This window comes from Emys orbicularis, chromosome 1 (assembly GCF_028017835.1).
Source record: "Emys orbicularis isolate rEmyOrb1 chromosome 1, rEmyOrb1.hap1, whole genome shotgun sequence".
Classification (NCBI taxonomy): domain Eukaryota; kingdom Metazoa; phylum Chordata; order Testudines; family Emydidae; genus Emys; species Emys orbicularis.
The window spans coordinates 332,850,064-332,994,242 of record NC_088683.1 but is presented as its reverse complement, the minus strand read 5'-3'; the positions used below and the strand labels follow the sequence as shown (position 1 = coordinate 332,994,242).

The following is a 144,179-nucleotide window of genomic DNA, read 5'->3' as shown; positions in this document are numbered from 1 at the left end:
CGGAGTGGCCAGAGACAGTGTCACAATGGCCAGCTATTGAGTAGTCATGGCAGCAGACATCATTGAAAAAGATAGGGAGATTGAGCGACAACTCTAGAGACAATACAGAGCCAGAATGCTCGGTTGCAGCACATACAGCCTTTAGGGCAGCAGGCAATGCAGTGCTGTAAACCAGGACCCAGCCATATTCTGCAGCGCTAGAGCAGTGGCTCTCAACCTTTCCAGACTACTGTACCCTTTTCAGGTGTCTGATTTGTCTGTGGACCTCACTCAAAAACAACTTGCTAATAAAATCAGACATAAGAATACAAAAGTATCACAGCACACTATTACTGAAAAATTGCTTACTTTCTCATTTTGACAATATAATTATAAACCAACTGGAATATAAATATGGTACTTACATTTCAGTGTATCATATATAGAGAAGTATAAACAAGTCATTGTATGAAATTTTAGTTTGTACTGAGTTCACTAGTCCTTTTTATGTAGCTTGTTGTAAAACTAGGCAAGTATCTAGATGAGTTGATGTAGGCCCTGGAAGACCTCTGTGTACCCCTGGTTGAGAACCACTGCCCTAGACAATACAGGGGACTGGGAACACCAACTCCGCCCTGCTATATGGCTACAGCAGTGCTCCCAGAAGCCATTCTCTTCACAGACTTAAGTTCAGAACAGTGAGATCAGCTACACCTGGGACCCCAGCTCTTTTGTGCCGTCTAAGGCCCCTAATAGCTTGCCACTCATTGTCAGAAGGGCTAAGAACAAGACGAGGCCCAGGCACAGGCTGGCATATACTCACCTGTGACTTGAATTCCCCATCCCCTTGTTGCGTTCTGCCTTCCACTGCACGACGTCACTTTCTATCTTGATTTCTTTTTTTTTCTTTTTTTTTGCACTTTGAATTTTTGTTTCACTGTTGTTCTCATTTATTTTGGTTTGCAATATAATGCAGCTTTTAATAATAAAAACTGTTGAAAATTCATTTATAGAGTCTTCAATGCATTTACATAGAAAAATCCATAGATTCTAAATAACTCATAGAGCTTTACAAAAGTATCTAGGCACAGACACAAGGTAAAGGCTGCCACAGTGTTCAACTTCTACTGTCCATAAACAACACTGCATTGCTCACAATCCATCCCAATCCCCCTCCACAGGTTAATGGCTGAATGTATAGCTGCACATTTTCAGCCCTGAGACTCAAAGTATGAGCAGGAGGCATCCCCGATAGTATTGCCCCAGTTGTTTCCATTTCCTTTTGGATGCTTTGCTGGCTGCTCAAACTGCTGAGCAAGTCTCTGCTCCTCAGCCTCCCACCCATCGCTACGACTTTCTCCCTTACTCTCACAGTCAGTGCAAAAGACAACATGCTGCTCTGATCTTTGGCAGGGTTTCTTCTCTTGCTTCCAACCTATTCCACAAACAGGACCATCTTCCTTTCAAAAGGCCAAATGCACACTCCACTACGATGCTGGAACTACTGCGGCAGTGGTTAAACAACTCCTTCCTTCTGTCCAAGCAGCCTGTGAATGGCTTCACTCACCAGGGAAGCAGGGGATAAGCTGGATCTCCTGGGATAACTGGAGCAATGTCCACACCAATAACTGGAGCAGTATCCATGCTATTAATGTACATGGGGGCAAAGAGTCCTTTCTCCATTAAGGTAAATTGAGTTCAGAAAGATCTTAGCACTGTGGCCCTTTGCAAACAATCCTGCATTTATGTCTGTAAACCTGCTGGGTAGCCAGCCAGCCAGTCCTTAGAGCACCATGGAGGAATAGGCCTTTTTTTTTATAAATTCTGCACTCTGGTTGGAGGGGTGACAAATAGGAGGCACCTGGGTCACGTCAATTGCCCTAATACAGTTTGGGAACCCCATGTGTGCAAAGCCACCAATGATCTCCTGTGCGTTACCAAGCTTTGTAACCCAGTGCAACAGTGCCTTTTCATGGCATCATACACCTGCGTGGCAATGGCCCCAATCAGAGGCCACTCGAGACAATATATGTGCCCTGCAAAATTAGCTTATTGAAGCAATTTTATGTTACTAAGTATCCATATTTTAATCATCCAGATTAGGTCAGAGGATATCCCAAGTGTAATCCAAACTAAAACTAAACAGAAGACTTTAGATAAACCAAATTCCCAAAACAGTTGCAAAACAAAAAATCAAAATAAAACAAAACCCCAAGGATCCTGATGAAGCAGTATCAATAACATATGACCTGCTCAAACAGTAAACATCTTTCCTATAACCAAATAGAATAAATGAACAACGTTTTTCTTAAGCTACTCATTTTAAAAACACCATTTTATCAGCAGATCAAGTTGAGCAACTTCATGAATTTATTAGAGGAAGTTTGCAGTCTAAGGGTTTAATCTCAAACCCATTCAAGTCACTAGAAAGACTCTCGTTGACTTCAATGGGCTTTGGATCAGGACCAAGGCCCATAGTACTAAATCTTTGGAGAAAATCATCTTACTTAGCTAACCTCCTCTCCCAAACAACCCCCCTTGATCATTTCCACTATTGGTCTTACTCATTTTGCTGAATCAAAGGTGCCCTTCTAATTGTGCTCAGTGAATCTCCTAGAGAATCTTCTTTCTGTAGTCTGGCCTGGGAACCCCCTCTCCTCTCATTCTTCCTGACTTCCAGCATTGCATCAACTATGACAACCTCTTCAGCCACTTGGTACAGTTTGCTTGAGTCTTAGACACCTTGCCCTTCTTATTCTACTCCTGTCTGTCCAAATGCTTTATTTTTGTGACTTTCCTTATTCCTAGCCCACCACAGCCTACACTAACATCCCCGAACGTTCAGTCCCTGGCCTTTTCCAGGGTTGCTTTCTTTTTGTTTGTTTGCTTGTTTTATCTCAACTCATTTGACTTCCTCCTATTTGAATTCTTCCCTGGGTATCACTTGAGACTGAAGCAGAGGAAGATTGTCCATCTGCTAAAACCTTGAGAGGGAATTCTAGCAATCGAATTAAAAAATTGTCCTGTCTTTCCATGTATATTACACAAGAACACCCTCTTCTTATTTCCCTCCTTTTCCACCAACCCTTCCCCTTTTTGTCCTTCCTCTTTCAATGTGCCACTGGTGCAGGTAATGCACTGCTGGAATGGTTACTCATTAAGCAGCTGATCCTCAGAAGCTGTCAGTGCAACTCTTTACACTGGAAGAATGTGGTGGCTCTTGAGTATGATATCACACCCGGGACTTAACAGAATTTACCAGGGGCAAAAAGAGGAGTGTGATCATCCTTGTAATTTTCTAGGTGTTTTCCTTAGAATTGTTAGCCATATATTGCATAACATTAAGGCAATAGTTTGTTCTGGAGATGTAGAACTGTAAGGTTTGCCATCGCATTATACACTTTGGAGACAGAGTAGCTGTCACTGTGTATAACACATTCTGCTGTACTATCAAAAAGGTGATTTCATACTAAGAACAGGATGCTAGGAACAGATTTGGTTCCCTTATAGGACAAAAGGTTGGTGTGTAACAGAAAACATTTTGGGACTATATAGAAATACAATTTTTATCCCCACTACTGCTATGTGAGAGGTTTTCAGCTCTAACTCATACAGCTGTCATGCAAGTGTCTTAAATCTCCAGAGTCATTTACAAGGCAGCCTGTAAATACGTGCTGCATGGAAAGGTTTGCACAGGGTTACTATGTACTGTAACCTTATCTATAGTTATGGATTACTTTAACCAATTACTCACCCCAAGATGTTCTAAGAGTTCAGCCCCCAAGATTAACTATAGAAGAGAGGTTATCAATAGAAAGGGGAACCCCATGGTACACAACAGAGAATACATAGCGCTCTTTCTATAATAATGACTTTTATCAACCAAACCAAACAAACAATACACACACTGCAATTTGGTAAAGGAGAGAGTGAGACCAATACAGAATGCATAATATTTGCATTACTCACACCATGCTTTGTGGAAAAACCGACAAGGGTTGATGAGGATGTTAGTCCTCATCCTCACCATCATCACCAGTGAGTGCCAGCCTGGTATCTCCCCCCACCACGGCATGCAGGCCAGGAAACAGCTTTTATAATGCGTTATGCTGACACCCACTGGAGTCCATACATATTTATGAAGGTTTTAACCCCTTTTCCTTATTTGAACTTCCACACCCCACTATTTTTGGGATGACCCATATTTCATAGACTAACTCATTAGTTCCCCTTATACTCATTAACATTTATGTGACCATATCACCCTAGTACCAATGGGTTATCTTAAGGAAGTCTCTAACATTTATCCTGGCTACCAATAGTCCTCTTGTGGTGTCTACTGGTCTCTCGTAGACATTATTATCCAAACTCAGCAGTTACTTTCAAAACATCAGCGTACCACAACATAGCCATAAGCCTAATAGGTTTTGTTATTAACTTACTTATGCTAACTTATCCTAAGCTCTAAGGCCTAATTTTGCTAAGCTAAATATTTTACAGGCCTGAGGCCTGTAGGCCCTGTGTTACAACATTAGTTAATCCTTATATTTCACCTCTATATCCTAAATATACTTGATACCTTTTATCCTTGGCTACAGTAGCCACCAACTGCTGTGCCAATGCAGTGTGATACACTCAGCCTGTAATGTAAGGGCTATTATGCGGGTAGATAAGCCTCAGCCATGTTGCAAGGATGACTTCAGAGGAGCATTGAACCACTGACAGTGTCCACAGGCATTCTGACTGTGAGGACACAGGCAGATAGAATGTCTCAAGGGTACTACAAGGACCATGCCAAGAAATGGGGCCTACAGTTTTGGAGGTGTAATGTCTGTGCCAGTCTGGCTTGCCAGCCAATGTGGATGGGGTGTGGGCTATGGCCCCACACTCTATCACCTCTTTGGAGTTCCTATCATCATTGACATTACTATAACCCCCCTCCTGCTTCTGCTCAGGGAGTATAAATACTGGGCTTCTGGCTTAAACCCTTTAGAGCAGGGGTGGGCAAACCTTTTGGCCTGAGGGCCACATCTGGGTATGGAAATTGTATGGCGGGCCATGAATGCTCACAAAATTGGGGGTTGGAGTGTGGGGGGAGTGCGGGCTCCAGCTGGGGGTGCGGGCTCTGGGGTGGGGCTGAGGGGTTTGGGGTGCAGGAGGGTGCTCCAGGCTGGGACTGAGGGGTTCAGAGGGTGGGAGGGGGATCAGGGCTGGGGCAGGGGCAGGCAAGAGGATCAGGGTGCAGGCTCTGGGGGACACTTACCTCAAGCAGCTCCCAGAAGCAGTGGCATGTCCCCCCTCCAGCTCCTACAGGGAGGGTTCCCGGCCAATGGGAGCTGCAAGGGCGGCGCTTGTGGTGGGGGCAGCGTGCGGAGCTCCCTGGCTGCCCCTATGCATAGGAGCCGGAGGGGGGACATGCCACTGGTTCTGGGAGTGGGGCAAACCCCCGACCCCACTCCCCAGCGGGAGCTTGAGGGCTGGATTAAAACGTCTGGAGGGCCGGATGTGGCTCCCGGGCCGTAGTTTGCCCACCCCTGCTTTAGAGGGTGGGGAAAGAGCTGCCGGCACGCTTTCAGCTACACAGGGCAGAGCCAGAATCTAGAACAGAGAGAAAGAACTTTATAGTAGAATGGCTAATGGTGCCTATATTGTTGTAATGAACTAGCTAGCTCCTTCCTTCCCTTCGTGGCTGAGCAGACGTCACAGCCTGCAAACAGGAGGCATGGGGGCAAATGCACATGCCCAGCAGCAGGACAGTGCAGAGGTGAACACAATTATTTTGTTACCTTTATACCCCAGTACTGCACACCCCTAAGGACAGGTTTAGGAGCTGTTGGGTTGATCTTTATCGTTACAGTAATTGAAGTAATTGTGCCTAGGGAATTTGCACTTTTTAGTTTGAGGCAGCCCTAGGTAAGGTATCCTTGTCACGGAGTAAGGGGGGACTCAGGGCCCTGCACCCCCGGCTTCCTGCGATTCACCATGACTCTCAGCCAGCCAGTAAAGCAGAAGGTTTATTTAGACGACAGGAATACAGTCCGAGACAGGTCGTGCAGGCACAGACAACAGGATACCCCTCAGTTAGGTCCATCTTGGGGTCCTCGGGCATCCCAGCCCCCCTCCAGAGGTCAGAGCCCTCCCTGCCTGCCAGCCACCTCACCAGCCAGCTTCCCAGAGTCTGCCTTCAGCGACCCCTCCCACAGCCTTTGTTCAGTTTCCCAGGCAAAGGTGTCACCTCGCCCCAGCCCCCTCCTGGGTTCTCATGTTACAGGCTCAGGTATTTCCCTTCAGTCATTCTCCCATCCCCCAATGGAGACCATCCTAGCCACACTCCCCTGTCAGCACTTACAGATCACAGTAAGAACAGTCCCAGTTCGTCACATCTCCCCCCTTCGAGACCGAACTGAGCGGGGTCACTTCAGCCAGTGACCCGGGGAAGTTCGAACCTACCCCCGTTCCCATGGATGCCCCAGCATCCCTCCCATTCCTGGGTGAGAATTACACCAGGCCCCTCCAGTTTCACTCCCCCCCTCAGGTCGGGGGTGCTCGAGGGCATTTGCAGTTCGCATGGGGGAAGGGTTATGCGGCCTGTGCCCTTTTCCCACCCCAATACCCCTGGGGTTCCAACTGGGCTGCGGTCTTCTCCCAGCGCTCCAGTCTGGAGGTCTGTGCTTCGGGCTCTCTTGGTTCAGAGCCCCCCTTTTAACCTTGGCCACCCTCTGGAAAGGCTCCTCTATGCTGGGCAAGGGTCCTAAAGCCGTTTTCCCCTTGTCCCGGGCCCTCCTTCCCCTCTGACAGGGGTCACAGGATCGGCAGTACTGCCGGACAGTAACAAAGACCCCAGGCCAGTAAAAGCTCCGTAGCAGCCTCTGCTGGGTACGCCAGGTTCCCTGGTGCCCTGAGAGGGGAATGTCATGGGCCCGGTACAGCAGCTGGCGGCGATACTTCTGGGGTACCACCAGCTGCCTCCTGAACCCCCCTGACTCCATTTTCCCTGGGGGAGCCCATTCTCGGTACAGGAACCCCTTCTCCCACAGGAACCTTTTCCGGCCACCTCTCCCCATGGCCTGTACCGCACCGAGGTCCGCCAGGTCCCTTATCTTCCGTAAGGAGGGGTCTTTCTGCACCTCGGCCTGGAACTCAGCAGCTGGGACAGGGATGGCCACCTGCTCTCTCTTGCCGGCTGGGTCTGAGGCCGCAGCCTCCCTGAGCCGTGTCCCTGGGCGTTCCCTCCCCACCAGGTTAGGGTCCTGCACCTCGGGCAAGGCACCCTCCCCAAGGCCAGGGCGCAGTGCCCCTCGCCGGCTCTGACTGCAGGTCACAACCAGTGCACTTGGTGGGTTGCTTGACCAGTCCTCCAGGTCCCCCCCCATCAACACCTCAGTGGGCAAATACGGGTGCACCCCCACATCCTTGGGGCCCTCCTTGGCCCCCCACTTCAGGTGTACCCTCGCCACGGGCACTTTGACTGGTGTCCCGCCCACCCCCGTCAGGGTCAGGTAGGTGTTGGGCACCACCTGCTCTGGGGGCACCACCTCGGGCCGGGCCAGCGTCACCTCTGCGCCCGTATCCCAGTATCCATCGACCTTCCTCCCATCCACCTCCAGGGGAACGAGGTACTCTTTCCGGAGGGACCGCCCCGCGCCCACCGTATAAACCAAAAACCCTGAGTCTGGAGCATCCCGCCCCGCAGAGGAGCAGGCCTGGAGCTCTCCTCCCTCCTTAGCAGGTGGTACTCTGCCAGCCCCCCTTCCCTGGGAGTGCTGCCTCTCGCCCGGCTGGGTCTCTACCCAGTCAACCCTCTGTGGGTTTGGTCTGCTCAGTCTGTCCCTGAGCCTGGGGCACTGGGCCCGTATGTGACCTCTTTGGTCACAGTGATAGCAGACCATGTCCCAGGGGTCCCCTCGAGTGGGTTGGATGGACCTGACGCTGGATCTTCCCCTTTGGTGGGGTTTCTCCGCATTTTCCCGCTGGGATGGCCCATGGTGACTCTCGCTCTGCGTTGAGGTGGGACTGTTCCTTTGGGACTCCTCCCTGCCAGCCCCTGACCGGCTCTTTACAAACTCATCGGCCAGCCGGCCTACATGTCGCGGGTTCTCTGGCTTTTTGTCCACCAACCACAGCCTCAGGTTGGATGGGCACCGCTCATACAGTTGCTCCAGTACCAGCAGTTTAACCAGGTCCTCCTTTGTCTGGGCCCCAGCAGCCCACTTGCTGGCGTATCCTTCCATGCGGACGGCTAGTTGCAGATATGAGATCTCCGGGGTTTTATCCTGACTCCGGAACCTTTCCCGGTACATCTCAGAAGTCAGCCCAAACTCACGTAGCAGGGCCTTTTTGAATAGTTCATAGTCCCTTTTTTCCGCCTCTTCCAGTTGGCGGTACAAGGCCAAGGCTTTGGGGTCCAGTAAGGGGGTGAGAGCCCGGAGTTTGTCTGCAGGATCAACCTGGTGCAGCTCGCAGGCCGTCTCAAAGGCATCCAGGAAGTCATCCATGTCCTCCCCCTCCTTACGTGGGGCCATGATGCACTTATCAAAGCTTCGTGCAGTCCTGGGTCCCCCCTCACTCACCGCAGCCGGGGTCTCGCGGCCCTTCAGCCTCGCCAGTTCCAGTTCATGATGCCTTTGTCTCTCATTCTCCTCCCGTTCATGCTGTCTCTGTCGCTCTTCATGCTGTCTCTGGTGTTCACGATCCTCCAGCTCTCTCAGTTTTAGCTCTATCTCCCATTCCAGCCCATTCCGCTCCACGGATGCTGCGCGTGGCCGGGAGGATCCCCTGCTGGCCGGCGAGCGTTGCCGGGAGGATCCCCTGCTGGCCGGGGGGGTCCCTGCGCCCTCGGTATTTGCTGGGCTCCTCCCCACCCTTCCCCTAGGCGTAGGAAGGAGGGGTCTTGGGAAGCCCTCAGCAGCCGGCTGACCACTCCCAGATGGGACAGACACTGGGGCCTGCGCTGCATCTGCCAGGCTGCTTCCCTCGGAGACAGGGATCAGTTCATTCGCGCGATCTCCCTTCTCCAGCTGGGCAATGAGCTGTTCTTTGGTGAGCCTCCCAATGCGCACCCCCCTCTGCTTGCACAGCTCCACCAGGTCGCTCTTAAGCCGCTTGGCATACATCTTCCTGCTGGCCGCTCACAGGCCTGGGTGCTCACCGCTCCCCACCGTTTCCAGGGAGACCCCTAGTGTGCCAGTCCTTCTCGAGGTCACCACCTCTCTGCCAGGGTCGAGCTGCAGACTCCTCCGCCCCTGGGACCGCTCACTGCGATCCCCCGGGGGACCCTGTTACTGCAAAAGTCCTTCTCGCTGGTCACACACTCCCAGGGGTGATAACCGTCTCTCTCTGACTCCTCAGCACGCCTGGTCCCCGTCAATCCCCCTTCGTTTTACTTCTCCCCAGTCACTTACTGCAGGAAGCGCCGTCCACGGGGTGCAGTACATCCCACCGCTGCCACCAGTTGTCACGGAGTAAGGGGGGACTCAGGGCCCTGCACCCCCGGCTTCCTGCGATTCACCATGACTCTCAGCCAGCCAGTAAAGCAGAAGGTTTATTTAGACGACAGGAATACAGTCCGAGACAGGTCGTGCAGGCACAGACAACTGGATACCCCTCAGTTAGGTCCATCTTGGGGTCCTCGGGCATCCCAGCCCCCCTCCAGAGGTCAGAGCCCTCCCTGCCTGCCAGCCACCTCACCAGCCAGCTTCCCAGAGTCTGCCTTCAGCGACCCCTCCCACAGCCTTTGTTCAGTTTCCCGGGCAAAGGTGTCACCTCGCCCCAGCCCCCTCCTGGGTTCTCATGTTACAGGCTCAGGTATTTCCCTTCAGTCATTCTCCCATCCCCCAATGGAGACCATCCTAGCCACACTCCCCTGTCAGCACTTACAGATCACAGTAAGAACAGTCCCAGTTCGTCACAATCCTCTGGACTCAGAATGGACTAGCCTAGTCCTCAGGGTGCTAAAGAAGTGCTTTACACATGAGGTGTTGGTATATATGTAAGTCGTTAATAGAGAAGGTGGCAGTAGATGGCTCTGAAGAACTATGTACCGTAGTTCATGGGCTTTGTGGGATCAATTACATTTCTTCCTGTTGTGCACCACAAGTGGCACCCTCTGTGCAGCTCTTTACTGCTTTAATTCTTTATTATGGCTGTCTGGAGGCACTGAGTCAGATTAATAATGGCTGTGAGCAGCATTTCACTGCCTGCTGCAATGCAAATGCATGAGAACATCAGTGAGAAATTGGAGCATCTTCAGGCCACCTGGATGAATTATGAAGTGGCTCAGAGGCTGGACAAAGACAGCATGGCAATCAGAGTGGCTCCACTGCCCACAGAAGTGGGTGGACTACTGCCTCGTTTGTCAGCATTTACAGTTAGCAGATGGTGAGAAAGGCAGATGCAACCAAAGTCTTAGATGCTTTAGAAAAATACTTGTGCCTAAAAATATAGATAGTATGTGAGATTCCCTAGAGTGCTTACCTACAACTTGTGATAAACAGAGCACGCTACCAAATACCAGAGGGGCCAGTATCTCACAACACTCACTGAAAGTGGGGTTAATTGCAGTATTATTATTACAGTGCCTTTTCAATTACCAGGCCAGATACTCAGCTGGTATAGATGGGTATAGCTCCAGAGAAATCAGCAAAGATCATAATTTATATTACGAGACCAAACCAAGTGGGAAATTATCTCAGTACCTGCAGTATTCAGTTAATAGATTTGAGCCAGTCTGGAGATCTTTGCTACAAATAATGCCGTATTTCTGTTGTTTTGTTTTTTAACTGCCTACATACAGTATTTCCCTGATGGACTGAAATGGATTTTTTTGAGCAACAGTAACAAGTAACCATAGCAACACAGAAGCCAAATAAATGAGAGAAATATGAAATGCAATAGCAAACATGACCTTAAATTTAAGCAGCCATGTTTCAGTCAGCTACATTTATCATCCGTTCATAGTTATAGGCCTGCCTCACGTTCCTTAGCCCACTAAGAGTATGTCTACACTGTGATAAAATCTCCACAGCACTGAGTACCAGAGCCTGGGTCAGCTGACTCAGGTTTGCAGGGCTCAGGCTGCGGGGCTAAAAATTGCAGTGCAGACATTCAAGTCTGGGCAGGAGACCGGGCTCTGAGACCCTCCCTCACAGGGTTCTCACAGCCTGGGCTCCAGCCCAAGCCTGAACATCTACATTGAACTTTTATGGCCCTGGCCAGCTGTAGCCATGCAGCAGGACTTTTATCCCAGTGTAGACATAGCCTAAGGGTCTCATCCTGCTCCCACTAAGGTCAGTTTTTACCACAGACTTTAATTGGAGCAGGAACAGGCCCTAATTATAACTGGTGGCATTGTGTCATGTTCGTTATGTAACATGAAGTAGGCTCAGGTTCTAGTGGTATGAAGGAAAGCAAGGATGGAGCTGAGCTTAGCTCAGCAGTCACTCTCCTCCCTCTGCCATCCTTCAAGTGTTTAGATACACCCAGAGATAAAGTCATGGGGGGAGGGTGCATTTTAATGCTTGTCTAGTGTCATAGTTCATTTATCCCGAGTGAGCTGCATGAAGTCTGAAATGAAACATGCTGCCCCAAATGATGTGAACTGAAGATTTGTATTTAAATATTAAAATAAACAATCCTCTTCTCTCTGTGTGTTATTATCAGCTAACAAATTAATGTGGTTTGCAGACAGTGCTTAGATATTAGAGATTGGCCAGGGCAAAAATTATAGATTAAAACACACCGGGCACAGTCTCTTGCCACAGACAATGGGTCTGCACTGAACTTTAGGGGATGTTGAAAACGGAACCCAGATACAAATTTTGCAAATGGCCTCAAATTTTACCATATGCCAAACCAAAATTTCAGCTCTAAACTTTCCCTCTGCTCCTGTCCTTTGATCGTGGTGTGGGGGAGGGGGGGCTTTCCACAATCCAAATCTACCCTAGGGTTGCATTTTCCCTCTCCAGTCCATTTCCCAGGGTTTCGCACCTTTTAACTCCTCTGTTGATGCTTTGGGGATGAGTGAAACAAGACACAAAATTATACTGGGGGATGATGACAGCCCTTGGTGCTTATTATGAATGCAGGTGAGAGGCAGTTTACAAGAGAGCTGTGGTGCTCATAACATGCATTAGGGAAATGAGAATCCCAGCAGACCGGCGCAATGCTATTAGCATCGCCACAAGAGAGCAGCTGTTTACAATCAATGAAATATTTATAAAATAAACTTCTGGATTTTGATTAGGATTTTTAATAAGATGTCACTTCCTCTGATTGATGCAGCATTGGAAAGGCATAAGGTCAGACTCTTGCAGGAAAGGCTGACTAAGAAGGAAAGCATATTGTGTTCAGCTCTCTTTTATTATTATTTGTATCGCCCTAGTGCCAAGGAGCTCTAGTCATGGACCTGGACCCTCTTGTTGTAGGCTCTGTACAAACACAGAACTGGCAACGGTGACACAGAGTTCCTAGAAAATACATACTGGACACCATCAGACTTCATCAATATGCTTAAAAGGACTGACAAAAAGTGAACACTGAACCAGGTATACATTAAGGGCTTGATTGTTCCTGGCCCTTGTACAATTGTGCAGATAGAAGATAGTAAAAAGAGCCTTTATTTCCCCTGAGGATGGCTGCAGATTGCTCCATCCTGGCAAGTCTAGGGTTCCAGCTGCTTCAAAGGGAACAGGGAGGGCAGGGTGTGAAAAATACAATCAGCCAAATTTGCCTTCTTTAAACTACAATGTGCAGTTCACACAAACAAACAATGGGCCAGTCAAAAGAGCTATGCCAATTTATACCAGCTGAGGAACTGGCGGTGCCCTCCTCCCCCCACCCAGTGCTTCCATCTTTTCTCAGGAATACCTGTCAGAGATTGACGTAGGTAGAAATCTATATATAACTTCATGTGGGAGTAATTCACTAACCTCTGATGCACAGAGAGCATGGGAAGATTTATGGAAACATGTATAGTTCCACTAAGGAGAGGTAAGGGAGCGCGTGCATAGATTGCAAAAAGGTACAGCTGGACTGAAAATAAACCTGAACATAATGATGATTATTGTTAGTAGTTACACAAAAGAGACATTATCCTAAATAAGGAAATCATGGAGCAATTGGGATAATGATACACCCTATTTTGGATCCTAATCCCTAAAGAGACTCAGCAGGGGCATCAGCATCCATCCGGGCAGACCCCTTTCCAAATATAAGGACTTCCTAAGCAGAGTGATGCAAGGAAAGAACAGAAGTAACAGTGCATTAAGGAAGATGAAAGACAAGAGGAAGTCATGTATTTTTCAGACAATGATCTAGTACATTCCCTCCCCCAACAGGAAAATAATATAGTAAATACAACTATATAAATAAAAATGTTAGATATCACACAATTGCCACATTCTTAATTTGGAGCGCTCTCCTCTGCTCTGTATGTAAATCTTAAATTAGGCATGTTTGGGATTAACCTCATTTTGGTTTGTGGTTATAGAAGTTCTACAAAGAGTTACCAGTACCCAAGCTTGCCAAAGGATGAATTCTCCATCACTTGGAGATATTAAATCAAGATTTTGTAACTTGTTAAAGGAGATGTTCTAGCTCAGCCAAATGCTACTGGGCTTGATTCAGAAATCATAGGGTGAAATTCTATGGCCTGTGTTATGCAGGAGATCCAACTAGATGATTAGCTTCCATATGAGGAGAGATTAATAAGACTGGGACTTTTCAGCTTGGAAAAGAGATGACTAAGGGGGGATATGATAGAGATCTATAAAATCATGACTGGTGAGGAGAAAGTAAATTAGAAAGTGTTATTTACTCCTTCTCATAACACAAGAACTAGGGATCAACAAATGAAATTAATAGGAAGCAGGTTTAAAACAAACAAAAGGAAGTATTTCTTCACACAACGCACAGTCAACCTGTGGAACTTTTTGCCAGAGGATGTTGTGAAGGCCAAGACTATAACAGGGTTCAAAAAAGAACTAGATAAGTTCCTGAAGGATAGGTCCCTCAAAGGCTATTAGCCAGAATGGGCAGGGATGGTGTCTCTAGCCTCTGTTTGCCAGAAGCTGGGAATGGGCAACAGGGGATGGATCACTTGATGATGATTACCAGTTCTGTTCATTCCCTCTGGGGCACCTGGCATTGACCACTGTCGGAAGACAAGATACTGGGCTAGATGGACTTTTGGTCTGACCCAGTATGGCCGCTCTTATGTTTCCTGAGAAATCTAAAATTTTCAATAAAGCAAAAGTTCAGATTTAGTGTGATTTTTATTTGTGATGTGCTAAAACAGAATAGTTTGCAAAATAGCCTTCTTCTAAGTCCTGATCCAAAGCTCACTGTCCTTCCATTGACTTCAATGGGTTTTGGATTAAGTCTTTATTCAGTTTGTCACTTGTGCCTTACCTGCTCTTACAAACTCTGGATGGGTCTAGGTGCCAAAAGTCACCAAATAAGTGGATAAAAACTTTCAGTTTTACTCTTCATAGTTGCAAAATCTTTGGAACAGTTTCAGTAAAACATCAAAAAGGCAGAAAGAATAAAGCTTTGAAATGCTGCACCTATAATTAAATGATATTTTAGTGTTTTGTTTTTTAAATACAGCAAAGTTATTTGTTTTTACAGAGCCTTAAGTTAACAATATATCTATGACCTGATTTTCAAAGGCTCTGAATACCCATGGAGATCAAGCTATAACTTTTTCCATATGGTAAATGACTCTCGGCAGCCCTCTGCTTAAATACTGTTCATGGATAATAAAACCATTGCACCAGGTCAAATTTCTTCCTAGAATCTTCAGAAGAAAATATGAGAAAACTGTATTGTATTAAAAAAACACCTAGTATTATGGTTGTTTCTTGCTTAACCTACCTGTGTGATTAAAACTTTGTGGTCTGGGTTGATGAGAGCCAGTGTGAGCAATGTGGTGACTACGTTCTGACTTTAGAAACTCTGAATCCACACGTTGCAAAGAGATGGCTATTGAAGGACAGTCATCTGGGTTCTAACCTTACACTGGAATCAGCATCGCATCTGCTCTGCAACCAATATTTTTCATGAAATGCATTGAACATATCTTTGAAGGAGATAGTAGGCAGAAATACATTGTATAGGCTTCTATGCCAAAGCTATGTGAGCCCAGGACTCTCAGGTTTCAGCTTAGTGACAACTTTATAAGACTTCTGGGGCACAGACCATGTCTTCCTCCCTGGAATGCACCTAAATACACTTGCACTGAATGGATAATAAATAATGTGAAGGGTTGGGTCAAACCTCTTTGAAACTGGGAGGTGTAACCAATGATCTTCATTGAAGATTGCCATTAAGCTCCTTAATATAATCATGTAGCTGAAAGACAGTGGCCTCCACCCAAAACACGGGCCATATTAGATATTACAACTCTAGGCAGTATCTTTGAGGCCCACTGAATTAAATTTATGAATGTTTTACATATGATTGTGTTTTATTCCATCGGAGGAGGGAGGGAGGAGTGTTACCACAGCTTCTCACTAAAAAACAGTGGTGGGTGATTAAAGAAAGTCACTGAGACTAAACAGCTCTAGAGGGGTACCACCTCCTGTGGAGGCTTGTGTATACTGGTTCAAACTGGGTTTTCCAGAGACTCAAGCAAAGAAATGGCTTTTGGCATAAAAAGGCTGAGTCTGAACTGACACAGGGCGTTCTTTCTAAACCAGCAAATGGACATGAACTTTTGTCATAGGGGGCCTGTTGACATGTGCCTCCTCACATGCACCCCTCTATGGCCTCAGGGAAGCCCTGCAAGTGGCCCCTCACCTCTGGTTCCCTCTTGAGTCTTCAGATAAACTCAGTACCTCTTTCAGAGCATATAAACAGCCCTTTTTGTGGGGTTAATTAATTACTAAAAGTCCCACTACCAAAATCCAAAATCCATCTAGCACAAACCAAACAGCATATTCATTTCAACAGTCCAGCACCAAGTATAGCTCCAGCATCTCTCACAACTTCTCACCCCAGCTCCCAGCACAACCTCAAGGTCTCTCACCGTGCTTCATCCCAGCACCCGGGGACGGTTCAAGCATCTCTCACCACATCTCACTCCAACTGGGGTGTTTCTCTGCCCTGTTTCCCTTCCAGATAGAATTCCAGCTCTTGCCTGGAGACATCAGTGGACTCACTCCTCATCATTCCCCAGCCTCCAGCCCTCTGGCTTCAGCTTTCCAGCTCAGAAAGCCAGCAGGCATCTTCCTCTGCTGTTCTCAGCCTTCAGCCCTCGCAAGCCATCACTCTCTGGCCTGAGGAAGTTTGTAGTTGATTGACTGACTGCCTCCCTGCCATCCATTTTCAGCAGCCTGGTCTGGCTCCACTGCTCAACCAGGGAATTCTCACCATTCCATCCTTCGGGGCATCCCCTCCCTAAAGCACTTGGCCCAGCTCTGCTCATTCTCTGAGCTCTCAGGGCTCTGGACTCTCCCTTTCTAAACTCTGAGCACTGAACTCTCCCTCGAAGCTCTCGTGCGCTCTCTCTCTCACACAGAATTCTGGACCCTGGGTTCTGAACTCCCCTCTGAGGCGTCTGCCCATTTACAACTCCCAGGGGGAAGCCCCACCCTCCTCATTACACCAAAATAGGGCACAGCTAGACTGGAACAGGAGAATTATACCCCATTTCATTTAATGAGCTAGCTATCCTATCACAGGAACCCAATTCTGCAGAAGGGTTGGAAGGACTTTGGACTAATGGGGCCCCATAAGACTGATGGATGACTCCTGGTATGTTTAGTGTGGGTTTAAATCTGTGTATTGTTTGTATTATGTTTGCTTTTCAGTGCTGTTACCTTAAGAATAAATGTGCTTACTTTAAAAGAGCTGTGTGGTAGCTTGTGACTGCTGGCAATACACGGTTCACAGCCTCAGAGAGAAAGCAAAACATAGGCCCTGGCCTTTAGGCAGGCTAGCTTGCTGGGGTTATTACAGTGTAAGGGAGCTGTGCAGCCCTAAAACCCTCCGGCCATAATGGTATGGGACAAGAGTCTCTCCCCAGAGACAGGTAACGACTGCAGACCTGAGACCCGACTGGGCACTCCTGGAGTGCACCACACAGGGGCGGATAGAGGGGCACTTACCCTGAAACTGTGAAAAACAACGGCACATGTAGGCAGACAGGTTTTGCTGGCTATTTTGGTTTGTGTGTGTGTGTGCGAATGTTTGTGTTTCAGTGAAAGAAACAGCAGAAGGACTAGAGAAGCTGAGAGAGAAGGCAGCAAGGAAGCACCAGACACAGCCAACTCAACAAACACTGGGAGCGTGGTCCTGAGAAAAGCCGAGAGAGAGAGAACTTATTGGGCTGAGTGCTGGCTGAAAGGGTCTTGGAGCTATGAGCAAAGAAACTGCCCCCTGCTGTTTCATTCTCCCAGTGTTCAAGAAAGAGACTTGGCATATTCTTTGTAAATAAATAGGATTGCATCAAAGAAGCGCCTGACCCACTCATCAATTTCTCCTTCTAACGGAAACAACCTGCAGGGCCCCAAACTTTGGCTAACTGCTTCAGTCACAAAGGGGTAACACTAATAATAATTTCCTGAAGGGTAATGACTAATCAATCTTTGTAACACCCTCTCTTCCAGAATCCCAGAGAGAGGTTACCTTTTAGTACTTGGTTAGAACTGCATTCAAAGCATCCTTTTCTTTGCTGCTTGTGATTATATGTGTTCACATTGAGCCTATTTCAATATATATATATGACTTGGCTGATTTCCCAGACTGTTCTGTTCCATAAGTCTGAAAGACAACAAAAATACAACTTGCAGCAAACGCACACTGTGAATAATAGGGCTCTGATATCTTTTTGCCATAGCTACCGTATCTCTTTACACTATAAAGTTTCCTTGGTAACCACTTCATAACTTGTATTTATTTCACAGACAGCAGAATGCCTGTCACTCTCGGCTACAAGAGCTCATTAAGGGCCAGGTGGACATTATCTGACTTCAGAAGGACTTGTTTGGATGAAATATTGTTACAGTGGAGAAGCTGTGGTTTAATATTTCAGCTAAAGTTTGGTTTAATTGTTCCTTCAGATGACAAGACTATGTCAGGAAACATTAGAATGGTTAGATGACCCCCCCAAAGGGTATAGGAGAATAATCCACTATAACATTTTATTGAAGAAAAACCTTCATTTCCTCATATGGTATTAATAAATGTAGCTACAAAGGGTCAGCTCACAATGTACTTAGTTGACCTAGCTGGCAAGAGAATGAGACCATATATGGCCTGAGGACTGCAACTAAAATCTCCCCATGCAGTAGAGAAATACATCAGAAGAAATCAAAAAGCTACATTAATTGTTTGGTGAAAGAAATGAGGATTTATAGTGCTACATATGGCTGCATATAGCCAAATATAGATACTTAAAGTTAGACACTTTAATCAAGGGTGCTGGAACAGGGTCCAGAGGGCCATGGCCCCATCACTTTTTACCAGCCGTAAGGGCGAGCGACGGGGTGGGAGTGGGTGGAGAGAAGTGAGCGGGGGTGCGGTCTTGGGGGATAGAAGCAGTGTGAGGGTTGGGGCTCAGGGAGAAGGGGTGGTGCGGGGACGGGACCTCATGGCAAGGGGCAGCGCAGGGGATGGGGCCATGATTCAGGTGCCACCAGCCCCCCACTCTTAGGGGGCTTCCGCCGCTCCTGACTTTAATCTATGTTAAGGCACTTAAATAAAAATGTCTTGATTTCATAGAATCATAGAATCATAGAATATCAGGGTTGGAAGGAACCTCAGGAGGTCATCTAGTCCAACCCCCTGCTCAAAGCAGGAACAATCCCCAACTAAATCATCCCAGCCAGGGATTTGTCAAGCCTGACCTTAAAAACCTCTAAGGAAGGAGATTCCACCACCTCCCTAGGTAACCCATTCCAGTGCTTCACCACCCTCCTAGTGAAAAAGTTTTTCCTAATAGCCAACCTAAACCTCCCCCACTGCAACTTGAGACCATTACTCCTTGTTCTGTCATCTGCTACCACTGAGAACAGTCTAAATCCATCCTCTTTGGAACCCCCTTTCAGGTAGTTGAAAGCAGCTATCAAATCCCCCCTCATTCTTCTCTTCTGCAGACTAAACAATCCCAGTTCCCTCAGCCTCTCCTCAGAAGTCATGTGTTCCAGCCCCCTAATCATTTTGTTGTCCTCCACTGGAGTCTTTCCAATTTTTCCACATCTTTCTTGTAGTGTGGGGCCCACAACTGGACACAGTACTCCAGATGAGGCCTCACCAATGTCGAATAGAGGGGAATGATCACGTCCCTCAATCTGCTGGCAATGCCCCTACTTACACAGCCCAAAATGCCGTTAGCCTTCTTGGCAACAAGGGCACACTGTCGACTCATATCCAGCTTCTCGTCCACTGTAACCATTGGGTCCTTTTCTGCAGAACTGCTGCCTAGCCATTCGGTCCCCAGTCTGTAGCAGTGCATGGGATTCTTCTGTCCTAAATGCAAGACTCTGCACTTGTCCTTGTTGAACCTCATCAGATTGCTTTTGGCCCAATCCTCTAATTTGTCTAGGTCCCTCTGTATCCTATCCCTACCCTCCAGCGTATCTACCACTCCTCCCAGTTTAGTGTAATCTGCAAACTTGCTGAGAGTGCAGTCCACGCCATCCTCCAGATCATTAATGAAGATGTTGAACAAAACCGGCCCCAGGACCGACCCTTGGGCACTCTGCTTGATACTGGCTGCCAACTAGACATGGAGCTATTGATCACTATCCGTTGAGCCCGACGATCTAGCCAGCTTTCTATCCACCTTATAGTCCATTCATCCAGCCCATACTTCTTTAACTTGCCGGCAAGAATACTGTGGGAGACCGTATCAAAAGCTTTGCTAAAGTCAAAGAATAACACATCCACTGCTTTCCCCTCATCCAGTTATATCATCATAGAAGGCAATTAGGTTAGTCAGGCATGACTTGCCCTTGATGAATCCATGCTGACTGTTCCTGATCACTTTCCTCTCCTCTAAGTGCTTCAGAATTGATTCCTTGAGGACCTGTTCCATGATTTTTCCAGGGACTGAGGTGAGGCTGACTGGCCTGTAGTTCCCCGGATCCTCCTCCTTCCCTTTTTTAAAGATGGGCACTACATTAGCCTTTTTCCAGTCATCCGGGACCTTGCCCGATCGCCATGAGTTTTCAAAGATAATGGCCAATGGCTCTGCAATCACATCCACCAACTCCTCTAGCACCCTCGGATGCAGTGCATCCGGCCCCATGGATTTGTGCTCATCCAGCTTTTCTAAATAGTCCCGAACCACTTCTTTCTCCACAGAGGGCTGGTCACCTCCTCCCCATGCTGTGCTGCCCAGTGCAGCAGTCTGGGAGCTGACCTTGTTCATGAAGACAGAGGCAAAAAAAGCACTGAGTACATTAGCTTTTTCCATATCCTCTGTCACTAGGTTGCCTCCCTCATTCAGTAAGGGGTTCACACTTTCCTTGACTTTCTTCTTGTTGCTAACATACCGGAAGAAACCCTTCTTGTTACTCTTAACATCTCTTGTTAGCTGCAACTCCAAGTGTGATTTGGCCTTCCTGATTTCACTCCTGCATGCCTTAGCAATATTTTTATACTCCTCCCTGGTCATTTGTCCAATCTTCCACTTCTTGTAAGCTTCTTTTTTGTGTTTAAGATCAGCAAGGATTTCACTGTTAAGCCAAGCCATTTGTTACTGAATTGGTGAAATCTAATTATTGAACACACCACCGGTTTGGAGTGTCTGCTCTGTTTTCTGCTCGGAGGTAGGCACTCACGGTCGTGAGCCACTCTATACAGCGTGACATACCTAAAATAGATTTTCCATACATCACAGTGTCATGATTTTAAAGTTTGCTGTCTTAAAATAGCAAAAGTAGAAAAAAAAATTTCCCACCCTTGGAAATGATGGATTGGGGGTTACTTTAAAAAGGCTTTATATCAAGATGTTCAGGGAATAATAGAACGGTTAATAGCCATTGATGGACCTATCCTCCATGAACTCATCTAGTTCTTCTCTGACTCCAGTTACATTTATGGCCTTCACAACATCCCCTAGCAATGAGCTCCACAGTCTGACCGTGTAACAACAGTGTGTTGTGTGAAGAAATACCCCCCTTGCCGAGGTGCTGAGCAATCCAACTCCAGTTCAAGCCAGTGGGAGCTGGGGTTTCTCAGCAATATCAAGTCACTTTTATTTAGGTGGCTAATTATGGATTTAGATGCCTAAACTTGACTATTTTTGCCATCATGCCATAAATATACAGGTTTCCATACTGCACCATTTCATCCAAGCAAAGCCTTCCAGGGTGGTGAACTGATCAGGTGTGATGGTTTGAGGAGGGGAGCTGTAAACAAGAGTGCTCTTGAGGTAGAGCTCTGGGGAAGGATGTGCCTAAGCTCCAGGAGTGCCGTGGGGCCCCACTTCCAATGAGGGGTATCAGAGTGAGAGTCTGTGCCAAGGAAGTGTGCCAGAGACTACCCACTGACCAAGTGGTGTTTAAAAAAGCATACGGACCCAGAGTCCAAACACAGTAGCCTGGTGAATGTCCAGAACTTACAAATGTAGATTTTGTTTGTTAGGTAACTGCACTCAAAAACAAAACAATGTAAAACTTTAAAGCCTACAAGTCCACTCAGTCCTACTTCCTATTCAGACAATCGCTAAGACAAACAAGTTTGTTTACATTTACGGGAGATAATGCTGTCTGCTTCTTAGGCTATGGCTACACTGGCGCTTTACAGCGCTGCAACTTTCTCGCTCAGGGGTGTGAGAAAACACCCCCTGAGCGCAGCAAGTTACAGCGCTGTAAAGGGCCAGTGTAAACAGTGCCCCAGCACTGGGAGCTGTACTCCCAGCACTGTAAGCTAATCCCCTCGTGGAGGTGGAGTACCTGCAGTGCTGGGAGAGCTCTCTCCCAGTGCTGGCGCGCGACCACACTCGCACTTCAAAGCGCTCCCGCGGGAGCGCTCCCGTGGCAGCGCTTTGAAGTTTCGAGTGTAGCCGCGGCATTATTTACAATGTCACCTGAAATTGAGAACAGGCGTTCGCATGGCCTGTAGGAAAGGGAAAAGCTCACATTTTAGGAGTTCTCCCTACACCTTCTCACTGTAACCTTGTCTAGATTAGGAAAATAGGTTGTTTTGGGAACCTGTTTTCTTTTTCACATATGCTTTGAGCAGCAGTGAAATGATTAACAGTGTAGACATTTTGTCATTTGGCACCTGAGTTAACACCTCCTTGACGTGAAGAGGGCAGTTCATACCCTCTGTTGCTTCAGATTCTCTGCAGACTCAGGCACATGCTGACACTCAGGTCACATTTTCAGGGGTTTTGCTGCAACAGCTAGAAAGTTTGGTTTTTAAATGAAAGCTGAGACTTTGGAGTGCAAGCCTGCAGCCAAACACAAAGTATGCAGGTTGAATTACCCAGTCCAAGCAGTGGACTGAGGGCTGGTTTAAGGATTCTGCTCTGGCACTATTCCCAGCCCCCTGTGTAGGGCACATTGGGATTGAAGTTAAGGAAAAGAAGTCTCAGAATGGAAAGGTAGCCACAGCAAACTGCCCTATGGTTAATCTCAGTTACCCAGGACTCCTTGGAGGCATGGAAAATGTAACATAAGTAAGAGCAGCCTTGAGACTAACTGCCTGGGGCACCAGTAGCCCCAAAGCCTGAGCACTAAGGTGGCTTAAAGCCATGTCCCCCACCTCCTTCTCCTCCCTTCCCCATTCCTTTGCTCAATGCAGGAATGGAAAGCTGAAAAATGGGCCCCTTGTTTTTAGCCAGGTTGTCATTTAGCTGGTATATTAATTTTTCAAAGGATGCTGTTTCCCATCCACAGTTTTTTAGTGTATGGGAGCAGGTGCACCACCTGGGTAGCATTAATCATTTAGCACATTATAGTGCACTAGTTACCAACTGTTTTCTTGGGGCAGAGAGACTTGGGATTTGAAGTTGTTTAATAGTACTGAAATGGTAAACCCAGGTGTTGGTGTCCTAGTACACATTTCAGAACTTCACTCATCTAGTTCTATATTAAGATTAGGCAGGGGTACGCCCACAGTATGTGTCCAGTGTCACACTTGTGCTTCTCACATCTTCAGCACTGATAGTTATTCATCAGGTCACATTGCCACAGAAAAGCAGGAAACTAGTCTCTGCAGGATGTATTTATTTCAGATGAGGCATTTTTGAGCCCCTCTGATTGAGTGACAAGGTGTTTATAGGATTCTGTCCCACTCTTTGTTTATTAAACATAGACCAAACATAAAGAAGAAAACAAAATCATCATCAATAAAGTTTGCAGATGACACAAAAATTGGGGGTTGGTAAATAATGAAGAGGACAGGTCACTTATACAGAGTGATATGGATCAGTTGCTAAACTGGGCGCAAGCACACAATATGCATTTTAATATGACTACTTGTAAACGAATGCATGTGGGGGGAAAAGAATGTAGACCATACTTACACGATGGGGGCCTCTATCCTGAGAAGCAGTGACTCTGAAAGAGATTTGGGGGTCATGGTGAATAATTAGCTGAACATGAGCTCCCAGTGTGACATTGTGGCCAAAAGAACTATTGCAATCCTAGGATGCCTAAACAGAGGAATTTAAAGTAAGAATAGAGCAATTATTTTACCTCTATATTAGGCACAAAATATAAAAGTACATATATATAACTTATAGTGGTTAAATTATTTAAACTAACTGTTAACTAAGTTACCAGTGCCCCCGTCCTATGAGGAACATTAGTTTCAAATGATGTGCCAGGTTTGAATGACCTATGCAGCAGAGAGGCCTGATTAATGCGGCACTGACCCCGCCCTCTCACCCATAATCCAATGCAGTGTGATCCATACAGTACCTCTTCTTTAAATATGTTGATTTAATATATTTTATGCTGCAGCCATACTCTCACATTTCAGCTTTCTGTCGATTCCTGTCACAGCATCAGAGAAGCTGCCAAGGGAAAAGCCTGAGGGTTTGGCAAATGGACATGCCTCCTGCTACCCAGGAGGGGATGTTCTTCTCTTTTTTGTCTTGGACAGGGCCAGAGGTGACCTTAAATTTGGCAACTGGGGTTGAGTTAGTCACTCCATACCCCATCAAACCTTGACAACAACTACCTATCCCACTACATCTCTTCGCAATATCTTCCACTACATCACACAATGACAGGGAAATGCGTTATCTTGATGTTTCTGCTTTCCATTCATTAACAATGTTGATGTCATTAAGCTTCAGAATTAACACTCCGTTGAAATGAATGCGGTTATCTGTACCTCTCTCAGAGAGGATGGCTACACTGCAAGCAGTACAGTGGCACAACTGCCATGCTGCAGCTAACCCGCTGTTGTAGTGTAGACACTACAGCAACAAAGGGGGTTTTCCATCACTGTAGTAAATCCACCCTCTTGAGAGATGGTAGCTCGGTTGATGGAAGAATTCTTCCATCAACCGAGCTGCACCTACTCTGCGGGTTAGGTTGACCTAACTATATCACACAGGGCATGACATTTTTCACAGACCTGAGCAATGTAGCTAGGTCAAACTAAGTTTTAGGTGTAGACCAGGCCAGAGTGATTGTTTCAGGCTGTCTGTAGATGTGGGCGGACATCGCTGCCTTGATATATGTTCATTTCATGTTTTGAAGGTTATCTTTGCAACTATAAAGGCTAGAGGTTTAATTTTTTTAAGTGAAACCTTTGCTCCTGAAGCACAATTATACAGCAGATTCAAAAAGAAAGACAACTAGGCAGTACTTTGAACAGCTGCTTCAACACCTGATGCAGTGAACTCTGCCAATAACCACTTGCTTCTTTCCTATGCAAATTAATAAGGTTTCAGTTCTGCGTCTCCCGCCACTAGCAATTTCCTTGTTCACTATAAAAACTTGGAATAATAACCTGCTTTTGAGGAAAGGGCCACACTTTAACCCCTCTGACTTGTGAACAAGGCTGTTTTTCGAATTTGCCACAGATAAGATGACCTTTATTGGGTTTAACCTTAGCTGGTTTTTGTTTGCTCGTCAGCAGAATTTTAGCCACTTGTGCTGTGATCCTCTCAGTCACTCCGATCCCTATTTTGGTGTCATTTTCTTTAATATTCAAAAAAGTTCCAGAATTGCACATTCTTGTAGTTGTAGTTGAGTCTGTATTTACTTCTGTTACTTGAAGTTGCTTTGTTTGACTCACCTGTACATCTGCCTGTAGGTCTCATCTACACTAAAACTATATTTGAGACAGGGTAGCTGGTTACAGCACAGTTGTCCCCTCCCCTTAAAAAGCTGTATTGTGACTAGGTGCTACCTGGGACCTCATCATCACAGTACTGCTAACCTCAAGACTTCAAAAAATCATGAGATTTGAAAATAAATAAATCTGGGATTCCCTTTATTTGCCTTCAGGTTTTTGAGCCCTTAAGATTCATAGTTTGAAGTTTTTCTCTGCAACCATGAGGGCTAGAAACTTAATTTTTGTTTAAAATGAAATCTGACGTTTATGATGTAATAACATGACTCTAAGAACTGGAACTTTAAGCGAAAACATTATATATCATGTGACTAATAATAAAATCCCCAAGAGTTGGCAGCTCTGTGAAAATCCATATGAAAATCCTGGACTGTCAAAGACTTTAACTGGGTTTCTGGGATACAGTTAGCTCTCAACTGTGCTACAATTTTAACTATGTTTTAATGAGGGCAAGGAACAACCCGGCTGTAACTGGGTCACTTGATTCAGTTATAATAGTAGTATAAGTATCAGTCACAGAAAGATTTTGCTTATTTTTCTCATGGTGACTTGTCCATCTGGATTACTTTGAAACATCCTTCTGGAGTGATATTTGCTTGTACCTTTGCCATTAAATACAGAAGTTCTGTCTCATGCAGTTTCCCTTTTGCACAGGGTGATCCCTACAAATGCAAAACAGCGACTGATGTTCCTGGATCACTGCCTCTTTCAAGGTGACTATAAAGGTCTGGAACATTAATCTCTGTCTTCTATGTCTGTAAGTAAAAAATAACAGTTGAGAATGCATAGCTGAACATTACTTGAAAAGGGTCTCATGCCTATTGAAATGCAAGCTTGAGAAGAAGCTAGGTAATGCCTGATCTAGGGAGAGGAGATCCCTAAGGTATAACATAACACCAAAGAGAAATAAGAATAGAAACAAAATTTTAATGGGTAAGAAACTAGAAAAAGATTTAAGACGTTTGCTGGGAACAGCCCAGAAGCAAAGAGATAAAATATGGAATAAAGCCTGAAAATAAATGAAAGCAGGCAGGGTTAAAATCTGCATCCAATTCACTGTGGAAAAGATTACCATAAACTTAAAATAATTTAAAATACTTCAATTTGCAAATGTTCCTATTAGGTCTATATGTTCAGGAGCAAGCAGGAGGTGTAATACATGGCCATGAAAAAGAAAGCGAGAGGTGAGAATTTGCTGACTCTCTGTACAAGCCCAGTCAAGGCTGGGGCCTTGGCTACACTTGCGAGTTACAGCACTGTAAAGGCTCCCCCAGTGCTGTAACTCACTCCCCGTCCACACTGGCAAGGCATTTGCAGCGCTGGATCTCCGTGGTTGCAGCGCTGCATGTACTCCACCTCTCCGAGAGGAATAGCGAGTATTGCGCTGCCGCTGCAGCGCTGCGGCGCCAGTGTGGCCGCCCAATGCGCTGTGAATGGCCTCCAGAATTATTCGGCAGTATCCCACAATGCCTGTTCTAGCCACTCTGGTCATCAGTTCAAACTCTACTGCCCCGGCCTCAGGTAACCAACCACGTGACCGACCCTTTACATTCCCCGGGAATTTTAAAAATCCCCTTCCTGTTTGCTCAGCCCGGCGTGGCGTGGAGTGCTATCAGCGAATCTTTCCAGGTGACCATGCCTCCACGCGCCAAGCGAGCCCCAGCATGGAGCAATGGCGAGTTGCTGGACCTCATCAGTGTTTGGGGGGAGGAAGATGTACAGTCCCAGCTGCGCTCCAGCCGTAGGAATTACGATACCTTCGGGAAGGTATCAAAGGACATGATGGAAAGGGGCCATGACCGGGACGCCCTGCAGTGCAGGATTAAAGTGAAGGAGCTGCGGAGTGCCTACCGCAAAGCCCGCGACGCAAACGGCCGCTCGGGTGCTCCCCCCGTGACCTGCCGATTCTACAAAGAGCTGGATGCGATACTTGGGGTTAACCCCACCTCCACTGCGAGCACCACCATGGACACTTCAGAGCCGGTGTGGGGTGGGGGAGGAGGAAGAGGAGGAGGAGGAGGAGGAAAACGGGAGTGATGGTGGTGGGCCGGATGGAGACACCCCGGAATCCCTGGAGCCATGCAGCCAGGAGCTCTTCTCGAGCCAGGAGGAAGGTAGCCAGTCGCAGCAGCCGGTACTTGGTGGAGGACAAACAGAAGAGCAGGTTCCCGGTAAGCGGGTTTTTTTTTCGGGAAGGAATTTTTTCGGTGTGGGCTCTTTGGGAGAGGAGAGTTAGGTATGCATGCCTAGATGCGGAATAGTGCATTGATGTGGTTTATCACATCGCGGTAATCGGCCTCAGTAATCTCCTCGAATGTCTCATCCAGAACGTGTGCAATGCGCTTGCGCAGGTTTATCAGGAGAGCCACCGTGGTCCTTGTCCCAGCCAGGCTAACGTGTCCGCGCCACTGTGCCGCGAGGGGCGGGGGGACCATTGCTGCACACAGGCAAGCTGCATATGGGCCAGGGCGGAAGCCGCATTGCAGTAGAAGACCCTCCCTTGCTTCCCAAGTCACCCTCAGCAGCGAGATATCATCCAGGAAGAACTCCTGTGGAAAATGTTGGGACAGTGTTCAGTGTAGGTGCCCCCTGAAGCTGTTGGCTCTCCCCAAGGCACAGAAACCCAGAGGACAGTGCAGTCCTGAAACAATCAGTCCCCCTTACTCACCATTTTGAGGCTCCCATGGGATATGTGTGCTCTGTTTCGGATGGGAAAATTATGCTATTGTGTAGACCCTGTGTGTTTTCTACTCCTTAAGTGCGGGGGGAATCATTACTCTGTCTGGTATAAACAATGCTGCCTCTGTTAAATGTTGCATTTTGCCTATACAGCTGCATCAACCTTGAGACCTCAGCTGTCCCTCTTATCGCCTGCTCAGAGACTGCAAAGACTCAGGAAGAGACCGTGAAAAAGCAAAGAAGACATGCTGCAAGAAGTGATGCAGCAATCTATTAAAGAGAATGAGAAAGCACAGGACTGGAGGGAGAGAGAAAGCAGGATCCGCCAGGAAAACGCAGCGCACTGGCGGCAGAGCAGTGATAGGCTCATAAGCATCCTGGAGCGCCAAGCAGATGCTATCCAGGAGCTGGTAGCCATGCAGAAAGAGGAGCAGTACCGCAAACGCAAACGCCCCCTCCCCTACAGCCTTTGTCCCAAAACTCTTTCCGTTGTGCCCCACTGTCACCTCCAACCCACTTTCCCCAACTTCCGTGTTCTTCACGCCACCCGCTGCCTCCAACACCAGTATCTTCACCACCCAGCCCTGAAAACCATGACCCTTACCCTCTGCACTCAACCCCCATCACCATGCAGTATAGCTGTCCTGAAGTGCAGCACTCACTGCACAACACACCAGACAGGACATACGCGAATCTGTGATTGTACTGTTCCCCACTCCACCCCCTTGTTTATTTTCAATAAATAATTTTTTTTCTTTTCAATAAATGGATTCTTTGGCTTTGAAAACATTCTTTATTATTGCATAAAGTAAAAGACTCCTTAGCCCAGGAAATAAACAGGCACTGCAAGTCTGCTTGTCTGCTTAGCAGACACTGATTCCTAAAGATTGGAACTACTGCACTTCACTCCCGTGCAGGGCACCAGATATTACTGCTGGTTTTCAGCCTCAAATTGCTCCCTCAAGGCATCCCTAATCCTTGCAGCCCCGCGCTGGGCCCCTGTAATAGCCCTGCTCTCTGGCTGTGCAAATTCAGCCTCCAGGTGTTGAACCTCAGAGGTCCATGCCTCAGTGAAGCTTTCACCCTTCCCTTCACAAATATTATGGAGGGCACAGCACGCAGATATAACCGCGGGGATGCTGTTTTCGGCCAAGTCCAGCTTCCCATACAGAGATCGCCAGCGGCCCTTTAAACGGCCAAAGGCACACTCCACAGTCATTCGGCACCGGCTCAGCCTGTAGTTGAACCGTTCCTTGCTGCTGTCAAGGCTCCCTGTGTAGGGTTTCATGAGCCATGGCATTAACGGGTAAGCGGGATCTCCAAGGATCACAATGGGCATTTCAACTTCCCCTACCGTGATCTTCTGCTCTGGGAAAAAAGTTCCGGCCTGCATCTTCCTGAACAGCCAAGTGTTCCGAAAGATGCGTGCATCATGCACCTTTCCGGGCCAGCCTGTGTTAATGTCAATGAAACGCCCACAGTGATCCACAAGCGCCTGGAGAACCATAGAGAAATACCCCTTCCGATTAACGTACTCGGATCCTAGGTGGGGTGGTGCCAGAATAGGAATGTGCGTCCCATCTATCGCCCCTCCACAGTTAGGGAACCCCATTTGTGCAAAGCCATCCACTATTTCCTGCACGTTACCCAGAGTCACGGTTCTTCTGAGTAGGATGTGATTAATGGCCTTGCAAACTTGCATCAACACGATTCCAACGGTCGACTTTCCCACTCCAAACTGGTTTGCGACCGACCGGTAGCTGTCTGGAGTTGCCAGCTTCCAGATTGCAATAGCCACCCGCTTCTCCACTGGCAGGGCAGCTCTCAATCTCGTGTCCTTGCGCCGCAGGGTGGGGGCAAGCTCCTCACACAGTCCCATGAAAGTGGCTTTTCTCATCCGAAAGTTCTGCAGCCACTGCTCGTGATCCCAGACTTCCATGACGATGTGATCCCACCACTCCGTGCTTGTTTCCCGAGCCCAAAAGCGGCATTCCACGGTGCTGAGCATGTCCGTGAATGCCACAAGCAATTTCGTGTCATACGTGTTACGTGGCTCTATAGCATCGTCAGACTCCTCACCCTCACTCTCACTGTCACTTTGGATCTTAAGGAATAGTTCGACAGCCAAACGTGACGTGCTGGCGAGACTCGTCAGCATACGCCTCAGCAGTTCGGACTCCATTTCCCGCAGACAGATCGCGCTGCACAGAAACCGTTGAAAGATGGCGCCAAAGGTGGACAGAAACAAAGGGATTTCTGGGATGCGAAGCGATGCATCACGGGGCATTGGGACAGGACCCAGAATCCCCCGCACCCACGCCCCCTTCCCACAACCCACGGCGCCAGAATGGGAAAAGGTGCTCTGTGGGATAGCTGCCCATAATGCACCGCTCCCAATAGCGCTGCAATTGCCGCAAATGTGGCCACAACAGTGCGCTGGGCAGCTGTCAATGTGGACAGACTACAGCGCTTTCCCTACTCAGCTGCATGAAGTCAGGTTTAACTCACAGCGCTGTACATCTGCAAGTGTAGCCAAGGCCTGAGTGTGTCTATTAGAAGTGACAACAGGAGCTGAATAACAGCATTAACTTTATTTTCAGCCTTGGAATTTTGTTGATGGTAGATTCTTGTAAATGCGTTTGAATGCTTCACGCTGTGCAGAATGCTTGGTTATCCTGGAGGCTGTGAATCCATCTCCTCCCAGTAAGGAAGTGTTGGGTGAGTGGCCATTTCCCATTGATTTCAATGGTGCACATAGCATTTAGCCACAGCCCATAGTTAGAGGCAGTGCAGAACTGCACCCCAGCTGGGGCATCAGGAGACATTCTGTTCCAGAGGCACATTGACTCCTGAAGCTCCCTGGCTGTGCTGAGGGGGTAGAAGAGAGTAGTTTGCTACAGCACTTTAAGAGATGCAACATACTCTTATCCTGTGCAACCAGCCAGCCTTGCTGACCAGCTTGCTCAGTCTGTTCCTGCCCCTAACTCCTCCTTTTCAGGAGACTTGCTCTGGGTGGGCAGCCTTACATGGACAGCCCTGTGCCCCGACAGTTCTGGCCAGATATTGCACAACCAGAAGGTATAAGAAGCTCAAAATATGTTGGGAGACTGACCGGGATGGGAAAGTGAGAGACGATGTATAAGGGCTTCGATACAATGGTGATGGGCACTATTAAAAAAAAAAACCCTGTTGGTAGGTGGATAGATCACAGCTAATTGTATTTATGGAAGTGATCACTAGAAATGAAAGAAAAAACAGTTAATTTCTGCAGAAAAAAAGACTGTGGTCTGGCCTGATAATAAGACTAGGAACTAGGCATTTCTGAGTTCTAATCCTGTCTCTGCCATTGACCAGCCATGGGCAAACCACTTAAAGACAAAATTTTGCCACCCTTATTCTGCTAATTAGTACCCTACTCTATGAGGAGGCTAATCAAACCTGAGCAAGAGTTGCAGAATCTGGCCCTGGACTTCACTGTGCCTCAGTTTCCCCATCTGTAGATTGGAGTCAGTAGATCTTGGCTGTATCACAACAGCGCCTGCAAAGAGCTAAACTTTAAATTTCCAGAGGCAGGTGCAGAATTTAGAGGCGCACCAGTATAGATACCATAAAATAAGACTCTGAAGTGCTGTAATTAATATGGTTGTTACAGTCCTCAGGCATTATATTTTGCTAGCAAACATTAAGTAGTTATCAAGGTGCAACTTCCTTTTTGGTCTGTTTGATCTCTTTGGCTTTCCTTTAGGTTGCTAAAATAAACGAAACCTCCCCAAACCATTGTCCCAATTGCCTTAGTGAAGGCTCTGTGGTGTAAAACTTTCTCAGACTGTTCCATTGCAGACAGAATATAAAACAAAACTAATTTGGTAAAGTTTGAGTTTAGACAGAAGGATGGATATTTTAAGACTAAATCTACCCTGTCATTCTTTCCTCTCTGTACTCAGCTTAGTAGAACTTTCTGACCTTGTATCGGTTTTTGATTCTCGTGGAGATGATGTTTACAAGAACCACTGTAACTTGACCTACTTATATTTTCTTGATCTAAGAATAGTACATTCTAGGCTTCTTGCCACCTGCCAGAACTGACAGCTGTTTATGAGATCACTATCTGACATACTTTGAAGAAGGGATTCCACTTAAGGAGAACTACAAGAAGCCTTTTTTTCCTTTTTTAGGTTTCTGTTTTTGAGGGGAAAATGTATTAATTAAAAACAACTCTGACCTAAAAATGTCCTTGTACAAAATCCAGTGAGGTTAGTAAAAAAAGGGAGAGACAGCAACAGAGAAACTATGAAGAAGTTGACTCCCTCTTCTATTTCCTCACCATTTTAAAATTTATGGGACTCCTCTATCAGCTCCACTTCTTCAGATAGATGACTGTGCTCCATGCCTCTCTCCTCACCCCTCTGTTGAATAGAAATTTGCCTTCTTGGACAGGCAAAAAGTGTGTGTGTATCTGGGTCTGTGCTTGTCTATGTCTGTATGTGTTCTCTGTCATACCCTTCCCCCCCACACTGGTAAAATAATAGATTTTTCATAGAAGCAGCTAAGCCTCTTTACCCAGTAAAGCTTCCCCTGGAACATAAGAAATGTTTTATTAAAATCAAATGGATGCTCAGTGTGTCTCCTCACATCACCACCTCCCTTATATAGCATTCAGGAAGCTTCACAAACATACAGATGACATTCCTGATTGCTCAAGGCTTGTGTGGCAGAATATATGCATATACTCTGAATGTAAAATCAAACCTCATCTCATATACCTCAATTCATTTCCAGTCCTGCTCTGTTCTTTGTCATCTCCCTGCTCCTCAGGGCAGCACCACCTGCAACAAAGACTGCAGCACAGAAAAATAAAGCTCATATGAGATTTGGATTAGAGAAATCAACATTTGCATCATTCCTTTGTGTGCAAGCCACGCACCCCACAACCTGCAGCAGCTTTTGCTTTCAATTCGTGTTCACCTTGTCATTAGAGCACTGGTCTATAAGTTTTAACCCATTACTACACCTACATTACAGATATAGTCCATGATCCAACCATCATTAAAGTCATTGGAAAGCTTCCCACTGACTTCAACAGAAGATGCATCAGGCCCAAATTTTGCACCTGTCTTTCCATTATTAATTTCTATTTTTTGGAAGTCAGCTGCAACAAACATTTGCCCTGAGAGAAATCACACTTTGGGTTTTCTGGTGACAACTACAGAAATTACATTTGCCTACTTTTTAGTTATAATGTTTTTTCTGCCTTTTGGCTCATACGGCACCTTCCAGCTTAGGTTCTCTCAGCATCTCTTGTGCTTTAAAAAAACCTATGACTAGAAAATAATAATTATTATTATGTATTTATATTACTGTAGCACCTACACACCCATGTCATGAACCAGACCCATTGTGCTAGGTGCTGTACAAACACAGAACAATATAGACAGTCCCTTAGCTTACGATCTAAGTATAAGGCAAGAGACAACAGATAGATAGGTGTAGTACAAGGAAATTATGAGACAGAACCAGTCAGCATGATAGGCTGTGTCTCAGTGCACCATTAGCCTAAAGGCTGTCAAGTTTTTTTTATACTGTGCTTTAAAAATGTGATTGGTTTTCCAGAAATAAAGCACAAACACATACTTTCAGTTTGGATGATTTTTATTTTAAAGTAAAATGAAAAAGAAGGAAGCAATGGTCTCCATAGGTCTGACTCACGCTGTGACAGCTTGAAAGGACTCCCCGGGAGTGCCCTGCAGATAGGTCAGTGAGTCCATATTATTCTTTAATGTGAAGTACAAGTATGGTGAACCACATGTACCATATCAGAGATGCTTTTTTTGGTCCTCTGACACCTCAAAAACTGATTTAAATTTTTAAATGTAGGTCACTGGTCCCGAATGTGAAAAAACACTTCCCACGTATGAAAACAGTGAAACAGAATTAGAACAAAGAATTACTGTCCGTGAGTGTTCCAATTCCACTCATTCTACATGGGAGTTCCTGCCTCAGAAGGTGATTTCCAGTGAATGAAACTGGGTTCCTGTAAAAAAAGACATTCTCTTTGCACAGAAATTTGGTGTCTCCAGAACAGCTGTTGTGCTGTCTTTGATTGCAGACTGCATGGGAGTCCTGATTCCTGGAATAGCTCCCTGAGAGTTCCAGATCAAAGTCATTTTTCCCCATGTAGATAAGGCCTTAGAAAGGCAGGTGCATTTCTTTGAATTTACATCTGCTAAATATATAGAGCAGTTCCCAAGCATAGAATCATAGAATCATAGAATATTAGGGTTGGAAGAGACCTCAGGAGGTCATCTAGTCCAATCACCTGCTCAAAGCAGGTCCAACGCCAACTAAATCATCCCAGCCAAGGCTTTGTCAAGCCGGGCCTTAAAAATCTCTAAGGATGGAGATTCCACCACCTCCCTAGGTAACCCATTCCAGTGCTTCACCACCCTCCTAGTGAAATAGTTTTTCCTAATATCCAACCTAGACCTCCCCCACTGCAACTTGAGACATTGCTTCTTGTTCTGTCATCTGCCACAACTGAGAACAGCCTAGCTCCATCCTCTTTGGAACCCCCTTCAGGTAATTGAAGGCTGCTATAAAATTCCCCCTCACTTTTCTCCTCTGCAGACTAAATAACCCCAGTTCCCTCAGCCTCTCCTCGTAAGTCATGTGCCCTAGACCCCTAATCATTTTCATTGCCCTCCGCTGGACTCTCTCCAATTAGTCCATATCCCTTCTGTAGTGGGGGGACCAAAACTGTACGCAATACTCTAGGTGTGGCCTCACTAGTGCCGAATAGAGGGGAATAATCATATCCAGCTTCACATCCACTATAATCCCCAGCTCCTCTTTTGCAGAATTCCTGCTTAGCCAGTCGGTCCCCAGCCTTTAGCAGTACATGGGATTCTTCCATCCTAAGTGCAGGACTCTGCACTTGTCCTTGTTGAACCTCATCAGATTTCTTTTGGCCCAATCCTCCAATTTGTCTAGGTCACTCTGGACCCTATCCCTACCCTCCATCGTATCTATCTCTCCCCCCCCCCCCCAGCTTAGTGTCATCTGCGAACTTTCTGAGGGTGCAGTTAATCCCATCATCCAGACCATTAATAAAGATGTTGAACAAAACCGGCCCCAGGACCGACCCCTAGGGCACTCCGCTTGATACCAGCTGCCAACTAGACAACTTGATACCGGCTGCCAACTAGACATCAAGCCGTTGATCACTACCTGTTGAGCCCGACAATCTAGCCAGCTTTCTATCCACTTTATAGTCCATTCATCCAATGCATACTTTTTTAACTTGCTGGCAAGAATACTGTGGGATACCGTATCAAAAGCTTTGCTAAAGTCAAGATATATCACATCCACCACTTTCCCCATACCCACAGAGCCAGTTATCTCATCATAGAAGGCAATCAGGTTGGTCAGGTATGACTTGCCCTTGGTGAATCCATGTTGACTGTTCCTGATCACCTTCCTCTCCTCCAAGTGCGTCAAAATGGATTCCTTGAGGACCTGCTCCATGATTTTGCCAGGAACTGAAGTGAGGGCAACCTCACTCTGTAGTTCCCCGGGTTCTCTTTTTTCCCTTTTTTAAATATGGGCACTATATTTCCCTTTTTTCAATCGTCTGGGACCTCCTCCGATCGCCACAAATTTTCAAAGATAATGGCCAATGGCATTCACATTCACATGTCACATCAGCCAACTCCCTCAGCACCAGTCTGGGAGCTGCCCTTGTCTGTGAAGACAGAAGCAAAAAAAGCATTGAGTACTTCAGCTTTTTCCACATCATCTGTCACTATATTGCCTCTCCCATTCAGTAAGGGTCACATACTTTCCCTGGCCTTCTTCTTGTTGCTAACATACCTGTAGAAACCCTTCTTGTTACCCTTCACATCTCTTGCTACCTGCAACTCCAATTGTGCCTTGGCCTTCCTGATTACACCCCTGCATGCTCTAGCAATATTTTTATACTCCTCCCTAGTCATCTGTTCAAATTTCCACTTCTTGTAAGCTTCCTTTTTGAGTTTAAGCTCACCGAAGATTTCACTGTTAAACCAAGCTGGTCGCCTGCCATATTTGCTATTCTTTCTGCACTTTGGGATGCTTTGTTCCTGCACCCTCAATAAGGCTTCTTTAAAATACAGCCAGCTCTCCTGGACTCCTTGCCCCCTCATATTAGCCTGATGGGATCCTGCCCATCAGTTCCCTAAGGGAGTCTAAGTCTGCTTTTCTGAAGTCCAGGGTCCGTATTTTGCTACTCTCCTTTCTTCCTTTTTTCAGGATCCTGAACTCAACCATCTCACGGTCACTGCTGCCTAGGTGGGCAGCTCATTAGCATGAGGAAGAGAAGAGAAGGAATATGTGGCATGAAGTCTTAACTTCAAGGGCCCAAGCTTCTGGTTCTACACTATTATTTAGCAGAAGATGGGGATGTGTGTGTATATATATATATATATACACACACACTCAAATATGAAAAATCCTCTATTCTTGGGGACATTTATTTGTCACCTCTTTGTCAGACATATCCCTGGTAACACCAGATTAGCATTTACAGAAGGAAGCAAGAGCATTAGCACTACCACACTTCACCATTCTTACAAGACACTGTTGTCTCCCTGAATCTAGTCAAACTAGAAGGTATTTACAGCCTCAGCTAAGCTGCCGCAGAGCACAGTGCAAATGCGGAGGTTATAAATTAGTTTTAAACTGCAATGACAATTGCTCACATCTCTGCCTTTCCCATAAATTTCAGGGGCAAGAGCAATTAGTCTGATTAAAAACATGAATGTGAACCGGGCAGACTGGATTTTAATAAGCAATTACATTTTTCCATTAAAAATGGTTTGCATGATTTAATTGGCATGCATTCTCCTAATTTCCAAGCCCGTTTGTGATTTTGGTTACTGAGCCCCATATTCATCATTAAGAAAAAGCACAGCAGCTGTCCTCAGTTTTAAGGTCCTCCTTCCTTTTGGGAATAAGAAGCTCAGAGGCAGATGTAGTTTTGCTAAGGTAAATACACATTCTGAAGTAGATTAGTAACATTTTGACTGCCTAAGAGAGATGCTTGCCAGTTTGAATGGGGAATTCACTTGTTTCTGTGGAAGAGGAGGAGGAGGATCTGTATTACATGTAACCCTCTGCTTGCTATCAAGATGTTCTGTGTTGTGTATTGCTCTCTACAGATCATAGCCCTTGAATTTTCCACTTCCTTGCAGCCCTGAGGCTGCTCTATCTAGCACCAGGGGGGGAAATGGCCCCCAGTGAGATCAGGATCAGGGAAGGGAAGAGATAAAGATGAAGCCCTTTCAGTCCCCCCCCCCCCACTGAGTCCTGCACTGAGTGGACTCTGGCTTGTCCCAAGGATCTACTCCAGTATGTGCAGTTCTTGTCTCCCAGCTTCCAAAAAATATATTGAAAAAAATCAGTAAAATATAAATGATTCGAGCCAGGTGTCCACACCACAACCGGTACTTTTGACTCAGCAACAGAGCAAGGAAATTCATGAATGCGGAACTAGGGTATTTGTCCTACGGAGGGCTGAGACTAGAACTGGGTAAATACAACAAAAAAGTATTTGAGAGTATTCTTGAGAATGAAATCTAGTGATTCACTTCACTGCTAACCAAGCGTCCCTTTTATTTCACAAATATTTGGGTGAGCAAGGTTTTAGTTGCAAGAATATTTAAGGAAAGCAACAACAGTATGAACACTGCTGGGTCACTGAATTCTCATGCTGATCAGTATTGTTTCCTTGTACTTCCCTGTCTGTTTTATTCATCCATGGCTGATAGTCTTATATTTAGACAGTAAGTTCTTTAGAGCAGGGACTCTCCCTTTAGTATATGTTCATTCAGTGCCTAGTTTAAGACCATAAGAACATAGAACTGGAAGGGACCTCTTGGGTCATCGAAACCAGTCCCCTGCTATCACACACAATTCTGTTTTATAATCCCATTCATAAATTTATCAGGCCTGGTCTACACTACCCGCCTGAATCGGCGGGTAGAAATCGATCTCTTGGGGATCGACTTATCGCGTCTCGTCAGGACGCGACAATCGATCCCCGAATCGACGCGCTTACTCCACCAGCGGAGGTGGGAGTAAGCGCCGTCGACTGGGAGCCGTGGCAGTCGATTTTGCCGCCGTCCTCACAACAGGGTAAGTCGGATCTGATACGTCGAATTCAGCTACGCTATTCGCGTAGCTGAATTTGCGTATCTTAAATCGACCCCCCCCTGTAGTGTAGATGTAGCCTGACTCCATCTTGGTTCCTAGCACAATGGGGCCCTGCCTCTAGGTGCTGCCATAACACAAATAAATAATAATAATAGGAAATATTTGCAAGAATGTTAATGGCTCAAAAGAATTTCCAGCATAATGAAAACCTATGATTTAGTCACAAAAAGATTCATCAGACATTTACTAATAATGGGTACCTTTGTAAAAAATCACACCTTGTTTGCAGATAAATTATGAACTGGAAAAGGGACTCCTAGTTTTAACACTGAGGTCATCCAGTCAGGAAAGAGAGACAAGCACATGTGATTCAGATGAGCTATGATATGGCAAAAATAGCAAATCATGAATAGAAATTGTTTTGCAAAAAATATTGCACAAAGCAGTCAAACAACTGGGAATAACAAACGCTTTAATAAATATACTAACTTTAATATTAATAAATATCACACATTAACACATCACATTCTATTGATGGATAATTTGCATTTATAGACAATTTTTTTAAAATGTGAGCTCCCTTTCTTGCCAGCGCCTCTAAAGGACTATTAGAATCAGACTAATTGGACGGAGAATGAATTTCGATTGTGTATGGTTCAAGTTTATTGCTCCTAGTTCATTTATTTATTAGCAGCACAAAAAAGAGAATCTGTAATTGAGATCAGCTAGCTAGTTAAGCTATCAGGCCTTATTTAATAGGCATCAGCAGGTGCTGTATATTAATCTTGATAAGCCCTTGATACTCTGCAAGGCCTGAATTTCCAGGTTTGTTAGAAACACTTAGGCCCAGATCCTCAAAAGTATACAGACTTTTAACTTCCAGTGGGCTTCAGTCTCTGTAGTTTTAGGAGATGGAGGCGTTTGCTCCTATTTGCCTTTTTATGCTGTAAATTTAAATATTCCCATGCTGAAGTAATTCTATGACAGGTCAGGACCTGGGAAAAGGCTTAGCATGCTGCTAAAAGGGACAGTGGCAGTTCTGAGAATACTTCAGAGGCAGAGTTTGGCTATAGGTACAAAGACCAATATTCTGTTTATGTGTGAAAGTACTGATGGTGATTAAAGCAGTCTCTGTGTCTCACCTTTTATCACTGGTGCCGTCAGATTCAGGCTCAAACTTGCTCCCATTGACATCAATGGGATTTTTCCCTTTGGCTCAGTGGGAACAGCATCAGGCACTATTTGTTTTTAAACATGTTTTAAAGTTTCCTAGGCAGATTGGCATTGCCATTGTGCAGTGTGGACACAGCTCAGGCCCAGGTCCCCCAGACTCAGGTCCTGTGCTCATGAGCGCCAGGTTTGTATAATTTTTGGTGGTGCCCAGAATGGGTCCAAGCAGAGCCGTCCCATCCATAGGACGGACCGGGGCAACCATCCCAGGCCCCATGCTTTGGGGTCCAGGGTGGCCTGCGGAGGTAGCGGGGGGGCCTGGTGCCAGCAGCAGCAAGCGACCAGGCCCCAGCTGGCCATGCTCCGCTCCGCCGGCTCCCAGCATCACTTGGGGGAGGGGGTAGAAGCCAGAAAGAGGCGGGGAGGAGGCTCGGGGGAAGGGGTGGAATGGGAGTGGGGAGGGGGCAGAGCAGGGGTGGGGGCTTGGGGGAAGGGGTAGATTGGGGGCGGGGGCGGAGCAGGGGTGGGAAGAGGTGGGGTGTGGCAGCCTGGGGGCAGGTCACTTGCTTCTGCCAGCGCCGGGCCCCAGCTAACTCCCCAGGCCGCCCTGGACCTCACGTCCCCCTGAAGCGCGGGGCCGCCCAAAGCATGGGGTCCAGGGCGGTTGCCCCGGTCCATCCTATGGATGGGACGGCTCTGAAAATATAAGCCCAAACATTGGGGGAGCCGGGCCCACATTCCTGAATATTGGTGGAGGGAGCATGGGCACCACGGGCCCATATAACTATGCCTGTGCTATCCCACAATCCCATGGGCCAGTGTTCCTAGCCTTTTCATCTCAAGACTAGCCAATGAACCCTCCGGAAACAGCAGGAACCCCCTGGTTCAAGTATAGCTGCTCAACGTTTAACCCTTCCATTTTATTCTGATCACAGAAGGACCTCTCTCCTGCGTAACTATGGCCATCAACAAAAAGGCCTTTGACAAGCACGCTGCTACCTCTCACAAAACTACAGTCAGATTCTGGTAAATATTTGGTGTGAGGTGAGCAGGACGTTTGACTGCAGTGCCAGAGTACCCAAAATAACCATGTGTACCAAGAAATAGACAAGCTGGCCATGTTGGGGATTCACTGGATTAAGTGGCTCAAGACCAACTACCAGAAAGCCAGGGATGAGAACTGCACCTCTGGGAACTCCTTGTCATGTGCCTCCCTTATGAGGAATCTGACAAGATTTGGGAGCCCCCAGTGGCTCATACCAGCCTGAACTGCAATCTTCTGACCCCAGAATCCAGTTTGGGACGGGAGAGGAGCCAGTAGGTGATGGATCAGGCTACCGAAGTGACTCTACTGCTCACGCTGATTGCCGAGAAGGCTCTGACACCCGAGCAGCTGCAGCAATCCTGGGTCCCTACTCTGAGGAGCTTTTCGATGCCCCCCACCCACCAAAGGAGCAGCCCGCTATGTGGAACTGGCAGCATAAGCACAAGAGGCTGAATTAGTCCCAGAGCCTGGTACATTTCTGGCTCCATAGCTTTTGTTATTAATAATGGATGGGAGGGATTTCTGGTTTATGCCCCAGTACAAATTTATTACAAGCTGCAGGCAGCAACATGTATCCGCTAATGGTGGATTTCATGCCCGCGCCCTGTGAACCCCACCCTGTCCTCATCCTCACCTCATGGAATTCAAAATGGAAGCACAAATAACAGTGAAACAAGTATTCAAAATTAAATTTTTAATAGAAACTGTCACATTCCTACAAAGATGTGCTGAGGTGTTAAAAGTGAGAACCTTGTATTGCCTTCCCTTTTAGTACGTCCTGCCATACAAATCAACCAAACGACAGCATAACAAACCACCCGTAAACAGTAAACTTTACAGGAGGTAGGTTAAATGTAGTCCATAGGTGACAATATCAATGTGCGAAGTATGGCTAGGGGGTTGTCTGTAGTCCAGAAATATGCTGGGGGGAAGGGAAGGATGGCTGTGTAGATCTTTCAGAGTCCGTATTATCATATGTGTTTGCATGCATTCACAGCAGGCTGAATCAGAAACCATAGGGAGGCAGTAATCCATATGGATGCTGGCACAGCGTCCTGTTGGTTTCCTCCCATGAATTTTGACCCAATCCCAGATGCTGATAGCTGCAAACTTTTCCCATAGTAGGAACTCCAGATAGGTAGTCAAATTGCGGGGATGATGGGCAAATTTTCTGGGCCCACCAGTGTAGGTCACCAGCCCACTCCACTCACACATGTGCTGCTCAGTCACCATAAGTTTGAAAACTTCTGTAGCATACACCACTGAGTTGCCCCCAGCGGTTTGGAATGAAATGTCTCTGCCTTTCGAGAACCTCCAGAACTGTTATGTCCTCCAGAATGTGGAATGACTGAAAGGCCAGAGAAAGCTCAGGTAGTAAGTTGTGCCCTCCCTGTTCCACTCTTCCCCCCCACCCCTCTCGCCCCCCAAAGTCCAAGGTGGTCTTAAATTTTTAAAGAAAAAGCAATTGTAGATTTTAACTTACTGTTGTCTGTGCACTCTTTTCACTCTAACTCCGTTGTGTCCATGGAGCTCCTGGGAACAGAAGCATCCCTCTCACAATATAAAGGAGTCCTTGTCGCACCTTAGAGACTAACAAATTTATTTGGGCATAAGCTTTCATGGGCTATAACCCATCAGATGCATGGAGTGAAAAATACAGTAGGCAGGTATAAATATACAGCACATGAAAAGATGGGAGTTACCTTACCAAGTGGGGGGAGGGGGTCAGTGGTAACGAGGCCAATTCAATCAGGGTGGATGTGGCCCATTCCCAACAGTTGACAAGAATGGGTGAATATCAACAGAGGGAAAATTACTTTTTGTAATGCTAACGAGGCCAATTAAATCAGGATGGAGGTGGCCCATTCCCAATACCAACCTGGGGAAGGGAAGAAACAGATTGACAGAGCCAGAAGGGTACCCAGAAGTCACCTACTACAGGACAGGCCCAACAAAGAAAATAACAGAACGCACTAGCCGTCACCTATAGCCCCCAATTAAAACCTCTCCAGCATATCATCAAGGATCTACAACCTATCCTGAAGGACGATCCCTCACTCTCACAGACCTTGGAAGACAAGCCAGTCCTCACTTACAAACAGCCCCCCAACATGAAGTAAATACTCACCAGCAACTACACACCACACAGCAGAAACACTAACCCAAGAACCAATCCCTGCAACAAACCCCGGTGCCAACTCTGTCCCCATATCTATTCAAGGGACACCATCATAGGACCTAACCACATCAACCACACCATCAGGGGCTCATTCACCTGCATATCTACCAATGTGATATATGCCATTATGTGCCAGCAATGCCCCTCTGCCATGTACATTGGCCAAACCGGACAGTCTCTACACAAAAGAATAAATGGACACAAATCAGACATCAAGAATTGTAACATTAAAAAAACAGTAGGAGAGCACTTCAATCTCCCTGGACACTCAATAACAGACTTAAAAGTGGCCATTCTTCAACAAAAAAGCTTCAAAAACAGACTTCAATGAGTAACTGCAGAGCTGAAATTAATTTGCAAACTTTACACCATCATATTAGGCCTGAATAAAGACTGGGAGTGGCTGGGTCACTACAAAAAGTAATTTTCCCTCTGTTGATATTCACCCATTCTTGTCAACTGTTGGGAATGGGCCACATCCACCCTGATTGAATTGGCCTCATTAGCACTGACACCCCCCCACACCCACTTGGTAAGGTAACTCCCATCTTTTCATGTCCTCTAAGGTTGCTGATACAGACTAACACGGCTACCCCTCTGAAACCTCTCACAATACAGTGACCCACAGTTTTACAAAGTTTCATTTTTTGGCCTTGAGACTGCACCAGGCACTTTTCTCTATGAATAAAGTGAACCTGTTTTGAAGACAATGTACTGTTTGATGTCTGCTTTCCAGTCCATCCGCCTCTGCAAGCCCTTGTACCTTGGCAGCACAGCCACACTTCAGCAGGACCCTGGGACTCCGACCTGTCACAGACTGATCCAAGTGTGTTTGTACCATACTTGGTATCTGGGTGTTCTGGTACCACCCTTCTGGAAGGTGCTTGCGTGAGTGTCCTGTGCCTAGTACTTTTTAGGAATGTGTGTGTTTTTGCAATACCAGCCCTATTCTTGCCAGCTTCTGTGAATTTGAATGTTTTATAACAGGGCCTGACTTCTGCTCACAGTCTGACTTTGCTTTATATTAGTGTAATCCTTCTGCCCCTCTGAGTAGGCAGCAACAAGGGCCGGGTTCAGTATCTAGGGGTTCCGTTTCAATAACGCAATGCAACACCGGCTTGAGCCCCCACCCAGTGACCTGGGACAATTACATTCCACCCCCCGGGCGCCTCTAGGAGGCAATACTTCCCCTCTCGCAAGCACGGAGTCTGAGTGTAACAAAAGCCTTTTAATAAAGGAGGGAAACAATGCGGCATTATGTTGGGGAAACACCACAAACAGGATTCATAACACAAACCATGAGCAAAAGACCCACCTCCAAGTAAGTTTGGCAGTGTCCTTTTCCCCTCAGGGTCTTAAGTCCAATCACCCCAAAGTCCAACAACCCAAAAGTCTCTGTCCCTGGTCAGTGCCACCCCAGAGTTCAAAAGTTTATCTGCAGAGTTTTACCCCCTCCAGCCTGGGTGGAAATGGGGGGGGGCACACACGGGGTGTTAAGGGGCACCTTACGTGGTCCGGGGCCGACTGCCCTGCCGCTCCCTGGAGTTCTGCTGCAGCCTTCACCACGAACGGCTCTGCTTTACCAGCCGCTCCTCCAGCCGTCCCGTGAGCCGCTCCAGCCGTCCCCGCAAACTGCTCCGCTCTGCTCCGCTCGCTGTTCCATGGGCCGCTCCAACCGTCCCACAAACTGCTCCTCTCTGCCAGCCGCTCCACTCCACCAGCCGTCCCATGAACTGCTCCAGCTGTCCCCGCAAACTGCTCAGCTCTGCTCCACGTTCCGTTCCAACTGTCCCGCAAACTGCTCCGCTCTGCCAGCTACTTAGCAATATATCTTCAGGCTCCCCCACTAGTTAACACAGCACTCAGTGATCTCAGCTCAGTAATTTTAGCTCTTTTAGTGATTTCAGCTTGTAGTAGGGGAGCCCCAGTGCTGGTGCACCAAAGTGAATTCAGCTCAGCAGTCTCTAGCTAGACTCTTAATGGAATCAAAATTAGCTCTGCTATTCAACAGTGGAGAGAGAAGGTGGTGCAATTGGTGTTCCAGGCCCTCAAAAGGGGGCCTATACCATCAGGTACACACACCTATCCCCAACCTCTCTCCATTCACTGGGTTTTGGAACCCATGTCCCTTGTCTAGCGAGTGCTACTTAGGTGATGGTGAGACCCTCTGTCATAAAACAGTTTCATTGTCCTTGATTCACATAATCAGGGTAACACTTTATTCCTCCTGCCCCAATAACAGAGAAACTGGGGATCCCACAGCTGCCAAAGTGACCATTTTGGGCTGCCGTGGGCTCATGCTAGGCGAGGTGGGTGTGCCTATGCAAACAAGATCAGCCCCTGAAGTTCTTTTCCACACTCGCCATAATTCACCACCAGATGTCAGGGTAGAGCTCATCCTGACTCTGCTTACATCAGCAAGGTTTGACCACTACTTTAGTTCAGGCCTCGGGCCTCATACCAGCCCTAAAGTCTCAGGCTCTCGCTTTCTACTATAATAATATGTCAAAACACATTTCCAAAGAGTTCTTGGAATATATTGGGGACAACTTTTTGTTTCAGAAAGTGGAGGAAGTAACCGGGGGACCACCATTTTAGACTAGATTATGACCAACAGGAAGGAACTGGTAGTGAATCTGAAGGTGGAAGGCAATTTGAGTGAAAGTGATCGTGAAATGATAGATTTCATGATTGTAAGGAAAGGAAGGCGTGAGAGCAGTAGAATAAGGACAATGGAATTCAAAAAACAAACTTTAACAAACTCAGAGAACTGGGATAAGATCCCATGGGAAGAAAATCTAAGGGCTAGAGGAGTTAAGAAGAGCTGACCGTTTCCCAAAGAGACAATAATAAAGGCACAACAGCAAACTTTCCCAGTGCAAAGGAAAGACAGGAAGAATAGTAAGAAGCCAATATAGTTCCATCAGGAGCTCTTTAATGAGCTGAAAAATCAAAAAGAAATACTACTAAAAGTGAAAACATGGACAAATTTTAAGGAGTACAAAAAAATAGCACAAGCATGTAGGGAGAAAATGAGAAAGGCTAAAGCATCAAGTGAGTTTCACCTAGCAAGGGATATAAAAGGCAGTAAGAAGAGGTTCTTCAAATACATTAGGAACAAGAGAAGGATGAAGTTAAGTGTAGGTCCTCTGCTTAGCAGAGAGCTAATAACAGATGACATTGAGAAGGCTGATGTGTTTAATGCGTATTTTGCTTCAGAGTTCACTAAAAAGGTTAATGGTGACCAAATACTAAACACAATTAATATTAACAACAAAGAAGAAAGAACATTAGCCTGAATAGGAAAAGAACAGGTTAAAGTATACTCAGGCCTGGGCTACACTAGCGGGGGGGGGGGGGTCAAACTAAGATACTTCAACTTCAGCTACGCGAATAGCATAGCTGAAATCGAAGTATCATAGAATCATAGAATCATAGAATATCAGGGTTGGAAGGGACCTCAGGAGGTCATCTAGTCCAACCCCCTGCTCAAAGCAGGACCAATTCCCAACTAAATCATCCCAGCCAGGGCTTTGTCAAGCCGGGCCTTAAAAACCTCCAAGGAAGGAGACTCCACCACCTCCCTAGGTAACGCATTCCAGTGCTTCACCACCCTCCTAGTGAAATAGTCCAACCTAGACCTCCCCCACTGCAACTTGAGACCATTGCTCCTTGTTCTGTCATCTGCCACCATTGAGAACAGCCGAGTTCCATCCTCTTTGGAACCCCCCTTCAGGTAGTTGAAGGCTGCTATCAAATCCCCCCTCATTCTTCTCTTCTGGAGACTAAACAATCCCAGTTCCCTCAGCCTCTCCTCATAAGTCATGCGCTCCAGACCCCTAATCATTTTTGTTGCCCGCCGCTGGACTCTTTCCAATTTTTCCACATCCTTCTTGTAGTGTGGGGCCCAAAACTGGACACAGTACTCCAGATGAGGCCTCACCAATGTCGAATAAAGGGGAACGATCACGTCCCTCGATCTGCTGGCAATGCCCCTACTTATACAGCCCAAAATGCCGTTAGCCTTCTTGGCAACAAGAGCACACTGTTGACTCATATCCAGCTTCTCGTCCACTGTGACCCCTAGGTCCTTTTCTGCAGAACTGCTACCTAGCCATTCGGTCCCTAGTCTGTAGCTGTGCATGGGATTCTTCCGTCCTAAGTGCAGGACTCTGCACTTGTCCTTGTTGAACCTCATCAGGTTTCTTTTGGCCCAATCCTCTAATTTGTCTAGGTCCCTCTGTATCCGATCCCTACCCTCTAGTGTATCTACCACGCCTCCTAGTTTAGTGTCATCGGCAAACTTGCTGAGAGTGCAGTCCACACCATCCTCCAGATCATTAATAAAGATATTAAACAAAACCGGCCCCAGGACCGACCCTTGGGGCACTCCGCTTGAAACTGGCTGCCAACTAGACATGGAGCCATTGATCACTACCCGTTGAGCCCGATGATCTAGCCAGCTTTCTATCGACCTTACAGTCCATTCATCCAGCCCATACTTCTTTAACTTGGCAGCAAGAATACTGTGGGAGACCGTATCAAAAGCTTTGCTAAAGTCAAGGAATAACACATCCACTGCTTTCCCCTCATCCACAGAGCCAGTTATCTCATCATAGAAGGCAATTAGGTTAGTCAGGCACGACTTCCCCTTGGTGAATCCATGCTGACTGTTCCTGATCACTTTCCTCTCCTCTAAGTGTTTCATAATTGATTCCTTGAGGACCTGCTCCATGATTTTTCCAGGGACTGAGGTGAGGCTGACTGGCCTGTAGTTCCCCGGATCCTCCTTCTTCCCTTTTTTAAAGATGGGCACTACATTAGCCTTTTTCCAGTCATCCGGGACCTCCCCCGATCGCCATGAGTTTTCAAAAATAATGGCTAATGGCTCTGCAATCTCATCCGCCAACTCCTTTAGCACCCTCGGATGCAGTGCATCTGGCCCCATGGACTTGTGCACGTCCAGTTTTTCTAAATAGTCCCGAACTAAGTATCTTAGTTCGACTTACCTGGCCGTCTTCACAGTGGCAAGTCAACTGCCATGGCTCCCCCATCGACTCTGCTTACTCCTCCTGCCGAGGTGGAGTACAGGCGTTGATTCGGGGATCGATACATCGAACACTACCCGCCGATCCAGCGGGTAGTATAGACGTACCCTCAGGTAAACTAGAAGTGGTCAAGTTGACAGGGTCTGATTAAATTCATTCTAGGATACTTAAGACATTAGCTGAAGCAATCTCGGAACCATTAGTAATTATCTTTGAGAACTCATGGAGGACGGGTGAGACTGGAGAAGTGCAAACATAGTATCTATCTTTAAAAAGAGAAACAAAGAGGACCCATGGAATTATAGACTAATCACCCTATTTTCAATACCTTGAAAGATACTGAAACAAATTATTAAACAATCCATTTGTAAGCACCTGGAGGATAATAGGTTTATAAGGAATAGCCAGCATGGATTTGTCAAGAATAAATCATGCCAAACAAATGTAATTTCGTTCTTTGACAAGGATACTGGCCTAGTGCAGTGGTTGTTAACCAGTGGTACACGTGCCCTTGGGGGTACGCACAGGTCCTTCAGTGGGTACATTAACTCATCTAGCTATTTGCCTAGTTTTACAACAGGATACATAAAAACCACTGGTGAAGTCAGTACAAACTAAAATTTCATATAGATGACTTGTTTATACTGCTCTATATACTATACACTGAAATGTAAGTAATATATTTATAGTCCAATTGATTTATTTTATAATTATATGGTAAAAATGAGAAAGTAAGCAATTTCTCAGTAATAATACACTTTTTGACACTTTTTTATTTTTATGTCTGATTTTGTAGGCCAGTAGTTTTTAAGTGAGGTGAAACTTGGGGGTACACAAGACAAATCAGACTCCTGAAAGGGGTACAGTAGTCTGGAAAGGTTGAGACCCACTGACTTAGATAATGGAATGGAGAGTATGCTTATAATATTTGCAGATGAGCTGGGATGCATTACAAGTACTTTGGTGCATGTGATTAGAATTCAAAAAGTGCTTGAAAAATTGGAGAATTGATCTGAAATGAACCAGATGAAATTCAATACAGATAAGTGGAAAATACTTCACTTTGGAAGGAAAAATCAAATGCACTGTGATGGGTTCAGTCACACGGATCCCCATGGGACTGTCACCTGATGTGCTGAAATTATCTCTGAGCCTGTTTTCCCTGCCAGCTTAGGACTCCAGAACCCTGCCTTGTTGATCCAGACACGCTAGCCTGCTGCAACACAGACTCAGGGTCTGGGCCACGCCCCCAAAGCTGCAGACTTTAACCAAAAACAGCTCAGCAGGTTGCCTGGTTCCAGCACCAAGACGTCCAGTTCCCAATGGGATCCAAACCCCAGATAAATTCATTTTACTCTGTATAAAGCTTATACAGGGTAAATTCATAAATTGTCCACCCTCTATAACGCTGATAGAGAGATATGCATGACTGTTTGCTCCCCCAGGTATTAATCACTTACTTTGGGTTCATTAATAAACAAAAGTGATTTTATTAAGTATAAAAAGTAGGATTTAAGTAGTTTCAAGTAATAATATACAGAACAAAGTAAGTCACTAAGCAAAATAAAGCAAAAACACGCACATCTAAGCCTAATACATTAAGAAACTGATTACAGGTAATATCTCACCCTCAGAGATGTTCCAATAAGCTTCTTTCACAGACTAGACTTCTTCCTAGTCTGGGCCCAGTCCTTTCCCCGGTACAGTCCTTGTTAGTTCCACCAGCCATCTTAGGTGGTAAGCAGGGGTGTTCTCATGACTGGCAGCCCATTTGTTCTGCTCCACCCCCTTTTTATAGCTTTTGCACAAGGCGGGAGTCCTTTGTCTGTGCTTGGCCCCCACCCCTTCTTCTGAATGGAAAAGTACAAGGATTAAGATGGATTCCAGTATCAGGTGACATGATCACATATCCTGTGAGACCCGAGCCTCCATTCTTTCTGACCCACACGTACACAGGAAGGTTTGCAAGTAAACAGAGCCATTTACAGTTCATTGATTCTGAAGCACCCTTCATGGCTTCCACTTAATATATTAACATCAGTAATACAAGTTTATATCTTATTCTCCTAACTTCAGACATAGAGATAATACATGCAAACAAATAGGATGAACACACTCAGTAGATTATAAGCTTTGTAATCATACCTTACAAGAAGCATTTTGCATAAAGCATATTCCAGTTACATCATATTCACATTCATAAGCATATTTTCATAAAGCATATGGAGTGCAATGTCACACGCACAACTACAAAAAGGGGAATAACTGGCTAGGTTGTTGTACTGATTAAAAGGCTTGAGAGTTATATCATTCAATGATGTGATGCAGTTGCGAAAAAAGGCTAATATTCTGGGATATATTAGCAGGATTGTTGTACCTAAGACATGGGAGATAAATGTCCCACTCTACTCAACACTGATGAGGCCTCAGCTGGAATATTGTGTCCAGTTCTGGGTGCCACAGGTTGGAAAAGATGTGGACAAATTGGAGAGAGTCCAGAAGAGAGCAACAAAATGATAAGAGGTTTAGAAAACCTGAACTATGAAGAAGATTTTTAAAAAACTGAGCATATTTAGTCTTGAGAAAAGAAGACTGAGGAGGTACCCAATAACAGTCTTCAAATATGTTAAGGGATATTATAAAGAAGACAGTGATCAATTGTTCTGCATGTCAACAGAAGGTAGGACAAGAAATAATGGCTTTAGTCTGCATTAAAGGAGATTTAGGTTAAATATTAGGAAAAAATTTCTAACTATAAGAATAATTAAGGTCTGGAATAGGCTTCCAAGGGAGGTTGTGGAATCCCTATCACTGAAAGTTTTTAAGAACTGCAAACAAAACAGTGTAAAACTTTAGTGCCTACAAGTCCACTCAGTGCTACATCTTATTCTGCCAATCGCTAAGACAAACAAGTTTGTTTATATTTACAGGAGCTACTGCTGCCCTCTTCTTATTTACAATGTCACCTGAAAGTGAGAACAGGTGTTCTCATGGCACTTTTGTAGGCGGCGTTGCAAGGTATTTACATGCCAGATATGCTAAACATTTGTGTGCCCCTTCATGCTTCGGCCACCATTCCAGAGGACATGCTTCCATGTTGATGATGCTTATTAAAAAAATAACGTGTCAATTAAATTTGTGACTGTACTCCTTGGGCGGAGAATTGTATGTCCCCCTTACAGAAAGGAGAAAGCTAATGCTGAAGATCAGGGGAGAAAGTCTGGCAGCTGTGACTTATTAAACTTCTGGGTGGCAGGGCCTCTGACTGTGGGAAGCCATAAAAAGGCATTGGTGATAGAGGCTAGTTAGTAAGAGAGTAGTAATCCTGAAAAGGGAATTGGTTTCTCTCTAACCCCTGAGACTGCTGAACTAGGCCCTGGCTGAGTGAGAAGAGGAGCTGGAGAGTTATTTGCTTGGATTGTATTGAGACAGACTAGATGCCTGGCACTGTAACAATGGTAAAACCTATTTTGGGTTGTTCTCTCAAATTGTCTGAGGTTGAAGAAAGGGGTGCTTTGCAATTGTTTTGTTTCATTTGGACCTGTAGCTGGGGGAAACTTTTTGACTTTATTTTGTTTTGCATGAGACTACAAGGGTGTTTTGTGTATGTATATCTCCTTCTCCTTTTTGACTTGGCGAAAAAGGGGCTGCAGCCCCCAACCTCCTGCCCAGTTTCCGCCAGGGAAGGCAATGGTCCTGTTACAAAGTGCTAAGTAAACAGTTTAGGGTCTGATCCGCTGTGTCATCACACTATCATGAGTCTGGTGTATCCCATGGAGTTACACAGAGCTGGCACTAGACATAAGTAGACTAAGCAATAGCTTAGGGCCCCAAGCAGCTCAAGGGGGGGGCCCTATTCACTTTTTATTATGTGTTGGGGAGGGCACAAAAATATTCCTGCTTAAGTCCTCCAATGGGCTAGCACTGCCTCTGGTGTTACAACAGCATAAAACGGATGTAACAGAGTTGAGAATTGGGCCCATAAATAGGCACTGCGTGGGTGGAGGAGTCACAATAATGTGACTATATAAAGCTGACTCTTAGGCCTGGTCTACACTAACCCCCAAATGCGAACTAAGGTACGCAACTTCAGCTACGTGAATAACGTAGCTGAAGTCGACATACCTTAGTTCGAACTTACCGCGGTTCAGACGCGGTCCACACGCGGCAGGCAGGCTCCCCGTCGACTCCGCGGTACTCCTCTCGCCGAGCTGGAGTACCGCAGTCGACAGCGAGCGCTTCCGGGATCAATTTATCGCGTCCAGACCAGACGCGATAAATCGAACCCGGAACTTCGATTGCCAGCCATCGAACTACCGCGGTAGTGTAGACCTGGCCAACTAACAGTTTCATTAACACTTCAAACCCATTCTTTAGACACTTTTGAATAAGCATTAATAATATTATTCACCTTTGTGGTGCTTTGCATCTGTATCTCCAAACACATTTACCAAAGAAGGTTGGTATCCTCATTGACTCTTTTACAAATGGGGAAACTTGAGGTAAAGAGAGGCAAAGTGACTTGCTATGGTCAAACAACAGGGCCGTGGCAGAGCTAAGTCTCCTGGTTCTTATTCTGATGTCCTATCTGCTGTAAGATGGTCAGACGAAAACAACCTGACCAGACGGTAGAATTATTTCAGTGCACATTTCACTGCATTGTACAAGAGGCCTTATCAAAATGACTTGTTTCCATGACTCATACATAATCTTCACTTAACACACCTTAGTCATTTCCTGATTGTATACAGTACACTTAGTAAGGCTGCACTGAATCTTACATTCACAACCAAGCAGTAAAGTAACCCACAATGTGTAAAGTGGCTTTATTATACCTCTAATGTGGTAGCTGAATGTTGCTGATGATCTCTGATAAGTAAAAGCCCTATAAATTGTTCCCCATGGTACTGTACTAATCAGTGAGAAACACATCTCAAGACAACTCCTTAACCCTGAAGCTTTATGAAAAGAATACAAGAAAGCTGTGCCATAAATAATTAAATATATATATTTTTAATATTAATGCAATTCGTTAATAGCTTGTGTTTTGCTTCTGATGTTCCAAAGATGTTGACTGTAGGCAAGTAAAGATCTTATTCCTGATGCAAAAAGCTTTGAAAATAGGACAATGTCTTTTATGCTAAAAAGCGTATTTCCAATTGTGGGTCTTTAATTGAAGTGTATTGGCTGCTGCGCAGTGCTCCTAGGAATGGGGTCTGAAGATCAAAACCAAGCACATGATAAAAGGAACGGCAAATACATTTAGCTGTTTTTTAACTAAGTAATGTGTCAGCCATTTAAAGACTACAACATTGTACTCTATGATAAGGCTGGTGCCAGAAATGTGTCACTGTGGATAAAGATGGTATGAAACAGATGCTAGCCACAGCAGCTTTGCAGATCTATTAAACAATATTTCTTGACATTGTGGAAAAAGCTGAGTTTTCTATGTTGGTTAGATATATCAATGTTATTTTCAAACTAGCAAATATGAAAAGTGTTTATTTACGTGACTGGACTGTCGCCTTTCAGTGCTGAGAAGAGCCCAAAATGTAATAAGTCATTTTCCTTATTAGAATTCTGCTCTTCTTGGGAAGACCTTATGAATTTAAAGGATGTTGGCAAATGAGGAAGATTCAGATTTCTGGTGCCAGTTGTGACACTGGAGTGAATTAGAGCTGGTCAACATTTTTCAAACTCAGAAAAATGTGGCAAAACTTTTCTGATTAAATTTTGTGAAATTTTAAAGTTTTTGTTTTTAATTATCTGATGTTGGGGTGAGGGAAGGGATTGAAAGCACTTCCAATCCTTATCGTTCTCTAAAGAGAGCAGGACAAATGCCCACCACTCTTGTTCCAACTTTGTACGTCAGAATCCATCTTTTGACAGAGTTTGGTCTTGTTTATTGGTCAGGATTTGAATCTGGTTGGTGCTGAGCCCCTTTTATTGGGTGCTGAGTGCCCTCTACTCCCAGCGACTTCAATAGAAGTTGAGGGCACTTGTCGTTTAGAAAAAGGCATGATAGGAGCCTTCTGCTGTATTTCTATCCATTACCAGTGTTTTTATACAACTTACTGTTGGCAGAAGCCTATTCACTCAGTGAGGTTTGAGTGGCTCAGCCTAATTTATCATATGCGAGGTATTCTATTAAAAAAAAGAACCCTTGTATTAAAGTAAACCCAGAACATAAATATGTATAACATAAAAGTGTCCTGTTAAAAAGAAATAGCTAACAGCTACTAGCCTACTAGCCTAAAAGAGAGCCCCCGCTACAGAAAGGAGCCCCTGTCTCCTAGCCCCTTGTGCCATTGCCAATAGACTAAAGTTTATATTTTCAAAATGCATACATTAAATCAATGCTGGTTATTCCAATACAGCTGCAGAATAGCTTTACTTATCTGTGTATGGAATATATGGTTTGCATTATTATGTGCTGTGCACAGATATTGTACTGCACACAAATGCAGGGCATTGGTATTCCGGAGCTCAGGTGTACTGACACTTATGTTAAATGGGTTCACTCGAGCCCTGTTGTAAATGGTCAAAATCATAATGGAAGCTGTGAAAACAGCCTAAGGAGCCCTACATATATTAGTGAGCTCTGATCTTCATGAGTCAGAAAAACGTTAACGCTCCAAAGTTAATAGGGAGCTCAGACACAACTACACCTGGCTGTCCGAGGCAAATGATTAGTGATGTTATTGTACATCCCTGTTGTACTGTTCCTGTGCAGTTCATTCACTTCTCTAAGGGCCATGTTGTCCTCTCACATTTTGGGCCTGATCCAAAGTCAGTTGATGCCAATGGAAGTGTTTCCATTGACTTCAGTAGGTTTAGGATCAGCTCCCCTAAGGCAGAACTCCTCTTTGAACGTAATGGGAGTTCTACTTAAAAACTGGAGACACAATATGCCCTCTAGTCACTAATAACTAGTAAATCTGTAACTTAAACTAAAGTAATGGTGAAGGACATTGGTATATGATGTACCATTTGCTAGGCAGCCAAATAGTAGCTGACCACTGCATCAGAAAACAAATAGATAAGACTCAGTTCTTGCTAGACCTCACGACACAAGTGTGATTTGCCAGGTGGAACATAAATAAAATAAATAAATTTATAAATTAATGGAGATATCCTATCTCCTAGAACTGGAAGGGACCTTGAAAGGTCATCGAGTCCAGCCCCCTGCCTTCACTAGCAGGACCAAGTACTGATTTTGCCCCAGATCCCTAAGTGGCCCCCTCAAGGATTGAACTCACAACCCTGGGTTTAGCAAGCCAATGCTCAAACCACTGAGCTATCCCCCCCCCCCTACATGTGCTTCCCCCATTAAGCAGGAAAACTAGAATGTAAAATGCTAACTTCAAAGGGATTCAGAGAGTCCTTGGTGCCAGCTAAAATGGAGATTTCACTATAAACTTTCTCCTACCAGCTTCATACACCTGCAGTGCACCTCCATAACTTGTTCATGGATAATAACATGGTCTTTCTTTTGGTTTGAATTTTTAATCTTCTTGCATTTCCACATGGAGGTTCAGTATTTTGAAACAGAGCCCATTGGATGGGAAAACTGACTAACATGACCAGCAAATTTCCACTCACAATTTTTTTTTTGCGACAAGCTACTGGCTTAGCAGGATCTGGGACAGATAACCACAAGCTGCTGATGAGGTGGACTGCATGGACCTGCACCCCCATGCTCCCAAAGGCCAGACATGAAGGGCAGACATATAGAGGTCCAAGGAGGAGCATTATAACCCAGAAGTCTCGGGAAGGATTATGTTCTGAAGCACAATACCTTCCTGTGCTTCTATGGGGCAGTATATTTTGAAGCCAGCCCCTACTTATGGCAGAGACTAAAAAGTACAGTCTATAGTTAACCTCTCTGTACCTCAGTTTACTAATCTATATAAAATAAGGATCCTAACTCTCCCTTTGCTTCCTCATAGAGCTGCTGTGAGACATAATTCATTAGTGTTTATAAGGTGCTTTGAGATCTTTTGATGGAAAGTGCTACGGAAGTACAAAGTAGTATTATCTTTGCCTTTTCCATCTCATCACCCAAATCATCACAGTGAGATATCTGGGGTAGGGACTATGTCTTACAATAGATGTATACAGTGGACCTGTGATGAAGGATAAAACCCCCTCATTAGACAAGCAGAGGTTAAAGACTAGCTAAGGGCTCAGGCAGCTCCACCTGGCAGTGTCTGTAAAGCATGCCAGCATTGGTGGAGAAGACAAACCCCCAGCTCAGAGGCTCTCTCTACACTGCAATTAAATACCCGCAGCTGGGTCAGAGCCCCGGCTCCAGCCCGAGCCCAAACATCTACACTGCAGTTAAACAGCCTCTTAGCCCAGCCCAGTGAGCCCGAGCCAGCTGACACGGGCCAGCCATGGGTATTTAATTGCTGTGTAGACCTACCCAAAGGGCCCCAGCACAGGGAGGTGAACCGACCTCTGATCCTCCACTCTCAAAGAGGAGCACAGCAGAGAGCCAAGCTGCTTTTGGTGCCTGTGAGCACAGAGCAGTCAGACAGATGGCTGGAGGACCCTGCTAGGACAGAGATGCTGGTGCAGCTCCTTCTTGCTGTTAATTTAGTTTCTTTCCTTTGTTATGTGGGGAACTGAGACCGGGGCTCAACCCCAGGGCAGACTGCTCTGAGAATGTGAGCCCCTAGAGGAGAAGGTGGGCTGATGTAGGAAGTAACTCAGGGAAGAAGCATCAGGCCTGGCAAGATGGATCTTAACCACTCGCCAGAAGATGGGGGACGGAGGGGGGGGGGCGTCATCTGGGTTCCACTACAGCCTCACTGAGGAGACTAAAGTGAAGACCCCAGGCACAAGGGCCCTGACACATTACTGTCAACCCGCTGTGAGGTTCTGGAACTACTGAATTAAAACCCTGGATTAAAACCCCAAAAGTGGGTGAGACTAAATGTGACCCAGCCAGAAGGCCGAGTCACAAGGCGAAGGGGACCACCAGCAGACAGGTCTATGGAGAAAAAATCCTGCATCACTGCACCTCACTGCCAAGTGGCACGCCAGCTGGTGAGTCACCCTGTCACTGGGTCCTAGCAAAGTGAGCCCACATCAGGACTTTGAGGTGCTGCCACACTACACACAAAGAAAATGCTATCTGAACTGAAGGTTAGTAACATTCCCAGAAGGAACTGTGGACTTTTTATTTATTGGATCCAATTTCCAATATGCAGAAAACTGCAGGATGTTTTTACTAACCACTCAGTCCATTAACCTAGATTCCTATCTTAGCAACTAATCAAAATGTCAATACCTGGTCAAAGAGTTAGAGTTTATGTCACATCATATTTCTGCTTGAAAAAGTGAAATGAAACAATTAACTAGATGGTACAATAAACCACTTTACATATTCACAGCATTATACACACACTCATTCATTTCTAACGGGGTTTCCTGCCGCTGGAGCAGTCTGCTACTGAACTGATGATCAGAGCACACAGACGCCTAGTTAGGATGGTGAGAACTCACAGCTTCCACATCTCAGCATGTCCTACTGTACCCAAGGTCACCACCAGCAGGGCACAGGTGTAAAACCACATGAGCTGGTGCAAATGCAATTGTGAAGGGGATGACAATGACAGTTCTCTGTTCCTGCTACAGTCATCCCAGTGTGCACTTGATCATTTATTATATATTTAGCTCTACTAATCATCTTATCCCATTCCTGAAACAGGCAGGATTACATTTCAATGTGGTGTCAGAGCTTTTCTTTTAACAGTGACTATACTGAGCTACACAATATTAACCAGCTTTCACATTTCACCCAGTGGACCGTGTTATCAAAGATGGCCTGGTGAGTTATTGTAAAGGTGACTCCTAAATGCCCCCTTTCTTTTGTGACAGCCTCATCGCCAGTTTGGTATCCAGATGGCTTCTAACAGACAAAGCTGGAAGGAAAGCAGCTAGAGTGCCAGTGGTGGGAGCCACATTTGTAGTAATGGAAGCAAGGGACAGGTTCTCATCCTCCACCCTGGCATCCACAAAATCCCAGGTGGTGGCTGCTTGAAGAAGAGCTGCCTAGTGGCTCTTGGTTGTCTCTGCCAGGATACAGTATCAAGTGTGTCTCACCGAGAAGAGCTTCTTGTCTACTTCACACACAAGGTTGTTTAGATTCGGACAGGACTGCTCAGCCAGTGGTTGGTGAGCATGCTAAAAGGAGACCAAGTTCTCTGCTGCATTTTAGCAAGTGTTCAGGAGGAGCATAGGGAACTGTGGGACATGATCTAGGACGGACTCATGCCCAACTGATAAAATCTCATAGTGAGACACTGGTCCATTGTTAGGGCAATAATTGACACGTTTGTTGACAGTTGCCTGGTCTCTGATCAACTTTTTAAGGGGACATCATTAAGAAGGTGGTGGCAAAGCAGTACCTGGAATTCTCAGAGCTCCTTGACCCTGACTATACCACTCTTGTTCATGTTAGTGAGCCTTTATTTGAGTAGGCCCACTGATATCTACACTGCTATATGCACAAACACTTACAAATGTTAGGCACTGAGGCTGCAGGTCAAGGTGTTTAATACCTTAGATCCAGTAGTTAGTGAGTTAACATGAAGCATCCTGATCTAAACTGAATAGCCAATCACTTTAAAGAAAATTGTGCAGCACTCTGATTCCAGTGCTTATGCCATTTGAAAGACAGTCAAATGACAGGAGACACAAACTCAGAGTCCCATTGGAAGATTTTGTAACACTGCCGGCACCTGAAAGATTCATCTCAGAAACTATACAACACAGGAGAGCAGAGCACATCACATTGTCTGACAGTGCAATATCGTCCTCCATTCACAGGAGTAATTGAATGAAATAGAGGAAAATAATGATTAGCTGTAGATCACTGGTGACTTATGTCCACACTGTGGAATAGTGCTGGCAATCCCGTTTCTGAAGAGTATACTCTATGGATGGCAAAATTCTGTTTTGTCGTCCTACTCCCTAAAGAATGGACTAAATGGGCCTTACTGGTATTGGGTCTCTTCTTGCTCTAACTGCTATAATTCCATATTCTAAAGGAAAGTACTTACTTAATTGTGCTGGCCAATCTTTGGTGAGGGGCTCTCTATTACAGACCCCAATATTCAGGAAAGTATTGGGGACATTGTCACTCACCTTCCCATCCCCCTGCATACAAGCATTGCTCCACTGGAATAGGACTTTGCCCCATACTGCTTTTGGTGGCTCTGGGGAACTAAGACGCTGACAACAAGCCAAATTGCATGTCACTTTTTCCACTCTTCAGAAAACCATCCTTGCATAGTCATTGTATGAGGCATGATAAGGGGGGCAGTGCAGTGTCTTGGGGCTTGTATTTCTGTTTCCTCACTGGTGGCTCCTACCAGCTGTCAGAGAATCTAAATTTTAAATCGCTTGGACAATGAAAGGGGAGACCTGTACTGAGGTGAGCAGGAAGATAAGGATGGAGAGAAAATAGAGGGTTGGTTCAAATTTGCCACTTTCATAATGTTTTCTGACATCCTTGGGGACCGGATCCTGCAAAGTACTGAGTGCCCTGATCTTTGGCTGAAGGACAGCACAGGTTTGGATCCATGACAGTGCACCTTAATCTGACCCTATAGTACCTTACATTATAGAGTGCTTTTTTTTGTCCTGAAGAATCCTCAAGTGTTTCACAAACAAAAGCTGATCTACATACTTTACACAGCATTCATTGCATTTCATGAGTGAATGAAGCCAACTCTGAGATGAAGTACCCAGTAGCACAGAGGGGTGTGTGTGTATTCGTGTTCCTTACCTCGTGCTGCTGGAAATCACTAGCAACAGAATCTGTGTCCTGCCAGTGATCTGTGTACCTCAGTACAGACCTGTGTAAGTGGATACAGCTAACTGAGATCCTGGCAAAACTCACCCACAAACAGCAAGTGGCTGTCAGAGCATGGGAATTGTGGGAGGACAAGGAGCATAAAATTCCAATGACTCTCAGTTGGAGGAACTTTCAATCCTGGCCAATGTGAGAGTCCCCAAACTAGAAACACCTGGTAGTTACTATAATGTGACTGCTAGGTGGCACGTGTGGACATTTCTCAAGCCGTAGAACACCCCTGGGTTGCTCTTTGTATGGTTTGATATAAAAGAGGAAACTGTTTCCATGTCAAATGATTTATTTTAGATTTAAGAAAAACAACAGGAGTAAAAGCGATGTCTCCATGAGAGAGCACAGTGTGTATTTCCTCAGTTACAAGCTGAGAGTAAGATGGGTGCAGAATCTGTACACAGGACACATATTTGCTAACTCTATGGTTTTATCTATTTACTAACATTTATAAAATAATACTTTTTTTGTATTTTGCATAAGTGGGCCATTTTGTGGCTAATGAGAGGAACCATAACTTTGTGCCTACTGACTTTTGTTTGACTAAATTATTAACCTTAGTGTTGCATTAACATGGTGTGTGCAGTCATACTGTAATTTCATTCCAACCGCCTAAATGCTCCCCTTATTTTAGTCAAGCTACTCTAGTTTCCTTGTGAGTTATAAATCACTGTTGTTCTCAGGAAACAAATTAATTTACAGATGTTACACGCGATAAGGTTACCCGGTAGGGTTCCTTTTTTAACACATGCAGCTTATAAACTTTATTAAATGAAAAGAATTTCTTCCAACAAGCACTTATAATAATGGCAGAGGAAGACAAATTAGAGAGAGTGTTAGCTTTATACAGCCTTGCAGGCTCCTTGCAACTGAATTTGACAGAGCGCTGTTGTGAATAATAAACAAAGCTAGTGTATAAAATACACATTCACACCTATATGTTTTTCAGTATTCACTGACTACTGTTGGTGCATGCACAAGACACAAATGTGGTCACTAGAACATACAGGGGCTCTTTTCCAGTTGCTTAGCACTTTTGTCACTCTCAATTTCAGGGCTAACTTTCTAGTTCAGTTTCAGCCTGAAGGTTTTTGGAAAGCTTGAGCAAAAAGGGTACCACTGCTTCTAGGATACAAAGTGAAGAAATATTCTTGAATGCTATATAATGCTTCTGAGCAATTCTTTGCTCTGTGTTATGTAGATCAGATGAGGTGACCCTCCTGGCCTTAAAATCTATGACAAAGTGCACTCTTAACAAAGCCCAATAGCTTACAGAAAGATGGAAAAACTGTTAAAAGGCACAATAGCCTGGTGGTTAAGGAACTGCGCTAGGACTTTAGAACTAGAAGTCCAATGCTCCGCTACAGGTTTCCTCTGTGACATTAGGCAAGTTACTTAATCTCTCTTTGCTGTAAAATGGGGGTAATATATGCCATGTCTTGTCTACTCAGATTGTAAACTCTTTGGGTGGGGACAGTCTCTCACTGTGTACGGAGAGGACCTAGCACAATGGGGTCCTGTTCTTGGCTGAGGCCTCAGTTTAAAATACAAAACTGCTGCTTTAGGGCCTAATCTTGTACTTCATCAGAATTCATGGCACTTTATGATCATGCAGGAGCTTGCAGGATCAAATCCTTCAATGGCATTTGGGTGACACTGGGAATATTTTTGATGAAAGGCTGATGAAATTCTAAAATCTTTAGTTTGACATTCTTCAGAAACTATCTGTTTGTCCCACATTGTTCATAGATCAGCCATGTAGCCTTAGAGCAACTTTTCCTATCAGATTTCCCAAACTGATTTAAACGGATATTTGCAAGGTGGCAGAGAATTGCATAAACTCTCCAACAATATATAACCCATGCATAAACGCTGCTGACAAGAACTGATGTGTTTGTCCTGAACATCACATCATGCAGAACTAAGTGTGTGTCTTATGAGTAAAGGTCATGATTCTTAAAATAGTTAATAGCCAATAGCTCTATTTCCTTCCTCAAATTCCAGTGGAGATAATGTCACACACTCATACTCTGTTGCACTCAGTTTTTTCAGACACATCACAACATTCTAATGCCAGCTAGGTTTCTGATGTCTTTGAAACCAAACCCTGGAGCAAGGCAGGATGTCACGCTCTTTGGTTTGGACACACAGATCCAATTCATCTGAAACATCTGAATTTCTTTTTTTTTTCCCCAGTACCGTGCTTGCATGCATAAAAAAGTCTGCCATGTAACTTCTCCTCCAGGTGCTGTATGCTCTTATACGTGATTCATTATCTTGACACTCTCTTCCCCAGCAACAGTGAACGTGTGTCACTTGTGTTCTTAAGAGATGCACAAATCTAAGAGGCTCTAGACCTTATTGCTTTCTGATCCGTGCCTTGCCTCCACAAAACAAGCCACTGGAAAGGGGAACTGATTGCAGCATTAAAGGGATAAGGAGCCCTTCACCTGTATGTCACTCACTCAAAACTGGACCAGTCTAACCAAACTTTGTGCTTGGACACAATTTCTAGATCTATTCCCTCTCACCTCACTGAGCACCATAACAACAAAAAGCTGTGAGAGGAAGGATGGACCACTGCTTAGCAGGCCTGGATTCAAGTCCCTGCTCTGCCACAGACTTCCTCTGTGACACTAGGCAAGACGCTTAGCCTCCTTGTACTTCAGTTTCCCACCTATCAAGTGGGTAATAGCACTCCCTAGCTTATAGGGGTGTTGTGAGGCTAAATGCATTAAAAATTGTCTGAGACACTCAGTTACTGCTAAAACGGATGCCTTAGAAGTTCCAAAGGTAAATAGACACAAAAAAGCATGTAAATCAGTGATATTCTGACCTCGGTGGTTCAGAAGCCAAATTAGCAATCAACATTACCCAAAAGAGCTACAAGTAGTGTGAATTCATTGTTTCATTTACTCTGTATGTGTATACACACACACACACACACGAACCTCAGAGTTATGAGCACCTCGGGAATGGAGTTAGTTCATAACTCTGAAATGTCTGTAACCGAACAAAACATTATGGTTGTTCTTTCAAATGTTCACAACTGAACATGGACTTAATACAGTTTTCAAACTTTTCTATGCCAAAGAAAAATGCTGCTTTTAACCATCCTAATTTAAATGCAACAAGCACAGAAACAGTTTCCTTACCTTGTCAAATCTCTTTTTAAACTTTCCCTTTATTTTTTAGTAATTTACATTTAACACAGTACTGTACTGTATTTGCTTTTGTTTGTTTCTGCTGCCTGATTGCATACTTCCGGTTCCAAATGAGGTGTGTGGTTGACCAGTCAGTTCGTAACTCTGGTGTTCGTAACTCTGACGTTCTATTGTGTGTGTATGTATGTGTATGTATATTATATATATATATGTATATATATATATATATACATATATACATATGTATATGTATATACATACACATACATATATACATACACATATATATATACACATATATATATACATATATACATACACATATATATATAATTAATATTCTCACAGCAAAATGAGTGACCAAGTATTATTATTTTATCAACTATAATTGCTTAATAACATAGTAAAAATGATTAATAAGTTAGAGTGGTTAATAATTAAATCCCAGTGTTTTAATATGTGCTGCAAAGAGCTGCAGGAGACATATTAAAGAGCCACTTGCAGTTCTCGAGTCTCAGTCTGAGTATCACTGATGTAAATAAAATAAGCATGTAGGGCACTGATTATTTTGTCATTTGTGATAAAATGTATAACCTTACTTTTCAATTACTTAGCATATTCTTTTTCATGAACTGAGAAATAAATAGCAGCCCAAACAGATGACAGAGAAAATTCTCAGGGAGCAGTCTCCCCAAACCTGGCAATTTGCAGGTTAAAAATAAAAATCCCAAACAATAACGGAAAAGCTAAATTATCATTCCACCTTCTTTGTTGCTCTGATTTTCACATTGATTCTCCACGTCTGATAACAGAACTGCAGCAGAGAGCCTCTGGTTTTGGTGCTGTTTAAGGTTTGTTCACAACTATTACAATGAACCTGGGGCCACATATGCAGCTCGTATAAACCGAGATAGCTTACGTGAAGCTATGGTGATTTACAGCAGCTCAGGATCTGACCCCCCAGGAACCTAACTCTGCCAGCATAAGTGAAGTGGAATAGCCACAACAATACAGTCTCTGCTGCACTGTAAGTATACGATGACACACCACATCTGCAACTTGCTCATCTTATTTCATCCAAAGAGATGTACCATTAGACCTAATTAATCTAAACCAGTATGCAAACTCCATTATTGCACTCTGCTTAAAAAAACTTCGGAATAATGAACCCCTTGTAGAAAAACAGCTTGGATGAGAGCCCTGAAGGGACTTAGGCATTGCAGTGCTGAGCGTCACAGCACCAACTTTTAGGCGCCTAGAAAAATCACAGGAAAAACACTGCGACCCACAAAGTGAGGTGCCCAAGCTCCTATACAATGAATGGGGAGACACAGGCACCCAAGTATGCAATCCACAAAAGCCGTCATGCTGGATGGGGAGCCGCCTGAGCTAGCCAATGGCAGATAGCCACAGGAGGGGTGTGTGCTAAACCCTGCCCCCTCATGAAAATAGACACCTAGATCACTTCAGCAATCGAGGAATGGGAACTCCACTGCCTGCAGTCGGGCAGCTCAGGCACCGAGGCTGCTTTTTGAGGGAATGTATTAGGCGCCTGCCTCGCTTCACACAAAATGGTAGGAGGTGAGCCCCTTACAAGTTATAGCCAAGTAGTTAGAGTACTTGTCTGGGGTGTGAGAGATCCAGATTCAATCCCCCATTTTCTGGGAGGGGCAAGGATTTGAACAGGACTCAAACCTCTCAGGAGAATGTGCTACCCACTGAGCTACAGGACATTCTGAGGTGGGGCTCCCTCATTCGGCCCTCTTGAAGCTGTTGCAGTCTGGATAAATAATGAAAGAGTGTCTGGGGCAGGGGGACTGGACCCAGGATCTCCCACCTTGGTGCCCTAACCAGTGGGCTACAGAGTCATTCTCTTAGGCCTGGTCTACACTAGGCGTTTATGTCGAATTTAGCGCCGTTACATCGAATTAACCCTGCACCCGTCCACACCACGAGGCTATTTAGTTCGACATAGAGGTCTCTTAAATTCGACTTCTGTACTCCTCCCCAACGAGGGGAGTAGCGCTAAATTCGACATGGCCATATCGAATTAGGCTTGGTGTGGATGGAAATCGACGCTAATAGCTCCGGAAGCTATCCCACAGTGCACCACTCTGTTGACACTCTGGACAGCAGTCCGAGCTCGGATGCTCTGACCAGCCACACAGGAAAAGCCCCGGGAAAATTTGAATTCCTTTTCCTGTCTGGGCAGTTTGAATCTCATTTCCTGTTTGGACAGCGTGGCGAGCTCAGCAGCACTGGCAACGATGCAGAGCTCTCCAGCAGAGATGGCCGTGCAATCCCAGAATAGAAAGAGGGCCCCAGCATGGACTGATCGGGAAGTCTTGGATCTCATCGCTGTGTGGGGCGATGAGTCCGTGCTTTCCGAGCTGCGCTCCAAAAGACGGAACGCAAAGATCTATGAGAAGATCTCGAAAGCCATGGCAGAGAGAGGATACAGCCGGGATGCAACGCAGTGCCGCGTGAAAATCAAGGAGCTGAGACAAGGCTACCAGAAGACCAAACAGGCAAACGGACGCTCCGGATCCCAGCCCCACACATCCCGTTTCTACGAGGCACTGCATTCCATCCTTGGTGCGGCCGCCACCACTACCCCACCACTGACCGTGGACTCTGAGGATGGGATATTGTCCACGGCCGGTTCCTCGGACATGTTAGCGGACGGGGAAGATGAGGAAGGAGATGAGGAGGACGAGGCAGTCGACAGCGCTTACCAAGCTGATTTCCCCGACAGCCAGGAGCTCTTCATCACCCTTACAGAGATCCCCTACCAACCCTCCCCAGCATGTAACCCGGACACAGATTCAGGGGAAGGATCAAGCGGTAAGTGCTTTAAACATCTAAACATTTATTTTTTACAAAACTGGAATATTAAGAATAAGAACAATGTGTGCTTCATGATTTCTTTACCCTGGGCGCTTAAGTAATCAGTTCCAACTATTTAAAAAAAATCAAACAGTGTCCGGTTGTGCATGATTCTGCTGCCCAAGCTGCTCCACTCTTTAGTCCCTGCCACTGCAGCTATATGAAAATCCGGTCTATATGTCCGGGGATAGAGCAATAATCCTCCACTGACATCTCAACGAAGGTCTCCTGCAGGTAATGGGAAAGCCTTTGCATGAGGTTCCTTGGGAGAGCGGCCTTATTGGGTCCTCCGAAGTAGGAGACGTTCCCACGCCAGGAGACAAGCAAGTACTCCGGTATCATTGCCTTGCACAGCATGGCGGCATAGGGCCCTGGTCTTTGCAGGCTTTCTCGAAGCATCCTTTCCTTCTCGGTGTCCGAGATCCTCATGATAGTTATGTCGCTCGTGATGACCTGCTTTGAATTAGGTAGGGGACTGTTAGTATTGGGACTGCTTGCAAGTTCCTTAACAGAACTGTAACCGCTGGTTTGCAGCCACGCGGTGGATGCGGGAGAGGGGCAGCATACAGGGATCTTTCCCTGGGACATCCGCGAGGGGGTGGGACAGGGCCAGAGTTCATGCTTGGCCGATTGCTGGCAGCAGAGACTGGCATTGCTTTCAATGTGAAAGGAGGCCAGTGGTACTACTAAAGTTTTAAGCAGCCACAAGTCTACGGCTTAACATCTTTGCCTGCTACAGAGATTACGGTGTCCTGCCACGCTTCCCAGATCTGCAGTGCAAAACCCCAGGCACTGAAGGCGAGGTCCGAAAATTCGACCTTGTCCTGAGTGCGCATGTGATAGGTGCGGTGCATGGTCTTGTTCACAGAGAAAGACTATGGTCTTTGTTCACAACTACATTTATCTTTCGGAGGAATTCGCTACCTTTTTCTCATTCCCACAGCCACATCTGCGACTGTCTCCCAACCCAGCCTGGCATCACACTCCCAGAGGCTAGCGCACATTAGGCGGAGGAAGAAGAAGACGCGAGAGGACATGTTCTCAGAACTAATGGACTGCTCCCGAGCCCAGGCAGCACAGCAGAACCATTGGAGGGAGAATTTGTCCCAAATGCACCGGACACACATGGAACGTGAGGAGAGGTGGCGGCAGGAAGACCAGCAGGCGACTCAAACGCTGCTTGGACTTCTGAGGGAGCAAACGGACACGCTCCGGCGCCTTGTTGATGTTCTGCAGGAACGGAGGCAGGAGGACAGAGCCCCGCTGCAGTCTATCAGTAACCGCACTTCCCCGCCACCAAGTCCCATACCCCCCTCGCCCAAAGAAGGAGGGGCGGCAGAGTCCGTGAAAACTCTCACTCCACCCCTGCAGACTGCTCAAGCACCAGAAGGCTGTCATTCCCCAAAATTTGAAAAGTCCTTTCCTGCCCGCCTCACCCAAGCCCCCGTCCAAGTTTCACCCCCCAGTTTCATGTGTGGTTGTTAATAAAAAATGTTTCTGTTCATTACTGTTTCAGTCATGTTCTTTTGAGGGAGAGTCTGTCTGAAGGGGGGGAAGGGGCTTGGTAATTGGACAGGACAGTCACCTTTAGCAGGGTACAGAGGCGGGGGCAGGTCCAGCAGCAGGGCACATACACAGTGCAGTGACTAGTTACCCTGGTCAGTCTGGGAGGTGGTTTTCATGTTCTGTGCGTGGGGGGGGGGGTTGCACTGTGACTTTGTTGCGGGGGAGGGCAGTTACAAATCTTATGCAGCGGTCCTTGTCCTGGATCACAGAGCCATGCAGCAGGGGATCTGTAACCCTCCTCCCCCTGCCATAAACTCACATAGCCCCCACATACACGCAGTTCCGCTCAGGAGGGCTGGCAGGCTCCGTTGAAACAACCAGTCCGCCACTGCGAATCCTGTCATTCCTGGAGTTTAGAAGGATCATTTGCATCAGTACACTACACCCGCTCCCCACCACAGTCTGCGTCCCAGGTTTCAAACATTCCCGCGAAAACAGTACTAAAGACAACGGTGTTCATTAACAAAATAAAACTGATTTTATTTTTTTGGAAGGGGGTGGAGGGGGTCTGTAACTGGAGAGGATAGTCAACATTAACTGGGTAAAGAAACGGTCGCAGGTTCAGCTTCTCTGTACAGAACCTTAAAAGTCACTGGTTACCCTGCTCACTGTGGAACCTAGCTTTCAAAGCCTCCCGGATGCACAGCGCGTCCCGCTGGGCTCTTCTAATCGCCCGGCTGTCTGGCTGGGTGTAATCAGATGCCAGGCTATTTGCCTCAACCTCCCACCCCGCCATAAAGGTCTCCCCCTTGCTCTCACACAGATTGTGGAGCACACAGCAAGCTGTTATAACAATGGGGATATTGGTTTCGCTGAGATCACAGCAAGTCAGTAAGCTTCTCCATCTCCCCTTGAGACGGCCAAAAGCACACTCCACCACCATTCTGCACTTGCTCAGCCGGTAGTTGAACAGTTCTTTTTCAGTGTCTAGGGCTCCAGTGTAGGGCTTCATGAGCCAGGGCATTAGCGGGTAGGCTGGGTCCCCAAGGATCACTGTAGGCATCTCCACATCCCCAAGAGTTATTTTGTGGTCCGGGAAGTAAATACCTTCCTGCAGCCGTCTAAACAGACCTGAGTTTCTGAAAACACGAGCGTCATGAACCTTGCCCGGCCATCCGACGTTGATGTTTGTAAAACGTCCCCGATGGTCCACCAGTGCTTGCAGCACCATTGAAAAGTAGCCCTTTCTGTTAATGTACTGGCTGGCCTGGTGGTCCGATCCCAGGATAGGGATGTGAGTTCCATCTATAGCCCCACCGCAGTTTGGGAATCCCATCTCGGCGAAGCCATCTATGATGACCTCCACATTTCCCAGGGTCACTACCTTTGAGAGCAGTACCTTAACGATTGCGTTGGCTACTTGCATCACAACAATCCCCACGGTAGATTTGCCCACGCCAAACTGGTTCGCGACAGACCGGTAGCTGTTCGGCGTTGCAAGCTTCCAGAGGGCTATGGCCACTCGCTTCTGGACACTCAGGGCTGCTCGCATCCGGGTGTCATTGCGCTTCAGGGCAGGGGACAGCAACTCACAAAGTTCCATGAAAGTCCCCTTCCGCATGCGAAAGTTTCGCAGCCACTGGGATTCATCCCAGACCTGCAGCACTATGCGGTCCCACCAGTCCGTGCTTGTTTCCCGTGCCCAGAATCGCCGTTCCACAACATCCACATGACCCATTGTCACCGTGATGTCCTCGGTGCTGGGTCCCGTGCTTTGTGACAGGTCTGTGCCACTCTCTGACTTCAGGCCCTCACCGCGGTGCCGTAGCCTCCTCGCCTGGTTTATCTGCATCTGCCTCTGGGAAAGGTGGATGATAAGCTGCGAGGCGTTGACAACGGCCACAACTGCAGCGATGGTCGCAGCGGGATCCATGCTCGCAGTGCTGTGGCGTCTGCGCTGTCACTGACCGGAAAAGTGCGCGAACTGATTTCCCGCCGGCGCTTTCAGGGAGGGAGGGAGGGCGGTAGTGACGGACGGATGACGACAATTACCCAAAAGCACCCTCTACCCTTTTTTTTTTACCCAGAAGGCATTGGCGGCTCAACCCAGAATTCCAATGGGCTGTGGGGACTGCGGGAACTGTAGGATAGCTGCCCACAGTGCACCGCTTCCAATGTCGATGCTTTCCCCGTTAGTGTGGACTCACAAAGTTGAATTACTGTCCTTAGTGTGGACACACACGTTCGACTTTGCAATATCGATTCCACAAATTCGATTTAAGAGAAATCGAACTACCCTCGTAGTGTAGACATACCCTTACACATAGTCTCTGTCTGCCCAATGACTGTTTCATCCGCAGGCAGTCAGAGAGAGAGACAAACAGCATGGGAACCACTCTGTAGTGCAATGTTTAGGATATGCACATGGGAGACTCTGGATCTAGTCCTCCACCTCCATTTGCTCTTACATCATTTATCCAGAGTGCAACAGCTTCACAAGGAGCAACTGAGGGAACGCTGCATCAGAATATACCATAGCTCCCTGGCTGGAGCACCCTCCTAAGCTGTAGGAGATGCCTGTCCAAATTCCTTTTCCCCCTCGGAGGAAGGGGGAAGCCCAGGTAAGTGCTGTAACCACTGGGCTAAAAGTTGTAACGTGGGCACTTCCTTTGGCTATCTTCTGAATGGGACCCAATCCAGCAGGTGTGCTCACAGGCCACCCACTGGATCAGGTCCTGCACGTGACTTAGGCAGTTGAATGCCTGCCTTCCCCCGGTTCATGAATTGTGCTGGGGCTTAGGCGTCCAGATGCCTAGAGGGAGGCAGCAGTATGTGTGCCCACAGGCAGGAACTGAGGTGTCTAGGGATCCTTTACTTTGAAACCCTTAGGCACCAAGTGAGTTTAGGTTCCTATGGGGCTCAGCAGTTTTATGAATCTCAGTGGAGTCTAAAACTGGGTCCTAAACTCAAAACCTAGGCACCTAATTCTGGGGTTCAGGCACCTTAATACCTTACATGCATCCGACTAAGTGGGTATTCACCCATGAAAGCTCATGCTCCAATACATCTGTTAGTCTATAAGGTGCCACAGGACTCTCTGTTGCTTTTAATATCTTTTGTGGCTCCCAAAGGATTTGTGCCTCCCAAAGGATTTGTGCCTGACTGTAATCTCACTTACACCAATTTTACACAGATTTAACTCCAGTAGCTACAAAGCAAATGAAGAGTAGCTGATATTGGGTCCCATCTAATTACTTACACTCTGAGCAGTAACTAATCTTATATAATATGCAGACAGACTTTTCTGAATTACCAGCATTAGACTTGGCAGCACTTCATTTTGAAGAGTGGCCAGAATTTGAATTTGCTCCCTTATCTGTATGTATTCCCAGATAAAAATCTACATTCAGATGGCATTAAGGTTGAGTGCATCTCAGTAATTTAGGGTAAGTACATTACAGGACTATTGCAATTATCTCAAAAAGAAGCATAAGCCCAGGAAATTCAGATAAGGTTAAAACTAAAAGTAATCCAAGCACGTTAAGCTATGGAAATAAACGATAAGTGCATCCTAACAACCTTAATGCTGCCCTGTCATGACACCATGTAATAGCCATCTGATTATAATTAAGACATTTTAGTATTTGTTGGCCCAGACTACCTGAAAATCTTTAAAAGTCAGTTATTATTTATTTCCCTCTTGATGTCAACACATGGCCGAGTTAAAGTTCTTTAATGTTGCCTACACACAACACTTAGGTGGGTTTAAACTATAGGGCAAGATTGAAGAATTTGTGTTTACTCTGTAATAATCATTTGGGACAAATAAAACTGAACCTGGGTGCTAAACTTCTTAAAGGAACCATTTTAAAACTTTAATCCCTGGAAGCATTGTGATTTTGGGGAGAATACACTTCCACTCGCCCCCGCCCCATCATACATAACAGGTTGAATCCCAGCTTTAAGTGTAAAATTCAATTTAGCATTCACTTTGGAGGTGCAGCTAAAACCTCTACAATATGTAGGAACATTAAATGTTCTAGCTCACCTTTTTTAAGGTTTATAGGCATTTCTAGGGTGTTTGCCACTGCAGGTGTATTTGACTTCCTCACAAATAGGGATTAATTAAACCTCACAAGTGCCTGACAAGCTAGGTAAGTATTGTTATAGCAGGGGACATTAGAGGGCTTTCCCTTCACCCTCTCCCCTGGTTCTTGTCATGCAGACAGAAAGCAGAAGACCAGAAGTCCGAAGTGCAGGCAATTCGATATTTATTGGGGTTAGTTCCAGGCAAACATATCCATAGCTCTATGCGCCGGCAGAGTCTGTTTCCCAGTGATCCATTCCCAGCTCTGATGCCGCAGAGCCTTGCCTGTGTCCCCCTTCCCCATTCCCACCTCTCATCCCCCACTCCTTAGCAGGCCCAAATATATCTTCAGTGCATGTCCCTAGTCACACCCCTTACAACTTATGGTCATGTTTATTATTTTATTTTATTAATGGAGATATCCCATCTCCTAGAACTGGAAGGGACCTTGAAAGGTCATCGAGTCCAGCCCCCTGCCTTCACTAGCAGGACCAAGTACTGATTTTGCCCCAGATCCCCAAGTGGCCCCCTCAAGGATTGAACTCACAACCCTGGGTTTAGCAGGCCAATGCTCAAACCACTGAGCTATCCCTCCCCCCCTATAATTATAGGAGATATCCCATCTCCTAGAACTGGAAGGGACCTTGAAAGGTCATCGAGTCCAGCCCCCTGCCTTCACTAGCAGGACCAAGTACTGATTTTGCCCCAGATCCCCAAGTGGCCCCCTCAAGGATTGAACTCACAACCCTGGGTTTAGCAGGCCAATGCTCAAACCACTGAGCTATCCCTCCCCCCAAATGTTCCATTTGGGAGGGTCGTGAATTGGGTTCTTCATCCCCAGGGCCGGTGCAAGGAAGTTTCGCTCCCTAGGCGAAACTTCCACGTTCCCCCCCCCCCCCCCCGCGCCCTGAGGCACCCCCCCCGCGGCAGCTTTCCCCCGCCCCCCACTGCCCTGAGGCACCCTTCCCGCGGCAGCTCCCCTCTGCTCCGCCTCCTCCCCGAGCACGCCACCCCCGCTCTAATTCTCCTCCCCTCTGATTGGCGCTGCAAGCCTGGGAGGCGGGAGAAGTGGAGCGGCGACCGCGCGCTCGGGGAGGGGACGTAGGAACGATGTAAAAAAAAAAAAAATTGGGGGCACCGCTTTTTGGCGCCCCCAAATCTTGGCGCCCTAGGCAACCGCCTAGTTTGCCTAAATGGTAACACTGTCTCTGTTCAACCCAGCTCTTTTGTATCCCATGGGAGGGGTAAGGAGTGAGGTTGTACTCCGGTCAGGGGCAGGCATTTCTCTGGTGTTTCAGTGTTTTACCTTCCCCCCACCCAATCCCCCCTTGTCCCTCCTGACTGGTTGCTCGACCTTGCCTTGCGATAAGGAGTTGAGGCAGTCTTCAAGTGTGCACTCATATATACATTCCCACCAGGCCCAGTAACACTTTATCTGTATCCCTTATCTTTTCCCATTGCCCCATCTGGTTGTGGGAAATGCAACACACAGTCTCTTTGTTCATTGTTCTTCACACATATTAGTATAAGATATAAGAGTATCAAAACGTTAAACCCAAATTTCTATCTCAGACTGGCAAACAAGTCTATATACTGACAGGGGTCACCAGCTGGCGCTGGTACTCTCTTACAAGCTCTTTTTTCTTGACATGCGAGCAAGTATTTGGTCTTGGAAGTAAATGTTGCATTGATGTGCTGGTTTGGGGGGTTTTCTGATTTTGTTTCTTTAGGAGAGATACGGCAAGCAGAAAAGGAGTTTTTCCTATGCTTTTCGCTCTCTGTCTTTAAGAGAGAGAATTCTAGAGACAGAGTTGTTCCCTGGAAACCAGGCATTCAAGTTTGGGCTGAGATCACAGAAAGAGGGGATGGCCCTGCATGATGTTTGTGACCACCACTGAGCTAGGATAGCATGTGTGTAAATAAAACAAGTTTCACTGAGAATATACCCCGACTCCACATAGGTGATTCTTCTACAAATAGGAAGCTCAGCTGCAAGGCCTCAACAGCTGCTTTACTCAGCAAGGAGCGACAGTCTTATCATTCTCCTTCTACATATAGGGAAAGTGAAGTGCAAAGAGTAAGGCCAAAAAAAAAAAATATTCTTATTGACTTTTAGACCAAGAAATACACACCTTAACTCCAGGTAAAATCCCTGTGTCATATCCACCACCAGTTAGCTAATTTACCAAATTCTTGACCCATAAAAGGAAGAGTTTTTACACTAGTGAGTCACAGATTAAACATGATGAACTCTGTGCTTCATTTTTGCCAGGGCTTGCCAGGGCTGAGCCCCGGCACCTCTACACTTGGCAGTTCATAACCCCTGGGCTTGCTGCATCAGCTATGAATGTAAAAAAATTGCTTGAACCCTGGCACCTCTTTCATTACAAATTAAGTACTGGATGAACCCTTAAATTTTATATTATTGAGTCACTTGGGAATCATGCTGTCATGGACACCTGCCCATGTCTGGCCTACCCCAGTGGGAGTTTTCAAAGCGTGGCATAAGAGCTTGTATAAATCAGTGCTAACAGGGCACCCTCAGACTGAGGGGAAAATCTCCAGGGGGCTCTAGTTTGATGGAGAGCTTTGCCTGCTCCCAAAGCACAATGGAATACCAGTTGAGTACCCCTCACATACAAGGACTGCTGTGACATAAGGCGAATGATGCCACATAGCCCCAATACCTCCCCCCCCACACTCTTCTGAGGAAAGATTTTGGCACACAGGAGCAGACCTTCCTCTCCTTTCATCCCCTCGATGGGAAATATCAGAGCCAACTTACCTTTGTTTTCACCATTCTCCTAAGCAGCGCAGTCACCACCTCTTATTATGCCTGTGTCAGTTTCTGATGGACTGCAAGTCAGGTAGCATTTCTGTGGTAATGACACTTATTAGATGCTAGTGCTGTAGTCTTGTACTTTCTTTTCTTTGTCCTATGATTCATTCACCACTTGGGTAAAGGAGCACACTGTTCTTTTGTGTGTCCTGCTTTAACTAAAATGGCTGTAAGTAAAGACAATAAAAATGTGCAGTCTTTTCCATGCAGCACTGCATATGGTACATGTCAACACACTACGGAATATGACAAACCATGTTGTTATGATATAAACCAGGGGTAGGTAACCTATGGTACACGTGCCAAAGGCGGCACGCGAGTTGATTTTCAGTGGCACTCACACTGCCCGGGTCCTGGCCACCAGTCCAGGGGGCTCTGCATTTTAATTTAATTTTAAATGAAGTTTCTTAAACATTTTAAAAACCTTATTAACTTTACATAAAATAATAGTTTAGTTATATATTACAGACTTATAGAAAGAGACCTTCTAAAAGTGTTAAAATGTATTACTGGCACGCGAAACCTTAAATTAGAGTGAATAAATGAAGACTCGGCACACCGCTTCTGAAAGGTTGCCGACCCCTGATATAAACTCTTAGTTTAGAGAATGGGTTCTCGATGCTCCATCTAGTGCCCACACAAAGTCAATACTAGTACAATATGCCTATGGTATGATCTTAGAGAGACAAGGCGGATGAGGTAATATCTTTTATTGGACCAACTTCCTTTGATGAGAGAAGCAAGCTTTGGAAGAGCTCTGTGTAGTTCGAAAGCGTGTCTTTTTCACCAACAGAAGTTGGTCCAATAAAAGATATCACCTCCCCCACCTCTAATATCCTGGAACCAACATGGCTACAACATTGCAACAGTCTGATCTGTAACTAAGGAATTAGGTTCAGTGTTCTGTACCCTTCACCTACGAATCCTGAGTGGTAGTATTTTGCACTCGTGTTGCACTGGTGCAAATGGCAACACAAGGTGCAAGGCAGCGGAAAATTTGACCCAAAGCTTTTCACAAAGCATCAGCAGCTCTTCTAATCATGGTCTGTAAGGAGTATTCAATGTAAAGGCAATATTGAGGGATAGCCACCTCACTGTGTACTGAATATTTATTTTGTGATCTCTAAAGAAAATTGGATAAACTATTTTGCTCAAATAAACTACAACTGACCTATACAAAAAACAATCACATTGTCATTTGATAACCAGTATATTCTAGAGAGGATCATTTACCATTTAAGACAAAACCCGTTAATTTAAAAAATAGTTTGGTCAGTAAAAATCAATACATACAGTCTTTAACAAAGTGAAATTCCAACAGGCAAAAACAGAGTGAGAGCCAGATCTTCAGCTGGTATCCATTGACACAGCTTCAGTGGAACTATGCAAATTTACACCTACAAGTCTGGCCATAGAATGTCTAAACAATCTCAAAACCTCACTTTCATGTAGTGACAGATCAGTTTTAATCACGGATTAGAAATGAAAAAAAACGGCACAAATAAAGACAAATGAATTACAAGTCTAGCAAAAGTACTTAACATTTTGGAGAGCCAGACATTTTTGCTACAAAGAATGAACTGATGTGGGGCGCCAGCAGCATCCCCACCCATGTTCACTTAGCTGCATCTCCCCTTTTTAAAAAAAAATTGGACTGCCAATTTTACACGTGGCTCCAATGAAGGAATGAGGTCCTACATCACTTGGTAGATGTACATAGGTATTATGAGAGAGAGAGAGTGAGAAGGGGGATGAGGAATATCTTTTATTGGACTAGTTTCTGTTAGTGGAAGGCACAAGCTTTCAAGCTTCACAAAGCGCTTCCTTACTGAGACCCGAGGAAGCTTGTCCTTTCCACTAATGCAAGCTGGTCCAATAAAAGATATACATCACCCATCTTATGTGTCTCATATCCTGGGACCAACACAGCTACAACACTACAAACATATGTGTCATGGCATGTAGAGCTAGATCTTGCAAGGTGCTGAGGGCCTCTTGAGAAGTGCCGAGTGCTTTCAAATCCCACTCATTTCAATGGGAGCAGAGGACACTCCCTTAGCACCTTGCAGGATTGGGCCCTTAATAATTAACACACAACAAAGGATTTCTGCTCCTGCTAGTGACCTGAGAGCTAGCTTTGGCTTTATCTTTATAAAGCATTTGCTCTTAAATTAATCAAACTTTCTGAACATAAGGTTCTGTCACTTCCCAGAGGCTTCCAAATATTTTTCTATTTCACTTTAAGGGACAGATCTTCAGTTGGATTAGATTAACATAGCTTCATTGATTGAGGATCTGGCCTTATCAGCTAAGTGTTTATCCAGTGTACTAAAACAAATGCAGCATGATGTACACCTTTGGCAACAGAGCAGTTCTCCATATCGATATTGAGGAATAAATTTGGCAGTACAAAAGCTTTCTTTAAAATGCTGCTAGTTTTCTAACCCGTGTTCACCCGCACATTCTCTTCTTTAGTAAACTGTACGGTAGCAGCAGGAGTTTCCTGGTGGTTCTCCTCAATTTTTAGTCCAAGGTTATCAAACCCAATGCTGGCTGGTTGTGGCAAACTGGTTGCAGCTTCTTCTGCAGTTTGAGTTGGAGTAGAACAGTACAAAATGAAGCCCACCATAATGACACCAAAGGACAGGAGGTAGAGACCTGAAAACTGACAAGGATATGGGGAGGGGAAGGGAAATAGATGTGGTTAGTAATCCTGTCTTATGATTGTGTCTTGCAGCAAGAGCATCACTTACAGCTACACTTTCTTTATGTCTCAATATTTAGAGTGCATCCATCACCATAGTATATGGGGCCCAAAAAACAAAACTCAGAAGCTTAGTCCACTGTCAGACTCAGACTACCTTAATGTTCTTCTTCACTTCCCCTTCTTAACACTGGTATACAGGGAATTGTTTTCTTAAGTTTAGACACCCATCTTGACAGATGTGACCAAGGATAACATGGTTCTAGATATGGTGATGGCAAGGAGTAATTGTTTATGCAAGTGAACACTAATGTAATATACCACTAAGTGTTTTCAATTTTAAGTGCAACATGGCCAAATTCTGTGATGGATTTGCTCCAGACTTTCACCTGGAAAGAATTTGTCCCTGTTGTTGGAATTCTGCAAGTCACTAGATCAGTAGGTGCGTTGTACATCACTTTTAACCATTTTATGGGCTATATACACGTTATTACTGGGCCAAACCGGTTTTCCCGTCTCCTGATATACACCAGTTTAACTTCACAGAAGTTATACCAGTGTAAAGAGATAACTAAGACTGTGGATCAGGCAAACAGGATTTGGTCCATTATTATCATCCAGTAAACTGTTAACATTCTAAAAAAGGAAGGATTATTACAAACCATCTTGATAGGAAAATAAGAGTCCACTTAAAGTGTTGACTTTATAAAATTGGATTTAAAATGTAACAGGATTAAATTACCCTCATCTGGGAACAGTTTGTCAGCAGACACAAAAAGCTACAGATTTTCTTCCCAACACCATAATTACTGAAGCAGCTGGATGACTGAAATCAAAATATCCCTGCTCAAAACTAGCTCCCCAGTAATAATGCAGGCATACTATTCTTTTGAGGCCTAATCCTGCTGTCAATAGAAAGACTCCCATTGGTTTCAACTCATGCAGGATTGCTCCCTACATCTGTGCTTATTGTCTTATGGCTGAGATTTTCAATTATGTCTTATGATTATTGTCTAATACTATAAATTCTGGTGGAGGTTTGTATTGTTTGATTTCTCTGCTAACACTTGCACTGACAGTTCCGGTGTCAAGAGGATTCTATTACCGACTACAATTAATGTTGACAAAGTCAGTGTTGAAAACTATTTTCAGCTGAATCAGAATTCAGTATAGCAACCCAGCTATAAACAAGTTCAGTTGCTTGGTGTATTGGCATTAATACTAGCCAGAACTTTCCAAACACTGTCCTCAATTTTGAGGAAAACAAGTAACTCTTCACAGTCACAAAATGAAGGAAAAACTGGGACTTCAGACTCAAGCCGCTTTGATAGTTGAGCACTTTGAAGGGCACCACACATACTGCACATGAAGAGGTGAGCTGGCTCAGAATGGACAGGGGCCTTAGGTTAATATGGTCACGCAGGTACAACTGAAGTTGAACTACTAAGGAAGGATAAATAGCTGCTACAATTCTAACTCCTCTTCAGCTTCTAAATCTAAATTATTTCAGAAATTATGTAAATTGGGCCAGATTCTGCTCACTTACACTGATGTTAATCTGGAGTAACTCTTACCTGTAATGGAGTTACTCCAGGGTTACAAAAGTTTAAACTGAAGACAGAATTTTGCCTGTGGATGTCTAAATTTTATTTATTGGTTCCCATGAAGAGGGTCTGTTTTCATAGAGCCTTTGGTTTATGTCCATGTTATCTTATAAACAGGCAGCTAAATTCTCATCAGGCACACAGACGTAGCAAAGCAGAGTGTACTGGTGCCCATAATCTCTAATAAGCATGCTCATGCACAGCTTCCCCTGCTATACCCCACCTAAAAGGATTATTCTTCTTATGATCTGTGGCTAAGACTTTCAAAGGGACTGATCTGGGAGCGTGACTTTCAGAAAATGCTGAGCACTCAGCCCTGAAACTCAGGCCCTTTTTGGGGTGCAGCCCAAACTTGAGGCACACAAAACAGTCACCTTTGAAAGTCTTCGCTTAGGTGCAGAGCCATTGCCAGGTCAGAGGGACACACACAGCCATAAACATGAAGATCATACCTGGACCCACCCAGGAATGCCTCTGCCTCTCAAGAAGGGGTTGTAGGACAGTTTCTTCAGGGCTTTAAAGGGAGATAATGAGAACAATGATTGTACCCTCTTCCTTGCACTTTCACTGCTGAACATGGGATTTCTGGACACACCGCACCTGCTGTGACTTGGCATAAAACAGACAACTCATCTCCAATCTGCACTGTGGATTTCTGTGGCATAACCTTGTACCATGCATGAAACTCCCACTGTCATTGATAGGAGGCCTGAGTGCATAATGTGCAACAGACAGCTACAATATGGACTGGAGAAAGTTTTGACCACTGAATAGCTTGCAGCATAGGAACTGCACGTAAGCAAAAGGGGTGATTGGAGCCTATTTGTGAGCACCCACAAAATGACTGCTGAAACTTACATTCATCCCGTAATTAGAGATGATGGTTCCCTAAGCTTTCCAATCATATTTATGTTTTACCTAATTGTTGCACTGATGTCTTGTACTGACACCGATTATTCCAGAATATTTACCAGTCATTTTAATGCAAACTCCGCTGGGATTTCTTTTCAATAGGATACTGCCAACTGCTCTTGGGGCAGTCTCCCTCTAGAGGTCCTAGCTTCCTCCTAACCTGTCCTCCTCTCTTCTTCACATTAGCCCAGTCAATCAACTTAGCTTAAAATGAGTCAATTGTGCTGTCAGTATGGAGCATTGTGGGACAGCTTCTGAAAGCCAGTAACTGTTGACCTAAGTAGCATAGTGTCTACACTGACATTACATTGAACTAACTACATTGACCGTAGCTCTATGCCTCTTGTGGCAGTGGAGTTATTAAATAGGCGTAGCAGGGTAGTTACGTCAGCAGGAGCAACGTTTAAGTGTAGACACTTCCATAGTTAGGTCGTCATAAGCTGCTTTGCATCAACCCAACTCTGTTGTGTAGACCAGGCCTCAGAGGTAGCGGGGCATGGTGCTGTTGTCCCTACACTCTCCCAAACCTTTCTACCTCCCCAACCCTCTCCATTTTCCTTCCTTTATAACTGGGCTTGTTTTCCTTTATTGGTCCCAGCTGTGGTGCATGCCGCCATGATTGGCAGTTCCAGCACCTGTGCTAGGGTGTGGTCAGCCTGGTCGCCTATAAGCCAGGAAAAGTGTCCTCCCACTTCTGCCTATGCTCAGTATGGGGTTTGCACTACAGACACAAAACCATGTTAGATGCAGGCAACTCAACTTTTTAGAGATGAGTAATTAGGAAAATTAAAAGTGGATTTTCTGATACATAAGTTACTCTAACCACTAGAGCATGTGCTAGAGAATAATAAGGTATGTCTCTTAGACACCAAGGCAGAGATACTTTTCCTGAAATAATAGAATAAAGGCTAAATCCTGGCTCTGAGTACAGGGGGCGTGCAAGGAGGAGGCGGCTCCATCATAGTCCAAGCATCGTGGCTGGAGCCATTTTCCCCGTGTGTAAATCTCAATGCCTGCATAGATAGCACAGCATTAGTTAGCTAGACGGATGGTTCTGGAAGTTGGGAGGAGAGCACTAAAGCAGCATCTGTCAAAAGCTACAGCCAGCATTCCTCCAGCACAGCCCTACTAGCTCTGTGGGGAGAGGTGTAAGGCCACGGCTACGCTCCCACCCTGCTTACACAAACGCCTCCTGAAGCGTTGAATGCTAAGACGACTGCTGGCTGGCCTCCCTCACTTATGTTCTGAAGGCCAATCTGAATCTGTGTAGACAGTGGCAGTCTTTACAGTGACGGCGATGGGAATCAGATTGGGCCCTAATAACAGAAGCAGCCACGCCATGTTTGCTTCCTGCACTGGGGCAGGAAAGAGTCTCCCATTCTCCTTCCCCTCACAGACTCATAGGCAGAGACATGTAATTTAACCCTTCCGGTGCACACTGGACTGGGTTCAATTTCTAGCTCTGTCACAAACTTTCCTATGTGACATTAGGCAACTTATTTCACTTCTCTGGCCTTCAGATTCTCTATCTGTAAAATGATGATCAAAATCCTTCCTGACCTCGCAGGGATGGTGTGGGGCTAAATATTTGGGAGAGTGCTCGGATACGACGGGGATGGGGCCAGATAAGTATGGGGGTTGGGATTAAAGTAGACAGAAGTGCTGCTCAGTAATCTGGTGTCACTAGAACTCATTTGGGTTGAACTCATTAAATTTGGGGGTGGGGAGAAATGTGTGGCACTGACTGCAGGGGGGGAGGGATAGCTCAGTGGTTTGAGCATTAGCCTGCCAAACCCAGGGTTGTGAGCTCAGTCCTTGAGGGGGCCACTTAGGGATCTGGGGCAAAATCAGTACTTGGTCCTGCTAGTGAAGGCAGGGGGCTGGACTCGATGACCTTTCAAGGTCCCTTCCAGTTCTAGGAGATAGGATATCTCCATTAATTTTGCAGCCCCTTCCCTTTGGAACTGAAACAGAAAGGGGGTTATTCTTCAGGCACAAAGTAAGCCATTGTTCCATTCTTTGACACCTTTTGCCTTGGTAGTTCCACAGTTCCAGTGTGTTTTATGCCTCAGACTGGTGAAGAAATAAACTGAGTTTTCTCGCATTGTTTTGCTTGCCCTCTTCTAGCTGCTTTGAGAGGAGAGATTTTGTTTCCCCTTCCACCAGGACACCTTCAGCATGACTTTTAGGCTACTATATGGGGAACAGGGCTGAGTTCAGAGGACTAAAAGCCCCATTCAAGAACAAGTATTTATTTATTTTCTGTTTTTACTCTGTTTTATTCAGTCAGGCTTTGTTGCACCAATTTAAATCAGCATAGCAACTAATTTTCGTTAAATCTGCACAATTTTTGTGTTTAGACAAGGCACCATCCACTACCAAGTCTAAAGTCTACTATCAATGTGATTGGTAATCCAGTAACTCCACCTAGCGTCCAGATTTGCAACAGACTCTTTCCTAGACGTTTATACAACAGAAGCACGTTCAGAAAATATTTGTGGCAAGCAAACTCCCTCCCTGCTCAGTCTTTGGAGAGCTCCTGGGGTTTTGGTTTGTTTGATATTTGGCATTGTATTTCAGATCTCAGCTGCATGTAAGACAATGACAGAAGGGGTGAAAATGTAATTCTGAAAGGGAGGGATGGCCATATGAAGGCCCCCTGTGGGCCTGAACCTGTAAGGGGCCAAGTATCCTAATTCCTATTGATTCCAGTGGTAGGCAAGGGCTCACAGCACCACGCAGGAATAGGAATGGGAACTTCCCCCACCCCAGATACCATTCTGTGATGAGCTTATTCCAAGTGGCAATAATGGCAAAGGTTAACAAAACCATCATGTACTAGAAGACCACAGCCAGGAACCCCTGGGGTTAGAAGAAATCAGAAAAGTATAGTAGAATAAAGGCACTCTGTGGCATAAAGCTAAGATGAAGAAAGAGATACTCTAACTTCACCTGCAACAGCCTCTGAGGGGCCTTAGATGGAATATCATTTGGTGACAAGAGAAAAACTGTTCTTCATCAGTAAGAGTTGAGTAGTTCCTTGCATTTTTTGTAGTATATTCAATCCCCTATACCTTTATAATCCATGAAACATCCTTCCTGGTGTCTTTGTGCAACAGCAAAGGAAAGATAACATAACTTTGCTGCTGTTAAATATGCAAAAATTGTGCTTCCTGGTGTGCAGTTACCTAGTTCTCCCCTTAGACCTGCTTGTAACTGTAGGTACTGCATTAGTATTGCTCCATTCTCTTGCTGCCTCCCCTTGGCTGTTTTAAATTACTTATAGAAGCGCTCTGATTGTGGAGTTGTCATTCTCCAGACAATTTCATTCCTTGATCATTCATAGTGTAATCCAGAGTTCATTACTGCTCCTTTTGCCCAGGAAAAATGTATGATGGTTTCAAACACCACTCACTCCACCTTGCTTTGTGAAGACACTAGCAAAGAATTAATTTAACCCTGAATAAATTAGTCTATATAAAATATATATATAAAAAAGACTTCCTATCGTGTCCTTCACTTATTTTTATATGTGCCTGAAATTCTCTTATAACTTACCCCCAACGCCTTCTGAAATCCACCTTTCTTCTTCTTTTTTTTTTTTTTTTAAACCAACATTGGCTGGTACCAGATGCTTCAGAAAGAGATGCAAGAAACTCTGCGGTGGGCAATTATGGGACAATCTGCATCTAGGGAAAGCTTCCTCCCAACCCCCAACAGTAAGAAGTTGTCTTAAAGCCTCATGCTTCAGGGTTTATATATGTCCCTTCCAAAATTGTTGCTTATCTTTTAAAAATATTTACTATTAGCTGTATAAATGTCTAATCCCTTCTTCAATGACGCCATTAGCTGTTTGGTGCCAAGATACATCATTGATAGGTGACTTAGAAATGGATGCAGTAACTGAGCTGCCTGTTACAATACACAGTGCAGACATTTTCAGTCTGTCATATTTACTTAATTTTTAAAACGAACACTGTTGAGTAGGTTAGATACAAATTTTATTAATGCTCAAAAGTGTTGCAATCTGGTGGGGAATGTCAATTGCTAAATCTCTCTTTGAAAGGAAACTCTAGCAATTGTGTGTGCTTGACACTACAATACTTCTGCTCTTATGCTTCAGAACCAAAATAAATGGTCCTTCACCTTTAGAACTAAATTTGACATAAAAGCTTCTGATTTCTGTATGGCTGAGGGCAAGTGACCTCCTGGAGTAATACAGCTAAGCCTCTTAAGCAAAGTTCTCAAGCTTCTCACTAAGCTTTTCCATCCACTGAGAGGGTCAATGATTAAAAAGGTGATAGTGAGCTCGGAATGACTCTGGGTACAAAGGATCAGTTAGAGTGGAAGGGTTGGTTTTAATAGGACCACACAGCTGCAACAGAATGCTAAAGAAACAAATCTTACAGAAGCAGTTCCACAGAATGTCCTAGTCAGAGTGTAGAACAGATTCATTTGTCTTCAGAACTCAGTGTCTTGAGTTCTGTTCAGAGATATAACTGCATAGACTTGATTCTTCTCTCACAGATGTCTCTAATAACTGATTAAACATGCAGAAAACATTTACTTTTGAGCTCAGTCCAAGCCATAGCTTCAGATGGAGACACGCTTGAACTTTTGGATCTGAACTTTTTAATAGCCTTTGAGGGCTGACCAGATCTGAACACTCCCAAAGTTTGGGTGATTCAAAATATGGATTAAGAAAAGAACTCTGGGACTAGGATGAATCACTAATTTATTTACAGTTTCTTGCGCTGATTGCAAGACTTTCTGAGGGTTTTGCAATGCTCTTTAGCAACTTAATCCAGAAAGTGTGAAATGAATTTTAAATCACCATCTACCTAACAGTGCAGTATTATGCAATTAAACTTGAGTCTTCTGATTCGAATAGCTGTTAGAGACAGTTAAGATGGTTATGCTTTGGAATGAAACTTAACTGAAACCATGATTGAATGTTTGCTTACCTTATAGCCAAACAGGAACAGTCCAAAAAAAAGACTGTAGAGATCAGCTGTCAGAATGCCCAAGTTGACAGAAGTAGCGCTAGTAACTTTAATCACTACTGGCATGAAGCTATACAGCCCAAACATACAGAGGGCAAAAGCCACGAATAGTAACACTGTAAAACAAGACAACAATTTACACTAAAAGGAATGAATAATAAGAGAGCAAAAAAGACTGATGTTCTTCAGACATTGTAAATCTTTGCACATTTTATCAGGTGCTACAGTAATACAAATAATAAATATTAATCAGACTGGGTACACGCAAGTTCCTTACACATAACTCTCTTGTATGGCAAAAACAAGAAAGAAAGAAAATTACAGTAACAGGGAAAGTCTTGTACAGATTCAGATGCTGTGTGGATGAATCGCAGGGAGGAAGTACTGAATTTCTATACAGACCTTGATCACAGGGAGATGAAGGAGGGGGCCTGTAACATCAAAAAAAAGGAATAATCCTGTTCTTTCAGTCTTCATTGGATAATACTAGAGCTGGTCAGAGAAATGTTGATGGACCCATATTCCATCAGAATATGCAATTCCATCTAAATCAAAACACTTTATGAAATCACGTCATTTTTGCTGGAGTTTAATTTCAGAAGAAATCAGAAAAACTGCAACAGGTTGAAACATCCCATTTTGACCCTTTCAAAGCAAAACTTCTCAAATTTTCATTTTGAAATGACATTTCATTTCAAGTTTTTAAATCTTGTATTAAATGATACAAAAGAAAAACGTTGGAATTGAAATGAAACATTTTGATTGGCCCAAAATGAATTTTATTTGGGGAATTTTCCTTTGCAGAGAATCTCAAGATTTTTGGTTTTCGCTCAGATTCGGAACGAAGCCAAATTTTGAAATCTTGATCTTTTGCAAAACTGAATTTCTGTCCTCCAATCAGCTCTAGTTAAGACTAACTTTGCCTAGAGGGGACACCAGCATCTGCCTGAAATATTCTGGCTGAAACAAACCCAGTCAAGACAACAATGATGTTGGTGGCATGAATAAAATATTATGAAATAGCAGCCAATGCCATAACTTCTGTCTTGATTGGATCTTCTGTACTTTGGCGGTCAATGTGGTTCAGTTCCATGGACCTACGTGGATTTTGGGGTCCAAAACCTGTAAAGCTTATCTCTTTGCTACCCAGAGTTTGCATAGAGTACAGCTTTTTTTTTTTAAACACAGTATGAATGTTGCTTGTTTTATGCCAACAAATGAAATAAAGGGAAATGAAGATATCATAGCTCTGATAAATTCAACCAATTATCCATTTTTCTGAGGTGTTTTAATTTATACATAATTTTAATGTACACATACCAATTTTCCAGTTCCACTGAATGTGAGCAATGTCCGAGTGTTCCACAATGGCTCTACGTAAGAAAAGACAATGCTGGAGTGAAAATTACTTTGCATTGTTTTCACTATGTATTCAAATAGTGGATTTAATTACGAGCATGTATAAGAAATGCTTTGACTTTCTTTCTCTCTTATAATAAGGAAAGAATACATAAGAGTTAAATAAAAAGGCTCTTTGCCTTTCACAGGTTCACTTGCTATTTAACATACCATCTGAGAAAATGATTAACTGTGATGCTGAGAGGTGAGGAACATAACATTAATTAGTAGGCCTTGTTTGCCTGCGCTCTCTGTCTCCATGTTTGTTTGCAATAGTAAATGTTGCCTCATTTTTAAATTCAAGCTTAAACATCACAAATACCCCCCTCTTTAATCATCCCTTTTCCTTTTAAATACATTTTAACACTGATTTTTTAGTCACTTTAGAAAATCATAGAAGTCATTCTGCCGGGGAGTAACTCCTGCAGGTTCCCACTGGAAAAACTTTTACAGAAATGCAATCCCGTGAGTAATCCTTTGTCACATGAGTGGTCCCATGAAGGTCAATGAGACTATTCACACAAGTACAGACTATGGCCCAGATCCTCAGAGGTATTTAGGTACCGCACTCCCATTGAAATCAATGGAAGTTTGGCACCTAAATGCCTTTGAGGATCTGGGCCCACACTCAGACAGGTTTGCAGGATTGGACCTCAAGGGTGCTACATGAAGCAGCAGCATGTATGACCTAGGCAGCAGATGTAAAAAGGAAACGAAATGCATACTGCAGATCAATAAAAAGGACCCCAAATGCCTAGGTAAATGCAAACTTAACAATGAATTAATTTAAAAACAATAGCACCATTTGGTGGTACACAAAGAAATCATTCTGCAGTGTGTTCTTAATTAGGGTTAAAGTAAATATATTAGATCCTTACAGCTGTAGACCGCTGATAATAGTCCCAAACAAGCCCACCATTCCTAGAAACTCCACTCTGCTCAGATTTTTCACAATGTATTCCTCACTCACATTAGAAATGGCATACAAAGAAGCACCCAGCAGAACTAAGACATCGCCAACCACCACGTCACTTCCTGTACAGAAATATTAATCCACAAAAAGGGAAATACTGTAAACACTTTTTAGGTTTGTTTTTTTTTTTTTTTTTTTTTAAATAAACAAGTTTATTTCTAATGTCTCCACCTTTCAGGTTAGGGAGAGGGGAATGTTTATGTCCTGCTTGTGACCGATCACTCGCAAACAGAAGGCTGACAATGCCAAAGGCTCCAGCCGTCCTTGCAAAATTTGGGGCCAGCTGAGCTTTTGGTTTTTATTTTAAAGGTTAAAACACACTTAGTAAGGTGCAGTTCTATCTAGTTCTGCTACAGTTAAGCACTGTGTGGGAATTCCAGAAGAATCCTATCTTTCAGACCATTGATTCAGTTCTTCTGCATTAAGGGCCTGATTCAGCTCCCATTAAAGTCAATTTATTGATTTCAGGGGGAGCTGAATTAGGCTCTAAGTCTATGAAAGCTCTTAAGTGGGTGCTACAAGTCTGTGATTGCATGATATGGGCTAAAATAAGCCTTTTATACTATACTAATGGGATTCCCTGTAATGCCAACAGTCTTCAGGTAATGCCCTTATGCATCGGTTCAATAGCCAGATCGTTGCTCTCATTAAAGTCCTTGATTTGATTTAAAACCTCTTCCCCAAGCAGTTTGATAGTCGTTCTTTAGGAAACATGACTGGGAGCTGGGGGAAGGACTGAGAAAGACCCTTCTTGCAAGAAGTATATCTATGTTGTATCTATGATGGATGAATCATGACAAATCTAGAAATCTCAGGGAAGGAAGATTTTCCCTTTGGACTCTATTCTGTCATAGATTCTAAGGCCAGAAGAGACCATTGTGATCATCAAGTCTGACCTCCCGTACAACACAGGCCATAGAACTTCCCCAAAATAATTCCTAGAGCAGCTCTTTTAGAAAAACATCCCATCTTGATTTAAAAATTGTCAGTGATGAAGAATCCACCATGACCCTTGATAAATTGTTTCAATGGTTAATTACTCTCACCGTTAAAAATTTACATCTTATTTGCAGTCTGAATTTGTCTAGCTTTATCTTCCAGCCATTGGATTGTGTTATACCTTTCTCTGCTAGATTGAAGAGCCCATTATCAAACATTAGTCATGCTTACTAATGTCAAGTAGCACTACGACTACACTACAAAAAAGATGTCTTTTTACATCAAGATAGATATCACACTCACTGTAAAATCCTGGTGGAGACAAGGCAGAAGGCGGTTTTACCTCCATGTAGCTACTCGAGGTCAAACTACACCTCCCACCTGAGGTTTACCTTGACTCGTTTCTGCTAGGATTTACATTGAGATAGCTAAAAGCTGTGTAGTGTAGACAAAGCCTAAGTCATATGAAAAGACCCACTGACATCAATGAGACTGGTTGTGTAAGTAGGTGCTATTCAGTGTATTTAACAGTTGCAGTTCCGGGCCCATTATAAGTTTTTTAATTGGACTAAAGACATGTTGATATGTTAGCTCTAGCCAAAGAGAACTCATCCACACTCTCTTTGGTTTGCAACAGTACTAATTACTAGAAGTTTTAATTAACTCCAAAATCTAAAGGGCAAGGTTTTATTTGAGGAGAGATTAAAAGAGATAAACATACACATAGGCCACAGTACTCAGCTGCACCCAATAAATAAGTGCTGTACACAGCAGGATTGCCAATAGTCCCTTATTACAAGGGACATCCCTTATTTTTTCATCTCTGTATAACAAGATCGGGAGTTGCTGAGTGCTGCAAAAAGCAGCAAGAAATACCCCTGGTGAAGGTAGATAAGTACTGCTTATTATTAATAATGATAATTAATAATGATATCGGAAGGAGGGGTGGGGCAGAGGTACTAAGAAAATGGTGCCTTATTCTTGAAATACAATGTTGGCAACCCTAGGTAATGGGCAAGCTGCAAAGGATCTCTCTGTGGCTCCCTAATGCTGGTTCTGGCTCGAGATTGTTTTGGCCCCAGCATAGTTTAGAGCAGCCCTAATCCTGCTCTAATCTATGCCCAATTGGCCGTTGGCCTCAAGGAGCCAACCTTCCTGGCCACACCTCCTCCATCCCCAGCATGCCCCTGACACCGACTTCGATGCCACACAGGGATTCCCCTATACAAGCAGTATCTCCAGCTGCAGAGAGCTGCTAGCCTTCTGGCCCCTTCATGCCTTTGGAGTGGTGCAAAAAGATAGAAGCAGGGCTTAATGAACTTGGGCCCAGATCCTCAAAGGTATTTAGGTGCCTAACTCCCAATGAAATCAATGGGACTTAGGCACCTAAATACCTTTGAGAATCTTGGCCTCAGTCTTTGAGGCAGTAGCATTAACCCAGGTCTGCAGGCAAATGGATACCACCATCCCCATAAGTCTGAATACAAGTCCTCAAATACTGTCTTTGGGGAGCGAGGAGCTACTAACTTCAACAAAGGAACCAAAAGTGGGAGTGTTGTTCTCCAGGACAAGTAGAAGAGAATCCTGTAACATATGGCTCCACCCCCATGTCTGCAGTCTGAAAAGACAGAAGTCCTAGAGTTTGGAAGGGTGTTAACCTGAAATAGAGGGTGTCACCCTGGAATAGAGTCAAACCCATTCACCATGAGTTTTCTCTTCTTTTGTCTCCCCTTTGAAAGTAAGAATGTCATGAAACCCATGTCTCCACACTCTTCCCAGATGATAACCAATTCCTTACCTTCACTGTTCTGCCTCCCAGCTAATATGTCTGCACCAACCATAGTTCCCACACCCAACAGACAGACAGCAACAGCTATGAAATGGATGAGTCTGTATCTTGCACGCAGAATGAACCATGATAGAGCCATCAACACAGGGATCCCAAAGCAGTCCAGCAGCTATGTGTACAGAGAAACAGTTTTTAATTAGAAATCTGCCAAAAAAAAAATATCTTGATTTCACCATCCAGAGGGCAAACATGGATTTCATTCTCCACCAGAGTACATCAGGAGTAAGCCTATGGAAGTCAATGAAGTTACACCAGTGTAAAGCCAGTTTAGGTCAGAGGGGAATCAGGTCCACATTTTGCCATCAAAGCCATTATGTGACTTAGGCAGGAGTGGATGCTACTGAGTGGAAAGTTTCTCGTATCTATAAACTAAGTGTATTTATTCATGATGGGTCTGCTCACCCCCACTATCGTTAGGAGTGAGAGTGTTGAAAATGTTGCTACTAAACCAATGTTCCTCCAGGGGCCACTGAACTACTAGAAAGAGGATTTTTGTTTGGATTTCATTTTTTTCCTCTTTTTATGTGGTTTTATTTTGCCACACTAAAGTAGCTAAATCTGGTCATGCTCAACTGGGTTTTTTATTTTTTCCCCTTTTCTACCTTGAATTCTGAACTACGGGCTAGATTCTGATCCCAGTTACACCAGTGAAAATCTAGAGTAAATCCAGTAAAAATAATGGAGTTATTGCAGCTTTGTACTAATGCGACTGAGACCAAAATCTGGCCCTGCATTTTTAAGATGGGTTCTGCTGAAAAAAACCTATGTTTTGGTTAATTTAGTGCTACTGAAAGGAAAGTTGTAAATAATTTTTGAGGGGAACAGTTATCCCATAGCCAGTTTCCAAAACCTCCAGTTTCTTCCAGAAAACATCTACAATACAGCAATGCATTATCAGTCCAAAACTCTGTAGTATACTCAAAACTGAAAACTGGGTTGCAGCATAAAACAGATTAAATGTAACAGAAAATTAAGTAACACAAGGAACATTGTGCCAATTGTATTATTCATTTTTTATATCTAATTCAGTAAAAACAACAAACACCTTTCCTGTTGGAATTTGCCAGAAACTGATGTTGACTTTCTAGTCTGCCTCAATGGATGCATAGAAAGTAGGGTTAAGGGACTAGTCAAATTTAGGTCCAGCTTCCCACAGAGCCCTGTACATTGTGCTTCAAATCACTGAAACTTACCAGAACTAAAACATACATATTAAAAACTGATCTCCTGGAGTCACATCCAAACATAAGTGCCAAATCAATGGAACTTCTCACGTAAGTACCATGATCAAGAGTTAGCCCTCCGTCCTTAATGTTCACTGTTACTTTTTGCCTTTCTAAATACACCATTTCAGTGTTTTATTCTGCATACTCCTGTTACTGAAGTGTGATTACCACTTACAAAAGCAAGGCTGCAAAGTGACTTTTGTTTATTACCCCATGTTTTCACTACCTCATAACTATACAGAGTATTTCAACTAAAATCAAGACAGCAGAAAGAGGAATTGTCACAGGTTAAATCTTAATTGTGCTTCATAAATCACATGCTCCGTCTAATCCTGCTATCAGTTTTTTCTCTGTTCCCTGGATTCTCTCCAGTTTGCCCTATCTGAGAAGCCCACAGATGTACAGGGACCTACCAAGGCTGTATTATGAGAACATGTTCTGACATGTATTACCAAACATTCCAATGTAGCATTTGCTTTATGGTAAGAATGAAAACATTTACACTTCCTCTGGCACCACTGAATTCTGTGGTTTTGTCTAGTGTTAAACTAAAGGTGCCATTTATCTGCTGGAACAGCAATGCACATTGTTCTAGATTTCACAGCTCTGTTACTCCATTGCCTGTAATTAAAGGCTATGTTGAGAGTTTACTTTCAGCCCTATGTAGGGAGGTGTTTAACTACCCATCCCAGGAGGAGTTCCAGAAAGGAATGGTGACTCTGAGGCCTGATCTACATCTAAAACAGGTCAACCTAGCTGTGTCACTCAGTGATGTAAAAATACACAACCCTGAGAGATGTAGCTAAGCTGACCTAGGCCCAGGTATAGACACCGTTAGGTTGATGGAAGAATTCTGCTGTCGACCTAGCTACCCCCTCTCGAGGGAAAAAATCCTTTTGTCATTGTAGCAAATGTCTACACTACAATGCTGCCGCAGCACCATAGCTGTGCAGTATAGACAGGCTGAGATGTCCCTCTGCATCACAGTTTCCCTTGAGCGAATATTTTTGGGTGGGTGAAGGGAATTTGCTGCAACAGCCCACTTCTACCTTCTGTATATTCCGTCTCATCCAGCTAGTGACATGTAAGAGAGCTTTACCATTGCTCTGTCTAGTCTCTGCCCCCCTCCAACCCACTTGCTCAGAGAAATGAGCATCAGACACAAAGCTCCGTCTCTTCCCTCCACCATGCACAGACTCATAAGCCCTGCCCAGCCATACAGGCTATACAGCCTTATGTCCAGTTACTCCCCTATGCATCTGCTTAGGGATAAATCACAACTAAGCTCCAAGGTGGTTGTCTCCTAGAATGAAGCACTTAAAAGTGACCTGCAAAGGATTTTTTAAAACTGTGTTTGTCCCCTTTTTGGTTCTCAATGATGGATAAAGTCAAAGGGGTTGTGGGGAGAGTGTTTAAGGATGTTTGTTTGTTTTCTGCCCTTTTTTTTTTTTTTTTTTAACCTTTAGAAATGTCAGGAATGTAAAATCTTGTCTTCCCTGATTTTGCTGAAAGACCAGCCAGCGCTATTAGGGAATCTATCTGAAATTGCTGAATCTTTAACAAAGCCTCCTCTGCGTGAAATGATAGTCATTGACGTCAAATAGGTTTTACCAAAAAGAAGCAAAAGCAAAGAGTTTTAGACAATCTATCTAGAAATGTCCCTTTCACTATTTATAGATAAATGCGGTCACCATTTCACTAGTTTTCTAATCATCAAACAGTCCTCCAGCCCAGACTGAAAAAATCATTTTAAAAATAAAAAACTTTAATAGATTTTTAAGCCCAGAAGGGACCATGAGATGATCTATTCTGACCTCCACAGAATTTCAGCCAGTGATTCCTACATCTAGCCCAATAACGCCAATAACTTGTGGTTAAGCTAGAGCACATCTTTTAGAAAGAGTTCCAATCTTGATTGAAACATCCAAAGGATGGGTAATTTTTCTTGGTAATCTGTTTCAATGGTTAATCACCCTCAGTTAAAAAAAAAAATCTTATTTCCAGTTTGAATTTTTCCAACTTCAACTGGATCTTGTTATGTCTTTATCTGCTAGATTACAAAGCCCTCTAGTATAAGATACCATCTTCTAGCACTATGATCAGAGAAGGGCAAAGCAGCTGAAGCACAGCAGTGAATCTGGCCCACTGATGTCACTGGGATTACTTATAAGAATAATGGTTCATACAATAGCGCTCTAAGACACCTATGGGGCAGTAGGCAATTGACATTTGGAGTTATTGCTACTAGCGCCTCAGCAAACTCTCTGTTGCTGTTCAATTTTGCCCTCCTTTTTTACAGGGAGGAAAAAAATGACCCTCCAATTTGATTTACCAGATGTTCTGTCTCAGCTCAGTTTTTGGCCACACTTTATACTAAGGTTTCATTTATAAACAGCTAATAGATGTTTTAATAAATGGTTAGTCAATTATTACAGATTCAGAGATCCCAACAGATCAATAGGTTGCTTATAACCATTATAACACCTTCAACTAATGTGCTTATGTGACAGTGTACCCCATAAGGCTTTATGGGGGGTGCTCATAAATGTATGTATGAGATAACTGGAATAGGGTTTTACTATATATGCCATGTAACATATCTATGTAAAGGTTATGATCTACTGGTTATGTTCATCCTAGTTGTATGCAGGCACCATTTGTGTGTTCAAAGTTATGAACATTGGCTGTATAATTGCTTGATTTCTAAGTAGCCTTAGTTAGAACATTTGGTCACTTCTTGGGAAAGGAATGTGCAAATTAAGTGCTCAATCAGGAAGCACTTAACAGACAAAAGAGCTTGGAAGACTCCAATCCACATAAGAAGTCTACCTGAGGATGTTCAAGGTAGCATGTGGGTAATGGCTGCTACCTGCAAGTCCTGAGTCATGCATGGGCATGTGACTTGTCCATGTGATTCCGAATCTCCATTTTGTGACTGGATTCTACACAGGATGAGGAGGGGGTCTCCACCCACAAGAGAAAGTCTATTTAAACCCCTGGGAGACCCCTCCATTTTGTCTTCAGCTGGCTAAAGAAGGAGCCTCTCCACCCGCCAGGATACTTGAAGGAAACTGGAACAAAGGACAGTAACTACAGGGGGTGTGAGTGATTGCTGGACCCAGGCTAAAAGGAGATTAGTCTGTAAAAGGGAGTATTCTGGAACTGGTGAGGATCTTATCTGTATTTAGTTTGATTAGACATAGATTTGCGCATTTTATTTTATTTTGCTTGGTGACTTACTTTGTTCTGTCTGTTACTGCTTGGAACCACTTAAATCCTACTTTCTGTATTTAATAAAATCACTTTTTCCTTATTATTTAACTCAGAGTATGTATTAATACCCGGGGGAGCAAACAACTGCATCTCTCTCTATCAGTGTTATAGAGGGCGAACAATTTATGAGTTTACCCTGCATAAGCTTTATACAGGGTAAAACGGATTTATTTGGGTTTAGACCCCATTGGGAGTTGGGCATCTGAGTGCTAAAGACAAGCACACTTCTGTGAGCTGTTTTCAGGTAAACCTGCAGCTTTGGGGCAAGTAATTCAGACCCTGGGTCTTTGTTGGAGCAGACGGGAGTGTCTGGCTCAGCAAGACAGGGTGCTGGAGTCCTGAGCTGGCAGGGAAAACAGGAGCAGAGGTAGTCTTGGCACACCAGGTGGCAGCCCCCAGGGGGGTTTCTGTGATCCAACCCATCACAGCTTATAAACGTCTATAATAAGATAATACTCTTGTCTATAACATGTTGATAATATCTATAATTATTCAGAAACCATTTATAAATGGGCCCTTAATATAAAGCGATCTTTCTTTCCATATTGCATATTTTCTGCTGTGAAGTATATGGTCAAACAACTTATTTCAATTATCAGCTCAGCTAGACGATGGCATGAAATTAAAACATGTCCTTGTTAGAATTCTAATTTCCACTGGCATTGTTTTCACTGTGGCAGGATAAACCATTGCACGTGTGCACCAAAATCCTTTTTTCTTTACTTACCGGGAAATAGCAGTTGCCATCTCAATGTTATCATTGTAAAAATCTACAAGACCCTTCCTTGCAGTGCAAACATCTGCTAAACTAAAGAAAATAGTTTTGTTTTTCCTTTGTTGAAAGTATATGGAAGTTTCCCACTGAGTGGAAGTTTCCCACTGAGAAGAATCATGAGGCTGATCTCAAGCTCCATCGATTCACTGATGCAGAAGATCCTGAACTTGTTTTAAGGGGGCAGCCTACTGGGCCATTTTGTCAAGTAGCCTGTCTCCAGCAGTGACCAGCCTTGGGGAAATCCAGAGCCAGAGATAGGGCTAAACATTATGGCTTGGGCCTCTCTCTGTATTTTAAACACCGCTTTCTCCCTGTCTGGCTCATTCACTGTCACATTCCCAGATGCAGGACAGACCAGTGAGGGGCTGTGTCACCACCTCACCTGCAAGCTTGGGTGCCTCAAAGTGCTTTGCTGTTGTAGCTCCCAACCTAGGCTGCACACAAACAGCCTACATGTCACACCCTGAATGTCTGTGTATAGCCACAGCCCTGGTCCAGTAACTCTGACCCCAGCAGCCTGTCAGCAACACACCGGTCACACTTTGGCTTCCTTCACCCTTGGTTACTATTTGCAGGGTGGACCCCAACACACTCCCAGTCCCAAAATTTCCCAGAAATGTGTGTTCTGCACTGTCCAGCCCTCTCCTTACTCTTGAGGGAATTCTGCGCCAAAAAAATTAAATATTCTGTGACAAAAATTAAATATTCTGTGCACAATATTTTAAAATTCTGCATGTTGTATTTGTCAAAATAACACAATATAATCACACCATTTTCAATTATTTGCTGTCAAGTATTTTCAAATAAATTACCAAAATAATTGAAAATGGAGTGATTATTGTGTTATTGTGTTTCTGTGTTATTTTGACAATTAAAATATGCAGAACTTTGCAGAATTTTAATTTTTAAATTTTTTTGTTGCTGAATTCCCTCAAGAGTTCCAGGGTTCTGTGTGGCACAATGTGGGTGTGGGCAGCCCGGTGTGGGGTTCTGGGTGCAGGGGGAATGGGACTCTGCAGGGGAGTCCAGGTGATGGTGGTTAGGGTTCAGTGGGGGGACGGGGGACTCCTGATGCAGGGGATGAGGCGTGGCAGGGTTGGGGCTTGGGGGAATCGGTGGGGGGGGGGGTTCTGGGTGCGAGGGGCTCCTGATGCGGATGGGGCTCGGGAGGAGGGAGGGATTCTGGGTGCATGGGTGGGGGGAGGGGTCACTGTACAGGGAGCTGCTCCCCCGTCCATCCAAACCCCGTGCATCCAGACCCCCCCGCCCCTAACCCTAACCCTGCCCCAGCAGCCAGATTCTCTCTCCCCCCCCCCCCCCCCCCCCCCCCCCCCCCCCGCAGAGCTTCCTGCAGCCAGGGTACGATCTGACCCAGCCCCAGCTGCTCTGTGCAGGGGAGGGGGAAGGAGAACTCCGTCTCCATCCTCTCCCCCACCCCCAAGCTGGGACTAGCAGTCTCTGGGTGGCTGGGGCATCCCCAGACCCTCCTCCCCCAGAGATTTACCTCCCCGACACACACACACAGCCCAAAAAGAGCATCTGAGCTGCCAGGGAGGGGTGAGTGAGTACTGGTGCAGCTTCTTTTTGCTTCCCTACAGAAACCATTTTCTGCAAGGAAGCAAAGAGAATGGGGGGGAGGGAGCATTATTCTGCTGCACTGCAGTTGCACAGCATTTCCCCAGGAGTATCTCCTGGACAGTTCAGATATTAAAGGTTTACTGTCCATGCAAAGGGTAAATATTCAACAGTTTGCTACTTTAACTGTAGTTACCAAACAGTTCAATTTACACACGGCACTGGATTGGCTTATTTTAAAAAATAAAACAAGTTTATAGTAAAGAAGATAGGATTTTTAAGTGAATTTGGGTACAGGAGATGAAAGTGAAAACATAGATTAGGTTTTAGATTTTTAGATTTAACAAGTTTTTGGTCAAGGCTTTGTTTAAGATGGCCTTTCTCACCCACAGTCTTCCAGCAAGATGGTGACTGACCCTTTCCTTGGTCAAGATCTCTCCCAGAGACTCAAAGGCCCTGATTACTTTGTCTCCTTAGGTGAAGGAGAGAGAGAGAATATGAGGTTCTCTGCCCCACTCTTGTATAGTTCAGTGAATCTCTGAAGTGGTTTCTTCTGAAGGTTATCCTCAAAGCAAAGTTTAATCAAACAGTAAAGAAGGTGACAGGGAATCGGGTGGTGAAGAAGGCGCCATCATCTTCCTTCTCACCTGTGTTTGCTGAAATGCAAATTTTGCTTTGTCTCCTGTCATTTCCTCCCCCTGCTGTCTGGAGGACCCTGTCTACTACTCATGTCACACATTCCTTTGTTTAGGACAGGCCTGTTTAACAACTTCTGCCTGGGCAGGGCTGTGTGGGTTGGAACGTATGCTAATAACACCATACAGGGGGATTTCATAACATTACATATAATATTGCTACAAACATTTCACCACCATGATATTATTGACCAGCCTCATGATACCTCACAGGCCTATTTAGTACTAAGATTATTACAGTGGTGCATAGGGTGTGAATACAGGGGTGCTTTCAGTCACACTCACAAATCTCTGTCTCTGCTGGAGCCCTTTAGGGCCAGGCTGTGGCTGACTCCCGTGCAGCTGCTCGAGCAGAAGGGTATGAAAGGAACCTTCCCCTTCTCCTCCCACTAAGGGACAGCCACAGCTGCAGTCCTTGCTCCCTGCAGTGCTCCTTGGGAGACAAGCCGCATCAAAACTAGGTGAAAAGGAACAGGAGGCAGGTGGGGCCACGGCCCTGCTCCCACTCCACACTGGTCAGAAATACTGGTTGGCCATGGATGAGAATGCACCCACCTGAGTGTCGTGCAACAGGTGTTCCCCACTGTGTTACAATGCTCCCCAGAGCTCCTTGGGGCGGGGACAAGGGCCTTTGCCAGACAAGACACAATCTGGCCCAAATCCTTGTTTTGCACCACCCAGGAAATGAAGCTGTTGTCAGCAAATTCTTAAAAACGCGTTCTATCAAAATAATAGCTGTACTCAAGAGACTTGGCACTGGATACCATGAGCAAATATTCACTGCTTCCCAGAAGTATTATTCATGGCACAGCATGCTCCATTCCCCAGACTGCAGCGAGGACTCCATATAGACAACCTTTTCCATTTTAAAACGGTTCCATATTTGTACTATAAAATCTTATGTTAGTAACGGATTCAAACGGATTTAAAAGCAGCAAATCAGAAAGGGAAAAGGACCCATACCTGAACGCTCGTTAGGGTTGTGTACTGGTAAGCCTTTACAATTGTGTAATTAGCTTCGACATCCACTAGTGCCAACAGAATATACTTCCACCACTTCCTTTTCAGAATTTGCAAAAGGCTGTCACTGCCTGGTTAGAGAAAACTTCAATCAATATACGTTTGTTTCAAAAGGAATGCTGGATATTTATTTCAGAGCTCTTGCTTTTTAAAGTATATCTACTATTACTGTGTTTGTTTCTAGTTGGCCCATCTGAAGAAAGATAAAGTAGAAACAGAATGCACCCCACAAACAGGCAATAGAAATGATTAAAGGCATAGAAAGATTTCCAATTGAAAAGAAACTGACAAGACTAGGGCTGTTTAAAGAGAAGATGAATAAGAAAAGCAGTAGCCTCAGGACTGCTCTAATTTATTCAAAAGGCTGAGCATAGCCCTATATAGCCCAGAATATGGGAAGTGCAAAGGTATCTTAAAGCTGCCTTTGCCATCACATCCTCCCTCTCTTCATTCCTGCCAGAAGTATAGGAATTCAGTAACTGAGAAATAGGTCCACAGACTTCAGTGGGGTTCTGTACAAGAAAAGGGGTCCACTCGTGCCTGTCTGAAGGCAGGGTCAGGGCCATAAAATTGCCAGCTTCTCACTATGCTATCATTGATACTTTAAAATATATACAAAATGGTTTTTTTAAAACAAATTATGAAACAAATAAAACCTCCTTTACTCTCCCCACAATATTCAGGTGCATTCAATCTTCTACAGCCCAATCCTGTTTCTACTGGAGTCACTGGGCATTTTACCATTGATGTCAGTGGGTGCAGGAGTGGACCCCTACTTTCATGATATCTCTCATGGTGTTCAGTTCAGTTCAGTTGGCCCATACTTCACAGAGTGCATGTCTCACTGTTTTAGTGCATTAATATGAAAAGTATGCAAGGAAAACAGTTTTATGAACCAAAATCCCTCCCACAGTATTTCACATACCTCTCCTAAATGCCAACGTTGTTGTATAAACTAGAAGAAGCAAACAATAGTTGATAAAACTTTGTAGCATTGGAGTGTTCACTTTGTACTGTTCTGCTAAATACTGGCTTGCAACAGCAGTCCCACAGATAAACAAGGAAAGCACCTGACCCAGCGCAAGTGTTTTCAAAATATGACTGTAAATGTAAAAGAAAAATGTAATTAATTTAGAATTAAACAAAAAAATTAATTATCTTAATATTTACAGAGAAAAACAAGAAGCCATTTCTTAGCTCGGCATCTAGTTCTTTCTTCCACTCCCTTTCATTAGCTCCTCAACTCAAACATGTTGTTGATACCATTTTTTAGCGCACCTCCTACTTACACTTGCACTTGGGGCCTTGTCTACACTGGAAGCATTTTCTAACCTCATACAGTCTTGGAACCCATTCAGTAAAAATAGATCAAGCCAACTTAAATCATCTAAAACTGAGTCCATACTATCTCTTTAAATAATTTTAAACTCCGTTTAGCTGAAGTGGTTTTAAAACCAGTCAGAGAATATCTCCAGTGTAGCTAGGTAGTCTGATACCCAGGGCCTGTGGTCTATTCCTTGCTCTGCACAGAGTTCCTGTGCGACCTAAACTCTCTGTGCCTCAGTTACCCAATCCGTAAAAGAGGGATAATACTTATCTAACTCAAGCCTCCTGTGAAGCTCAATTCCTGAGTGACTTGAAGTGAGCTGAGACCTTTGGAGGGAAGGTGCTACAGAAATGCAAAGTGTTATTATTAGCTGTGGATATTTTTGCTATTTTCCATCACACTCCGCTGCTTTAACTCGTGCGCCTCTTCCTATGCCCAGCTACAAATGGGGAAAGGGTTCTAGCTCACTTTGGTTTTCAAGCATGTTCTCTATTTAATTCAAAGTAGTTTTGAGCTTTGTTGTATTCCTAGACATTCAAAGTTAATATATCAAATTATATTCCTAGCCTAGTTCACAAGCTGGTTATGTTGGTGACCACTCTGTAGGATATTAGATCTCACTCATCACTGCAGTATCTAAGCGCCTTCCAGTAGTGCATTAAGCAACACGACTACACATCTGTCATGTATGGTTTGTTCTCTCTTCCTCTCCCCGGAGACAGAAGCATGCGCAGTGGCGTGCCTTGTTGTGATAAGGGTTTTGTTGTTGTTTTAGGGAGGGCCGTGAGGAGCTAATAAATACACCTGTTGCTACCTGTTTATGTTTGAAAAGGCAAGCTCAAAGAAAAGTGCCTTGCACTTGGAGTGGAAGATGGTGAGGTTTGTGATGCTCCTTAGTTTCTGGGGGTGTTCATTCCACAATCTCAGATCACACGGTCTCCTGCACAGATGAGTTTTAGTGCTAAGAACTCCCATGTACCAGAGGAGTGGAGTTATCAACCACCATCTTTGTCCTGGAGCTTTAGTCAATCTTTTAGATATACTGGCCATGGAGTGCTTTGAGCACAAGGACCAAGACCATGAACTTGATTTGAAATTCTATGATTGTTGAATGCTTGGTGTTGGCAATATTGCAAAGATACAACCAGATTTTCATGTACATCACAAAAAACTGTGGATGCTGAAAACTGTACGACTATGGGCTTGTCTCCATGGCTGAGCTAACTCGAGTGTTTCCCCAGTAAGGGTATTTCTATAGTCAGAGGTGTGACTGCAGCATGGGTAGACATAGCTAAGCTAGCTTTCATCTAGCTAGTTTGAATCACAAATAACAGTGAAGCCAAAGCAGGTTGGTTGGCAGCACAGGTTGTACAAACCCACCCAGGACCCTGGAACGTAACCATGCAGCTAGCCTATGCTGCCAGTTTCACTGTTCTTGTTATTCAAGCTAGCTATGGCTCAAAGTTAGCTCAGATATGCCTACGCGCGCTGCAGTCACATCTCTGATTGCATTGTAGACATACCCTAACTCAAGTCTCATCCCCACACTAGGGTAGGTCTATGCTGCAAGTGAAGGTGTGAATGTAGCATGAGAAGGCCTATGCCGAAGCCCTGGGCACCACATCTACACTACTACTGGTAGCTGTGCTAGCTATATTAAAGCTTGCATGGGTATGCTTACCTGTGCTTCAATCACATCATCATTTGCTGTGTAAGCATACGGGTACCTCTGAGCTGCAGCTGCAGTACATGTAGATGTCCCAGCATTAGCTGTAAGCTAGCTAGCTCACTAAAAACAGCAGTGAGTGCGTGGGCTTCAGCTTGGGCTAGCAATGCAAGTACATACTCAGGGGGTCAGACAGCCTTGTGCAGCCCACGCTGCCACATCCTCACTGCTATTTTTAGCAAGTTAGCTAGATTAAAGTTCCAGACGTATGGCTGCATGAGCTGTAAATCACACTCATGGCTGCACTGTACACTAACCCAAAGGGTATTTCTATACTGCAGTCAGCGGTGTGACTGCAGCACATGTAGATGTACGCCAGCTAGCATTGAACCAGCTAGCTCGAATAACAATAGCAATGAATCTGCAGCAGCATGGGCTAGCCCAGGGGTCGGCAACCTCTGGCATGCGGCTCGCCAGGGTAAGCACCCTGTCAGGCCGGACCAGTTTGTTTACCTCCGCTTTGGCAGGTTTGGCTGATCGCGGTTCCCACTGGCCGCGGTTCACCGCTCCAGGCCAATGGGAGCTGCGGGAAGCGGCACAGGTCGAGGGATGTGCTAGCCGCGGCTTCCCGCCGCCCCCATTGGCCTGGAGCGGTGAACCGCGGTCAGTGGGCACCGCGATCGGCCAAACCTGCCGACGCGGCAGGTAAACAAACTGGCCCGGCCCGCCAGGGTGCTTACCCTGGCGAGCTGCGTGCCAGAGGTTGCCGACCCCTGGGCTAGCCGCTTATATACATACATACCCAGGGGTCCTGGGTGGGGTTGTGCAGCCCATGTGGCCACTCAACCTGCTGTGGCTTCACTGCTATTCTTATTCGAGCTCGCTGGATCAAAACCATCTTGGGTATGTCTACTCTATACACTGTAGTGCGGACATACTCAAGAACCCAAAACTGGACTGTATTGGTGCTTTTAACTCAAGTTGGCTGGCCCATCATGGGGTATAGGCGACAGCTCAAGTTACCAAAACTCAGCTGCTGCTAATACAATCATTAATACAATAATTTTGTGCTGTTCTAGTGTCATTTTGCAATTATTTTGCACTCAAGCTAAGCTAATTCAAGAGGAGTTAACTGCAGTGAAGACATAGTTTTAGGGTGTGTCTAAACTGCAGTTGGGAGGTGTAATTCTAGTCTGGGTAGATGTACATGTTCTAGCTATGAGCATATTAGTGCAGTAAAAATATAAGGGCCTGTCTACATTTGAAATGCTGCAGTGGCACGATGCCTGATGGCAGTGAAAGTTGTAATCTTGTACACGCACAACCCATAGGGCCAATGCAAAACAGAGCAGTCATCATAAATGTACAGCAAGCATCCCAACATTATTAGCTGCAATGTCGGTGACATATGCACACATGTGCAGCAAGCATCACACAATTCCTAACAGGCCCCCAAACTGCAGCGCCAGGTTGAGTGCAGTACACCAGAGCGCATTACTTTGACTTGCTGTTAAAGTGCCCTTTCAAAGCCTCCCTAAGACGTATAGCTCCTCGTTGAGCTTGTCTGATAGCCCTTGTGTCTGTGCAGTGTTGTTGTAGCCGTGATGGTCCCAGGATATTAGAGTTTGAACAGCCAGAGACAGGATGGGTGAGGAAATATCTTTTTTTGGATCAACTTCTGTTGGAGAGAGAGACAAGCTTTCGAGGTTACATAGCTCTCTTCTTCAGGTTTGGGAAATTGAGTGTCATTGCTAAATTCAAGGTTCAACAGATTGTTTAGTATAAGTAGTTACCACATACACCTCTACCCCGATATAACGTGACCCGATATAACACGAATTCGGATATAACGTGGTAAAGCAGAGCTCCGGGGGGGCGGGGCTGCGCACTCCGGTGGATCAAAACAAGTTCGATATAACGCGGTTTCACCTATAACGCGGTAAGATTTTTTGGCTCCCGAGGACAGCGTTATATCAGGGTAGAGGTGTATTTCAAGGAACCACTCAAAGTGAAATGGCCTGTTAAGACCACTCCAGTCATAGGAAGGAAAGGAAGGGGGCGGGAGGGAAAGCAGCTGGATGGGTGTTGTAAGTGGGTTATAGATTGTTGTAATAAGCCATAAATCCAGTGTCTCTATTGAGTCCATGATTTTTAGGGCATGTCTGCAGAGAAAAGAAAAGCCCGTAGCTGGCCCATGCCATCCGACTCAGGCTCAGGCTGCGGGGCTGTTTCATTGCTGTGTAGACTTCTGGGCTCTGGCTGGAGCCCAGGCTCTAGGACCCTGCAGGGTGGGGCTATGTGGAAGGAGCTAATGAGAAGGAAGCTCACCTGACAGGAAACAGGCAGGGCTTCTATATATCTAGGAGGCTAGAAATAGTGTGGAAAGGCAGTAGGGAAGAAGCCTGAAGTCCTGCTCCCTGAGGTAAGGGAGAAGGAAGAGAAGTAGCAGAAGAAGAGGAAAAAGAGTAGTCCAGCAGTGACATCAGTAAGGTCAGGAAAGCTGCAGGCCTTGACTGCTTGGTAAAGGGTCCTTGGTAGATTCCTCTACAAACCACTGCAGAGTGGTACTGTTTGGGGCAATGAATTAGAAGGCTGCCTGGGTCTATGCAGGAGTGACAGGGACAGGGCGTGAGGATTGCCTAATGCCACTTGAACAGAAGAGACTTTGAAGGACTTTACCCTGGAAGGGGAAACCGCTGAGTGACCTGGCCGGAGGACTGAGTCACGAAGAGGCAGCAGCACCTCCTAGAGCGAGAGAGGGGCTGCACACTGGAGAAAGACAGTGGACAATGGAAGGAAGGGGCATTGGCCTGGCAGAGCTAATCGCCAGAACCATGAGGAGGGGGCACCGTTCAGTGGTGAATAGAGCCCCCATCACAGGTCCTCATCAAGTATGGGTTGTAGCTGTGGGATGGTAGGTGACAACAAGGTGACAATAAAACCCCCTCCGACTACACAACCCTCGTTGTCACTTCCCACTGTCACTGTCATTCTGCACTTGCTGAGTTGGTAGTAAAATCTTTCCTTGGTACACGGCTGGTACAAGATGGCTGGTACACGGCTTCATGAGCCCAGGGCGTAAGGAGTAGGTTGCGTCCCCCCAAAGATCACTACTGGCAGTTCAACATTGCCAGTGGTAAAATCCACCAATTAGCAGAGAAGGTCCCTGCTTGTAGCTATCTGAATGATGCAAGCATCATGCAGCTTCCCTGACCAGCCAACATTGATGGCAATGAAGTAAATCCCAGGTGATCCAACAGCACTTGCATAACCGTAGAAAACTAATCCTTTCTGTCGATGTACCCTGTGGCAAGGTGCTCTGGGGCCAAACTAGGGATATGCATGCCGTCTATTGCTCCATCCACAATGTTCTGCACATTGCTGAAAGTCACCGTCCTGCGTAGCAGGAGACTATTAATGGCCCTACACACCTGCATCACAACGGCCTTCACTGTGGATTTTCCCACTCCAAAATGACTCCCACTGAGAGGTAGCAATCCACCATTGCAAGTGTCCAGTGTGATTGCCACTTGCTTCTGCACTATCAGAGTTGCTCCCAGTTTGGTGTCCCTGAGTTGGAGGGCTGGGGCAAGCTCAGTGCACAGATCCAGGAATATGATCTTGCACAGCCAAAGGTTCTGCAGCCACTACCCATCATTCCAAACCTGCATTACGATGCCATCCCACCAGTCGGTGCTCATTTCTTGAACCCAGAAGCAGCGCTCCACTGTCTGCAGATGCTCTGTGAATGCCACCAACACCCATGAATTGGTTCTCGCTATGTCCCATGGCAATTTGTCCTCAAAGAAATTGTCATGTTCCCTGCAGTTCTTGCGGCTCTACAAATACCAGAGGATCGTGCCTCCTGTGCTTGCAACGCTCACGACAATAGTGCAGAGCTGTGCAGGCTCCATGCTTCTGTCAGAGATGGCAGACAGCAACAAGCCCCGCATGGGTTTGTGGGAAATTGAAAACAGGTGCGAAAATTATGGGATAGCGATATTATGGGATGGAGAACATGGCTTTATGGGAAGTTGAACTCTTGCTCCCAGTCACCCCTGCCCAACTCACTTCTGCCCAAGACAACGTGCTGAACGGTGGTGGGCTGCTCACTGGAATACCCACGATGCAGCACCGCACTGTGCATCGACACAAGCACTCCTGATGAGTACACACAGTGCCAATGCAAGGAGCCAAGTCTGCACGCACACAAGCAATATGCTAACGGCAGCGGTTGTATGCTAACGTAACTTGCATCAGCCAAACATTGTAGTGTAGACAGGGCCTTAAGTGTAGACACATGCACAACTGGGTTGATGCAAGGCATACATCGACCTAACTTGGTAATGCAGACTAGGCCTAAGTGTGGCCGCTATGGCTCAGGTGGTGGCTCAGTTTAGCTGCTCAAGTACATACCTAGGATCTCGGACAGGACTGTAATCTGGACGCTAGCCCAAGCCACTGCTCATGCTGCCATGTCAACACTGCTGTTTTTAGCACTCTAGTTCAATCAGAGCTAGGACATGCACATCTACCCAACATGGGAATTACACCTCCTAGCTGCTGTGTAGACGTACCCGCTGACTAGCAACTAAGCTTCTGTGAACCCTTGTAACAGCCAGGCAGCTGTAACTTAAAGCAGTTTTTAGTTGTGTTGTGAGGCTAAATTAATTTAAAAGGTCTACACTGAAGATAAATTACATAAAAATTACATTTTCTTATTCAAGAGCTCTGTACCTGAGCATATTTCAGTCAGATCTGCTGGCGTGAGTGCTAATAATAAATCTTACTACTTTTTATTTTTGTTAGCCCTGCACAGCTAGCGTGAGCTAGGTTCTATTCCTTCTAGTGACACTTCAACAGAGTTGTTTGGTGTCACCTATGCAAACCTACTGAAAGTTAATGGCATTGCAGAGGTGTCACTGACGGTCTTTGTTACGGCTGGTGATGTATGAAAAAGAAACAGATTGCAGGCTGCGAGTGCAGAACTGGCAGATATAAAAAAAGTAAGCTGAACATATTTAACACAGAAGTTATTAGACACCAGTAAATATGGAGCCCAACAAGGCCTTTTTACAGAAATACTTTTCAGAATAGAAGTGCATTTAATGTTAGTAAAGTGTATTAAGAGCCTTGAGATAAAAGTCCAAAATAGTATATGAATTATTATTACAGTTCCCAAAATGGCTCTCTGAGAGTAGATGGCTCTGCATGCATACATTTCAGGGTATATATACTGCCTTTCACAACTTTGGCCAAAATTCAGCTATAGGAACAAAGAAAACATTCTCTCCCCCCCCCCTTTTTGAGATCCCGCTACTTAGCTAGCTCTCAGAGAACAATCCTGCATTGGCAGTGAGATAGCCTAGATCAGTGGTGCGCAAACTATGAGGTGTGCCCCTCTGGGCACGGAGGAATGTTTGGGGCGTTGAACAGCGATGCCAGACGGCTCATGCCAGCCCCCACAGGGGGTCGGGAATGGAGCGCCACCTCCTTCCCCAACTCACCTCAGCAGGCCACCCATGCCGATTTCTGCTCCCACCAGCCTCCACGCCCAGCACTGGCTCTGCCCTCAGAGACTATCATACGTGCCCTCCCCCATCCTGAAAACCCAAGAGGAGAGAGACAGAGGGGCAGGTATTGGCCCTGGCCTTGAGATGCAGCCTGGCAACAATATAGAAGCAGCATGCTGCGGAGGAAGCCTTGACTGTGCAGTAATGGGGGGTCACGGACAGATTCCATTAATGATAAGGGGGGGGCCCATGCAACTGGAAAAGTTTGCGCATCACTGGCCTAGATGACATAACAGACCTTAAAAAGAACAGGAGTACTTGTGGCACCTTAGAGACTAACAAATTTATTTGAGCATAAGCTTTCGTGAAACCTAACAGACCTTGTCCACCTCTAACTAATTCTAGGGCTGGTTAATTTTTTTTTTCCATATGAAGACTTTTTTTATTGTTAACAATTAATTCTTCTTTACATCAGAAATTTTTAGAAAAAACAAAATTTTTACAAACTTTCTGGGGGCTTTTTCATTTTCACAAAACTGGAAAATGAAAAATTTAGTCTCAGTAATGTTATTTATGATTTATTTATTTTCCCCTTCCTTTTCCTTCCTCTTTTCTCTTTCCCCCTTTTTCTGTGGAAAATGGAAAAAGGGGTGAAGATGGGGGGGGGCAATTAAAAATGTGAGAAAAGTGGGAAGGGAGAGGAAAAAAGAGCCCCAAAACATTCAAAAAATTGTAAACCAAAAATTTCTTATAAAAATTTGAATGAAAAATCTGAAGTAATTTTCAGTCCATAGGTTTTGAAAAGGAACTTTTGTTATTCAACATGTTTGTGAATATTTTGAAAGAATATGAGTTCCTTTTCTATACCCATGGAACAAAAACTACTTCCAAAATTTTAGTGAAGATTTTTTTCCCCATTTGTGTTTTCAACCAGATACTAATACTCTCCAATACTAAGCTTGTCTCAGCTGAAGTCACTCTCCGGACATTGAGATGCAAAAGAGATTGTAGTCTTGCGTTTTGTCCAATGCTAGACAACAGCTAAAAGGATCCTCATTGAGAGACTTGACTCTTAGAAACCTCTCTTGTCATCCTGGCCCAAGATGCTACAAAGCTGTAAAAAATGTTCCTACTATGTTGTGGTTCTGGGATACAGACAGATAGCTAGGGGGATATAGGCCCGATTCTGCAAGGTACAAAGCAGTCTGGCCCCAATCCAGCAAAACATTTAGGTTCAAATTTTTAAATGGTATTTAGGCTTTGCTGTACTCAGCGTTGCAATGCCTCACTGATTTAAGAGCCTTAAGCACCTACTTAAATGAAAGCATATGAGTAGTTTTTCAGTTTAAAGTTAAACATATGCTTACAGGCTTTGCCGGATCAGGGCCAGCACATTCCACATCTTTACAGGACCAAAGTCACACAGGGAGAATTAAAAAGCAGCCTTTCATAGGGATGCTTCATTTAAGGCAGTGGTCACCAGCCAGTCGATCACGATTGACTGGTCAATCCTAGAGGATCTCCCAGTCAATCGCGATCTCTGGTGGAGAAGCGGGGCTGCCGCTAAGGCTCCCTGCCTGCCCTGGCCAGCAAGGCCCCGGGCAGGGGTCTCCCCCAAAACGCTGCTCCTGCCTGCAAGCACCGCCCCCGCAGTTCCCATTGGCCCAGAACGGGGAGTTGTGGTGCTTGCAGAGAGGAGCAGCATGCGGCGCCACGTGCCCTCCCCAGGGGCCGCAGGGGCGCATTGGCCCCTTCCAGAAGCAGCGTGGGGACAGGGTAGGTGGGGAGCCTGCCTTAGCGGTAGCCATGGAACACCGGGAGCTCCCTAAGTGCTGCCCTGGCGGGAGGCCGCACCCCAAAACCCAGCCCTGAGCCCCCTCCCAGAGCCAGCACCCTGAACCCCCTCCTGCACCCTGAACCCCCTCCTGCACCCCAGCCCTGAGCCCCCCCCGAGCTAGCACCCCATATCTCCTCCAGCACCCCAAGCCCCAGCCCTGACCCCACTCCCAAAGCCAGCACCCTGTACCCCCTCCTGCACCCCAACACTGCCCAGCCCTGACCCCCCTTCCCAGAGCCAGCACCCCATGCCCCCTCCCATACCCCAATCCCCCTGCCCCAGCCCTAACCCCCCTTCCAGAGCCAGCATCCCATGCCCCCTCTGCACCCCAACACTCTGCCCCAGCCCGGAGCCTCCTCCTGCACCCAAACTTCCTCCCAGAGCTTGCACCCCTCACCCCCTCCTGCTACCCAACCCCCTGCCCCAGGCTCAGCCAAGAGCCTGCACCCCGCCCGAATCCCACCCCCCTACCCCAGCTCAGTGAAAATGAGTGAGGGTGGGGGAGAGCGAGCGACAGGGGGCGAGGGGGTGGAGTGAGCAGGGCGGGGCTTTCTTTGGGGAAGGGGCGGGGAGATCCTGGGTTGCCCTTAAATTCAAAAAGTGATCGTGGGCGTAAGAAGGTTGGCGACCATTGATTTAAGGGTATGTGTGACTACCCCCTACCTAGACTTCACTGCTGCAGGTTTTTAAAAGGCAGAAAGATGGATGGGAGATTACCTCATGCTTCCCTTCCCCCAGTTTATCCACAGGACACAAAGCATAAAATCCCGAGCCCATTAAAATCAATGGAAGTTTTACCAATAATGTAAATGAGGCCAGGATTGCAGCCAAGGTGAACAGAGTGAATCTCTTCCCTATTCAGGTCACTAGCTCTGCCCTGCCCCTCGTTCCCAAAAGATTGATACTACCTTACAGAGATACCAAATAGGGATGAGTGAAGGAGTCAAAGGGGACCCATAAAGGGTTGCCACTCAAGCATTCATCCCCCTGGTAGTGACTTCTTCATGGTAATCCCACAAACTGCAAACTCTGTTCATGAGCCATTAGCGGGCCCCCAATTCAGCTTTAGAGCCTGCAGACTATCATCCCACATGCCAGACCCATGTTCGGTTGCACCCTGGGGCTGTTTTGTTGCAAAGGGGCGACAAGATGCCAAAACAGGATCCTATTGTCCATCCTGTTCGCATGTGGCAACACCAGTTGGGTGCACAATAAAGTGGCTGGTAGATCAGGGAAAGGGGACACATTTGCTATGAAGCTGGGGACACCGATTTAATTGCAAAAGCTACCTAATACCGTGCTCTTCTGTAGCACCTTCCACCCGAGGATCTCCACGCGTTTTACAACATCCCTGGGAGGTGAGGGGGAGTAGTGTTATCCCCGGTAAGATTAAATGAGCTGCTTACAAACCACACACCAGGTCAGCGGCAGAGCTGAGAACTGGCCTCCTGACCCCTGATCCTGCAATTCACTCTCAGGCTCCTTCTCCACCTCCCAAGCAGTCCCGGAGCTGAGCCGCTATTACCCCTGGTGCTAGGGCTTTCCCAGAGAAACACGTGTGAACGCCCCACGCAGCCCACACGCGCTGGTAGCTGGGCACAGGCAGGGGGCTGCTCTGAATGGGGTAGCCCGGGGGGGGGGGGGGGGAATTAGGGCATCCCTTCCGGGAAGGGAGCTCCCCGCTTACCCATGTGCTGATCACACGTGGCTCAGCCTCCGCGGGGCTCCTCCGGGTAGCAGCAGGGCAGAGACACGCGGCAAGTCCGCCGCCCGCCTCTGCCCTTTGTACTCACCATGTGCAGAGTTTGTCTTTGATCCCGAGCAAGAGGCTGGGGGACGATCTCAGAGGCGCTGCTGCAGCCGCGGCAGCTGCTGCTGTTTCCGACGGTGCCCGCGGGCAGGGGGCATCCTCGGGACCAGCCACTTCCATTTGGAGCCAGACGCCGCCGAGCAGCTGCTGTCTAGAGAGCTGGGTGGGAGGCGAGCGCAGACAGAGGAGAGGAAGGAGGTGGGAGGGCGGTGCTAGCGCGCGGCTTCTTCGCTGGCTCAGCTGCTCGGCAAACTCTCTCTCCTGTGCGGGTGGCTTCCGCAGCAAATCATTAACAGTCAGCAGACAAGACCCAAACAATCCAGTCAAGATCGCACGCTGGCATCTCTCTCCGGGGCTGTAACCTGCTCCAGGAGGGGGGAGAGACCTCTGCTCTGCTCCCCTGGCTGATCTGGGGAGCTGCCAGCTCGTCACTCATTCCCTCCTTCTCTACCTGCAGGTGAGGTTGCACAATGATGTTAGTTCTCGTTTTTCCCCTCCCAGGTGTCTTTGTGGCAGAGGAGGCCATGCCCCAAATCTCTGGGATTTCTCTCTCAGAATGGATTTGTTGTGCGCCCCTATTTGCAAGAGGCAAACACTTAAATCAGATTTCAGAGTGGTAGCCCTGTTAGTCTGTATCAGCAAAAAGAACGAGTACTTGTGGCACCTTAGAGACTGGCACTCCTCATTCTTTTTACTTAAATCAGACTTGCAGTGAATCAGAGCTGCTTTCCCAAGGCCTGATTCTCTTCCAATCTTACACTAGTTTTACACCAGTGTAACTCTTGACGTCTATGGGGTTTCTTCTGATTTCCATCATTTTAAGTGATGGGAAAGTCAGTCCCTTAATTATTTTGAGCGCATAATAGATCTGTGGGTAGTTTAGAGACTGCAAACCAGGTCTTTAGCTGGTGTCAATCAGCATGGCCCAGAGTTTCCTTTTCAAAATGTTGAACAAATCAGGAAGGTCACTGGCTGAATCACATTCATTGACACAGTCTGAAAGGGTGAACTGCCAAAGAACAAGCAAGATTGTGAATATCTGGAATGTACACATGCCAAAGAGATGCTTTAACATGAATCCAGTCGCCCCAAGCAAAAATTGGAAGATCCAAAAGGGAGAGAATAATTTCTCTCTCCGTTTGGTTGACTACCTTCCTTTAGAATGATTTTTAGATAGCCCTTATTATACCTTTCCAGGGTGAAAGTACCTAGTGTGACTATGTGAATGTTCATGATCTCTGTCAAGGGAGATTAATAATGCAAAATTATCAATCAATTATTTTCCTTGTAAGAGGGTTGGCCTAATTTAATTGTTGATTTGCTATGTCCAGGTTTTTGCATTCTCCAGTGACTTCTGTTTCTTTTTAACTTTTAGTAATGATGCAGCATATTCCTGCTCTACAAGCACAAAACCCACTAGCCCCAATAACAAATCAAATTTCAAAAATTAAGTAAACCAAAAAGTGGGATTTTTATCAAGTTCTCTCAAATGAAAGTGGAACAAAACAACACACTGCAAACCTACTTTATAAGAGTCAAGAAATCTGGTGCTAATGTAACTTTCTGGATCAGATTTTAAAAGTTTGAAAATTCAAGTGATTGTCCCCAGAGTAACTTCAGATTTGGTCCCCTGGCGCATATGGGATATTTTGTAACCATACATGATTTTTTTTCTTTACAATATGTATGTCTAGTGTAGAAAAAGATGGGCCCAAAACCAAGCCTTGGGCTTTTGGAAACTTCAGATTCAGATCTGACCTTTGCATCTGTATACCTTACCTTTACAGTAAAGGCTGGAACATAATCCTCTTAATTTTGGGGGAGTTCAGATCTTGGATTCAGATGCAAACTTTGCAGCTTGAGCTCATCCCTAATGAAGTGAGTCAGAGTTACTCTGGGAATCATAACTTTTAACTTCCCAACCTTTATGCCTATAAAATCTCAGTTGTCTCATCCATTCACAAAGCTTCAAATACCATCTTTATGCGAATGACTCACAAATCTAGCTTTCCATTCCTGATTTGTCTTTATCTGTCCACATCCACATCTCAGGTTGTCTCTCGGTGATATCTCCTGAAAGAATTGCTTGTAATTTAAACATAGCCGATCTTTCCTCACCAATCCTTCCCTCCTGTGCCACATTCTCTGTCACTGTTGACTATCACTATCTTCCCTGTCACTCAGACATATGACTTGAGAATATTTTACTCCTTCTCCTCTGCTCCTCACAGCCAGGTTGTGTCCAGGTCCTAATCCTTCTTCCTCCATAATGATAAGATAATAAAGCAGTTGATATTCAATTAATAAAGAACTAAGGGAAGGTAATATAATTAATGCCATCAACATGATTTATGGAAAATAGATCCTGTCAAGCTTACTTGATATCTTTTTTTGATGAGATTAGAAGTTTGATTAATAAAGGTAATAGTGTTGATGTAAAAAGCAACAGAGAGTCCTGTGGCACCTTTAAGACTAACAGATGTATTGGAGCATAAGCTTTCGTGGGTGAATGCCCACTTCGTCGGATGCATGTGTTGATGTAATAGACTTCTGTGAGGCATTTGACTTGGTACTGCTCAATATTTTGATTCAAAAATTAGAACAATACAAACTTAACACTGCACACATTAATAACTTCTTAACCATTTTTCCAAGTGTTTTTTTTTAAACTTAGCAAAGTATTAGTGACCTTTATTGAGAATTAGGTTTATACCCAAGTTGAAGTTTTAAATCCAAACTATTTGAGTGAAAAGGAGCCAAGATCCTGCACTCTTTTTTAAAGGTTGAAAACCAATTATAATGGCTGAAAAACATCACAGTTGGATAACAGACTGACGAGCTTTTCTTATATTTTCCAAAACCAATTACTTCAGGGCTGAGAATAAACAAAAAATGTCAGCCCAAAAGAACATTTTTTGGTAGTAGGAGGAGTTTGAAAGGGGGAGCTTGAAATCTAGCCAGTTTTTTTTTAAAGGAGTTGAAAGCAGATTAAAAAATGACACCTGCCCTTGAATCTCCATTGTTACAGGAGTGCTCTATAAAAGAGAGGTGTCTATGTGTTTAGCTAGATAGATAAATAAGATGCCAGTAGGTGGTGATCCAGAATATGCAGCATAGTTCATGGGTTTTGTAGGACCAGTACAGCTTCTTGTTGTTCATTGCAAATGGCTTATGTGAAGTTCTCTACATGCAGCTCTTCATAACTGTGCCAATTTTTGTGGATTTACAATAGTATTTTCCTTTTAATATTTTTTCCTCCCTGGTTGGTGGGTGAAAGCCTGCACAAAACAATAAGGGAAAATGACTCATGCTCTAATACTCCAAATATTTATGCATATTGTGGCAAATTGCCGGCACTATTGTGATGGATCCAGCGTTTTCTCCTCTTGTGGGGGGTGTGGGTTTCAGGGCTCCTTTTCTCGCCCCTGATCTGGGGTATCAACTGTCCCAACTAGTGTCCCAGAGAAAGGGGATGGAGAGGGAGGGACCCAGACCCGCCCTCTACTCCGGGTCCCAGCCCAAGGGCCCTAGGGATAGCGGCAAATCACTTGAACTAGCGATTCCTTCCCCTGGGCTACTTCCCTCTCCAGCCCTTCAGCTTGTGGGGCTTTCTGCCCTCTCTCCGCTTGGGCCAAGTTTCTCCCAACCCCTTGTGTCTGTGAAGTCCCTCTGCTCTGCACAAGCCAGGTTTCCCTTTACCTAGGGTCTTGGTCTTCTGGCCAGCCACAGCACTTCTCCAAACTGTTCTCCTTCAAACAGCTCTCTGCTCCAACAGCAAACCACTCTGCTTCAATTCCTCCAAACTGCTCTCTGCTCCAACACCAAACCACTCTGCTTCAACTCCTTCCCCTGGCTGATTGAAGCAGGGTGTTTTTTTTTAAATCAGGTGACTGACTTCAGGTGCTCTAATTAATCTATAGCAACCTCTCTTCCCTCTACAGGGAATAAGGCTCTCATCATCCTGGGGCTTACATATCTTCCCCTCTATCACTCTCCCTGTTATTTCATTAGTTGTCCCCTGGAATCGCTTGGCTTCCAGATCCTGTGGATCCTCCCTTTAGGCTGGGGGGAGGTCCTTTAGCAGTGGCGGGCTGTGCCCGCCCACTTCCTGGATCCCAATAGGATCACTCTCCTGCTGCCCTCTGGCCATGCTGTATCACAATATGAGTAACTTTTTTTCACATGAATAGGCCTATTGAGATCAAACTGATTATTCATTAGCATAAAGTTACTCACATAAGTGTTTCAGGAGCGGAAGGGAAAAAACCTTGTTAGCTTCAACAGCTTTGAATCAGGCCCTAAATGAATAAAGGAGAAACAATGAAACTGGCTACACACACCAAGTGCTGTCAAATGCATAAAGAAAGAAACTTATGGAGGGAAAAAGAGAATTTTTTTTTCATTCAACTTCTCTCAATACAATATTCAGGCAGAAGTCTCATTTTTAAGTAGGCAGTGTCCATTACAATAATTGAAATAGGAGCTTAAAATGGAACTGCCATCTCAAGCATAAGCTTAGTATTATGTTATTAGTATAACACAATCAAAACATAGATCAGATTTCCTGCAGTTCTTATCTTTAAAAAACAACAAGAAAGATTGTATCCCATTAATGCAGTGTCAATTTCTGAATGTGATTGTGAACAGAGATTTCACAGTACATAGAAGCAGGTTTTCATTATTTTGTAAAATGGAGACCATTTTCACCACTAGAGGTTCCACATGATCCATACATGTCTCTGTAAAAAGAACAGGAGTACTTGTGGCACCTTAGAGACTAACAAATTTATTAGAGCATAAGCTTTCGTGGGCTACAACCCACTTCTTCGGATGCATATGCATTATGCATTGCATATGAATTTTTGAAGGGTAAAAACAGCCTTATATGAAGTTTTCAGTTGAAAAATTTCAGTTTCCACTTTATTTGTTTTTACTTCAAATGTCTGATTTTTAGACCAAAAATTGTGGGCTTTTTAAAACTTTTCTGGGTTTTCTCCACTCCCTTTTTTCTCTTTGTAACACTTCTCTTTCCCAACCCCTGCACACACACTTTTTTCTGCTAAAAGGGAGGTAAAGGTCAAAGTGTGAGAAAGTGGGGAAATCTTCATTGAAACAGTAAAAATGCATGAAAAGTAGTTTTTTCTCTACAGTTTCCTGATGGTTTCCCAACTTTTGCCAATTGTAAAACAGTTACTAAGTGTTTGAAAAGCAGGGGGAAGGGAGGGTAGACCCACAATTTTGAAACAAAAGTGTTCACTTTTTTCCAAATTTTGCCATTTCGATTTTTTGCTTTAAAAAATTGGGTTTTTAATAAAACTGAAACGTCTTCTTCTTTTTCCTTTATGCCGCTTTTCCTGGTGAGGGTCGCAACATCAGCATGGAGAGTAGGGAGGACCAGACCTCCTTTTCCTCCGCAACAGGTTCCAGCTCCTCCTGGGGGATTCCCCAGCGTTCCCAGGCCAGCCATGAGATATAATCTCTCCAGTATGTCCTGGGTCGATCTCAGGGCCTATGCCCAGTGGGACATGCCCGGTATAGTTCTAACGGAAGCCTCCCAGGGGACATCCTTATCAGGTACCCAAACCACCTGAGCTGATGCCTCTCGATCCGGAGGAGTAGCGGCTCTACTCCGAGGCCCTCCCATATAGCCGAGTTCCTCACCCTATCTCAAAGAGAAAGCCCAGCCACCCTGCAGAGAGACCTCATTTCCACTGCTTGTACCTGCGATCTTGTCCTTTCGGTCATTACCCAAAGTTCATGACCATGGGTGAGGATGGGGAAGTAGAATGACCTGTAAACAGAGAGCTTCATCCAAGAACTCAGCTCCCGCTTCACCACCACAGATTGGTACAGTGCCTGCATCACTGCTGCTGCCACACCAATTCCCTTTGAGGATTTTTACCTTGCTGTGATGGAGGGGCTTGCATGTTCCAACAAGCCCCAGGGCTATGTCATCTAGAGCCTAGTGCTCCTGGTAGGGTCACCCTAGGCAAATAGGTTTGGGGGGAGGTTCTAAACTAAAAACGATCCACATCAAGACTCTCTTGAAAGCCCAAAAATGACCATGTGAACTCGCCTGGACTAGAGATACCAGAACCTATCCCTGGGGGGGGTGTCAGGTGAGCATTTGGTGGTCAGGCTACCCATGTAACCCAGCCGGACCCAGCCCAAAAAGACAATGTGGGCCCATTTCGTGGGGTCACCTCCCGCGAGGCAAAGGGTGAGGGTCGGGTGCGATGCCAGAATGGCAGCAGGAGAGACGGACCATGCAATGGAACTGGCTCTCAGCAATGGAAAAAAACAAAACTGAAACTTTTTGTTGGAAAAATTTAGACTGATTCTATTAGAAAGCCAGGTGTTAAAATAGGGGCTGAAGGATAATGGTGCTCATATGTATTTTATATAATCTATTTTTATAGTGTGCCCATCACTGTAGCAGCTGAATAAATACTTCTGAACTTACCAAGGTGCAAATGTAAACACAGTGTGTGACAAAGGGCCAAGATAAAACACAAAAATATTATTCCTGATGGAAACTTAATATGCTATGGGTTTAATTCTATTAGTCTAAATGGCCGCAGTGCATTCATTCTTTGTTTCTGATGTAAATAATTTTTCAACAATAAAACTGAGGGAACACCAAATTTGTGTGATTGTGATTTTGGGAATAAAATGAAGTACACTCGACAGTTATGGCTATGTACCAAATACCGATCAGTCTCTGGACTGTGAAAAGGATACATTTTATATATCCCACCCTTGTTTCCCCTCAGGCCTTGCCAGGACCCTAAACTACAATCCCATTTGCCTTTAGGACTACATTTCCCAGCAATCCCTAAGAAGAGTTCCAGTCCACCTTGTTTATGGAATGTTGGTCTTGGGCCTTAAACGCGGTAGCAGTATGAGATTTTTCCCCAGACTGCCTCTGCCTCACTTACTGTGCCCTCGGCCCCCTAGGTATTGTTCCTGGAATGGAGACATTCTATAGGTAGAGCTAAATCTGAGTTGCAGGTGCATCACATATACCAAAACTCTTGAGAAATGTTAAAAGGAAGTATGGGAAAGAGTGTTATTTGGTTGCTGGATCAAAATTGCTCTGTTAATAAGTTCCTCAGCTGTATGTATTTTAGGTGTGTGGTGAAGATCTTTGGACAATTTAAGAATGTCATCTTTTATCAGAGGAGTTTTTCAAAATCACAATGTCATTAGGTTTTAACTCTAGTTGCTTTGCTAGATTTTCTCCAATGTTATTTTCATGGTACTATTCACTGGGGGGATCAACTGAAAAAAGCCCCCAAAACAATACTGTGTTGAGCCTGACCAGCGAAAGTTGTATATCTGTACAGGAGATCTTGTTGTAAGTTATATGTTCCCAAGCCAGAGTGTTATATGTGATTCCCTGAAACCATAGGAAAGTATGACTCAGAAGGAAGGAGCCAAAATATTTTTTAGGGTTAAGAAAGCAGCCTCCTCATTTGGATGTTGGCAGGTAACTGCAGGGAGATCGTTTTTTTTTTCTTATTATTAATCAAAGTGTGTTAAGTAGCTTCAAGCTTTGTGTTATGTCTGACTCTAGAAGACACAGCATACGATTTTTTCTCACTGTAATCTCTGCCAGACTGGTTCAGAAATGCAAGGTTTTCCCATCAGCTCTTTTGATTATCATTTGTCAGGCAGTGTCAAATCCCACTAGCAGGACAAGATGGATTTCAGGGAGCTATGTTTAGGCTGGCCATAAAGCATACTGTCCTTCCAGATTTTGCTAGCTATTACTGGAATTAGCAATAGGGTCAGTGAACTCAAAAGTGCAAGTGCTTCATGTGTACAATATCTGCTATAATATCACACTTTGTCTGGGCATAGTGTAATGCATTATTCCAACCTTTTCGCCCATTGTGTCTCCCTGTCAGATAGGAACCCACTACTCGCTTCTGTTTATATCTAGCTTTTGTAAAACAGTAAAGATGCATAGTGTGTGGGGCCAGAGCTAGCTGTAGCCAGAATCCTATATGTTCCCTACATTATTTAGCCCCCATGTACCACCCTAATGGTAAATAATTTTTCTGCCTCCTAGGTGTGTGCACCCTTTAAGTAATGACACTGATCCTTTCTGCAGATCTAAAAGTTATGGAGGTTTCTTGCTGGATCATTCACAGAATAGTTGGATAATGGTCTTTCCAGACATGATGCTTAGATACCAAAGGTGACAGATGCCTTGAAATGTATGATTAATGAGCCCGATTTTTCAGAGGTGGTCAGCACCTGCAGGTTCCATCAGCTGCAGTTATGAGTGCACAGTGCCTCTAAAAGAATCAAGCACATGATCCCCTTGGATCACAGTGGCACCGAGAGGCTCCAGTTAGCATTGGGGACTCACTCTGCTAGACAATGTACATACTTACAGAAAGACACAGTCCCTAACCTGAAGAGTTTACTGGCTAAGAGCATGATTCAACTTCCATTAAAGTTAATCGGAGTCTTTCCATTGATCTTAATGGGTATTGGATCAAGCCCTAAATATTTAGTATTTGCTCCCAGTCCCATTTCCATATCTTTTTCCATGCCGCCAGGTGCTTCCCTATCCCAGTTCAGCAAGCCACCAGCCTCTCTGCATTCAAATCCCTCCCTAAAGTCTCACTTGTTCCAGAATGCCTACATCCAGTAAGGTTAAAGATGGAAAATAATCCAGGTTATGCCCTCCTCTGAGCTTCTCAGTGAGTCCTCTTGTTTCTGTGTGTCTCTTTTAGACTATAAACTGTGAGCTAGGAATATCTTAATTTTGTGTCTTGTACAGCCATTAAATAGTAGTAGCAGTAGTAATAATAATCAATAATTAATAACTAGGTAGCTACATCTCCCGAATAAAGGGAATAACAGCAAAGGAAGTAGGTTCTGATCACTGTGTCCTTAGCAGGAAGGACATAAGCAAGGAGACCAATAACAACCTCATAACATGCATTGCAGTCATTAGATTCAACCACTAGGGATCAGGCATTTATACTGGTTAATTATCTCCCAACTGCACACTACTAATTTATTTTCTCTTTTATGTGATTGTCTCTTGCTGGATAGCCATGTCTGAGTTGAACTTTTATTTTTGCAATTACAATAAGCAGTTACTAAATTCAATACAGTAAAAATATTGATAAGCATGTGATCAGTATACTTACAAATAGGCTAAACCAGGGGTGCTTAGACCCATATTGGTCGGCTCCAATGTGGTCAGGCAGGTATTAGTAATGAACCCTTTAAGAGTTTACTTTTTATACAAACAAGTGATGTCATTGCCAAGAATTGACTTCAGATAATTTACTAGCTTTAGCAAAAGCTAGTTTGAAGCAGTTTCTCCCTACTACTTTCCTTCCTTCAAGACCTTCTCTTATTTTCTTCCCGACCTGCTCTCCCCCTTCCTGCCATCCTTGCTTGCACAGCAATACAGTGGGAAGGTTTGGGGTTTTTTTCTTTTGAGACAATTTCCCTTTGTCTTGTTACTGCAGCTGTTTTTATTAGTTAGTTTTAAAACCATACATCCTTCTCATACTACAAGTAACACTACTTACTATTCTCATGGCCTTCATTTACTTGCTAATTAGGGCCTTTTCCGTACTGGTCACAAACTGTAAGGGGAAATGTTACTTTCTTAACCAAACTTAAGCTAACTTTTATTATTGTTATTAATGATTATTATTTTATGTATGTATGTATGTATGTATGTGTGTGTGTATTTATTTATTTATTTATTTATTTATTTATTTATTATCCTGTAAACACCATTTAGGGAGGGCAGATGCCTTTATACATTTTTCCCTCATGCCCCATTTCTATGGGGACCAGCTTGTGGTCTCCAAAAAGCTTGAGGTTATGTCAATGTCCATCATTCTATTCAAGAGATAACAAAATGTGGATAAAATGTACAGAAGATGTGCCAACTTACTCATAATATGGAAAAAAAACTAAAAATGCTTTCCATTAATACTATTTTTCATAAATAATTGTTATGAATGTAGCATATGTAAAACAGGAAACTTCAAATAAAATAAAACAAGTACCATGTCTCCTGCCTTTTGTTAGTTCTTTGCTTTCCTTGTTCATAAGATTGAGGAGCTGTCCCTTAGAATGGACATTTTCCTTCCTTCTGTATACTTTTATTTCTATTATATCTATTTCTATCTGTATGTATATTTCAATTATATCTTCCTCACGAGATTCTTTTTTCCATTTATATATTTCTCTCTATTTTCTTCATTTTTTTTGTCTCCTCCATGCTCTTTTCTTCTTGAAAATCTCTCTTCCTCTCCTCCATGAATACCCTATTTTTCTTATTATTATCAAACCTAATGCCCCTCCACATTCTGTAACAACTCATCACTCCTGTCCTTTCTCCAGTTTCTGCATCCCCTGCTACCCTCCATTTCCAGTTTACCCTGTGTCATGTGACAAGGGTGAAATAATTCAATTTTCTTTTAATACCGAACAAGGAACTTTATTAGGATAAGAGAAACAATAATAAAGTAGCAACTGGCTACTTCCAAACTCAGCTTTCTGGTTCTCATCCAGCCTATTCATTCCAGCTCTCACGCTGCCTGCTCCTCACTTCCCTGTCCCAGCTCTGAGGTGGCAGCAGCTGCTGCAAGATCCATCTAAGCAAGTTCCCTTTCTGGAACAAACCCTTTTTTAAGGATTTCCATCCATTTGGACCTTTTGGCCAGGAGACTGATCTGAAGCTTGCCTTCTTTCCTGTCGACCAATTATGTACAACTGAGTTATTCCTGGGGCTTGAAAAATGAAGAATCTATAGTGCAACAGGTTGATCACAACATGATATGTTACTGAAGGCAGAGAAAAAACTATCCAGGTTTTCTTGAGAAGATAATGTCCATGTTGATAGAAGGAGCTCCCTTCAACACTTATGTGCTTAAAGAAATGGGGCTCGATCATCTTTCCATTGTTATCAAGGAATTATTTTAAAGAGGGTCATCACTGGTGAAGATTATTTAAGACACACTGGAATAGGGGTATTTTCACCTATGTCTAATATACACAGTTTATTCATAGTGTAATGAGGATGTTAAAAGCCTGAGAGTTAAGACTGTAGAGGCTGTGTCATAGAGTAATTTAGGATAATTTTGTCACAGGGCCAGAGTGTGTGTGATAGAGAAGCTGGGGAGTGTTGACACCTCCAACATTTTGCACTCTGTTACTTTAGTTGAGTAGAATTTTGCTGGGATCCAATAGTATAATATATTTAAGATTTTTATTTAGCGTTAGCAGGGAACGGGTGAAGACATTAGTATAACATTGTTGACATATTATAGCCCAGTTTTCTTCCAATAGGGACTAAGCTCTTCGTCCTAACTTTCTGGAAAGGGGCGGATTATATACAGATATTTATTGAGCCAATAACAGCAATTGCGTGCAAAATGAGGTTGGCCCCAAAGTTGGCAATCATGTCTTCTAAAAGTGACGAGTTGTTTCTGCAGAATGGGGTTAATTCCCTGGAAATTGTCATGGACATAGAACTGATGGGAGCCTAACTGTAAGGTGAAAAGAGAAAAGAGAAGAAACTTTGGACAGAACATCACCACCATTGGATGGAACATGACACCTCCTAGGGACACCTAGGAGCCACTGAAATCTCACTCAGTTGCAAAAGCCAAATCCTCCAGCTGCTGCTTCTCAAGTGACCATTTTATTTTAAGCTGCCACCCAAGTTCCACATTTTCCTTATCTCTCAACACCCATTTCCTGCTCTTTTTCAACTCGTCTTACATGAGTCTCTCCTCAGTCCCTCTTTATATGACTCATCCCATGCCTTCCTACCCCTTTTCCAGGTCCCACTCTTCACTATGTTGCACTCTCGCCCACCCATGCTTCTCCTTGACTGTCTCGTGTTCCTTTTCCAGTTCACAGCTCTCCACCTCAGTCTCATGCCCTTCCTGGTCTGTCTCCCACCTAGAGCTCCGCAAATAATTGATTTTTCAGTTCAGCCGCTGAAGTGGAAAATCCTTCCCAAATTTTTTTGGGATAAACCAAAATGAAACACAAGACTGAATAAATAATAATAATTAATTGCAATAATAATCTTGGGTCAAACAAAACATTCACTTGACGCAAAACATTTTTTTCAGTTTTTTAATTTGTTACATTTTTGGGTGATTACCACTTTTTAAAACATATTTAAATAAATCTAGCTACATTTTTAAACAAAGCATTGTTTTGAAGAAAAAGTCAAAGAATTTCATTTTGAAAATGTCAAAACAAACGTTTTTGGCTTTCAATTATTTATTTTTTTCATTTGTTATTTGGTCACAACCATTGCCCAAAGTGGAACCAAATTCATAGCTAGTTTTGATCACCCCAAAACTACATTTTTCAGTGAATAAACTATTTGACAAAAAAAATTCACCCAGCTCTACTCCCACTCTTGCACAACACCTCAATCTTATGCCCTTCACCCCTTCTGCAACTCCTTACTCATCTCCCTCCCTTCCTCTTCATAGCTCATGCTTCTTTCCACCATCCTTGCCCATCACCCTTTATTGCACCCACCCTTACTTTGCAACACCCCCTTTTTTCTCAGCCCTGCTCACACCTTCCCTTGCCTATCTCATGCCCCACGGTCCATTGCCTATCCCACATCGTACCCCGACTCCCTGCTCATCCTTTTCAGTGCCTAACTTGTACACACACACCCCCACTGCCTCTCTAATTCACTCCCCTATCCACTCATCTTGCAGCCCTTGTTGGATCTGTTGTGAGTTGTTACAAGCTGTTGAATAGGGGAATAGGGCCTCGCATGTGTGAATTGGAGGTTGGAGATGGAGGGGAAACTCTTGCTTCAAGGAAATGTCTTCCCCACAGTTAGCCAGGGTAAGTAGCAGCCAGGTCTTAGCACCCAGAGTAGCCTAGCTGGGGGATGAACAGCCACACTGCAACACCACATCTGAATCACTATGTCCTCTTTGGGACTGGGCTCCCATGTGTGTCACTAGGACCTGTGCAGGAACATACCACAGTTGGTTATGCTGCAGTAAGCTAAGCCACTCTATGAGTCTTTCCCAGTGAATTGTGGAGATCTTGTCTGTCCTTTTGGGCACATGGGGGGAACTGTGCGAAGGCACTGGAGGACTGTAGGCTCTGAGTGGCTTAGCCTGCCTCCTCACTGCAATGTGGTTGGCTAAACCCCCAGCTGGGCCAGCTAGCACGGCTGAAAGCACCACCACACTGGGGTGAGAGGGTTGTGTGTGTGGATGGGAGGAGTGCTGGGGTGACATCCCAAGAAGAGCATGAGTTAACTCTGCAGGGAAGGCACAGGTTGTGTGATGCAATGGCTCAGGCTGACCTGTTCAGCTCAACCTGAGCAGAACAGGTGCTGAAGGGACAGCGCCCTCCCTCCCCCACCTGTACCTCCTCCATCCCCCAGGATCACAGGGACCTCAGCCCTCCCCCCTGCATCACGGGGTCCGTGGGACGCCCAACCCTGCCCTTTGCCCGTGGGGATCGGCGGGACCCCAGCCCTCCCCTCTTCCCCACTGGGATAGGCGGGACCCCAGCCCTTCCCCGTCGCCACCGGGAGCCAGGGGGCCCCGCCCCTCCCTGGCATCACAGGGTGCAGCTGCTCGGGTCCGAGCCGTCCCCTCCCCCCCAGCCGGCCTGCAGCGCCGATGCCCGGGATAGGGGCGGTGGGAGCGCGGTGCAGGCACCGGCCGAGGAGGAGCCCCAGGAAGGGCCCCGAGGCCGAGGCGGGCCAGGCCGGGGCCGCCATGGACGCAGCGATCTGGATCTATCAGTTCCGGCTGATCGTGCTGGGCGACTCCACCGTGGGCAAGTCCTGCCTCCTGCACCGCTTCACCGAGGGCCGCTTCCCGGGGCCGCTGCACTGCGACCCCACCGTGGGGGTGGACTTCTTCTCCCGCCTGGTGGAGATCGAGCCCGGCAAGCGGGTCAAGCTGCAGCTGTGGGACACGGCGGGGCAGGAGCGGTTCAGGTACAGGCGGCTTGTCTCGCTCCCGGCCTCCTCCCAGCGCCTCTGCCTCCCCGCCCATCCCCGCGCCGCCCCGGACCCCGCTCCTGTTTCCCCGCCCATCCCCGCGCCGCCCCGGGACCCACTGGCTCCCCGCCCATCCCTGTGCCGCCCCAGGACCCTGCCCCTGCCTCCCCGCCCATCCCTGCATCCTCCCGGGACCCTGCCCCTGCCTCCCGCCCATCCCCGCGCCGCCCCGGACCCCGCTCCTGCTTCCCCGCCCATCCCCGCGCCGCCCCAGGACCCTGACCCTGCCTCCCCGCCCATCCCCGCATCCTGCCCGGACCCCGCTCCTGCTTCCCCGCCCATCCCCGCGCCGCCCCGGGACCCACTGGCTCCCCGCCCATCCCCGCGCCGCCCCGGGACCCCATGGCTCCCCGCCCATCCCTGTGCCGCCCCAGGACCCTGCCCCTGCCTCCCCGCCCATCCCCGCATCCTCCCGGGACCCTGCCCCTGCCTCCCGCCCATCCCCGCGCCGCCCCGGGACCCTATGGCTCCCCGCCCATCCCTGTGCCGCCCCAGGACCCTGACCCTGCCTCCCCGCCCATCCCCGCATCCTCCCCGGACCCCGCTCCTGCTTCCCCGCCCATCCCCGCGTCGCCCCGGGACCCCCTTGCCTCCCCGCCCATCCCCCTGCCACCCTAGCACCACACCTGGGACCGCCATCCAGCCCCCTACCCTTCCCCAATCTCTCCTGTGCCTCCCCGGGACCATACCCCACACCTGGGACCCCTCCATCACCCTCCTGTCTCCACAACACACCTTGGACACACCCTACTGCACCCTGATCCCACCTGGGCCTCCCGCCTGCTGCTCCCCCCCTGCATAGACCCTAGTGCTCCCTACTCCCCCCCATCCCTCCAGGGACCACACTGTCCTCCTAGCCGCTTACGCTGCTTTCTAGGGTCCCCACTCTCCCGGAACTGCCTGTAGCCACAGGAACTCACCTCCACCCCAACCCCCACACTCCTGTCCTTCATCACACACTTCCCAGTCCAGCCACTGGTACCCCCTTCCTGTCTCTCCTCCCTCTGGAGAAGGCAAAGCCAGGCATCCCTCTTTCCCCTAAGGCACATCCTCCTCCCTTAAACCAGACTCTTGATGACCACTGTGCTTCCAGCGTATTCCTGAGCTTGGTGGGGTTAAATTGTGACAGGGACCCTCATAGGAAATTGCAGGAGATTCATTTACACATGCCATCTTCCTCCCTTGCAGATCCACAGTTCCTCCACAGCTGACAGGGCAACCTATTCCCTGGACAGGGAGACAGAGTAACCAGGAGCGAGTTGTATGGGCCCATGGAGCCCTTGATCCAGCAAATTCAGGGCCCGGGGGCCCGGCTCCTCCAATGTTCGGGGCCGCGTCCCTACCTGTGCCGTGGGCTGCGGGCGGCTGCCCTGCTGCTCCACGCTGCACTCCCTCGCCGGCCGCTGCCGGCTACAAAAGGGAGCAGCACGGGCGGCAGGCTGAGGTGGCGGCACAGCCGCTGCCTGTGGAGAGAGGAGGGGAGGAGGCGCACATGTGATGGCAGCCCTCCCCCCCGGCACTCGCCACAGGGGAGGCAAGGGGGCTTCCTGGACCTGAGAGGGGCCCGTCCCTTAGGAGCACATGCAATGACGGTGCTGGGAGGACTAAGGAGGCCCCTTCCCCAGAGCTCACTGCTGCCAGTGGGGAGAGGGCTGGGGGACTGTGGAGTCCTCCTGTCTGGCCCAAGCCCCCGGGCAGCCTGCCTGTACCCCAAACTCCTCATCCCCAGCCCCGCCCCACCTAGAACCTGCACCCCATAGCCCTCACTCTACACCCCAACCCTCTGCCCTAGCCCTGAGCCCCTCCCACACCCCAAACCCCTCATGCCCAGCCCCACCCCAGAGCCCTCACCCCCAGCCAGACCCCTCATCCCCGCATACCCCCCCCCCAAATTGTGCAATATAGGGAAACTGTAGTTTCCAGACCATTTTTACATTATTTTAAAATATATATCTCAGCTTACAAGGCAGGTGTGGGGTGTGGGGACTTGGACCCATTCTTTGCACCACCAAAAATTATACAAACCTGCCACCCGTAAGAGTAACCAGCAACTTTCCTGGGCTTGCATGAGTCAGAAGTGCATAAATATTTTTTTGCAGAGTCAGGTCTCTCCAAGATTAGTGCTGAATTCATTACTGCTAACAACAGCCTCTTAATATTTTTCAGCTTCCTAGTATTTTCCTACAAACAAATGTAAAATATTTATAAACACAGGCCTAATAACTAGTAGTCGCTGTATTTTGATTTTGCTGGCAAAGGGCCAATATATCCAATGACAAGACTGTTAGTTGACTCAAAGGGATGTAAATACAATACCATCTGAAATCAAATAATAGCCATCATTTAACACGATGATGCTCAGGGGATATGCAATGATGAGTCATGTATGCCGTTGCTTTGACATTTACCCACTAGTGTATATGATATGTATTCTTCAATACCCAGCAGATATTTACCAGAAGAAATACTGTTAAATGTGTTTGGTTTGCTAATAGACATGTCTTGACAGTTGGCATACATAGAAATTATGAAAGCAATTATTATGCTTAGCCTTTTAAATCTATTCAAGCATGTTACAAATAGATTACTAAAATATAAACAGTATGTTGGAAACTTGTATAGTCTGTGCTCTGTTCATTACACTTAAATGAAGAAAACTGTAGATCATAATCAAGCTATAACCTTTGGGAGATTAGAAGATGCCAAAAGGTCTTCTTAACTTACTAGGATGCTTTTGTTGTAACAATAAAAATGACCAAGCAGTGTATAGGTCTGTTTTTCAAGTCTGCTCCAGCTCCTTTGCACTGTCCCACTGGTGCAAAGCTACATTGAGCCTGGCTTAATACACTCCCAGAGGATTTCCCTGTGTAAGGGGAATCCATAGTAGTTATACGCCAGCCCACTGCTGGTCCCAAGCCTAGGGGACATCCCCAGAGAAAAGTACATTTTGATGGTGTACTTGCCCCCACCACCACCCTATTCAATTCTCTTTCTTTCTTCTACATCCTATGGTAAAACTTCTGAGAAAGTTATTGGATCTGCCAGCGGTGTCATGGGATTGGGATCTGATTCTAATTAGGCTCATGGAAACACCATTTACATTGCTGAGGAGTGCATTACTTTTCAGTTAAAGTGGCATGGTTTTTACTACCTCTTCAAAGTGGGTAAGCAAGTTGCAAGCCTGGATGGCTCCTTATACTGAGATCAGATAATACAGTGATGGATACAGTTTTATTATTATTAATTTATTTGTATTGTGGTAGTACCAAGGGGCTGCCATCATGGACCAGGACCCCGTTATGCCAGGTGCTGTCCAAAGAGAACAAAAAGATATCTCTACCCTAAGGAGTTTACAATCTAGTGGGACAAGAACCTAGATAGACTATGTTTAATGAAGATAAAGTGGTTATTCACTGTGTATTTCTGACCAAGATAGGATAAGATTTCACCTAAATTAGTTAATTTCTTTGCCTACCTTTTTTCCTAAGCCTCACACTATGTCAGGGAAACTAGCTTCAGAAAGTCTGTTTATGGACTCTGAGAAAAAGTCCAAGGAGAGATGATCTATGCTCACAGGTCATCCAAGTGGATTTATTATGGCCTATAGTCAAGCTTGTTATGACAAATTGTTTGTACCAGGGAGATTGTGGGATGTTTTAAAGTTCATTCTACCAGAGTGTTAACATCAATAGCTTCCCTATAAAGTGTTTTGATTTCTGATACTGCCATTTGTTGCTCAGTTTATTTTTTCACAAAATTATTCTTGGTTCTGAGACTCAGGCTTATGCCCAGATCAGAGAGCACTGCTTCTGTCTTTATTTAATTAAGTATTCACCAGCAAGCGTTAGCAGACAACTGCAATGGGAGGGCTAATTTACTATAGCAGGGATCTGCAGAGACAATTTTATGATAGAGTTAAAAAAGGTTACTTACCAGTAACTGCAGTTCTCAGAATTTTTTTGCCTACGCCCATCCATGCTCACCCCACTTCTGTGGAGTGTCTTTGGTGAGTAAATGAAGCTATGAGAAACTGGATTTATTAGGGGTGGTGCTTTTTATAACGGGGGTTTACAACCTCAAATCAATGGTGCTAATGTTCCAGAATGGTCATACTGCTTTGGAATAGTATGTTCACAGCCACATGAAGACTATGGATGCTGAAAGGCAACCATATTGTCCTTGGCCTCATTTATTCTTCCAGAACTCCGCTGGCTCAGCTTTTGAAATGCATATCTTTTATAGGTTTCAGAGTGATAGCCGTGTTAGTCTGTATCAGCAAAAACAATGAGGAGTCCTTGTGGCACCTTAGAGACTAACAAATGTATTTGGGCATAAGCTTTTGTGGGCTAAAACCCACTTCATCAGATGCATGGAGTGGAACATACAGTAGGGAGGTATAAATACACAGCACATGAAAAGATGGGAGTGGCCTTACCAAGTTGGGGGCCAGTGCTAACGAGGCAATTCAATTAAGGTGGAAGTGGGCTATTCTCAACAGTTGACAAGAAGGGGTGGGAATCACTTTTGTAGTGCTAATGAGGCCAATGTAAACAAGGTGGCCCATTTCGAACAGTTGACTAGAAGGTGTGAGTATCAGCAGGGGGAAATTCGTTTTTGTAGTGACCCATCCACTCCCAGTCTTTATTCAGGCCTAATTGGATGGTGTCCAGTTTGCAAATTAATTCCAGTTCTGCAGTTTCTCATTGGAATCTGTTTTTGAAGTTTTTTTGTTGAAGAATTGCCACTTTTAAGTCTGTTATTGAGTGTCCGGGGAGATTGAAGTGTTCTCCTACTGGTTTTTGAATGTTATAATTCCTGATGTCAGATTTGTGTCCATTTATTCTTTTGCGTAGAGACTGTCCGTTTTGGCCAATGTACATGGCAGAGGAGCATTGTTGGCACATGATGGCATATATCACATTAGTAGATGTGCAGGTGAACGAGCCCCTGATGGTATGGCTGATGTGGTTAGGTCCTATGATGATGTCCCTTGAATAGATATGCGAACAGAGTTGGCACTGGGATTTGTTGCAGGGTTTGGTTCCTGGGTTAGTGTTTTTGTTATGTGGTGTGTAGTTACTGGTGAGTATTTGCTTCAGGTTGGGGGTCTGTCTGTAAGCGAGGACTGGCCTGTTTCCCAAGGTCTGTGAGAGTGAGGGATCGTCCTTCAGGATAGGTTGTAGATCCTTGATGATGCGCTGGAGCGGTTTTAGTTGGGGGCTGTAGGTGACGGCTAGTGGCATTCTGTTACTTTCTTTGTTGGGCCTGTCTTGTAGAAGGTGACTTCTGGGTACCCTTCTGGCTCTGTCAATCTGTTTCTTCACTTCACCAGGTGGGTATTGTATTTTTAAGAACGCTTGATAGAGATCCTGTAGGTGTTTGTGTCTGTCTGAGAGATTGGAGCAAATGCGGATGTATCTTAGAGCTTGGCTATAGATGATGGATCATGTGATGTGGTCTGGATGGAAGCTGGAGGCATATAGGTAAGTATAGCGGTCAGTAGGTTTCCAGTATAGGTTGGGTTTAAGTGACCTTCGCTTATTAGTACTGTAATGTCTAGGAAGTGGATCTCTTGTGTGGACTGGTCCAGGCTGAGGTTGATGGTGAGGTGGAAATCGTTGAAATCCTGGTGGAATTCCTCAAGGGCCTCCTTCCCATGGGTCCAGATGATGAAGATGTCATCAATGTAGCGCAGGTAGAGTAGGGGCATTAGGGGACGAGAGCTGAGGAAGCGTTGTTCTAAGTCAGCCATAAAAATGTTGGCATACTGTGGGGCCATGCGGGTACCCATAGCAGTCCCGCTGACTTGAAGGTATAAATTGTCCCCAAATCTGAAATAGTTGTGGGTGAGGACAAAGTCACAAAGTTCAGCCACCAGGTTTGCCGTGATGGTATCGGGGATGGTATCGGGGATACTGTTTCTGACGGCTTGTAGTCCATCTTTGTGTGGAATGTTGGTGTAGAGAGCTAGGATGGTGTTTTCTGGAAGATCACCAAAGGATTGTAGTTTCTGTGATGGATTGTATCACAGAAACCCCTTTGGGACTGCCACCTGATGTGCCTAGACTACCTCTGAGCCCATTTTCCCTGCCAACTTGGGACTTCAGTACCTTGCCTTGTTTGAGCCAGACACGCTTACCTGCTGCAAACACAGATCCAAGTCTGAACCACATCACCCACAAGCTGCAGGCTTAACTGAAAACAGCTTAAGAAGTGCTCCTGTCTCCTGCACTCAGATACCCAGCTCCCAATGGGGTCCAAACCCTAAATAAATCTGTTTTACCCTGTATAAACTCATAAATTGTTCGCCCTCTATAACACCGATAGAGAGATATGCACAGCTGTTTGCCCCCCCCCCCCATATTAATACTTACTCTGGGTTAATTAATAAGTAAAAAGTGATTTTATTAAATACAAAAAGTGGGATTTAAGTGGTTCCAAGTAATAACAGACAGAACAAAGTAAATTATCAAACAAAATAAAATAAAACACGCAAGTCTAACCTAACAGTAGGAAACTAAATGCAGGTAAATCTCACCCTCAGAGATGTTCCAATAAGCTTCTTTGACAGACTAGCCTCCTTCTTGTCTGGGTCCAGCAATCATTCACACCCCTGTAGTTACTGTCCTTTGTTCCAGTTTCTTTCAGGCATCCTTTGGGGTGGAGAGGCTATCTCTTGAGCCAGCTGAAGACAAAATGGAGGGGGTTCCCAGGGGCTTATATAGCCTCTCTCTTGTGGGTGGAAACCCCTCTCTCCCCCTGGGTAGAATTACAGCTACAAAATGGAGTTTTGGAGTCACACTGACAAGTCACATGTCCAGGCATGACTCAGTTCTTTACAGGCTGATGCCATTGTCCACATGCTAGTTTGAATGTTCCCAGGAAAGCTCAGATGTGGATTGGCGTCTATCAAGGTCCATTGTTAGTCAAGTACTCCCAATTACTTGAATAACACCTTCACACTAGGTTGACCAGATTTACCTTAGGTGCTTCCTACAGCAAACACTTTAAATACAAGCATAGAGCCAACACTCATAATTTCAGATATAAAAATGATACGTGCATACAAATAGGATGAATACGTTCAGCAGAACATAACCTTTGCAAAGATATGTTACATGGCATATTTAGCGTAAAACATATTTCATTTATGTCATATTTACATTCATAAGCATATTTCTATAAAGCATTATGGGGTGCAACATCACAGTTTCCTCAGGAAGTCAGTGGTGTCTCAAAGATAGCTGCGAGTGCTGGTAGCGTAGGCCTGAGGAGAGAGTCTACATAGCCAGATAATCCTGCTGTCAGGGTGCCAATGCCTGAGATGATGGGGCATCCAGGATTCCCAGGTTTATGAATCTTGGGTAGCAGATAGAATACTCCTGGTTGGGGCTCTATGGGTGTGTCTATGTAGATTTGTTCCTGTGTTTCTTCAGGGAGTTTCCTGAGCAGATGGTGTAGTTTATTTTGGTAACCCTCAGTGGGATCAGAGGGTAATGGCCTGTAGAATGTGGTGTCAGAGAGTTGCCTAGTATAGTTAATCTCTTATGAAGGTTTTTGAACATTTTATTAATGTTAGCATTCTTCATTTCTACACACACACATCCCAGCTTTATTTATTTCAGGTAATAAAGAAGAGGTACTGACAGAGATCCAGGTGTCAAAGAGGAGGCACTAAGACATATTGATAAAAAGCAACAAGACACCATGGTTTGATGGCATTTATACAATAAAATATAAATTGGGCACTCCTATTTACTCTCTTATAATACAAGAACAAAGGGCTATTAAATTAGATTGTGAGATGTCACATTTAAAACTGATAAAATAAATACTTTTTTACACAGTGCATAATTAACCTGTGTAGCTCACTGTCACAAGATATCATTGAAGCCAAGTGCTTAGGCTTGGTGCGCGAACAGTTCTTGTACCAATTTAACTACTGTACTTTGATTAGAGGTGTATATTTTTAATCAAATTAGTTAAATCAGTACAAATCATAGTGTAGATGAAGATATTTTGGTATAATGGTGCCTTATATCAGTATAGTTTGTTATCCATCCCTACACAAATAAGCTATATCAGTGTAAGCACCATTTACCAGTATAACTGTGTCCACACTAAGGACACTGCAACTATACTGATATAATGAAAGTAGTACAATATGTGTATAGACAAGCCCTCGGTAAGATTTTTTAAAGGATTAGACATTTACATGGCTAATAAGAACATCCATAGTAATTTCAGATAGGATAAAACATTATAAAGGATATAAGCTTCATGCTTCAAATCGTAAATCAACTTCTAATTGACAGGGGTTAGGAAAAACTTTCCCTCTAGGCAGATTTTTTCCATAATTGTCCATCACAGGGTTTCTTGCACCTTTCTCTGAAGCATCTAATACTGGCCACTGTCAGAGATAGGAACTAGACTAATGGACCACTGATGTAATCCAGTATGGCAATCTCTGTGTTCCTATCACATTCTTCATAGCTCTGCATTCTGTTTCTACAACATAGAAGGAGTTTCTAGTGAGGAAGTTGGTTATGGAAGGAGATTTTAGGTAAGCAGATCCAACAGGTGAGTCAGAATGTGATTCTGACTTGGGAGCCGATCTTATTATTTGCACAAAATTTGCAAACACGAGTGACTGAAGTTAGTCAGGCTCCTGAATCCATCTTTAAGTACAAAACCATGGCCTGGTTTTCAAAGAAGATGAGCAATCCCAGTTCCCATTGAAGTGACACTGTACCATTGTATATTTGTCTACACATTAAAGCAAAACAATAAACTTCCAGGTTAAGTGAGAGGAAACTTCGAACAATCTGTATGTGAAACTCACATGAATCCAGACTGGATAGTTTTTTCACATGACCGTCTCACATGTTAACACATTTGGTTTTTTCCTATGCCTGACTGAATGCAAAGGTACCTCGTAGGAACAAATAATTTGCCGTTGGCAATGTCAGGACAGAATTGAAGAGAGAATGGATCGGTTGCCAGTTTGACTGGGCAGTGCTTATTACCTGCCTGGTTCAGTAGTGAGCAGGCAGTGTGGACTTTAAATTATTTTTTCAGCCCTCCCTGGGGCTAAACCACGTTGATTACTCTTATGTAATCTGAGCTGCAGACATACATGCCATGGGGTGAGTTAAAGACAGAGATTGAACTTGAATTTAGCTTGCCTTGTTGCTCTGAGTTTTTTAGATGTTTACAATTATACATGCAGTTTTTAATATAGATTAAATATAAATTGTGTGAAAGGCTATACCTTTATTATGGAGGTAATGGTAAAGGCTCCGCAGTTAGGGTCAAAATAGACTATCATCCCCAAACTCACAGCACTTCCTCTATGAGTAAAGAATGATTTTTCCATTCACATACAAGTAAATCTGTAAATCAGTTTGAATTCAAATTAATTAAAAACTGAGTCCTTTAAGAAATTTAGCAAGTGTCAATCTTTTCTTTGTTCTGAATTATCTTAATAATGGAATAACACAGACTCTTCAACTTTCCATATAATTAAAATGAATTGTAATCTTGTGCATAGGCTGTATTTGAAAAAAATAGATTGAAATTAAACTAAAGTTATTCATGATTGTTGTATTTAATTATTATTATTATATAGACTACAGAGGGGCTCAGGTAACTTTTAAGTAGGGCCATTGTGACTACAGACATAAATCAACCAATTACCACCCTTCTCCTACAGCTAATTTGCATGCAATAAGTCTATTGACTGTAATGAGACAGTGGTATGAAGCAGACTGGCAGTGTGTCAAGAGTTTTCGTTGGTTGATTACTTGACCCAATTATCACTGCTCCCTAAAGTTTCTTTGCCTGCATACTAGCTTGGGCATCTCTGCTTGAAAGTCTCCCCATAGCACTGCTGCCTCAGCTCCACTAAGCACCAAGCCAGACCTTCTGGGGAAACTGAGGGAGGAGTGCATGGGGAGCCCTTAAACCCCAGAGTCATTGGGATTCTGGCACTGGGCTCCCCAAACCTACTCTCATATTTTGCCTGTCTCGTTAACACCACCCTCTAACTCATACATCAATAAGAAATTAAGGGTCAGAGTCACCAGTGAAGTTTGACTGGTTTGCACGGCTGTGATGCAAAGCAGCTGTACACCTATCTTAACTGGCTAGTGCACACTGGCTGTTTTTCTCTGCAGTGATGTACCAGTGAATTTGCCCGTAAAAGGTAATTTTTTAAAATTATTTACGGTTGATTTTACATATCATCAAAGCATTAGAAATTTCACATGGTCAATTTTGCTTTAGGTTTCTTGTTTAATGTTGTTTGAATTTTTAATAACTTTTAAATACCAGGGAAATTCCAAGACTGAAAACTACATTTTGATGCAGATAAGGTTGAGAGTATATATCAGTAGCTTAAGGGTAAAAACATTGCATAGATGTTGTAATTATTCCAAAACTATGCATTACAAAGCCAGGATATTATATTAATACATTATGGCTTTGTAAAACATGGTTTTGGGATAATTATACCATCCCTGTAATTTTTTAATATGTACTCTCAAATTTAACTCCATTATAATATAGTTCCTAGGCTGGGAATAAAAATAATTCTCTTTCTAAATTAGATAAAGATAAAGCTTTCATTTGGAAAGTTTCCTTCATTTTAGTAAAAATCAGTGAGATCAGAATCAGAAAGAAACTGGTGGCTAAATAAGCATCACTCTAAAATAAGCATCACTCTAAAAATACAGTTTGATTTGATTAATATACCCTCTCATTTATTTTCAGAAACAGTTGTCCAGTGAATAATATCTTATCATTGTTTTCATTTAGAATGACTATCAGGGACTTATTTTTTAACCTAATTACTCAGTTTAATCTAAAATGACTTCTGAAGTAAACAATTTCCCACTTTAGTAAAGCCAGTTTAATCAGGATTAATTAACCTACAGAAGGATTCCTCTAAATGAGAAGTCATAATTTCAATAAGCATTTTAGAATCTACATTCAACAATATATTCTCAATTAAAACGAAAGAGTGTGAAATTATTATTCTTTGGAGGGTCAGTCTGCTGCATGATTTTCTGATGGAGCAATCTCATTTTCAACAGGAAACTGTTGTAGAATACAGAATTATTTTGTGGGCCTTGTAATTGTAGAATTCAGGATCAAAGCCATCTGGTTCCGGTTTAATATCTACTGTAGCCTTATTTAATCTATTGAATAGGCATAGACTTATTAAGACTTATTTTAACATGTTCTGTTCGACAAAGATTAACTTTCTCAAAAAAAAACCCCTGCCTTTTTTGTTGAAAAGTGTTGTATGAAGATTACAAATGTATTATTGATAGCTTTGATACAAACTCTCTTGTTGCAAATCTGAAATGATAGCAGTCCTTTCAAGAATCTGATATCCTTTAGTTAACATCGTTTATCCTGGGCTGGGGGTTGTTTTTTTTTTTTTTTAAGATAGATTGTTTTACTATAATTAGCAAAAGCACAAATGGTTCATAGGTTTCATAACCTGTCACTGATTTATATGGTGTAGAGAATAAATATAGCATTGTTTTTTCTGAATGATTTTTAGACTCAAGTTTAGTAACACTCCTAAACTTGGTTTGATTCACACTTAGCAAATCTTTGTGATATCATGACTCTAATATAATAATCTAATAAGAGGGAAATACTGTATATTTCATTTTCTCTTTTACAATAAATTAAACTTCTTTTAGGGTCTGATATTGCAGCACTTATTTGCATATTGCTAGTGATGTCAATGGGTGTTTTGCTTATGAACTGCATCATGCTGTTCATAATTATTGTGATGGTGGTCAGACAGTGGTGGTCACAAGAAGAATGTCTGAGATGTAATTAAGCTCTTTTCCTTTAAGGTTGGACAGGACAGAGTGAGTTGAGAAATAAATTTAATACCATCGAAAAATACTTAAAAGATTTTCCCTTAATATTAGTAAGGACCAAATTCTGCCCTTTCATATGGTTTCATAGAATCTATAGCTGGAAAGACCTATTGTGCATCATCTAGCCCATGCACTGTCATCACTACCCTCTCTTTTGGCATGTTAGAGAATAGTGTGAATGAGAACCACTGAAGTCAGAGATACAGTACATCTATTAAGTCACCGAGGCCCAGATCCTCAAAGGTATTTAGGAGACTAATTCCCATTGAGTTGAATGGGAGTTAGGCACCTAAATAACTTTGAGGATCTGGGTCATAGTCCATTTCCCAACCAATGCTGGAATGTTCCCCAAAGTATATTTTTCTAGTGTTTGCCCAGTCTAGTTTTAAAAACGTCAAGTCTGGGGTCTTCCATGACTTCTTTTGGAGTGACTGTGCAACAGCCTAATAGATCTCAGTCCCAGGAAGATTTTTCCTGATTTTCAGCCTCAATTTCCTACTTCTTAATTTTATCTCATCACTCATAATTATACTTTCATGTAATACACTACTCTAAATAATTGCTTTCCTTGAGGTTAAACCTCTTCAAATATTTGTAGACAGTATTTCCACACATATCTGCCCTCCTTAGCTGTCACTTAATCAAACTATACATATCTAAATCATTTTTAAAAAAATCTTTCCTCATATGTTATTTTCTCCAACCCTCCTCTCTTGCTGTTTTCTGAACTCCCTCAAGTTTATCAGGTTCTCTTTAATAATGAGATCTGAAAATGAAAGATTTATTTGAGTTATGATTGTACCAAAAGATAGAAACTATTCTCTCCCTGATATGATGCCACTTCTTACATAGTCCAAAATTACAGTTGCCTTTTTTAATCATTTGTTTATTTTGCAAAACTGTTTTTAGTTAATTAAACAAATAATACAGGCCAGATTCTTAGGTGGTGTAAATCAACATTGCTATAGTGAAGCCATGGAGCTACACTGATATACAGCTGAGGATCTGGTCCTGTATATGTAAAACACACAGGTGTACATGAGGTATTATTTAAAGGCAAATAGACAGTTCATGGATATTTGATGCCATATAATTCTATATAAGAAAGTATGGTACTTGTATAGCATTATTCCAGTATAAACCAATATCTAATTTTCTGTCCCCTATTACTTATATCACTTTCTGCATTACTGTTTTCAAGGATTTTCTTCAGATTGCTTACATTATTTACATTATTCCAAGTTAAATCTCATTTTGGTGGCAATATTTCTAGTCTCTCTAGATCCAATTCAATTATTTCTTATGTCCTTGCTTGCATTTGCAATTCATCCAAAGCATCATCTGAAAATTTCAGCAACATGCTAGTTATGCCCTCTTCTAAATCATTAGTGAAAATACTGAGTAAGACAGAGCCTGATACAGATCCTTTAGACACTTCACACAAAGTATTATCTACCCTGTATTTATGGTTCTTCAGCCAGTGTTCAGCACCGTCATTTTTCAGATGCAAGCCAATTTGAATTAATATTGAGGTAAGATTCCATTGGCTTCACTTTAGAACTGCACGCACACACATCCACAATAGAATTTGGCCCTAAGATATTGGAAAAGATCAGTCCAAAATATTAGGGTAAACAGTTAGTCTTACCCGAGTATATAGCTGCTACCCCTTCAAATGCAACTTGCTGTGACTACCAGAATTTAATTATCCCAGGATTCACGTACACATCTGCAACATCATTATTTGAGTTTGTTATACCTTTATGTTCAAATTGTTATAAAAAACTATACAGGTGATAAACTGAACAGTTAAGGAGGGTTACTGATGTAGAAAAATGTTATCAAGTAGGGTTTACCCTGATCCAAAGTATTTTAGCAGCATCCTCAGAGGTCATCATAGAATCATAGGACTGGAAGGGACCCTGAGAGGTCATCTAGTCCAGTCCCCTGCACTCATGGCAGGACTCTGTCCTGCCCAACCTTAAAGGAAAAGAGCTTAATTACATATCAGACATTCTTCTTGTGAGCACCACCAGGAAGCGGCGTGGGCCAAGGGATGTGCTGGCCGCCCTTCCCGCAGCACCCATTGGCCTGGAGCGGCAAACCGCAGCCAGTGGGAGCCGCGATCGGCCGAACCTGCGGACGCAGCAGGTAAACAAACCGTCCCGGCCCGCCAGGGGCTTTCCCTTAACAAGCGGCGGACCGACTTTGATAACCACTGATCTAGACCGGGGTGTTTCCAGAGCCACATGCGGCTCTTTAGAAGTTAATATGCGGCTCCTTGTATAGGCACCGACTCCGGGAGTGGAGCTAAAGACGCCAACTTTCCAATGTGCCGGGGGGTGCTCAGTGCTCAACCCCTGGCTCTGCCACAGGCCCTGCTCCCACTCCATCCCTTCCCACCAGGGCCATCCTTACCCATACTCAAAGCACGCAGCTGCACAGGGCACCAGGAAATTTGGAGTGCCCCAAATTTCCTGGTGCCCTACGCAGCTGCGTGCTGCTCCAGCCCCTGCTCTGGCTCTTCCCCAGGGTCCCTGCCCCTGCTCTGCCTCCGCCCCGCCCCTTCCCTGCCCCAGCCCCACCTCTTCCCACCCCAGTTCAGGGTTGTGATGAATAATCAGCTGAACTTGAGCTCCCAGTGTGCAGCTGTGGCCAAAATCCATGGCCGCATTATCAGGGGAATATCAAGTAGGAGTAGAGAGGTTATTTTACCTCTGTATTGGGCATTGGTGCAATCACTGCTGGAATATGTGTCCTGTTCTTATGTCCACAATTCAGGAAGGATGTTGATAAATGGAGAGGGTTCAAAGAAGAGTCACAAGAATGATTGAAGGATTAGAAAACATACCTTATATTAGGGTGACCAGATGTCCCGATTTTATAGGGACAGTCCTGATTTTTGGGTCTTTTTCTTATATAGGCTCCTATTACCCCCCCTCCCTGTCCCAATTTTTCACATTTGCTGTCTGGTCACCCTACCTTATAGTGATAGACTCAAGGACCTGAGTTTATTTAGTTTAACAAAAGAGAAGATTAGGGGGTAACTTGATTACAATTTATAGGTACCTGCTGGGGAACAGATATTTGATAATGAGGTTTTCAATCTAGCAGAGAAAGATAAAACGCGATCTGATGGCTAGAAGTTGAAGCTAGGTATAGATATGGCATAGATTTTTTTAACAGAGAGGGTAATTAACCATTGGAACAATTTACCAAAGGTTATGTTGGAGTCTCCTTTAAAATCAAGATTACATATTTTTCTAAAAGATATGCTCTAGGAATTATTTTGGGGAAGTTCTATGGCCTATGTTATACAAACTAGATGATCACAATGGTCCCTTCTGGCCTTGGAATCGATGACAGATGGCTAGAGCCCCAATGCTGAATGTCTCATTCCAAGCCTGAGTGATTGTAGCATAAAGAATTTTGGAAGCCCTGTGCCGTAGATGGGCAAGAGGTAAAGAAAGGTTCTTTGTCAGTGCTGTCATAAGTGCATTTGCCCCTCCGATTTCTTTTTGGCCAGTGTTACAGAGCTTCCTTTCTTGGTCTTGTGGTATATTTAAAACTGTTAAAATTGTAAAATATCACGTTCAGTTGTCAAGGGCTTTCCTGGTCCTGCTTATAAGGTATGGGGCTCTGTAGGAAAGCCTGCCATCTGGGTCAGTCTGTGCAGAGAGCCAGCCTAGAGCAAGGTGGGGTGACTTGTGCCTCTCTGCCTTAGGGAGCAGCTGCTTTGTCTCTCTCTGTCTTTGATTTTTGCAAGTTAGGGTTCAGGATTCTAAGAAATAAAGTAGTGTTGTGTTGCAGCCTTCCAGAAAGAGTGTTTTATTTTTCTAACTTCTCTCTTCGTATGCCATTAACATAACAAGTCTTATTGCTGCTGACCTCAACAGGCATGATTATCTGCACAGAGTTTAATATCAAGGAATTGGTTTGAGAGGAGATTACAATAAGTATACTTGTCTATGGCAAAGTTAGGCCCCAATTCTGTCAACACTGTTCCATGTGCTTAACTATAGAAATATTCACATGAGCAGAGTTAAGTATATGCATGAGTGTTTGCAGGCAGGGCCGTCCCTAGGGAGGTACGGGGCCCGGGACAAATCAGCTACCCTGCTAGTCTCCTCCTGCCCGGCACACCTGCCCACCTCCTCATCCGCCAGCCTGCCGCTCTCCTGCTTGCCATCCGCCCGCTTCCCTGCTAGTCTCCTCACCATCTGTCCGGCGTGCGCCCCCCCCCCCCCCGGCCCGACCTCCCACCCGCCTGCCTGCCTCCTCACCCCCCTCTCACCTGCCCGCCTGCCGCTTGCCTCCTCCCCCGCCTCCCCACCGCTCGCCTCCCCATTTGCTTCCTCACTTGAATACCAGGACAAATTGCGTCCCGATCGTACATTGGTCAGGATGCGGGACAAAGGGCTAAATATCAGGACAGTCCCAATTTTATCGACACGCGGGACCCCCCAAAGTGCAGGGCCAGGGCGGTCGCCCCGATTCGCCCTACCCAAGGGACAGTTCTGTTTGCAGGATCAGAGCCTTATCTTTAAAAAAATGTAGTAGTTAATGCTGTAATTTTTTTTCTTCTTGAATAAGTGCAACATGGTAATTTTTTTTACCAGAAATACCTTTCCAAATTGAGTCTGCATCCAAAGCTGATATCAGAGAGGTTGAGTCCAAAGATGCTGCATGCAGTGACAGCTTTTGGCTTTAAGAAAATATGGACAATGAACATGATCAAAGACAACTTCAGTAAATAAATTCTGGTTTATGAAAAAGAACAAATGTGTATTTTGTGAAGAGATGGTAGCAAGTAAAGAATGTACTGCTGCATTGAAATATCAACTTGAGAAATGTAATTACATTCCCTTTAAACTCTTATTTCCCCCCCCTTCTCTCTTCACTTTTCAGATCAATAACACGATCTTATTACCGCAATTCTGTTGGTGGCTTACTGGTGTTTGACATCACAAACCGGCGATCTTTTGAACATGTGAAAGACTGGCTAGAAGAAGCTAAAATGCATGTACAGCCATTTCAAATTGTGTTTCTGTTAGTTGGACATAAATGTGATTTAGTGTCACAGCGTCAGGTTACAAGAGAAGAGGCTGAAAAACTGTCATCTACCCGTGGTATGAAATACATAGAAACCTCAGCAAAAGATGCCACAAATGTTGAAGAATCCTTTACGATTCTGACCCGAGACATATATGAACTTGTAAAGAAAGGAGAAATTTCTATACAGGATGGATGGGAAGGTGTTAAAAGTGGCTTTGTTCCAAATGTTGTCCATTCATCAGAGGAGGCTGTAAAGCCTAGAAGACGATGCATCTGCTAAATTCATAGCATGCCAAAGAGCATATCAGGTGTTCAGAGAATGATACCAACATAAATAACATCATTCTGAAGACATAATAGATCATGATGTAGTTGAATCACCAAATGATAATTCATTTTTGTATCATTTTGTCTAATTCATATCTTCATAAAATTTAAAGTGCTTTTTCCCCACAATACAATAACTTTGAGCAGTCTTCAAGAAAATAAATTAGATATTGCTTAAGGAAAAATATGTGCTAAGTAGCAAGATGTTGAGAAAGTGCAATAATCATCATGGTAGCATCCTTTATGGGCTTTGTATTTTGAACAGAGTTTAAAATCAAGTTCTTGTATATAACACTGTAGATACTACCTATCTATCTCATAGAGCTGGAAGGGACCTTGAAAGGTCATCAAGTCCAGTCCCCTGCCTTCACTAGCAGGACCAATTCTTTTGCCCCAGATCCCTAAATGGCCCCCTCAAGGACTGAACTCACAATCCTGGGTTTAGCAGGCCAATGCTCAAACCACTGAGCTATCCCTCCCCCATTGCTCCAGTTCATCCTGCCTCCGTTTGGGATAAAAAGTATTATAACCTGTACTTTTTTTATTGTGATTCTTCATTCATGAAGAATGGATTTGCTAAAAGACAGCTAAGATTTAGAGCACTGTAGAATTTCATAATATAAATCACTTTGAAGAAAGCAAACTGAAAGATTGCTCCATCAGCAAATACTTTTGTTATGACTGTGAATACAAGCCTTACTAAAGAAAAAGAATGTATTTGAGAAGACTAATATATTTATATACTAAAACAGGGAATAGAAGAAATGAAGTTTAGTATGAAATATTTTCTGAATCACCAGTGTAACTAGATGTAATGCAACAAATGGTATAGCCATTATTCTAGATGCATAGAAAATAGATTTTCCAACTACTAGAAGCTAGATACCAAGAAGGTAATTTAAAATTTGTAAAGTGTAAAATTTTTGTTCAAAATAGGAGTTGCTTTAGGCAAGTATGATGATTGTATATTTTAAGGAATCAGTTTACAGTTCTGAGCTATAATAATTAATTCATCCATGAAAATATTTATCACAGTTGATAACCTAATATTTATTGGGCCAGATCCTCAGCTGGGATACTTGGCGTAAAGTTACGCCAATTACACAAGCTGAAGATCTTGCCCACTAACTTTAAAGAATAATTCTGATTCTGTCTAGGAGTAAGATTCAAGAAAATATTTAGGGCTGTGTCCTAAGGGGACTCCTGCCCTGAATATGGAGAAAATAGGGATTGGTTTATTCTCAGCCACTCTTTGTCAAATTGTGGTCCACAGAATGAAAGGTTCTGAGAATCTAGCAGTTGGGAATTGGCATGTTGGGAGGGGAGGGAGTCCATAAGAGGATTTCACTCTTAAGAGGTAGACATAGAATGAAAAAGGTTGGAGGATTCCTGTTCTCAGAAAACAAAGAACACTGAATCTTAAACTAAGAAATTTGACCCAGCAAGTCTGCTGCATTTTAACTGTCCTTGGGCCCACCTTCCTGACTACCTATGGGCATAACACATACTTGCTTTGTGAAGAATATTCCCTTATGTGTCACTTATATGCCAAGTAACCCGATGTCACTTGTATCTTGGCGGCCAAACAGATGGATGGCTCACAGTTGATGAGTGCTCACCTCTGAATCAACTGCACTAAAAATCCCTTGACTTCAAATGGCATTGATCTGAACTCTTCAAGGGCTTGATTCTCATTTATATTAAGGCCCCTTTATGCTGGCAGAGTGATATAAAGGGACCTTAGTATAAATGGGAATCTGGCCCTAAGATTCTAGTGCCATAATATAGCAGTTAACATAAATCTGCTGTGTGCCATGAACCAACCTATTCCTGTGTATTACATGCTGCTAGAGGCAAGGGGCCTGATTCTCCACTGACTTTCACCTTTTAGAGCTTGTCTATACAAACACTTAGTTTACAGCTAGCTGGGGTGGTGCAGCACATTAAGGGTATGTCTACACTGCAAAGAAAACCCCATGGCATTGAGTCTCAGAGCCCAGGTCAACTGACTCGGGCTCGTGGGACTCAGGCTGCAGGGCTAAAAATAGCAGCATAGACATTTGGACTGGTGCCATGCCCCCCACTTTTTAACATGGGTGTAGTTTTGGGGGGCAGGGTTGGCCTTGGGCTTACAGTTTGGGGGGGCAATACTGCCACCAAGCGCAGCCCCTGCCAGCGCCACTCCACACCTGCAGGAGGCTTGCAGTTTGGGGGGGCAACGCCGCTCCCTGCTACCCAAAATATGACAATGTTAAAATGGGGGAGTGCATAGCCCCCTGGTTCTGGCATCACCCTCCCACTGTTACAAAGGTTCCAGGGCCCTTGCTTATAGGTCTCAAAATATTTCCTCATAGCTTATAAGGGAGACAGCATAGTCCAATGGCTAAAGCATCAGATTGAGAGTCAGAAGACCTGAATTCTGACTCATTGTGTAACCATGGGCAAGTCACTTAAGCTCTGTGCTTCAGTTTCCTCATCTCTAAAATAGGAATGATAATTCTTACTCACCTTTGCAAAGCCATTGAGATGTAACACGACTATAAACTCTTGGGGGCAGGGACCCTTTTACCTGTGTGATTGTACAGCACCTGTCACAATGGAGCCTGGAGACTATGGCTTCTTCCACAATGCAAATAATAGTTACACAGATGAAAAGAGCTATATAAGTGCTAAGTATTATTATTTTAAGTCTACATTTATTGCAGGCATCCCCAGGCCAAAGTTGTTCATTTGTAAAAAAGATTCCTGAAACCTCTGGAGCCACCACACTTTTCTTTCTATGTGGAAGATTTTGGGTGTGGGAACATTGGGGAAATACGCACAGACTAATGAAACAATCATCTGAA

The 144,179-nt window shown here is 44.7% G+C and overlaps 2 protein-coding genes across 3 annotated transcripts; one reads left to right on the top strand and one right to left on the bottom strand.

Annotated features, from left to right (window-relative positions):
• Nucleotides 1-76,342: 76,342 nt before the first annotated feature.
• Nucleotides 76,343-110,121, bottom strand: SLC35F2 (solute carrier family 35 member F2). The gene is made up of 8 exons (XM_065421692.1): nt 109,985-110,121; nt 98,774-98,949; nt 97,792-97,919; nt 89,234-89,393; nt 86,402-86,558; nt 85,446-85,498; nt 84,087-84,241; nt 76,343-76,567 (listed from the first exon to the last, which is right to left on the bottom strand). Exons 1-8 carry the CDS (start codon nt 110,119-110,121, stop codon nt 76,343-76,345), a joined length of 1,191 nt encoding a protein of 396 aa, XP_065277764.1.
• Nucleotides 110,122-115,378: 5,257 nt separating this feature from the next.
• On the top strand, nt 115,379-141,286 carry RAB39A (RAB39A, member RAS oncogene family). 2 transcript variants are annotated; one of them, XM_065417376.1, is made up of 3 exons: nt 115,379-115,385; nt 123,775-123,988; nt 140,860-141,286. In XM_065417376.1, exons 1-3 carry the CDS (start codon nt 115,379-115,381, stop codon nt 141,284-141,286), a joined length of 648 nt encoding a protein of 215 aa, XP_065273448.1. The 2 variants fall into 2 exon arrangements, with proteins under 2 accessions (XP_065273448.1, XP_065273441.1); XM_065417369.1 differs by lacking the exon at nt 115,379-115,385 and having other exon boundaries at nt 123,666-123,988.
• The last annotated feature ends 2,893 nt before the right edge of the window (nt 141,287-144,179 follow it).

What these genes read in the sequence shown, in the direction of transcription:
- SLC35F2 (XM_065421692.1), bottom strand. Translation starts at nt 110,121, where the DNA reads ATGGAAGTGGCTGGTCCCGAGGATGCCCCCTGCCCGCGGGCACCGTCG. An exon ending in AACGTTGGCATTTAGGAGAG is followed by an intron (nt 97,920 to 98,773) that starts GTATGTGAAATA and finishes TTCTCTAACCAG; the next exon opens with GCAGTGACAGCCTTTTGCAA. An exon ending in ATTATCAGCGGTCTACAGCT is followed by an intron (nt 85,499 to 86,401) that starts GTAAGGATCTAA and finishes TTTCTTACGTAG; the next exon opens with AGCCATTGTGGAACACTCGG.
- RAB39A (XM_065417369.1), top strand. Translation starts at nt 123,666, where the DNA reads ATGCCCGGGATAGGGGCGGTGGGAGCGCGGTGCAGGCACCGGCCGAGG. An exon ending in GCGGGGCAGGAGCGGTTCAG is followed by an intron (nt 123,989 to 140,859) that starts GTACAGGCGGCT and finishes TTCACTTTTCAG; the next exon opens with ATCAATAACACGATCTTATT.